This window comes from Salvelinus namaycush, chromosome 9 (genome assembly GCF_016432855.1).
Source record: "Salvelinus namaycush isolate Seneca chromosome 9, SaNama_1.0, whole genome shotgun sequence".
In the NCBI taxonomy this organism is placed as follows: domain Eukaryota; kingdom Metazoa; phylum Chordata; class Actinopteri; order Salmoniformes; family Salmonidae; genus Salvelinus; species Salvelinus namaycush.
This window is the reverse complement of record NC_052315.1, coordinates 17428375-17543182: the sequence shown is the minus strand read 5'-3', so window position 1 is coordinate 17543182 and position 114808 is coordinate 17428375. Positions and strand designations below refer to the sequence as shown.

Genomic DNA, 114808 nt, shown 5'->3' with positions numbered 1-114808 from the left:
CCACTGACAGGCCAGCAGTAGACAGACTAGCCATGCTAAGTGCACCGTGAGCTGTTGAAACATAGGTAGACTGGGTACATGGACACAGGTCACTGCGTGAGTAATCAACACTTCGACTGAAGTGTGCAAAGAGCAGTTAAGAGAGGAGGCCATCAGAATGAATCACTGTCCTAAGACTTGTAAATTAATCAAACTCACAATGTAGCAACATAAAATTGTAGGAAAATAATGTTGCTTGATTCATAGTAAGAAGGCATGTTTTAGGTAAAGAAATTACAGATTTAGAGTTTGCAAAGATGAAATGACAATACACTGCAGCTTTCATTGAATTCAGCCCTGAGATCATCATAGGCATTCCGGGAGACCAAAGCAGTAGAAAGAAAACTTGTTGTCTGCTTTTCCATTGGACCACATTTTTCTCCGCCTCATTTCCATTTTCTTAGAAGCTAGTTCAGCACAACATAGCTTTGATATTCAGATTAGTTTATCCGCCCTGCCTTTTTTCTCTGTCCTGCCCCAGCCAGCATCTCCAGAGCTGAATAAGATGTCAGTGTGTCCACTGAAGTCCTGGATTACTCTCCAAAACAGCACAACCCAGACCCCTGTTTTACTCTTGACAGTCAAAAGTGACACCTTACTGAAGATACACATAGACTAGTCTTTTCATGATTAGTTCCATATAGGATTATAGCTTGCTGTGTGAGTGAGTTTATCTGAGTTCATAAGTCTATATAAATTATCTGGAAGAGAAAACACACAGGTCCAGGAGTGAGAGGATATGGGGCTAATTTCTCAGTGTGCTACAGTAGGATAAGGTTCAGTATGTTATGGCGATGTGGGGAGTCACAGAGGGATACATAACATAGAGCTCATGCACACCCCACAGTCATCTGAACTGCAGCACTCATAAGCCATTTCCTGGCTTCGTTATTGTACAGAATTGACAACCAGGTCTTCAATCAACATTAGTCACATTCTCTTTTGTCATCATTGGATTTAAAAATCCATGAACAGCAATACTTACTGTTATACTGTAATCCATCAGTGTCTCAGTGTGCTTTCCTCTCTGGCCCCTATGGCCAAGTCTATTACTTTAACCACGACTCTAACAGATCAAAGGATTGTGTGTGTGTCTGTGTTTACAGTTCCCTGAGGTAAATCAGATTTCCTGGCCAATGGTAGCAACTGTCTGTCTATGCATCGCTGGGATTCTGTGAAGTTTACAGCCTTACTAAATAGATGTCACTTGTCCTCAGCATTCCACACGCACACAAAGAAACAACCACATTGTACAGTAACTAGCTCCAAATCAGACCTTGCCCTTACGTACAGATCTAGGATCAGCTTACACTTCACAAATCCAAACCTGAACCATTGATTAAAAAAAAAGAATACAGATCAGTTTCTAGCAGCAACGTCATCCTAATTCACCATAGTCTGTAGCCATAATGGGTTGTGAGTGTTAGTACCTCTCTCTGCTGGGGACATCTTTGGAGTTTATTACACTGACTTAGACAGGAACTCAATGCTAAGAGTACAAGTACATCTTGTGATTTATAATACTGTGGTACCCTCTAGTGGTTTATATTCAGAGGAACAGTGTCTTAAATTCCAAACGCTTCACATCTCAGCATTAGTGTCCCATTCCCAATGTGTTTAAACAAAAATGGTGACAAATTATGGCTACCTATGTAAATTTATTACTAATGATAATTTCTGAACAGAAGACCCGTCTTGCAAACTAAACTACATTGTGAGACCGCAAAAACAATTTTGGTGAAAGGCTATTGGAAAGCAATTAAGTCGTATTCACTAGGCACAAAAAGGAAGCAACTGGGCCGAAATAGAGAAGTACTACCCAAACTTGTCTGTGCAAAACATTTTGCTACGGTTTGCTCAGTGTGCACTAATTAATACACCCCCTTATCTTGTGGATAGTCCAACCACCTACCTAAACCAGCAGAGAGTGCAATAGTACTGCTCATAAGAGATTTGAAAAGTGTAGTTATTTTACAATGGTAAATTTCCCACTTCTCCAAGAGTTTAGAACTATTCAAATGACCTGTTAGCCTTGGTATGATAGGCTTACTACACAGCAGGAACCATTCAACTAAGGAATGTGACTCTGAATAAGAGTATCTGCTAAATGACTAAATAAAGGTTAAGTACAAATTTAAATAAAAAATAAAAAATCTGCTAAATGACTAAATGTAAATCTAGGCAGGATATCAAAACCTTTAGCTTATCTCTTCAGTTCCGTGAGTGAACTTTCACATTTGTCTCGCTTTACTGTGGTTAAGGGTCAGAAACTAAACTCAAAACAGACTCACTCACAAACAAAATGACCCAATAAGATGCACTTTCCTTAGAACTCATTACTTCAGTTGCCTCAGAACGTTTAACATATGTGGATTTTTCTTTTACTGAGTCATTAACTCATTTTATCCAGGACCGTCTGAGCTCTGATGGCTCCCTGTGTGCAAAACTATTAGCAAAGTACATTATTCAATACAAATTCCTGTAGCCATCCCCTGCACACACCGTGGTCAAACAGCAGCTGTAAAGACCCTCAAACATAACACATGTACCTGTCAGCTGTGTATTTTCCATTTGCATCTATCCTCTACCCATCTCCTCCCTTTCCATGTCTGAACCTGCTAAAACACCAGCCATGACCAGCATCTTGGACCCTCTACATCCGTGTGTGCAGTAAGACTATAGCTATCGTATGGTTCCTTTACCTCATCCCTGAGCAACTATCATCCCAAAAGGCTCTCCAGATGGAGGGCATCTGAAGTCTAAAGTCAACACAACCACTCCAATACAACCTAACGGTACAGAGTGGAAGCACACATGTAGACCTGGTGACAGACAGCCACTCCAAGTCAGAGGCTCCAGTCTGTACACATAATGCAGTTCTGTGTCATCCACCCACACAGCAACATCACATCACTCATCCACATTAAATGGCTTTGGAAATGGTTTTGCTTGTTGTTTCTGTTGATGAGTGTTTTGGACCTGAACTTATACACACGCAGGTCTAACTAGGCCAACATCAGGACCTGCACATGTAGGCAGTCTGAGGATGCTGCACTCTTTGAGATGCACCGCTCTCCTGACATGCTTCGTCTAGCTCCATCTTTCCAAAACAACCACCACACCAGATGTCTGAGTCACAAGGCTCTTCCCAGAACTATCCTCCCTCCCTCCTTCCACCCCCCTCTCTCTCTAAGGTATAAAAGAAAGTAGGACAACATCCACGATAGCGTTCATAATCTGATTTTTTGCCATCCATTTATTATTGATACTATTTACATCTTTCGTGTTCATAATACTATTTTTGGTGGTCCTTTTGTTCATTGACATTTTACATAGTTCATAATATTATGATGCCGCAGGTACCTGAGCCCCACCTGATCACAGCAGTGTGTCAGATTCATGGATACAACAGCAAAACATGGGGGGGTTCTGGAAAACAGAAAGTGGAGTTGTGACGTGTTTGTTTGTAACAGTATCCATGTGTTTTCCCTATGATGTAGTGTTAAGCCAACTATTTCTATAATTTCTCTCTTAAAATTAGATTTTCAACTTAAACCTAACCCTAACCTTAACCACAGTGCTAACCTTATGCCTAACCGTAACCTTAAATTAAGACCAAGAATAACATTTTTACAATATTGGCAATTTTGCCTTTGTGGCTGTGGTAACTAGTGGAAACCATAGTGTTATACTACAATTGAGACCCAGATTTCTTCCTGGTCAAGTCATGAAAAAGTCCTAGCCTTAATTATGATTGGTCCAAACTGAGGTGCGAGACACATCTGTATTGCCGCGATTACGGGGCACATGAACAGCATCCACAAGCCAGAGGATGAGAAGCAGGAGGTGAAGAGAGAAGGAGTTGAAGAGGAGAGGGGCCAACCAAAGGCCTCGCTCTGTAGATAGGTCAGGACCCTCCCTTGACAGAAGAAAGAAAGTAAAGCTGTGACAACATCTTTATTATCACTTCATGTAATTCAAGCTCAGCTACATAACTGGAGCTCTGGGGAGGCAGCATTCAGGACCATAAAGGAGACTGTCTCCGTGGTACAACAAGAGGAAGGGGAATAAAAGAGTGGTGATGGAATTGATCAACAAGGCTGATCGCCAAGAACAATAAAAGAAGCCCCAACAAACACATACAGTACATATATATTCACACACATATGTACTCTCTTAAAAAAAGTAACCTGAAAGGGTTCTTCGGCTGTCCCCATAGGCGAACCCTTTGAAGAACCCTTTTTGGTTCCAGGTAGAACCCTTTTGGGTTCCATGTAGAACTCTTGTCACAGAGGGTTCTCCATGGAACCCGAAAGGATTTTACCCATGGAACCAGAAAGGGTTATAACTTCTTAAGGATCTGAGGGCCCATGACAAATCTTTTCAGCCTCCTGAAGTGGACGAGGTGTTGTCGTGCCCTCTTCACGACTGTGTTGGTGTGTTTAGACCATGATAGGTCCTTAGTGATGTGGACACGAGGAACTTGAAGCTCTCGACCCACTCCACTACAGCCGCGTCGATGAATAGGGGCGTGCTTGGCCCTCCGTTTTCTGTAGTCCACGATCATCTCCTTTGTCTTGCTGACGTTGAGGGAAAGGTTGTTGTCCTGGCACCACACTGCCAGGTCTCTGACCTCCCTATAGGATGTCACATTGTTGTCGGTGATCAGGCCTACCAAAGTCGTCTTGTTGGCAAACTTAATGATGGTGTTGGAGTTGTGCGCGGCCACGCAATCATGGGTGAACAGGGAGTACAGGATGGGACTAAGCACGCACCCCAGAGGGGCCTCCGTGTTGAGGGTCAGCGGATGTGTTGTTGCCTACCCTCACCACCTGTGGCGGCCCGTCAGGAAGTGCAGGAACCAGTTGCAGAGGGTGGTGTTCAGTCTCAAGGTCCTTAGCTTAGTGATGGACGTGGAGGGCAGTATGGTGTTGAACGATGAGCTGTAGTCAATGAACAGCGTTCTCACCTTTTCTCCAGGTGGGAAAGGGCAGTGTGGAGTGCAATAGAGATTGCGCCATCTGTGGATCTGTTGGTGCGGTATGAAAATTGGAGTGGGTCCAGGGTATCTGGGATGATGGTGTTGATGTGAGCCATGACCAGCCTTTCAAAGCATTTCATGGCTACAGATGTGAGTGCTACGGGGCGATAGTCTTTTAGACAGGTTACCATGGCATAAGGGACTATGGTGGTCTGCTTGAAACATTTAGGTATTACAGACTAGGTCAGGTAGAGGTTGAAAATATCAGTGAAGACACTTACAAACTGGTCAGCACATGCTCTGAGTATGCGTCCTGGTAATCTGTCTGGCCCTGCAACCTTGTGAATGTTTACCTGTTTAAAGGTCTTACTGACATCGGCTACGGAGAGTGTGATCACACAGTCGTCCGGAACAGCTGGTGCTCCCTTTCCACGGTTCAGTGTTGCTAGTCTTGAAGCTAGCATAGAAGGCATTTAGCTCATCTGGTAGGCTCGCATCACTGGGCAGCTTGTGGCTGGGTTTCCCTTTGCAATCCTTGATATTTTGCAAGCCCTGCCACATCCGACGAGTGTCAGAGCCGGTGTAGTAGGATTTGATCTTAGTCCTGTATTGACGCTTGCCTATTTGATGGTTCATCGGAGAGCGTAGCTGGATTTCTTATATTTTTTAAGCATCCGGATTAGCATCCCACTCCTTGAAAGTGGCAGCTCTAGCCTTTAGCTAGCCTTTAGCTCCTGTAATCCATGGCTTTTGGTTGGGACATATACGTACAGTCACTGTGGGGATGACGTCGATGCACTATTAATGAAGCCAGTTACTGATGTGGTAAACTCATCAATGCCTTCGGATTAATCGAATGGAACATATTCCAGTCTGTGCTAGCGAAACAGTGCTGTAGCTTAGTATCCGCTTCCTCGGATCACTTCCATATTGAGCGCGTCACTGGTATTTCATGTTTGAGTTTTTGCTTGTAAGCAGGAATCAGGAGGATAGAGTTATGGCCAGATTTGTGTGTGGAGTAAAGGTGATCTATAGTTTTTTCGCCTCTAGTTGTACAGATGATATGCTGGTAGAAATGAGGTGAGATGGATTTCAGTTTTCCTGCATTAAAATCACCGGCCACTAGGAGCGCCACCTCTGGGTGAGCATTTTCTGGTTTTCTTATGGCCCTATACAGCTCATTGAGTGAGGTCTTACTGCCAGCATTAGTTTGTGGTGGTAAGAAGATAGCTACGAAAAATATAGATGAAAACCATCTTGGTAAATAGTATGGTCTACAGCATGAGGTATTCTAACTCAGGTATATTTTCCATGTCCTTGTTCATCCATGATTTGGAGAAACATAGGATATTACAGTTCTTCAGATCACGTTGATAGTATAGTCTCGAACGGAGCTCATCAAGTTTATTCTCCAGTGATTGCACGTTCGCCAATAGAACTGAGGTTTGAGGCGGTTTATCCACTCGCTGCAGAACACATGGTGTGGTTTTAGAAGACACCAAAACTGGCTTTATAGCATCTACAGACACATCATTGTAGTGAACTGGGTAAGGCCACAATGTAACAAATTTCACAACTTTAATTAATTATTTCTCAACAATTATTTGGAGTCAAATGTCAAATGCATGCCAAACATCCATTCCCCAAAGGACCTTTTTTATGGATTTCATTTCAGGAAGATCCAAAACATAAATATATTTTGGCCATCCTGGCATAGAACTGCCCAATGCTTCCCCATTTCACATACTTAAATATTCCAGTGTGTGTGTGGTTACATATATATATGTGCGCATGTGGGTGTATTTGCAATTGTGAGTTGGAGCGAACCTGTGTGCAGGCATGTTATGTGTTTACTACCCACTGAGCACAGACGTCAGTTCAATGTCTAGTTTGACTTACATTGAGTCCCCAAAGAATGTCACTTAGTCATTGGATTTAGGTTAAAAGTTAGGTGAAAGAAATACAAATTGCCCTTGCGTTGATTATTTTTTGATTCAACCACTTTTTGCCCAGTGGGTACATGTTTGTGTTTGTGAGTACACTGTACACTCTTAGGAAAAGGGGTTCCAAAAGGGTTTATACATGTATTTATTTTTATTTAACCTTTATCTAACTAGGTAAGTCAGTTAAGAACAAATTCTTATTTACAATGATGGCCTAGTTTTTCGGCTTTCCCCATAGGTTCTACAGCTGCACCATTAAGAGCATCTTGACTGGCTGCATCACTGCTTGGTATGGCAACTGCTTGGCATCCAAACATAAGGCGCTACAGAGGGTATCCAGCCACCCAAGTCATAGACTGTTCAAGTCTGGGACCAAAAGGCTCCTGAACAGCTTCAACCCCCAACTCATGAGACTGCTGAAAAGATAATCATATGGCTACCCTGACTATTTGCATTGAACCGTCTTGCATCATCAACTCACTGGACTCTACCCACATACTCACACATACTACACAAACACTCCAACACACACACACATACGCTCACACACACACGAAACACACACACATGCATATTGACGCTACACACAGACACATACTCACACATAGACACACTTTCACACTTCACATACGCTGCTGCTACTCTGTTTATTATCAATCCTGATTGCCTAGTGACTTTTACCCTTACCTGCATTACTTCAACTACCTCGTACCTCTGCACATTCACTCGGTACCGGTACTCCAATGTGTATAGTCTCGTTATTGTCATTTTATTGTGATACTATTTCCTTTTTTGCAATTTTTTTTGTACTTTTTACCTCTGCATTATTGTGAAAGGGCACGTAAGTAAGATTTTAACAGTAAAGTCTACACCTGTTGTATTCGGTGCATGTGACAAATACATTTGATTTGATTTGAAATATGAGTAGTGTTTAGATTAAGAACACGATTTCTTTACATTCATTTATGGATCATTTAAAATATGAACTTAAGGGACTCCTGAGTGGAGCAGCTACAGATCTGGGTTCGATCCCGGGCTGTGTCGCAGCCGGCCGCGACTGGGAGACCTATGAGGCGGCGCACAATTGGCCTAGCATCGTCCAGTTTAGGGGAGGGTTTGGCCCGGCCGGATGTCCTTGTCCCATCGCGCTCTAGCGACTCCTTGTGGCTGCTGGGCGCATGCACGCTGGCTTCGGTTGCCAGCTGTATGGTGTTTCTTCCGACACATCGGTGTGGTTGGCTTCTGGGTTAAGCCAGCAGTGTGTCAAGAAGCAGTGTGACTTGGCGGAGTCGTGTTTCAGAGGATGCATGTGTAACAGTATAACTTTAGACCGTCCCCTCGCCCCGACCCGGGCGCGAACCAGGGACCCTCTGCACACATCAACAACAGTCACCCACGAAGCGTCGTTACCCATCGCTCCACAAAAGCCGCGGCCCTTGCAGAGCAAGGGGCAACACTACTTCTAGGTTTCAGAGCAAGTGACGTAACTGATTGAAACGCTAGTAGCGCGTACCCGCTAACTAGCTAGCCATTTCACATCCGTTACACTCACCCCCCTTTCAACCTCCTCCTTTTCCGCAGCAACCAGTGATCCGGGTCAACAGCATCAATGTAACAGTATAACTTTAGTACGTCGCCCCGACGCGAACCAGGGACCCTCTGCACACATCAACAACTGACACCCACGAAGCGTCGTTACCCATCGCTCCACAAAAGCCGCAGCCCTTGCAGAGCAAGGGGCAACACTACTTCTAGGTTTCAGAGCAAGTGACGTAACTGATTGAAACGCTAGTAGCGCGTACCCGCTAACTAGCTAGCCATTTCACATCCGTTACACATGGCTCTCGACCTTCGCCTCTCCCGAGTCCGCACGGGAGTTATAGCGATGGGACAAGACTGTAACTACCAATTGGATATCACAAAAAAGGGGTATAAAATAAAAACCTGTCATATTAACTGGGGTGGCAGGGTAGCCTAGTGGTTAGAGTGTTGGACTAGTAATCGAAAGGTTGCAAAATCAAATCCCTGAGCTGACAAGGTAAAAATATGTCGTTCTGCCCCTGAACAAGGCAGTTAACCCACTGTTCCTAGGCCGTCATTGAAAATAAGAATTTGTTCTTAACTGACTTGTCTAGTTAAATAAAGGTTAAAAATTAAATATCTCAAAGGTACTCTTTTTGATTTAGTTTATTTTCAGACATATTGTTTGGAACAATACACTCTTAAAACACCTCAAATTTCCAGAATGATCTTTCTGGTACTTTTTAAGATACAACCCATTTTATACATAGAAGTTTACATTATAGACCATTAATCAATCACTGCTCTTGTGAATGTGAATTGCACATTCAGCAAATCACCAGCAGATGGAGTTCCCTTTGAATCCATGTGTTGGTGGTGCTCATAACTTCAAAAGTAGCAAACAGCCCACTCTGGAAATTTGATGTACTTATATAGTACATTGTTTAAAACAAAATGTCTCAAAAAGAATAACATCTAAAAGAGAAATTTTGAGATATTTTTGTTTATACTTTTTACTATCCCAAAATTAATATAAATAACTTGTATTCTTAAATCTAAACACTCATATTTCAGAACCCACGGTAAGGGTTCAGATTACATCACCACTGGCTTTGTAGCATCTACAGACTCATCGTTGTAGTCAGTGTTTAGGTAAAAACAAAATGTCACAACTTTAACTAGTTATTTCTCAAGAATTATTTTGGATACAGATTTCAAAAGGTATGCCAACCGTCCTTCCCCCAAAGGACCTTGTAAGGGAATTCATTTCAGGAAAATCCACAACATCATGTATATGATATCAAATAACTTTGGGCCATCCTGGCATGGAATTGCCCCATTGTGAAATGGGTTAGCTGAGTGCAGGGTTGGAATGCCTCTGTCCCCTGGGCCTGGGTGGGTGGGTAGATGTGATGAGTTGTGAAATGCTGTTTCACAGTGGAGGCTGGCTGACTGGCTGCTGTGCATGGAGTCTGCTGGCTGGAGCTGCCTGAGATGGATTCCATGGCCAGTCATGTTCCTGGGTGTACACAAGATACATTATCCTGATGGGTCACTCTCCATTCCCCACATAACTGACTGACAGCAATTCCTCTTACACACAGACATGCGCACGCACACACACACACACGCACATGCACACACACACACACACACACACACACACACACACACACACACACACACACACTAATTAAATTAGGGCAAATTAATACATAAGCACTTTCACGCCTAAACTGACTTGAGCAGCATAGGTGCTAGTTTTACAGTAATGCTTATGACTTCCAGTGACAGTTTAAAACAGACAGTGGAGTGGTCCTATACAAGTGGAGTTGTATAGGACCTGAGCACTGAGACGTGTGGGAATGTGGGAAACACTGCCCTGGGATCTGTAAAATTGAGATGAGGTTTAGTAAAAGGACATGGAGTACCTTTGCCCTCATGAAGTCCCTCTTTGTTTTATACCAGTTACGAAGGCATGTCTCCTACACAGAGGGAACACATGTGGCAAAACAGATGTGGCATTCAGCACATACGTTTCCCCTTTCTAAGAATGTGTGTGCATTTGTATGCATGTGTGTGGGTGCGTGCGTGTGTGTGTGCGTGTGTGTGCGTGTGTGTGTGTGTGTGTGTGTGTGTGTGTGTGTGTGTGTGTGTGTGTGTGTGTGTGTGTGTGTGTGTGTGTGTGTGTGTGTGTGTGTGTGTGTGTGTGTGTGCATGTCGGGGGGGTTATATACCAAGACGGAAACTGAGTGGGGGAGGTAGCGGACATCGGCATGTAGATTGTAGAATAAGGTTTCACCTATATAACTGCAGCTGTACTGTAGTTGTCTCACCAGTCATAACTAACTCCTAAGGACTGTTCATTCAGCTCACGGTGGACTGTACACATCACTGGTTTACATCACTGGTTTACACCACTGGTTTGCATTGTGTAAGTGGAATGAGGATGAGGCGGAGTGGACTTACAGAACAGTCTGGTTCTTATTAGAGGCCAAACTGGTTCCCCCCTGCAAGGCTCAATGTCCCTGCACTTTACCTACTCTTCCTACACTATAAAGGGGAAACCATACATTTAGAGACATATACACACACACATGTGTATATATATATATATATATATATACACATATATATACACACACACACACACACACACACACACACACACACACAAGCATGCCCACACGCACGTGCACACACACATTTAGACACAGACACACACAGTGTCACTCAGCCTCCATACAGTACACAGCCTGAGGACAGAACATGGCCATTTCCTTCATGTCATGTCAGGACGGAGGGAGGAAATAGGAGAGTCATTTTCTTTCTTTCTCGCTCCAATGTTTCTCCACATAAAGGCTTCACAATTCATAAAGGTCATGTTAACTGACCGATATTATCTCATAGAACAAAACGTATTTCCCCATTCATTTTGCCCATAGGGATGGCTGAACGAACCAGAGGTAACTGATTTCCGGGTTTTAGGACTACAAGCTGGCGAGCTCTATGTCCCACTGAGTTAAGCCATGGGGGTTGTTATAAAGCAGTATGTCAAACTCATTCCATGGAGGGCTGAGTGTCTGTGGGTTTTCACTCCTCCCTTGTACTTGATTTATGAAATAAGGCCACTAATTAGTAAGGAACTCCCCTCACTTGGTTGTCTAGGTCTTAATTGAAAGAAGGAAAAAAACGTGCAGACACTGGGCCCTACATGGAATGAGTTCGACACCCCTGGTTTAAATGGTGACTCGTGTTTTTTACATTCCAACTCAGCTGGGCTGGTCTCAAGGCCTTAGCAACACCTCAATCTTTTCCTATTGTGTCTTGGTCATGGTGATACGGAGAGCGGCTGGAAATACTACAAACTCACTTTCAGATAAAGAAATCAGTATGCAGGACACATCTGCAAAATAATTATGCTATGTGACCATTTTCACCTAGCAATCAAACCTCACTGTTTTGTGCAGGGATTTCTACTGTAAGAGTCCCTCTCCTCTACCCTCCCTCCCTTGTTCAAGGTCAAGGTCCAGGGCAGAGGGCCAACATGTGTTGGTGTTGTGCCATACTAGGACAGGCAGGCAGGGGTCCCTGGCAGATGGATATACGGGTCGGGGGTCTGGAGTGAGGTGAGGTGGCAGGTTTAATGTAGGCTGTTTAATGTAGAGGGTTCTACATGGAACCCAACATCTTTCTACCTGGAACCAAAAAGGGTTCTCCTATGGGGACAGCTGAAGAACTCTTTAGGAATTCTTTTTTCTAAGAGTGTAGTGTGGAAAAATGCTGAATCCACTGCAGTACATCACAGACAGTTTACTTATTACACATCATAAGACCAAAGGGCATGGACGTACAGCTTGGCTCACAGCTAAAGCAAAGAATAGATAGAGTACAGTCCCTTCATGTGGAAACCAAAGTCCTGCAGCCATACAGCGCTGTACACACCTTCCTGCTGGCTTCCTCCTGAAACGTATTTGTGTTTCATCGCGCTAAGTAATTAAGACAAGTTTTTACTTGTTTACAGTTTTCCCACAGCGTATCCAATCTGTGACTAATCAGATGGGGGTTTAGCATGAGGATGCTGGACACCTTGGCAGTGGGGTGTTTGATGCATATGACTCTTTTGAGGAGGGTTGAACAGTTCTTATAAACAATGGACTGACTGCAAACTCAGCTGGAGGACCTATGCGCGTTTGTGTGGTGCAGAGAGAGAGAGGAGACCAGATGGAGCAGTATTCACTACATATAAATGTTTATAATTAAGTATTTATTACTAATGTAAATGTTAGTAATTAATGCTGACATAGCTCGTTGACCTCCTAGACAGAGCTGCAGGCTTTTTAGACTGGAGTTTCTAGCATGGCCATGGCTGCAATCAAACTATACAGAATAATGTCACAGAATGGTCATGTTTGTTGTTGTAGGTCGCGCATGCTGTTTTCATGCAAAGAGAACTATTTGCTCTATTCTGGATGTCCGGCTTTTTGGACACAAACGGACAGGAAATTGATCTGTTTTGTCCAGATGCTGTGAACTCGCAGTGAGCCTTTAATTTCCTCAGCAGAACTCACGGTCAAAGCCAAGCTAATAAGAGACAAAGGACTGCATGACACCAAACTGTGATATTAGACCTGTACAGACTCCAATACGCCCCCATCTATCTGGCACTATGTTTGTCTGACTGCTTAGCTATATATCTGGCTGGCTGGCTGCTTGGTTCTCTCTGTCTGTCTGTTTGCTTGCCTGTATGTCTCTGTCTGCCTTCCTGTCTGTCTGTTCTCTCTCTCACGCTCTCTCTGTGTCTCTGTCAATTCAATTCAGGGGGCTTTATTGGCATGGAAAACATATGTTTACATTGCCAAAGCAACTGAAATGGATAAACAAAAGTGAAATAAACAATAAAAAGTGAACAGTAAATATTACACTCACACAAGGTCCAAAATAATAAAGACATTTCAAATGGCATATTATGTCTATATACAGTGTTGTAGCGATGTGCAAATAGTTATAGTACAAAAGGGAAAATAAATAAATATCTCTTCCTCTTTCCAGCTGTCTCCACATGGTGCGACTGCCATTATTTATCCTCTCTGAAGTGGTTGTTGGGAAATGTGGGTCTCCATGTTAATCATACCAATGAAGACACAAGTAGACTTATCCTCAGTGTTGTCAGGAAATCCCAGAGGTGAGTATTGTGTATTGCACAGTCATGCTTACATTTCTGCCTTATCTTCTATCAATATGCTTCCCCTTGGGCAAAGATGACAACCACAGTGTATAGTCTGTCTGAGATTAGGGAGATATAGGGGGAGCACAGCCAATAGGCATCCTTCTCCTTAATTACAACGTGTCTTCAGTGGGTTAGACATCACAGATCAAGGCTAGGCATCACTCCCATCTTAAACACTGGGTTGGGCACATTGGTAGCCCTAAGCATCAATTCCCTTAGTTAGTCATGCACATAACCAGAGACAATTCAAAGAAACAGTGTGTTATATTTGTAATGAGAAAGCTTATTGAATGATTACCAGAAAACGTGTAGTTTATCATTGGTCCATATTTTGCCAGCAATGCTGTATTTGCATTCGGAAAATGTCACATCTAAATACAATATGCATTCCTAAGTACAGAGTTGATATTTCTCCACAAATCTTAGTTTTACTGGTTACATAAGGTGATCTGTATACAGGGCCAGTCCTAGCCTTTTTTGGGGCCCTGAGCATCTCATGGGCAAAACATTTTAGTGGCTCCACTTTTAAAAGCAGAGAGAAGAAAAGTTTTAAAACAGGTTTGCTGCAATTCTACAGATTTTGTCATGGGGTGGAGAGAAGATTTATCAATTTCATTAAATATTTTATGCAATTCTACTCATTTTGTCATGGGGCAGAGCAAAAAATGCAGTTTTATCGCTAATTTCCAGCAATTCTACACATTTTGTCATAGGGTGGAGAGAAATTCTTGTAGTTTTAAAGATAATTTCCTTCAATTCTACAAATTTTTCCATGAGTTATGCCATGTCCTTTATTCCTCGAACAGTGGGGTCACGGCCAGGGTGTGCCATTATCAACAGCAACCCTGGAGCAATTAGGGTTAAATGCCTTGCTCAAGTGCACATCGGCACATTTTTCACCTTGCCCCTGGGCAAGTGCCCTGTGTGCCTGGTAGGTAATTTGACCATGATTACTACAAGTTTAGATAGCTGGCTAAACTAATTTACCAATCTAGAAATGTTTTGCTGACATGGGCCAATTGAGTGACTGTCAGTAACTGCCATAACAAGAGAACAACAGATGTGTACAACCAAATTGAACCTAGTGTATTCTGCTTTTATAGCTCAACAGTAAGTTGAAAATGTATTTATTTTGGGGTCTGGGGCCCCCTTGCTCTACGGAGCCCCAAGTGGTCACTTATCTCACTTATGCCTTGGGCCGGCCCTGTCTGTATAAGTTACTGTACACATTAGATACACAGATCCTCCCTAAAGGTCAACTCAGATTCATATGTGGGTACTTTTGTAGCGAGGGCAAAGCACAAAGCCTCCCAGATAAATAGTACTGTACATGTTCATACATGCTCCTCTGACCGCGGGTTTAATCTATTTTATGGCATTTCTTCCTACAGATTCTAAGATTTAGTGAAACAATATTCCTCCAGAGTGAGATCCAGGTTTGACATGTTCTCTATTCAGTGGACAGGCTATAGATCAATAATATGACATTATATACAATCAAACAGTACATGTTATTGCTCTCTCATCAAGTTATGTCAAGTTGACCCTCAGGTTAATATGTTTTGCCTGATGTACCAGACAACTGTGGAGGAGAAGACAATTGGCATGCATCACTCTCTGTCCAGACATGAGTTATATATTCTCTGTTCATAACACCAGTCATACTGGTCACACTAATTTCCCACCCACACCACTGCCTCTCCCCCAGTGTAATTTCAATCTCACAATTTATTTTGTGCTACATGCAAAAAAGATTAAAGTTAATAGAACCTTAAAACTGTTCAGCTGCCAACATACTATATAAATTGTGTTTTAAACATCTGGTTTTCATAGTCCAATTAAATTAGTTATTTATTGGAGTATGCCAACCCAGTGGGCACAGACATCAATTCAATGTCTATTCCATGTTGGTTCAAGTTATTTCATTGAAATTACATGAAAACAAGGTTGATTCAACCAGTGTGCCCAGTGGGAAGAGACTGCTTTGTGGAGTTTAGTACTGCATAAATTAACATAACGCATTGAAATATGTCCTTCAGAATTTCCACACAGATCTGGTATGCAGGCACACTCACAAGACACTGTGAGACAGTCTTGTATCATTTGTGAGTCAATCGAGATTTGTCATCGTTTCCAAATTCAGCTGATCGACCAATGAGAGAAGGGGCTTGCTTACACAACACACCCATTGCCCTTCTCCTTCACATGGTGTCCACCACGTCGTTCTCAGTAAAGGCAAGTGCCAAGAGTGTAAGACACATCAATTCTGTAATCCCTGTAAGATCAATGCAACATATTTTCTAGTTTTAAAGTATAGCCTATTAGGATATATTTTATAACGGATTTAAACGAGTTATAGCATACCACAAATATGACATTATGCAAGTACATTTCAAATGATATTGACACATTTTATTGAATAAATATTAGTAGGCAAGTTCTTTCAGCACACAAAACGTATAACTTTTCGCTATATAGAGATAGATCGAGATATAATTGGACATACATATATTACGATTCATAAATATTGCGGGGGAAAACGCATTGTTACTTAAGACGATGTCACTGGTTCCTCTCAAATGACATTTTAACAAGGCACATGTGTTTTATGAAACACTCTAGTTTGCTGCATTGTGTCTGGTAGGCCTGAATCATAGAAGAGCAATAAACTGGAGCATGAGATTGTAGCGACTGCATAGCTCACACACCTATAGAAGCCCATTTCTGATGAATAAAAGTTTTACATTTTTTTATTTTCACAAAAAATATATTGAAAAAAAGTTTAAAACGAATTAGGCTAAAGCATTGAATCTCAAAAGAAATAGCAAGTAAATCAATTTGGTGAACATATTCTAACCATGACAAGATATTATTCTGAAATGAAGGATTACAAGTGAAAGCTATAGAACATAAATATAACATTTCCACATTTAATGCGCATTGGTGAAGGCACAGAGTTGCGAATGATTTTTGTTGCAATTTTGCATTTGGAACCAGCCCACTTATTTCAGACCAATGGAGTTTGTTTATTCAAATGAGCCTCTCTTAAAGACAACTTGGGCGGCAATTGTGGCAGACTTCGTAAGAAAGTTTACTCTCATCACAGTCAGACCACAGTTTTTAACCGGAGCTGTGTTCCTACTGACTTATACAATTGGATCTACTACTCCTAAACCAATTTTCAAGGAACTTTTCATTCGGGACTTGACAGAGAAACCTCTTGATCAACAATAATATGGGAAAAGAAAATACCTATTTGGTCACCGTTTGGATAATTCTTGCAAATATCTGTGCATCTTTTTCAAGTACACCAGAACAAACACTTTTTGGTAAGTAAAGGATATGTCTCCTGTTTGTAGAGCTGACTTTGGCTTTGTTAGAGAGAGGTTAAATAAATACATTATTTTCCTGGGGGCTGACTAGCCATCTGACATTACGGGCAAATGCCAGATGGGTTGGTCAAGTTTTTTTGTCCAGTGGGCCTGTCTAACTTGTTTTTTTTTGCACAAAAGTATAATTACTTTGCTAATAATGGGTTCCTCAAGGAAAAATTGGTCCAGTGTGAGGGCCTCAAGAAAAATAATGGTCTGGTGTGTTAGAAATGCCAGGGCTGATTTCTGGTCCCAGTCCGCTCCTAGTTGAATTTCTGCCATAAAATAAACACTCAAGCCACCTGGAAGGAGTATAATTGGTGCAGCCATCTCCAACTGACCCATAGTAACCCAGAAAATAGTTTATAAAGTTGTCAGACCTACCTACCCCACTCTTTTGTTTAGGGTGCGCAGTGGGAGCTCTTTCCAACCATTGCAACAACAACAAGAATTCGATCAGAAAGAAAATGAGGCATTTTCATGGCAGATAATTATTTGCAAATTCAAGTGCAATTACAACAATACTTTGAGAACTAAAATATGTTAGCATTTTTTTATGCAAAATAACTACTTTCCATTTGTTTGACACATTTTTGCATAATAACACACACACATATATATATATATATATATATATATATTATAATTAACATTATATTCAATATTTAATGTGGTCGATAGGCTTATTTGTGATTTGTTTTGTGTGAAATAGCATTACTAGAAAATGTGGAATCATGAATGAATGTTTGGTTGGTAGAAATGCAAGTGGCAAAAGGGGGCGACACTTGACTGTTAAAACGTTTCATGATATATTTTATCATGCTGTTAATTGGACTAGATTATACCAATTGATAAACTGATAGATTCTGCAGATTATGTTTTGTAATTATTTTCTTCCAAGATAGTCAGTGTGTGAATATAAAAAGCTGAATTGCCACCACTTGAAAGATCCAATAAAAAATACTGGAATTTGTTTCCTTGAAAGGAATTGTAGATGCTGGATCTGATTTGTCATGCAAATCAGAAGTACATTTTTGGTAGTGGTAAAGGCTTTGAATTTCTAGTGCCGTTGAGCAAGGCACTTAACACTAATTTGTCCTGTAAATTGCTCTAGATAAGAGTGCCTGCTAAATGACCAAAAAAATGTCAATCATCACTCATGCAGGTAACAACAACACTACTGAATGGCTTGAGGACTTCACTGACATTGTATCCAAGTTCTCCCTGAGAACCGCTGAGGTACCAGATGATGACCTGTGCTACATTGTTCCTGGCCAGCCCTTAACCATCCCAGAGTGTGAATTCAACTCTGAGACTCAGACGTTTGTGGTTATTCATGGATGGACGGTAAAAAGCTTTGACATTCTATTATGATTGATTACCACTAAAGCATAAATTGTTTACCATAATTTGAATAAGCTGTATTGTTTATATTATGAGCGAATTAACTCAACAATAATTGTCCCTAAAAATAGATTCAGCAATGATAACTAGATGCATGATGAGAAGCCTCCCACTGTCCCTAGTTATAACGCTCCAGTGCTCATTCATGTGTTAAAGTGCTGACATTTGGCTGGTCTTCAATCAGTGCAGTGAGCAGACAATGGGGGATAGGGCCACAGTGGGTCACGCCAGCCACTGACCCCATAACTGTGTCTCCTCCAGGTCACAGGGCTGTTTGAGAGCTGGGTCCCTAAGCTGGTGACAGCGCTGTATGAGAGGGAGCCCAAGGCCAACGTTATCGTGGTGGACTGGCTGACCCGGGCCCAGCAGCACTACCCTACCTCCGCCGCTTACACCAAGCTGGTGGGCAGAGACGTGGCCAAGTTTGTCAACTGGCTGCAGGTAAGTGATCTCAAGGTCACTGTGAACACAGGAAATAATATAATATTAACTGGGTGGTTCGAGCCTGAATGCTGATTGGCCGAAAGCCGTGGTATATCAGACCGTATACCACGGTTATGGCAACAACATTTTTTTAAAGCTCTAATTAATTTGGTAACCAGTTTATAATAGCAATAAGGCACCTGGCATTGGTAATATACCACAGCTAAGGGCTGTATCCAGGCACCCAGCGTTGCGTCGTGCTAAGGACTGCCCTTAGTCGTGGTATATTGGCTATATACAACACCCCCTCGGCCCTTATTGCTTAAATATAAGCTTCACACAATGGCCTGATTTCTAACTTGAGATCAGACTTTCAGGCAGTAGTGTAAATGGGTGAGTTGAACAAAAGTTGCATCTGAAGTTTGGAATCGATCTAGTTATTAAAAATACACTGAACAAAAATATAAACGCAACATGTAAAGTGTTTATCCCATGTTTCATGAGCTTAAATAAAATATCCCAGAAATGTTCCATAGTCACAAAAAGCTTATTTCTCTAAAATGTTGTGCACACATTTGTTTACATCCATGTTAGTGAGCATTTCTCCTTTGCCAAGTTAATCCAACCACCTGACAGGTTTGGCATATCAAGAAACAGCATGATCCTTACACAGGTGCACCTTGTGCTGGGGACAATAAAATGCCACTCTAAAATGTGCAGTTTTGTCACGTGGAATTGGCATGCTGACTACAGGAATGTCCACCAGTGCTGTTGCCAGAAAATGTAATGTTAATTTCTCTACCGTAAGCCACCTCCATCGTCGTTTTAGAGAATTGGGCAGTATGTCCAACTGGCCTCACAACCGCAGACCACATGTATGGCGTCATCTGGGCGAGTGGTTTACTGATGACAACCTGGTGAACAGAGTTCCCCATGGTGACGGTGGGTTTGTAGTATGGGCATGCATAAGCTACGGAGAATGAACACAATTGCATTTTATCGATTGCAATTTAAATGCACAAAGATACTGTGACGAGATACTGTGACGAGGCCCATTGTGAGGCAATAAAATAAAAAAAAGATATCTGTGACCAACAGATGCATATCTGTATTCCCAGTGATGTGAAATCGATAGATTAGGCCCTAATAAATGTATTTCAAATGACTGATTTCCTTATATGAACTGTAACTCAGTCAAATCTGTGAAATGAATGCGTGTTGCGTTTATGTTTTTGTTCAGTATACTGTATATTACTGGTGATGCAATGTTTTAGAAGTCAGAGTTGTGGATATGTTTTCCTCCTGGTTCTGATTTAGTATGCCTCATAAAGGCTTTTTACTGCCATGTTGTTGATCCACATCATTACACAGAACATTATTGATAGAAGCGGCACGTGGAGCTAGTGAAGCATATCCTCTGCTAGAAAAATACTTTAGGGCGAGGGAGGACACATTGGTATGATAAACCGCCTGAAATGGTTACATGTGAAAGCGGACAGTATAACTGACGGAACAGAATATACTTGAAAGGGTGTTAGCATCGCATAACCATGGCATAAGTGGTTTTACAGCTAAGTCTTTACACAGTCACAACACACTTGGCAGTTTAGGAATTAGGAATAAACCATGTTTGCTTTCCCTCTTGTCAGAAAACACTGGACTACCCCTGGGAGAGGATACATCTGCTGGGATACAGTCTGGGGGCTCATGTAGCCGGCATCGCCGGTCTCCTCACCAACCACAAAGTCAGCAGGATCACAGGTGAGCAGACAGTCCTTCTCTGCTGAAGAGGTTTTATTGTTTGTCTATCAGTCCATGTACCATGGATGCAAACATACATGCATAGGCCTACATATGCAAGTTCTATCTCAATGAATTTAGCCTCAATAGTCCCTGAATTTGTCTCCATAAAGTTTACTCAACTATGAAATCTCTTTGACCTGCTTAGAATATTAACATATTTATCCCTAAACCAGATCAGGCCCTGGAGGCAGCAGACCATTAAACACCATAATCACATCCATTGAGTACATTGTGGCTTTACTTCAGTGCTGGAAGCACACTGAGGCTTTTGCCTGCATGTTCTCATGTACAGTATTACAGATGGACTGTGACTGTTCTCTCCCTCTCTCTCTCTACTTCCCCCTTCTCTCTCCTTCCATCCGTCTCCCAGGTTTGGACCCAGCCGGCCCGACCTTTGAGCACGCTGACACCCAGAGCACCCTGTCCCCTGATGATGCTCTCTTCGTGGACGTCCTGCACACCAACACCCGGGGCTCCCCAGACCGCAGCATCGGCATCCAGAGACCGGTGGGCCATGTGGACATCTACCCCAACGGAGGAACCTTCCAGCCAGGCTGTGACCTGCAGAACACCATGATGATGATTGCCACCACAGGCATCCATAGTACGTAGTGTAATTTAACACCGCAATGTAATAAAATCACACTCTGTTATTACAGTGTAGTAAATCTTCATGAGGCGTGTTCCTTTAAGTTTGAATAGCTGCATCAGATACTTTGACCTCATTAAAAGTGTCATTTTCAATGTCTTAACTTTTCTTTAACTTTAAGTCTGAATAAGCAAATGTCCCAGACATGGTTGCACAGTTAGTCCGGTGTATATCAGAGAATCAGCCAGTGATTCAGTCATCATGGTCCTAATGGTGTTGTTTTATGTGGGTCCTCTGTAGATATGGACCAGATTGTGAAGTGTTCCCACGAGCGCTCCATCCACCTGTTCATCGACTCGCTGGTGAATGCAGCAGAGCATCAGAGCATGGCCTACCGCTGCAGCTCCAAGGAGGCCTTCATGAAGGGAATGTGTCTCAACTGCCGCAAGAACCGTTGCAACAAGGTGGGCTACGGCGTCAACAAGGTCCGCCTGCCCCGGAGCACCAAGATGTACCTCAAGACCCGCGAGATGATGCCCTTCAAACGTAAGAGCGAGAGAGATGTAGGGGAATTGTTTTAGGATGAGAGAGCACGCATGCACAAAGGAACAATTGGATTAATCTTTGTCACAACAGAAGGTTCATTCCCTGGCACTAAAATAGATTTTCATAAGTTAAGACTTGATGTACATTTGTTACCAAATCCTCAATGTATTGGTCTAGAAGTCTGAATGTAGTTACGGTAGTGGTGGCATGGAGCTAGGCTTAGCTCAAGCTGGCCTTGAGAGCTTTAACTGAACACTGAGTCTCTTTACCAGGCCATGTATGTCACATTAGTACAACGGGCCCCCAGTGCACATACTGTACCAGTACTAGATAACCCTGTTCAAACAGTGTGACTTCTGAAGTCTACACAAGTCCCTCCTTTATCAGTCCCTCCTGACTCCCTATCCATAAAAGATTCCATAACATATGTCCAGCCTGCGTCCATTTTTCACCCCCCTCACCCCACTATTGTAGGATTGGCACAGTCTAACACATCTGATATGTTAGTGGCATCAAGGTCAAACCAAAACAAGCAGGGGGGATAAAACAAGGTTTATGGTGCAAGCCATGAAAGTCACAGAGTGAGGCTATTAGTATTTCAGTAGTTTGGTAACTTGACACCACTGCGCGTGATTGCTTAGGGTGGAAAGTTAGAGGATACTTTACATGCCAATTCTATTCGTTAATGCTTAATCTGCAGTTAAGCATTTTCCTACCCTTAGTCACCCTTAGTCATGGCAGTAAGCAATAATATGGGTATGTAAAGACAGGTCATAATCATGGAGGTACTACAGTTCTGTGGGAGCAGAATAAGGATCTTTAGCTTTAACTGTGGGCATCCGTGATGGGATAATGTCCACATGCCACAAACACTTCAAACAGTTGGAGAATATGTCTCAACTGGGCACACTGCAGGTATTTGCATCGGCAAACATACTCAGGGTTTCAGACGTCTGTGTGTGGCGTGGTTCTAAATTAAGGTCTCTGTCATTCTTTCCCCAGTTTTCCATTACCAAGTGAAGGTGCATTTCTTCAGCAGCGAGAAACTGGACTACACTGAGCAGCCCATGAAAATCTCTCTGTACGGAACCCATGATGAGAAGACAGACATTCCCTACATCATGTACGTATAGTCTGATATTAAAGAAAATAATAAAATCATTATTATTATTATTTATTTTTTATATACTTAGTTGTCCAGAAATGCTTGATATAATTTCTAAACATATCCAAACTTACAAATATCATACACTGACATAATTAACCCCAGAGATAACATCTCGTCGCCTCTCCTCAGCTGGGTACTGTATACAGTACAGAAGGTGAAATGACCCCCTAACCGTTGACCTGTGTGTGACCCCTCAGGCCCTTCCTGAACACTAACAGCACTGTGTCCTTCCTGCTGACCACCGACGTGGACATCGGGGAGCTGCTTATGGTCAAGCTGCGTTGGGAGAAAGACGCTTACTTCAGCTGGTCTGACTGGTGGGGTAACAGCAACTTCCACATCCGCAAAATGCGTGTCAAGGCCGGGGAGACTCAGTCCAAGTAAGTTATGATGAACTGAATATTCCAATTGATGAGATGAATCAATCAAAACCCAGCAGTACTGTGTACCATATTTGAATATCTTTGACACTGTACATCATCTTTCACATTGCCAGTCTTTGAAGTTGTATGATACATGTTTCAGAAGTCTTTACTGTCTGACTCCAGGGTGATCTTCAGCGCTAAAGATGGAGAGTTTGCCTACCTCGTCAGAGGAAAAGACGACGCAGTCTTTGTCAAATCAAAAGAGGACAACATGAGCCGGAAAGAAAAAACGTAAGAAATCTAGAACATTTTGAAACTTTGTGAAACTTTGATTGCATAAAATCTATCATATCCAAAGATAGGATTCAGAACTTCCTTCCTCATTTTCTTTTGTGAACTTTTTTTTCTCTTCTCTCTTATCTTTAGGATGCACAGGCTCAAGATGCAGGGAAGCCTCTTCAAGAAGAACACTGCATGAAGCAGCACTTGAATACAGTCTGCACTGCACCCCACAGCCAAAGCTGGATGAAGCCAGGGAGAACGTGCTGGAGAGAAGATAAGGGATGTTAGTCTCTGACATGTACCGTTTTCTGCTTTCCATTCTGTCATGTCATCTCCATCCCCAAGCACAATCTATATCACTTTATCCACTGTGCTGGGAGTCAGTTTATGGGCTTTTTCTTCTATTAACCGTCATCATGGAGAGTGTTACAAATGTCATTCTAAAATCATCTTTTTCATGGTTTTGACTTTGTCTAACGTTGCTACATTATCTTTGTAATCCTTCATCTGTGTTCATGTATACAAATCACATCAATGTATTTCTAACCCTATACTGGGTAGTTCCGATTCAAACTTTTGATTCAAAGAGATTAACATAGCTTCTGCTTTTATGAAAGCTTTTTGACACATTCGGTATGCACACTATAATAGTCATGTCACTAATGTCACATCATGCCTAAACCACTAACTGCCACCACCACAGGGACCAAAGATGGTGACACTGTCTACTGAGTTGAATATTACAGTGATCCGTGTACATGGCTTTTCAATCAGTGTTATACAGTATATATGAGTTGTTGTAGATTAATTCCCTGCTTGTTCTTTGTGTGCATTTGGTTATTGTGTTTGGCATGGGTCACTTGAAGGGCGTTAATCCACGTCAGTCGATTTGATCATTCAACAACTAGTCAAACTGGATTGTTGTGTTAAGATCAATATTTCATTGGCCACTTGACTTGAGAAGAATAGAGGTCACAAGCAGAAGTTAGCATATCCTGAAAACTTCTATAACTTCCTTTATAGGTCAAAAATTATGTGGAAACAATTACCTTAACCCTATTGGTCAATCATGCCCTTTTGAAAGGTCAAACAAAATGCTACACTAAATACAGAACATATCTGTGAGCCTTTGCAAACATTGGTAGACAGCCCTACATAATAGCCATAATGCATCCCAATAATGTTTCATATTCTATTTATTGAATGTACCTGTATATATTTGTATATTAAGCTGTAATATATTTGGGCAAGTTTCCATTGCTGTCTTTGTTTTTATAGATGAAGCTTTGGGATTTTACACGTGTGGCTTTGGACAGACTGATCAAATTGGTCTCCATGCCAGCTGATGAGTACATTTAATTTTATGAACTGAAATGCAGTGCACTGTATGAAGGAAAATCATGATACTTTAATAAAGTGAGTACATTATACATCTGGGTATTATTGGATTTACTACTCCCCTGATCTACATATTGTGTTCTTGAATTCCTTAAATCTTATTCTAACCCTAGAACATGTAACTAGATACAACATGGAGCTATTCTTAGGACATTATTAAAATCTCTCTCAACATCACTCAATAGTGTATAATTGTTGGCAATACATAATTTACAAGACTGACTATATAAGCATATAGTCGGCAGGTAGTCTAGTGGTTCGAGGCGAACCAGCACCCGGAGGGTTGCCAGTTTGAATCCCGGGTCTGATGGGGAAAAATCTGGCGGGAAGTGAGCTGGCAACTGGAATCTGGTATCAAACCCTAGATGCCATTGCCTGCCATTGTGCCCTTGAGCAAGGCACTTAACTCAAACAACAACAGCTCCCCTGGCGCCCAGTGTGGCAGCCCCACGCACCTCTCCAAAACTTTATAAGTACAGTATGTGTGTCTTTAGGAGGGGTTGGGTTAAATGCGGAAGTCAAATTTCAAAGTACAATTGTACAAAGTACAATTGACCAAAAAAGCGTTCTTAATCTCTTGATATGATCACATGCTGAACCTAGTGCCATCAATATAGAGGCAGTTGTCATTCACAGGTATTATCAATATTTGCAAACAAGCAAAAGAGAAATAATATATAATTTGATGTGGATGGCTACTGTTGTAATAGCAGTGTTATTACTCCTGTGCTTAACACACAGTGGTCTCATTGTGCCTAATCTGACACCTGCGGCTCATTAAACCTTGCGTCTGACATGTGCTATTAGCACAACATCCACATTAGAGCCTATCATCAGTACCCTAAAATACCAAAACAAGTTACGCAACACATAGTGGCAATACACAGAGAAATAGTTTTGGACCCCAAATTCCCTGAGTTGGAAATACATGGTAGAATTCCATAAAAACAGTGAGGTTATTGGGTAATTATTGGAATTTGGACCATCCAAAAAATAAGGAAACATGATAGGATAGGTATTTTCCCATGACTCACTACTGTGAGTACTGTACAAAACAACATGAGATAGATGACACATTGTCAACATTTTGCTTTAATCCATTCATTAATACACATTTTTCATGGATTAAGAAGATATATCTTGAAAGTATGTGGCGAAAACATGGAAACCATCTGTCATCCGGTAAATTACAGTCGGATTGAGGAATGACACTGATGTGTTTAAGCAATCCGGTCTGCCTGTGTTCCCTCAGGGGTGATGGGTCTAAGTAGGTGCTGGACAGAGGTAGGGTTAGGAAACCTCTTCCCTCCCTTGAGCTCATTGAAATATTTCCTTATTGTGTTTTTGTGGTTGTGTACGACTGTAACCCCTACAAAGATGTGGTTAAAACCTTACTTTTCACTGAACTTATTGTCCCAAAACAGTTGTCCCCAGAATGCCTCTCTAAGATGTTATTGTCATTTTTCCATTGGAGTTCTTATTAAAAGCTCCAAAAAACAAAGCAAACAACGTGAGACAAATGTTTGCATTGAAGATGTAATAGTTCAGAATAATTTTAAAGATGTTCCTAATGGGAAAAATATCCACTTCTGGCTCATTTAGCTACACAACACACTATACATCACAACCATGATAAATGAACTAGGATATCTTTACAGTTCACATGGTAAGAACTTCCTGAAGCCATTAGAACCACACATGTCATTCTTAAAAAGAACCCTGGAAAAAGCAGTCCAGAACAATTTATCACTTCCAAAATTTTGGACAGCAGTTTGCTTCCAAACCACACCATTTTACTGGCTCTTGCAAATCTCTACAGTACAGCTTTCCAACATTATCTCATCAAAACAAACTACGTCACCATAACACTGAATGAGATGCTTCCCTCCAAAATCGAATCAGCTTCCCTCCAGAATTGCAGCACCGTAGCAATGGGGAGTGATTGCATCTGTTTTTCTAATACTGCTGTTCCTGCTTTACAGGGAAACTCGGTCATGTTCCTAGAAAAGCAACATTAGATTGGATGACAACTGGAACGCTACAAGAGCTGCTTTTTCTGGGGGGAGCAGCAGGGGATATGTGTGTTGAATCTGGCAACAGTACAATAAGACAACTTCTGTGGGGATTTTCCCCCCTTTGTCCCACTTGTTCCATAACAATAAGCATCAGAGCCAAACTTTGTTTCTATCTCATTATGAGCAACCAGGGGCCTCTGATAGGTTTGTCAGGGCATCCATTCTGGACTTTTCCTTGGCGCTTGACAACAATGGTCCACCATAGAGGCTAGACACACTTGCCATGTGCACATTCTTGAAGGAAAGCATGTAACCCTAGCAGGTGACATTATTCTTAGTCCTACGTACACACTGGTGTACTGCTTAGATAATGGAAACACAGGACTGGTCCAACAGACCTCTGAGGCTGACCAACCACAATTCACACGGACTCCAGATCCCTACTGACTGATACAGTATGTCAAATGTTGAGAAGATCAACGGTCTTAAGTGAGGAAGCGGGTTAAAAACAACTAGGCCTATGTCTTGCTGATTGGTTGTAGGCCTATTCCTCCCACAGTACAACCAGTGGGTGCCCCAGCATAAAGAGTCAAACAACAACTAACTAAAAGCATGCATTTGTTCATTTGTTATTAATGTGTACCCACAGAGATCACAGGACAGTTAGGCTACATCTCTGAATGTACCTAAGCAAATGATCAAGCTAAACATCCAATTGAAATTTGCTTTGCAACAGAAAGCAAGTTTGGATAAGCTCAAATGCTGTTTTGTTAGAAAGCGGGGGAGAAATGTTGTTGAAGCGATCTTGCATCATTACTAGACCACAATTTCTACGTAAGTCAAGGGGCTATGGATGTATAACATGGTGAATGGTGGCTAGGGGAAGAGGCTCGGGGAAAGGGGGTAGAGGGGTGGTTGGTTAGGATTGGACTATGATTTATACTGGTCCATCTGGCCTCCTCCACTCAGAGCAGTCTTCTGGAACTAAAGACAGTAATGTTGATGACATCACAGGTTTCGCACATTGCTTCTCATAACATGATGTTCCACTTTAGTAGTGCTGCTAAACCCCACATGGCCCACTTAACACATACCTGCTGTAGGAAACAGTCCCCTCAAGCAGACCTAATGTGGGCTGAGGTTCCCCTTGCATGTAAAATGCCATAAAACCCTCTGCACTGTGATATGTTGTATAGGGAAAAAAACATGATCATATGTCCAATAGTTATGGCGTCATGTTATCATAAATCAATTGACAAAATAACTCAAACCCAGCTAGTACATTTGTTTCCTTGGAAGTTGTGGGAACGTATGTTTTTGGTTTCCATTGACTGTAGGAACGAAGCCATATGTTTCCTGAATGGTGAAAATTAACGTTTTTTAAACATTCTGAGAACAGAAGTGAAAATTTCACCTGTTCTAAGAACATTGGTTTTTAGGATGTAGGGAGATTCTGAAAACGTTTTACTCTGGTTCCTTGACATTTTTCCTGTGAGGTAATATTAACGCTCTGAGATTGAAGTTTTTTAATAACTTCCTTTTTGGGTTAACATTTGGGTTAACTTTTTTGAACTCCAAGCATAGATTGGAGATTCATTTCCTTAGGCATTAATCAGGCAAAGACATTCACTTTTTATTGTGACACGGCATCAGTGACATTCAAACCTTCTGTTCTCTAGCCATGGAATTAGCCCACTGCGCCACCAGGATGGAGCTAGTATGCCATGTTTTTTAATACATACAAAGCTGTCCATTTGAATTTTTTCAAACACTCCCCCTTTCAAAGGAAGCAAGCTCTAATTAAGATCAGGTGTGGCCAACACACCTGAACATACTTAACAAGAAAGATGATAGAGTTTTGTTGACGCTGACAACGGAACTTATATATTTAAGCAATAAGGCCCGGGGGGGGGGGGGGGGGGGGGGGGTGGTATAGCTAAGGGCTATTCTTAGCACGACGCAACGAGGAGTGCCTGGATACAGCCCTTAGCTGTGGTATATTGGCAATATACCACAAACTAGTTACTTACGTAATTAGAGCCGTAAAAATAAATGTTTTGTCATACCCGTGGTATACGGTCTGATATACCACGGCTTTCAGCCAATCAGCATTCAGGGCTCGAACCACCCAGTTTATAATTTTAAATAACATTCTTAGAACTTCATCTGTCCAGTGTGTGTGATATGATGAAGTAAGTTCCCCTATGTTATTTTATTGTAGGAGAAATGTAAGTTAACTATATGTATTATGAGGCCTAAACTCATAGCATGTCCTTTATATCCATGCTATTGCTCCTTTATGTTATTCCTGGCAGTCTCCTTAGTTTATAGATGTTATGTTAAGCCTAATTCCCCATAGTCACCTGGCACTACTTTGTTGTGTTCCTAATGTTTCCCTTTTTGTATTTCCCTTCCAGAGCACCACATCCAATCTATCTCCAAGGCCTTACAAGCCACAACTTCTAACACATCCTTCCCACCGGCTTTATAAAACCATCCAACCCCACCTCCACCTGCAATCTCCTTATTTGCATTTTGACGATGAGCCATGGTGGCAGCAGAAGTTAGTCCACCAAAAGCCTAGTCCTTTTCTTCAAGAACCATGAGGAAATGTTATGCTGAAGTACTGAAATTTCCACAGAACGTTTCGTAATGTTCTCTGAACTATTTGAGAACATTCCCAATGTCAAATCAGTTAGAGAACATTACACAAATCTAACTGTTTGAACTTTTAGGAAAGGTTCTGTCAAAGCAATCAAATACCAATATTATTTTGTTTGGTCAAGTTCCTTAAATGTGAGTGTTCCCTAAGCCAAGCAACTATCCTGCACCCTTCCCAGAAAGTTGTATGGGGAAGCGTTAAATGAACTATTTATTTTCAGGCATGAAACTTCCCTCATGAAGTCAAGAGCAAGCCCATTTGTAGCTATGGGCAACAGCAAATTCAGTCTAGCCAGATCTGATTTAACATTTGCCTGTGCTATTTCACATAGTAAATAACATTCGCTTGAATAAAATTATTAACTTCATTGCCAGTTATCAATGTCTTACATTATACCCTCATTCCCTGCGCGGGGTAAAAGCAACCAATAGGTTTGCGACAGAGGGAGAGGTTCTCTTTAGGAACCGGGCACTTCAAGGTGGTTCAGATAGCAATACTGCGCGCCACAGAACGTACGGAATCTCTTCTAACCGGTGGAAAATTGTCACCATTTTACATTCGATACATTTTTTTAGGGTCTGTGATTGCAAACTTGACATTTCCCCAAATAAGAATTATTAGGTTGAAAAGAAATGAAAGGGTTGCAAGCGCAATGTCTTTACTTTCTTGTGTTAAATTCAGTATTTTATGTCTCGTCTTTGGAAGAGGACCACTCCGTTCATACCCTTGGTGAGTAGCTAATCCATGAAACTACTGTTGAGAATTACTATTCTCCGTTTTGTGATCTGATTAGAAAACATTGCATTTGTGCCGCTAAAATGACATTTTCTGAAGAATCGAACTTTTCAGATTATTATAAATGTAATTGACAGCCTTTAGATACTGTCACTTAAATGATGAGGCTGTATCAAATTTCTGGGATTTTGTGATGACGTAGACTAAATTGTTAGTATAGGATATGACCTCAAGTATTCGACTGAACGCCCATTCATTCATGCGATTTTTGAGTAAGGTTACTATAATTAGGTATTGAAAAAAATCCTAATGTTGATGTATATTGGACATAAAAGTAGACAAAAGATAATGAACAAAAACAAAAATGCAACATGTGTTGGTCCCATGTTTCATGAGCTGAAATAAAAGATCCCAGAAATGTTCCATACACAAGAATATTATTTCTCTCATTTTGTGCAAAAATGTATTTGTGCAAAAATGTATCACTGTTAGTGACCATTTTCTCCTTTGCCAAGATAATCCATCCACCTAACAGGTGTGGCATATCAATAAACTGATTAAACAGCATGATCATTACACAGGTGCACCTTGTGCTGGGGAAAAAAGGCCACAAAAAGATGCAGTTTTGTCACACAACACAATGCCACAGATGTCTCAAGTTTTGAGGGAAAGTGCAATTGGCATGCTGACTGCAGGAATGTCCACCAGAGCTGTTGAGTTGAATGTAAATTTTTCTACCATAAGCCGCCTCCAACGTGGCAGGAAGTCCAACTGGTAAGTCCAACTGGCCTCACAACCGAAGACCACGTCTAACCACACCAGCCCAGGACCTCCACATCAAGCTTCTTCACCTGTGGGATCGTCTGAGACCAGCCACTCTGACAGTTGATGAGTGTTTCTGTCTGTAATAAAGCCCTGTTGTGGGGAAAAACTCATTCTGATTGGCAGGGCCTGGCTCCCCAGTGGGTGGGCCTATGCCCACCAATGGCTGCGCCCCTACCAGTCATGTGAAATCCATAGATTAGGGCCTAATGAATGTATTTCAATTGACGGATTTCCTTAAATGAACTGTAACTCACTGAAATCATTGCAATTGTTGCATGTTGCATTTATATTTTTGTTCAGTATAGATAGGCTACAGAAACTCAAAAGTTTTATACAAAACTTGATGTAGGTCTTCTGCAATGGTGAAGTAAGACATAAATGTAGTCAGATTGCATATGAATACAAAGGCTATGGTCTATTTATTATTCAAAATATAACGTATTTGTGTCTGCTTTAACCGTCATGGAATGCAACCTCCATTCATTGCAGTGCAGTAGCTTAGTGCTTACCTATAGCCTTGGCCAAGGAGTCCGCTGACCCACTGTGAATGCAGCTACTTTTATACCCTGTGCGATTTGTCAGAGCTAGAGGAACAAAGCTGGGAAAAGCTGTGGTTTCTATGGGATCTGTCTGACCGACTGAACCCTAGTAGCCCCCATGGTACTGAGGGGCCTGTGCAGTCAGGCATCCCCACCACCACCAGTGTGATTTAAGATTAGAAATAGCAGCATGGATCAAAACATTTTATAATCCATAGGCCTACAGCTACTTTCTATTGTCTTGCATTCTGCCTGTCTGGTTTATGGTCCAATTAATATACAAATATTTCTAAAGCCAATGTGTTGTGTTCATATTCCTCTCTTAGATAATTTAATGGACAACTTCAAGGACTTGTTTCAAAAGAACGATGCCACTCCTCATGCCTACACCAAATTCTCCCTCCGGAAGCCTTTGATGCCAGAAGATGACATCTGTTACATCATCCCCGGCAACCCAGAGTCTCTCAAAGAATGCACTTTCAACAGCACCTCTAAAACTTTCCTTGTGATCCATGGCTGGACAGTAAGCCCCTCCAACCTGTAGCAGCATGTCTGTGACATTAAGTCCTTCACAACTATTGCTCAAAGGCTTGGATTCCCTGTCACTAACAAAAAACATTTGTGCTTTCTCTCTGCTGCAACAGGTGAGCGGCTTGTTTGAGAGCTGGGTGGCCAAACTGGTGTCAGCGCTGTATGAGAGAGAGCAGGATGCCAATGTGATCGTGGTGGACTGGCTGTACACAGCCCAGAACCACTATCCTGTAGCCGCCCAGAAAACCAAGATGGTGGGACAAGAGATCGCTCACTTCATTGACTGGCTGGAGGTTTGTACGATGACTCAACTTCTAAGTCACTGCACTGTTTTTCAGAGAAAGTATAAATAACATGTTATAAACATAGGTAACAAAGTACAAAGATTTACTGTAAATTGTTTCTATTAGGGATGTGATAAATGGAAAACATTTCTTACATTTAAACTGCAATTTTTTGTATCGGTTTTCCATTTTCAAATTATTAAAAAAAAAAAATAATTCCATGTTAATTCACAATGCAAAATAATGGTCCTATTAAGTATGCACAGTGGCTTGCGAAAGTATTCACCCCCTTTGGCAATTTTCCTATTTTGTTGCCTTACAACCTGGAATTAAAATATATTTTTGGGGGGTTTGTATCATTTGATTTACATAACATGCCTACCACTTTGCAGATGCAAAATATGTTTTATTGTGAAACAAACAAGAAATAAGAAAAAAGGAAAACTTGAGCATAACATAACTTTTCACCCGCCCAAAGTCAATACTTTGTAGAGCCACCTTTTGCAGCAAATACAGCTGCAAGTCTCTTGGGTTATGTCTCTATAAGCTTGGCACATCTAGCCACTGGGATTTTTGCCCATTCTTCAAGGCTAAACTGCTCCAGCTCCTTCAAGTTGGATGGGCTCTGCTGGTGTACAGCAATCTTTAAGTCGTACCATAGATTCTCAATTTTATTGAGGTCTGGGCTTTGACTAGGCCATTCCAAGACATTTAAATGTTCCCCTTAAACCACCCGAGTGTTGCTTTAGCATTATGCTTAATTGTTTTTGATGGTAGGCCACTCTGGTAGGCCTACATTATGAGCAAATAGCCACAGTAGCCTACTTGGCCACTGTTAAAACTGTAACTTAAAGGGGATATAGCCTCAATTCTCACAGTAAATGCACACTGGAAGTTACACAGAATTTTCAGAATGTTCAAGTTTGCGCTCAGCAGACCTGAAATTTGCTCAGTGCTTTAATTTATTTTTGAGGGAACATTGCACGCCACTTACAGACAAGTAAAATGCCTTTCATGTCTCCAGAGAAGGTTTCGTGTTGGCGTTTAAAAAGCCGTGGTTTGTCCTACCCTAACATAAACAAACATGCCGTAGCCGAAGCGCTTTCAAGGGGCCACACACCATTATATCTGAAAAGGGTAATCGATACAAGCTATACCAGTAGCCTATTGTAATTTCCTAATATGAGACAAAAACACCCCCACCCGCTCAGCAACGAAGAGGAGCTTACCCATGCTCACAAGACTGGCCCGAAGATAGCTCTGTATCCTGGCGACATCGGTCCCATGAATAGCCTAAGCCTGGATATTATACATACAACAGACCGAAGACTGAACACACACTCTTGTCATTAGCAAAGAGAAAGAGCAGGCAGGCAGAACCGTGGCTATATGTCTTACTAATCTGAATCTCGCAATGTCTTAATTGTCTTGCATGCCTCGCGGATTCACCTAAGTAGCCCAAAGTTCGCCTCTTCCTGTCTGGTTTTATTTCAATTCCGCAACTTTCCCCCAGGCCTTTTATAGCCATATAGTCTAGTTAGGCTACAACATGGAAGATAATGTTTTGTGATAACTGCACTGTGATTTAAATTGTGGGTTAGAGATTTTTTTTAACATTAAGGATCCCAACTTTGTTTAAATGTTTTAATTTTTAAATGTTCACACTCCTAGTTTCTATGGCAATGAACTTGACACTTTACTCCAATGTGTTTTATAGGAGGCAACCGACATCCCTCTTGAAAACCTCCACCTTATTGGCTACAGTCTGGGTGCTCATGTGGCAGGATTCGCTGGGAGTCACGCCTCTAATAAAGTGGGCAGAATAACTGGTAAATATAATGTCTTATAGAGAAACAAAGACCAGATAATAGCACTGTTGCTAATCATTAGTTGCTTCTTTGGCCTGCAAGAACTTTCTTTCATAGGGCTTTGGCTTGTTCCACTACCCACTGATTGGCCCGCTTCTCTTTACAGGTCTTGACCCAGCCGGTCCAGACTTTGAGGGAGAGCATGCTCACCACCGCCTGTCCCCAGATGATGCTCACTTTGTGGACGTTCTTCACACCTTCACGCGGGGCTCTCTGGGCTTCAGCATCGGCATCCAGCAGCCTGTGGGTCATGTGGACATATACCCCAATGGAGGCAGTTTCCAGCCAGGCTGCAATCTGCAAAGCACCCTGGAGACTATTTCCAAATATGGTCTCTTTGGTGAGAATCACATCTAGATATTTTTGTGTGTCACTATAAAATTGGTGACATATTAGACATACACTTAGTGCACAAAATATTAAGGACACCTTCCCAATATTGAGTTGTAGCCTCCCCTTTGTCCTCAGAACAGCCTCAATTGGGGTTGATACACAAGGGAAACTGTTGAGCGTGAGACCCAGCAGCGTTGCAGTTCTTGACACAAACCTTGCACCCACTACCATACCCCGTTCAAAGACACTTACCTATTTTGTCTTGCCCATTCACCCTCTGAATGGCACATATACACAATCCACGTCTCAAGGCTTAACAATCATTCTTTAACCTGTCCCCTCCCCTTCATCTACACGGATTTGAAGTGGATTTAACAAGTGACATCAATAAGGGATCACAGTTTTCACCTGGATTCACCTGGTCAGTCTATGTCATGGAAAGAGCAGGTGTCCTTAATGTTCTGTATACTCAGTGTATATAACAACACTCGCAATCACTTTCCACACAATGACTCTGTTGTCAATTTGGGTACTGATGTATCATTGGCTAAGGCAGACATGTAATTGTCCACTTGTAACTTATTTGAAGATGGCAGGGCTTGTGAACAATAGGGTGGTGAAGTCAGTACAACAATATAACAGAAGTTGCAGTAACTTTGCAGCTAGTCGCTTATCTGTCTTTACGACTAACATTGTAGCTGTCAGCCTGACAAAGGCCCATTCATTACTGTTAAAACAGAGGCCCCCAAACATCACAGCTAGAGATAATCCCTTCAGAAGGTCACCAGCAACATAACTCTTATTGTAGGGCCCCAGAAAAAGGTTGATATTACTATCTATAATGGTAATTTTAGGGAAGGAAACTTTCTCCTTCAATTGAGAATCTCAACTCTGGTTTTTGAACGTGGACCAGTAATGCAACTATACCCTTTATGTTCACAGCCATCACTGACATTCCCAGATGTTCCCATGAGCGTTCCATTCACCTGTTCATCGACTCCCTGGTCAACGAGCAGGAGGCCAGCATGGCATATCGCTGCGGGAGCAACGATATGTTCGACCGCGGAATGTGCCTCAGCTGCCGCAAGAACCACTGTAACACCGTGGGCTACAACATCAGAAAGATTCGCATGACACGCAGCATCAAGATGTACACCAAGACCAAAGACTTCATGCCGTTTAGAGTCTATCATTACCAGCTGAAGATCCACTTCTCCAGCAAGGTGGACAGGTCTGAGATGGAGCCTTCACTGACAGTCTCTCTGATTGGAACCAAAGGAGAGGTTGAAGACCTCAAGCTGACACTGTGAGTACCTGCTCCAACAGGTAGTTAAATCTTAAACCATACAACAAAGCACATGCTATATCAACATAAGACACCTGACATCATTTATCACGTTTATAATGACATAAGTCTTTATGGTCTGTAGCTCAAGTTTTCGTGCTACTGTATTCTATGATTAGACATGACACCTTCACTCAGAGGTAAATTAGTTGTTCTTGTGAAGTGAGGTGACATTAAAACCTGTTGAGCATCTATGCTCTTTCTCATTGGCAGAAAGGAGAAGATAACGACCAATAAGACCCATTCCTTCCTGTTGGTAGCGGAGAAAGACATAGGTGACCTCCTGATGGTAAAGTTCAAGTGGCAGGAGTCTACTAACTGGTCAGCCTCGTCCATGCTCAAAATGGTGTCATCTTGGTGGTCAGGTGACTCTGTGGATTCTGAAGTGGAAGTTCACAAAATACGCATCAGAGTCGGGGAGACGCAGAAAAAGTGAGTTTTGAGAGGCCAAATTTATTTTAAAATCATGAAATGAAGACAATTGTCATCCATAAAATCATTAGAAATATGAACGTTTTGAAAAATCTGTGCAGAAATGGACTGTATGATGTATTCTGTGTGATGCATATGATGCAAAATGCATTATACCGGCTGTATTTCTGTAATTTGAAAGTTTTATATATCTTGAATTTGATTGCTGACATTTAAAACATTTTGGCACTATACCAACAATGGGCTAATAGTTTTTGTGTGGAATTTACCTTAAGAAAATGTTTAAGTAGTTGACTTGACCTTTAATATTCTATTCTTTGACCCTTTTCCAGGATGGTGTTCTGCATTAAAGGTCCTCATGCCCTCAGCTTACAACAGGAAGTGACGTTTGTAAAATGCAAAATGAATGGGAAAAAACAAACATAAAAAAGTTTATTTTTTTAACAGCTATTTTTTTTCTTCCTGCAATACTTTTTTCCTGCATTATTGCCAGTCAGGGATCCATTGACAAAAATCCTGTTTGTTTTACAGAGTTAACCTCAGGAACCGCTAATATTGAATGTATGGAGCAACGGACGATTGCCCTCCTTCCACTGCCGAAGCACTTAGAAAAATAATTTATACAGCTGTAAATGATTTTGTCATTCAAACTATAGAAATACATTTCCACCTTGTATATAGTGTACAGAAATGTGCTATTACAAATGTGTGAATATTTTGTATTTATTTATTTTTTAAGTCTACTTGTGCCACATCAACTACGATGTGGTGCTAAAGGATAGTGAATGCCATCGTCTTTGCTGATTTTCTGGCAACCCCAAAGAGATGGTTCTTATACAAAGTCGTTGGTGCCTCTGACTGACGGCAACCCATAGACAGAATGAGAAGAGGCCTCGAGGTACCTGCAGTTAAAACCTCATGTGTTGCCTATGTTATGCTTAAACTGACAGAGCATTCACCATTGTCGTCCTCAATACTTTGTGATTATAGGATCGGACTCAGTGTGCCTTAAAATAACTTATTGTCAATTAACTTGTCTTAACCTACCGCATGTATTTGTTGATACTGTATGTTTTTTTTTCATAGTTATTTGTATCTTTTACATGGTGTTTGAGACAGTAATATTGTGAGGTCCGAAATGCAAATTATTCCCGATAACTTTGTGATTATAGTCAAGCACTTGAGCAATAATGCATTGACTGCTGTTTTTATACAAGTAAATTCATTTGAGACCAGCAATAGTCCGGCCTTTGCAGCCGAATACACTACATATCAGTGGGATAACCGTTATTACAATGTTATACAATATTATACCTTTTAAAAGAAAAATAATAATTACAACGATTTATACAGAACCCTTACCTCTGTTTCATTGCAAGTGCTTATGCGATGTATTTAACTGACATATCCATGGTTGCTGCTGAACTATAACCCAAATAATGTTAATTTAGCTGTGGATGCCATTTTATAACTGTGAACAGGAAGCTTCTCTGAAATAAGTCAATGAGTGGTTCTTGTAAAGTGAGTCGACATCAACAATAGAAACATGACAGCCTTCCTCAGTAGACTGCACAGTTTACTTTGCATCATAGTTTAAGTTACAGGTAATAATTGGCAGGTAATGAGGATATTATAAACAATGTTATTGTGATCATATCTAAATGTCAGACTATTTTCAACAGCACTGAGTAGGCTAATTATAACAAATATGATATATTTTGAGATCGGTATTGTAAATCATTGTGACTCATTTAATTTCTGCCTGTTCTATTGAGCCTGTATAAAGGGGAGATGAAACACTTTTGCACTGAAAACGGAGAAAAGGTTACTAAAGCGGTTACTTGCTAAGTGCACCATGTGTAAATACCATGTTGGCATATACTTCTATGGTACAGAATATTACTATATATTTTTTTACCCTCTTTTACCTCTGAAGGTATATCTGCACTCTATTGATACCTGTAAATACTGTATGTGACTATATACATATTTTAATAAATTGGAACTGCTATTTTGAAGTAGAATGAGTGCTTTAATGGAAAGATAGTTGTAAACATGAACATTTTTCCAGGATCATCCTTAGCAGAGATAAACAGACAATATCATTCAATAATACACAATCTACATTCAATTTCAGAACATATAACAAAGCTTCCAGTGACTTCCCGCTCCTTAATCTTATTCAAGTAAGGGGTGGCAGGTAGCTTAGTAGTTAAGAGCATTGGGCCAGTAACCGAAGGTCTCTGTTTCAAAATCCCCCAAGCCAACTAGGTGAAAAATCTGCCAATGTGCCCTTGACCAAGGCACTTAACTCTAATTGCTCCTGTAAGTCACTCTGGATAAGAACGTCTGCTAAAATGTAAAAAGGTGTCACGCCCTGACCTTAGAGAGCCTGTTAATTTCTCTATTTGGTTAGGTCAGGGTGTGATTTGGGTGGGCATTCTAGTTTTCTATTTCTTTGTTGGCCAGGTATGGTTCCCAATCAGAGGGGACAAGACCCTGCCATGGAAGCAGGCGGAGGCAGCGAGAGGAACGGTGACGAGACCAGGAATATAGGACTCGACGCAAGCACGAGAGGCAGCCCCCACATTTTTGGGGGGAGTGGCACACGGAGTGGTCGGCGGAGCCGAGGGGTGAACCAGAGCCAGTCAGCGAGTCGAGTGAGGAGCTCGACGCAAGATTCCGGAGAGAGGTGCTGTTGTTGAGAGCGCTGCAGAGAGGGCGTGCTGAGGAGCGTGACACCAGTCCGGTGTCATGTGCACCGGTTTCACACATCTGGCCTTCGGTGCGCCTCCCCAGTCCGGTGCGTCCTGTGTTTCCTCCGCGCACTCGCCCTGGGGTGTGTGTCACCGTTCAGGCACCATGTTATGCGGTTCTACGCACTGTGTCTCCAGTGCGCTTTCACAGCCCAGTGCGTCCTGTGCCAGAGCCCCGCACTTGCCGGGCTAAAGTGAGCATCCAGCCAGGACGGGTTGTGCCAGCTCTACGCTCCAGACCTCCAGCGCGCCTCCACAGTCCATTACGTCCTATGCCTCCTCGTCGCACTCGCCCTGAGGTACGTGTCATTAGCCCGGTGCCACCTGTACCGGTCCCACGCATCAGGCCTCCAGTGCGCCTCCGCAGTCCAGAGCTTCCGGCGACAGTACCCAGTCCAGAGCTTCTGGCGACAGTTCCCAGTCCGGAGCTTCCGGCGACAGTTCACAGTCCAGAGCTTCCGGCGACAGTTCCCAGTCCAGAGCTTCCGGCGACAGTTCCCAGTCCAGAGCTTCCGGCGACAGTTCCCAGTCCAGAGCATCCGGCGACAGTTCCCAGTCCAGAGCTTCCGGCGACGTTTCACAGTCCGGAACCTCCTGAGGCGGTCCACAGTCCGGAACCTCCTGAGACGGTCCACAGTCCGGAACCTCCTGAGACGGTCCACAGTCCGGAACCTCCTGAGACGGTCCACAGTCCGGAACCTCCTGAGACGGTCCACAGTCCGGAACCTGCTGTGATGATCCATGGCACAAAGCCTGCAGTGATGATCCATGGCCCGAAGCCTCCAGTAACGATCCAAGGTCCGGAGTCTCCAGCGACGGTCGGCAGTCCAGAGCCTCCAGCGACGGTCGGCAGTCCAGAGCCTCCAGCGACGGTTGGCAGTCCAGAGCCTCCAGCGACGGTCGGCAGTCCAGAGCCTCCAGCGACGGTCTGCAGTCCAGAGCCTACAACGACGGTCGGCAGTCCAGAGCCTCCAGCGACGGTCGGCAGTCCAGAGCCTCCGGCGACGATCTACGGTCCAGAGTCCCCGGCGACGATCTACGGTCGGGAGCCTCCGGCGGCGATCCACAGTCCGGCGCCTCTGGCGACGATCCACGGGCCGGTTCCACGGAAGCGGAGGGATCAGCAAGCGGAGCGGGGTCTACGCCCCGAACCGGAGCCGCCACCGAGGCTAGATGCCCACCCGGACCCTCCCTCATGGAGTCAGGTTTTGCGGCCGGAGTCCGCACCTTTGGGTGGGGGGGTACTGTCACGCCCTGACCTTAGAGAGCCTGTTAATTTCTCTATTTGGTTAGGTCAGGGTGTGATTTGGGTGGGCATTCTAGTTTTCTACTTCTTTGTTGGCCGGGTATGGTTCCCAATCAGAGGCAGCTGTCTATCGATGTCTCTGATTGGGAATCACACTTAGGCAGCCTGTTTTCCACCTGAGTTTGTGGGATCTTGTTTTTGCACTGTAGCTGTTAGCCCTGCAGAACTTTACGTTCGTTGATCTTTTTTTTTTTTTTTTGGTGTTCATTCGAAAATAAATTAAGATGTACACTTTCCCCGCTGCGCTTTGGTCTCATTCCGACGACGGACGTAACAAAAGGGGTAATCGCATCTTTTTACTGGAACCTTCAACAATAGAAACACCGCCTATCAAATGTTCAAAAGGGGGCTTTTGACAAATTACAGATTAAAACCAACCATTTTCACCCTGTTTAAATTATCCTCCTTTTTAAATGAAGCAATACAGAGTTGGTTAAAATTCCAATTTCATCCTCCACATGAGGCAGAACAAATATTACAACAAATAATAAACTCTAAATCGTAAAATGTATATGTTTAATTTAAGGTTAAAATTAAATATTTTTTTATGTCCCAGTACCATAGCATCGGGTTTATGAACTGCTATACAAAACAACAACTGACGCATCAATCCATGCTTCTCAATTTAAACTATTATATAAAATTCTTGGCACAAAAAGAAAGCTCAATATATGGGGCATTGAACAGTCAGCCTTGTGCAGACTCTGCCACAAGGAAACAGAATCAATAGATCATCTATTTTGGTACTGTCCTTCTGTGGTTCGGTTTTGGAGTCAGGTCCAGAAGTGGTTGTAAGTGATAATATCTGTGTTCAGATGGATATACAAACAGTACTGTTAGGAGATCTGAAAAACCATGATCAATCAATGGGAAATATGATTATACTCATAGGTAGTTTTTATTTTTAGAGCAATCTTGGTAGAAATGGTAAAAAAATAGAGGCTCAAGACCTTCATAAGACATCACAGTAAAATAGAAGGATGTATCGCAAAAGGAAATAGTAAAATGGTATTGTACTGGGAAAGATGGTGTCACACACTGATCTGTTTCACCTGTCCTTGTGATCGTCTCCACCCCCTCCAGGTGTCGCTTATTTTCCCCAGTGTATTTATCCCTGTGTTTCCTGTCTCTCTGTGCCAGTTCATCTGGTATGTTTCCAAGTCAACCAGCGGTTTTCTCTTTCTCCTGCTATTTGCATTTTCCTTTTTCTAGTCCTCCCGGTGTTGACCCTTGCCTGTTTCTGGACTCAGTACCTGCCTGCCTGACCATTCTGCCTGCCTCGACCACGAGCCTGTCTGCCACTCTGTACCTCCTGGACTCTGATCTGGTTTTGACCTTTTTTGCCTGTCCACGACCATTCTCTTGCCTACCCCTTTGGATTAATAAACATTGTAAGACTTCAACCATCTGCATCCTGTTTCTGCATTTGGGTCTCGCCTTGTGCCTTGATAGATGGGTTAGTCTGGGGACATCTGCGGATTGGAATTAAGATTATGGATTGATTGGCCAACACACTTGGAACCAAGTAAGATCAGGAAATAAACTATATACACTTGAAGTTGCAAGTTTACATACACCTTAGCCAAATACATTTAAACTCAGTTTTTCACAATTCCTGACATTTAATCCAAGTAAAAATTCCCTGTTTTAGCTCAGTTTGGATCACCACTTTATTTTAAGAATGTGAAATGTCAGAATAATAGTAGAGAGAATGATTTATTTCAAGCTTTTATTTATTTCTTAACATTCCCAGTGGGTCAGAAGTTTACATATACTCAATAAAAATTTGGTAGCATTGCCTTTCAATTCTTTAACCTGGGTCAAACGTTACGGGTAGCCTTCCACAAGCTTCCCACAATAAGTTGGGTGAATTTTGGCCCATTCCTCCTGACAGAGCTGGTGTAACTGAGTCAGGTTTGTAGGCCTCCTTGCACGCACATCCTTTTTCAGTTTTTCTGCCCACAAAATGTCTATGGGATTGAGGTCAGGGCGTTGTGATGGCCACTCCAATACCTTGACTTTGTTGTCCTTAAACCATTTTGCCACAACTTTGGAAGTATCCTTGGGGTCATTGTCGATTTGGAAGACCCATTTGCAACCAAGCTTTAACTTCCTGACAGATGTCTTAAGATGTTGCTTCAATATATACATGTAATTTTCCTCCTTCATGATGACATCTATTTTGTGAAGTGCACCAGTCCCTCCTGCAGCAAAGCACCCCCACAACATGATGCTGCCACCCCCGTGCTTCATGGTTGGGATGGTGTTCTTCGGCGTGCAAGCATCCCCCTTCTCCTCCAAACATAACGATGGTCATTATGGCCAAACAGTTCTATTTTTGTTTGATCAGACCAAAGGACATTTCTCCAGAAAGTACGATCTTTGTTCTCATGTGCAGTTGCAAACCGTAGTCTGTCTTTTTAATGGCGGTTTTGGAGCAGTGGCTTCTTTCTTGCTGAGCGGCCTTTCTGGTTATGTCGACGTAGGAGTTGTTTTACTGTGGATATAGATACTTTTTTACCTGTTTCCTCCAGCATCTTCACAAGGTCCTTTGCTGTTGTTCTGGGATTGATTTGCACTTTTCGCACCAAAGTACGTTAATCTCTAGGAGACAGAATGTGTTTCCTTCCTGAGCGGTATGACGGCTGCGTGGTCCTATGGTGTTTATACTTGCATACTATTGTTTGTACAGATGAATGTGGTACTTTCAGGCATTTGGAAATTGCTCCCAAGGATGAACCAGACTTGTGGAGGTCTACAATTTATTTTCTGAGGTCTTGGCTGATTTCTGTTGATTTTCCCATGATGTCAAGTAAAGAGGCACTGAGTTTGAAGGTAGGCCTTGAAATACATCTACAGGTACACCTCCAATTGACTCAAATGATGTCAATTAGCCTATCAGAAGCTTCTAAAGCCATGATATTATTCTCTGGAATTTTCCAAGCTGTTTAAAGGCACAGTCAACTTAGTGTATGTAAACTTCTGACCCACTAGAATTGTGATACAGTTAAATAATCTGTCTGTAAACAATTGTTGGAAGAATTACTTAGATGTCAGTACATGTCCTAACCGACTTGCCAAAACTATAGTTTGTTAACCTCTTGACGCTAGGGGTCAGATTTTTATTTTATTTTTTAAATAACGTTCCCAAGGTAAACAGACTATTTCTCAGGTCCAGATCGCAGAACATGCATATAATTTACAGATTAGGATAGAAAACACTCCAAAGTTTCCAAAACTGTCAAATATTGTCTGTCAGTATAACAAAACTGATTCTGCAGTTTTGTTATACTCACAGAAGTGATTTCTTTAAAAAAAATCTGTGTTTCCTGGCCCATCTTTCTTCCATTTAAAGGGGTATCAACCAGATTCCTTTTCCAATGGCTTCCTCAGGCTGTGACCAGGCTTTAGACATAGTTTCAGGCTTTTATTTTGAAAAATGAGCAAGATTTTTCAAAACTAGTCAGGTGTCCTCTGAATAGTTCCTGCGCGTGAGAGGGTAGCTCTCCATTTTCTTTTTCTCTCTTATTGAATAGGTTACGGTTCGGTTGAAATATTATCGATTATGTTGTTAAAAACAACCTGAGGATTGATTATAAAAAACATTTGACATGTTTCTACGACCATTACGGATACTTTTTGGAATTATCGTCGAACGGAACGAGGCTTTGGTTTTCTGAACATAACGCGCAACCCAAATGGCGTTTTTTTGTTATAAAAGTAATATTTATCGAACAAAAAGAACATTTGTTGTGTAACTGGGAGTCTCGTGAGTGCAAACATCCGAAGATTATCAAAGGTAAGCGATTAATTTTATTGCTTTTCTGACTTTCGTGACCAAGCTAACCAAGCTAATATAAGGCTAACTGTTCTACCATTGATTGATACACTCACAAAAGCTTAGATTGCTTTCGTTGCAAAGCATATTTTCAAAATCTGACACGATAGGTGGATTAACAACAAGCTAAGCTGTGTTTTCGTATATTTCACTTGTGATTGCATGATTATAAATATTTTTTGTAATATTTTTGAATCTAAAACGTTTGGGAATTTTATTCTGCCTTTCAGCACCGGAACGAGGCTTTTAGTTTTCTGAACATAATGCGCAACCCAAATGGCGTTGTTTTGTTATAAAAGTAATATTTATCGAACAAAAAGAACATTTGTTGTGTAACTGGGAGTCTCGTGAGTGCAAACATCCGAAGATTATCAAAGGTAAGCGATTCATTTTATTGCTTTTCTGACTTTCGTGACCATGCTAATTTGGGGCTAGCTGTTCTAGCATTGATTGATACTCACAAAAGCTTGGATTTCTTTCTCTGTAAAGCATATTTTCTAAATCTGACACGATAGGTGGATTAACAACAAGCTAAGCTGTGTTTTGGTATATTTCACTTGTGATTGCATGATTATAAATATTTTTAGTGATATTTTGCGTGCTGCAATTCAGCGGTTGTTTAGGAAAATGATCCCGTAAAAGGGATCCGTAGCGCAGAGAAGTTAACAAGAAATTTGTGGAGTGGTTGAAAAACATGTTTTAATGACTCCAACCTAAGTGTATGTAAACTTCAGACTTCAACTGTAGATACACAACTGTTCAACTTAGAAATGTCCTTGTTTTTTAAAGAAAAGCTATTTCTTTTCCATTAAAATAACATAAAATTGATCAGAAATACAGTGTAGACATTGTTAATGTTGTAAATGACTATTGTTGCTGGAAACAGCTGATCTTTAAGGAAATATCTACATAGGCGTACAGAGGCCCAATATCAGCAACCTCACTCCTGTGTTCCAATGGCATGTTTGTAACGCACGTCGTCGGGAGAAGGAGAAGAGGACCAAGGTGCAGCGTGGTAAGTGTTCATATTATTTAATAAAATACGCAACACTTGACAAAACAACAAACACAACAAACGAACAGTCCTGAAAGGTGAAACAAACACTAAACAGGAAACAACCACCCACAAACACAGGTGGGAACAGGCTACCTAAGTATGATTCTCAAACAGAGACAACGATAGACAGCTGCCTCTGATTGAGAACCATACCAGGCCAAACACACAGAAATACAAAACAAGGACAACATAGAACACCAGACATAGAATGCCCACCCAAACTCACGCCCTGACCAACCAAAATAGAGACATAAAAAGGATCTCTACGGTCAGGGCGTGACAACGTTGTGTTTTCTAATCCAAGTTTATCATTTTAAAAGGCTAATTGATCATTAGAAAACCCTTTTGCAATTATGTTAGCACAGCTGAAAATTTTGGAGCTGATTATAGAAACAATAAAACTGGCCTTCTTTAGACTAGTTGAGTATCTGAAGCATCAGCATTTTTGGGATCGATTACAGGCTCAAAATGGCCAGAAACAAAGAATTTTATTCTGAAACGCATCACTCTATTCTTGTTCTGAGAAATGAAGGCCATTCCATGCGAGAAATTGCCAAGAAACTGAAGATCTCGTACAACGCTCTGCACTACTCCCACAGTTGACAGTGCATGTCAGAGCAAAAACCAAGCCATGAGGTCGAAGGAATTGTCGGTAGAGCTCCGAGACAGGATTGTGATGAGGCACAGATCTGGGGAAGGGTACCAAAAAATGTCTGCAGCATTGAAGGTCCCCAAGAACCCAGTGGCCTCCATCATTCTTAAATGGAAGAAGTTTGGAACCACGAAGACCCTTCCTAGAGCTGGCCGCCAGGCCAAACTGAGCAATTGGGGGAGAAGGGCCTTGGTCAGGGAGTTGACCAAGAACCTGATGGTCACTCTGACAGAGCTCCAGAGTTCCTCTGTGGAGATGGGAGAACCTTCCAAAAGGACAACCATCTCTGCAGCACTCCACCAATCAGGCCTTTATGGTATAGTGGCCAGACGGAAGCCACTCCTCAGTAAAATGCACATCACCGCCCGCTTGGAGTTTGCCAAAAGGCACCTAAACACGATTCTCTGGTCTGATGTAATCAATATTTAACTCTTTGGCCTGAGTGCCAAGCATCACATCCAGAGGAAACCTGGCACAATCCCTATGGTGAAGCATGGTGGTGGCAGCATCATGCTGTGGGGATGTTTTTCAGTGGCAGGGACTGGGAGACTAGTCAGGATCAAGGGAAAGATGAACGGAGCAAAGTACAGAAAGATCCTTGATGAAAATCTGCTCCAGAGCGCTCAGGACCTCAGACTGGAGGTCACCTTCAAATAGGACAACAACCCTAAGCACACAGCTTAGGACCTCAGACTGGAGGTCACCTTCAAACAGAACAACAACCCTAAGCACACAAAGGAGCAAAAATTGCTTTGTCATTATGTGGTATTGTGTGTAGATTGATGAGGAAAAAAACGATTTAATCAATTTTAGAATAAGGCTGTAACCTAACAAAATGTGGAATAAGTCAAGTGGTCTGAATACTTTCTGAAGGTACTGTATATAAAGGGTTTACAAATGATGCAAGTAATGTTATAACACCCATTGTGTTTTTGATACAAGTTATAATCCTTCTGCTGCACCCAAATAAACCTGACTGATTCCATTGTGTCCCTGAGTTTCTGACCCCATTCCATTAGGTTAACCAGGTCAGGGTGACCCCATTATCTTACATCAGAAAGCGCACTGATTGTGCCTGTACTGATCAACTGGTTGAAGGATAATCTCCTGTGGGCAGATTCTGCTGTAGATGTAGAGAATCTGCCAGGACTGAATGGGATGTGTGAGATCCTAGTAGCATTAGTTTCGGTTTGGGGTGTTTCGTCAAATATTGCAAATACTGCATCCAAAATAACCGTTTTTTTTACTGCAGTAATTTTGCGGTGTGTACAATACTGGTTCGATTCCAGACTGTATCAAATCTGGCCATGATTGGGAGTCCCATAGGGTGGTGCACAATTGGCCCAGCATCGTCTGGGTTTGGCTGGGGTAGGCCGTCATTGTAAATAAGAATTTGTTCTTAACTAAGGATCCGCCCCCTTTAAAAATAATTTTAGCCTTAAATGACATACCCAAATCTAACTTCCTGTAGCTCAGGCCCTGAAGCAAGGATATGCATATTCTTGGTACCATTTGAAAGGAAACACTTTGACGTTTGTGGAAATGTGAAAGGAATGTAGGAGAATATAACACATTAGATCTGGTAAAAGGTAATACAAAGAAAAAAAACGTTCTTTTGTATTTTTTGTACTATTATCTTTGAAATGCAAGAGACAGGCCATCGTGTATTATTCCAGCCCAGGTGCAATTTAGATTTTGGCCGTTAGATGGCAGCAGTGTACCTGCAACGTTTTAGACTGATCCAATGAACCATTGTATTTCTGTTCAAAATATTGTATCAAGACTGCCCAAATGTGCCTAGTTTTTTAATAACTTTTCATGTTCAAAATTGTGCACTCTCCTCAAACAATAGCATGTTATTCTTTCACTTTAATAGCTACTGTAAATTGGACAGTGCAGTTAGATTAACAAGAAATTAAGCTTTCTGCCAATATCAGATATGTCTATGTCCTGGGAAATTTTCTTGTTACTTACAACCTCATGCTAATCGCATTAGCATACATTAGCTGAACTGTCCCGTGGAAGGGACACCGATCCCGAAGAAGTTTTTTAAATAAAGGTTAAATAAAAAATAAATAGGTATGTAGGTTGTACGATTCTGCTTGCTCTGGACTCCATAGAAGTGACAGTACATCTCTACTTGATATATTGGCTGCTAACGTGAATGACTTTCAACAAAAAATGCAGGTGTAAAAACTTAGTTTATAAAAAAAAATGCAAATGAATGAAAATGCATTGCTGTTTAGTGCTGCAATGTCAGACTTCATTTGCCCAGCCATTGTGCATGTGTGTTCGCGCGGGCGCAGGTGTATGTGCGTGCGTGTGGGGCCGCAAGCTTTGAACCACTGCTTTTTGCGGGTTTGCGTGTCAAAAAGTTTGAGAACCACAGAGCTAGCGAACAGATTGCGGATTTTCTGTACAGCTATAGGATCGGGTGCAGTGCAAACGTCAAATGGAAGGGAGAGAGGATTGCCATAAATAAATGTCTAGCTCCCACAACATTTTGGTGATCAAGAATATTAATTGTTTACTTTGCAAGCTCACAAGTAATGGGTCATCAAGCAACAATTACTAGCATAGTCTTTTGGTATGTCAAAAGTGCTTGAAATATATCAAAATATGTTGTAGACAAAATAATGAAAAGTGCAGTCTGGTAGCCTCATTAAACAGAAAAAGCTGCACAAGTCATTGCATGTATAGATTATTTATTTACTGACTTGAGACTTGACTTGAAAAAACGTGTGACTCTACTCGAATTGACTTGCTTTAAGAATGCACGACTTGGACTTGACTCGAGTGTCACTGCCGTTAAAAGAAGAGGACCAAGGTGCAGCGTGGTCAGCGTACATGTTCCTTTAATTAATAAAAATGACGCAGAACAAAACAATAAACACTACAAAAACAAACCGTGAAGCTAAAGGCTATGTGCCCTAAACAAAGTCAACTTCCCACAAAGACAGGTGGAAAAAAGGGATACCTAAGTATGGTTCTCAATCAGAGACAACGATAGACAGATGCCTCTGATTGAGAACTACACCCGGCCAAACACAAAGAAATAGAAAACATAGAAATAAAGAAACTAGAATGCACACCCTAGTCACACCCTGGCCTAACCAAAATAGAGAATAAAAGCCTCTCTATGGCCAGGGTGTGACATCGAGACTCAACCCGTTCGACTTGGGACTCGAATTGAGACTTGAATGATAGTGTATTGATCCCACCTCCGACGTCCTCCAACCTATCAGAGTTCTTGCAGTATGAACTAACATCTTGTCCATCCAATCAAATGATCAGAGAATTAATCTATTACTGAAAGCATAAGCTAGTGTGGTGAGTAGTTGACTTAAAGAGAAAGACAATAGTTTAACTGTTTTGAAGAAATACATTTCTTTAAAAATTAAGAAGAAGCAGCAGAGAGATACATTTCATTGTATTTTTTGAATTCTTAATTTACCCCTTTCACTTACTTAGCTAATGCAGCTAATTTAGCCTACTCAACAACCTGACTGAAACAGAGAAGAATGCTATTTATCTTAGCTAGCTGGCAAAAGCTATCCAACACTGCAACTCTTCAAAGTCAAGGTAAGCTTTCGTTTTTATAAATGTATTGCTACCTGAGCCCACCGTGGTAACTGCTAAACTGCTTGCTGTACACTGTACTGTGTAATTGTACACATGGCTTGGATTGTGGGTTTACTAACACGTTAGTTATAGTTTGATGACTATAACGTTAATATGGTGACAACGATGTAGGCTGTGTAGCGGTTAGTGGTTATGTTATGAAGGTTTGGCTTGGAGAGGTTTTTGTGCCTAATCACGGACTGCTGTTGAGTTATAAACTGAAGTCCACAAGTGAAGGAAAAAGGTGAGAGAAGGAGAGCGCGTAGATGCGAGAATTAATTATACAACGAGCAAAGTGATGATGCTGTATGTGGCTGCTATGAAAGTGAACTATGTGTGCAGGTGATCAGGGGAGTATTCATTCCGCCGGTTCTGTTACAAAACGTATAGTTTTAGTTGCAAAACTGAACGTTTTCTAACTGCTTGGACTAATGATTACACCCCAGATCAGATAGATGCAGGCAAGAGTGTGCAAGGCGGAATTGAATGTGAATGTGATTACTCCAATTTGTCTCTAGACCTGTGCACCTACGTTATAAACTTTCATTTTTAGACTAGGTTGTAGCAACCTCATGATGGGTATAGGGCCAATTCGAGTAGCATGTAGTAACCTAAGCCTATCGATGTTACATTGAGCTGGGTGAAGGGAATATGAATGGCAGTCATCCAATATGCTGTAATCGAAATAAGGCCATGCTCATAAAACATATTGCCGCTCTCCCTAATCTTGAATGGCACCAACTGCCACTGTTGGAGCTACAGTGGTTACTCTGGGTCACCCATGTCCAGGGTACGTCCACACAGGCACACGGTGCTGACCATCACGGCAGACAGAGTCATGATGGCCAAGAGAATGGCCCACCAGTGAGTCTGCAGACGACAAGAGCACAACAAGTCAAACACTCACCCACTTTAGTGCCAATCTGCTATTGTCAGATGTTAAATAGTCAAAACACCACTGCAACTTACTTTAATTCACATTGACGTGTTCTTTTCTTCAAGAAGCCATTTGTTACAGGATGTTAGTCAGCTAGCATTCCTTATGTGTCACACTCATTTGGATGGAACCAATGGGCATGCAGTAGCCAATTCATATGTGGTATGGAAACACTACTACTGCCATATCTAAGCCTAATAACCATTAGCTGGCATGGCTCCCAAACCAATTGTGTGAGCGGTACATCTAAGCACTAGTAGGTGTCACCATCTCGCTAACTCAACATGACGCACCTGAACAGATCTTTTAAATCCCTGTGGGCATTCCTGATTCGCTGCGCTTTCTAGCGAGACCAAAGCTCAAAGCCAACTGAGGCTGGAACATCTGAACGAAGAACATCAACAGAGGAAGCTTTCTACAGTCGTGGCCAAAAGTTTTGAGAAGTGTCTTTTTTTGTTGTTGTCAGATGTTACTATGGAATACTGAAGTAAAATTACAAGCATTTCAAAAGTGTCAAAGGCTTTTATTGACAATTACATAAAGTTGATGCAGAGTCAATATTTGCAGTGTTGACCCTTCTTTTTCAAGACCTCTGCAATCCCTGGCATGCTGTCAATTAACTTCTGGGCCACACCCTGACTGATGGCAGACAATTCTTGCATAATCAATGCTTAGAGTTTATCAGAATTTGTGGGTTTCTGTTTGTCCACCCGCCTCTTGAGGATTGACCACAAGTTCTCAATGGGATTAAGTTCTGGGGAGTTTCCTGGCCATGGACCCAAAATATCAATGTTTTGTCCCCCGAGCCACTTAGTTATCACTTTTGCCTTATGGCAAGGTGCTCCATCATGCTGGCAAAGGCATTGTTCATCACCAAACTGTTCCTGGATGTTTGGGAGAAGTTGCTCTCGGAGGATGTGTTGGTACCATTCTTTAATCATGGCTGTGTTCTTAGGCAAAAATGTCAGTGAGCCCACTCCTTTGGCTGAGAAGCAACCCCACACATGAATGGTCTCAGGATGCTTTACTGTTGGCATGACAAAGGACTAATGGTAGCGCTCACCTTGTCTTCTCCTGACAAGCTTTTTTCCGGATGCCCCAAACAATCGGAAAGGGGATTCATCAGAGAAAATGACTTTACCCCAGTCCTCAGCAGTCCAATCCCTGTACCTTTAGCAGAATATCAGTCTGTCCCTGATGTTTTTCCTGGAGAGAAGTGGCTTCTTTGCTGACCTTCTTGACACCAGGCCAACCTCCAAAAGTCTTCGCCTCAGTGTGCGTGCAGATGCACTCATACCTGCCTGCTCCTGAGCAAGCTCTGTACTGGTGGTGTGTCACGTTCCTGACCTGTTTTCTGTTGTTTTGTATGTGTTTAGTTGGTCAGGGCGTGAGTTGGGGTGGGCATTCTATGTTATGTGTTTCTATGTTTAGGTTCATTGGTAATTAGCCTTATATGGTTCTCAATCAGGGACAGGTGTTTGACGTTTCCTCTGATTGAGAACCATATAAAGGTAGGCTGTTCACACTGTTTGTTTGTGGGTGATTGTCTTCCGTGTCTGTATGTCTACCACACGGGACTGTTTCGTTTGTCGTTTCGTATATGTAGTCTGTTCCTGTTCGTGCGTTCTTCGTAGTTTGTAAGTTCTCAAGTCAGGTCTGTCTACATCGTTTGTTTGTTGTAGTGTTTTCGTGTTTCGTATTTACTTTATTAAATTCATTATGTCATATCACAACGCTGCATTTTGGTCCAATCCCTACTCCTCCTCTTCGGACGAAGAGGAGGAGAACGATCGTTACATGGTGCCCCGATCCCGCAGCTGAATCAACGTTAGGAGACGGTCCTGGCGCTTGCTGGACTTTCTTGGGCGCCCTGAAGCCTTCTTCACAACAATTGAACCGCTCTCCTTGAAGTTCTCGATGATCCGATAAATGGTTGATTTAGGTACAATCTTACTGGCAGCAATATCCTTGCCTGTGAAGCCCTTTTTATGCAAAGCAATGATGACGGCACGTGTTTCCTTGCAGGTAACCATGATTGACAGAGGAAGAACAATGATTCCAAGCACCACCCTCCTTTTGAAGCTTCCAGTCTGTTATTCGAACTCAATCAGCATGACAGAGTGATCTCCAGCCTTGTCTTCGTCAACACTCACACCTGTGTTAACGAGAGAATCACTGACATGATGTCATCTGGTCCTTTTGTGGCAGGGCAGAAATGCAGTGGAAATGTTTTTGGGGGATTCAGTTCATTTGCATGGCAAAGAGGGACTTTGCAATAAATTGCAATTCATCTGATCACTCTTCATAACATTCTGGAGTATATGCAAATTGCCATCATACAAACTGAGGCAGCAGAATGTGAAAATTAATATTTGTGTCATTCTCAAAACTTTTGGCCACGACTGTATATACACTGAGCTCAACACGCATCTCAACACACCCCATCTGCTAGGATCCTCTGGCCTGTTGTAAAATAAATACGTCATAGAGTAGATAGATAGCCGACCCCCTCAAGCACAACAAACATAGAACAAACCTTTATCCACTCAGCCAGGTCATCAAACTCATCCAGGTCTACCAGGTGGAGGAAGGAGTTCTTCAGCCTGGCGATGGGCCCGTCAGCGTCCAGGATGCGACACACCTGGAACATGTCGCAGTAGCCCTGCTTGGCTGAACACGGTGCCCCGGCAACCAAGGCTACACGCTTTCCCTGGAAATGCTTGGTCAAGACAGAGGATGTGGTGCTGGCGCAGGTTGCAGGCTTGTCTGAGGTGAAGAAATACATGGAGAAATACAGTGAACATTTTGTTATAGGTGAAATGATTGAGTTTACTGAGTGGAAAAGCACATGCACACATTTGTAACTAAGCTCCTTATCCTTGTTAAATTTAACTTTTCCACAGCACATCAGATGTTCGAACAGAAGAATGTATTATGATGGGAAAATCAAAGCAAATGTACACAGCTTTGTTTGTGCCCCAATCATAAACACAGTCCCCAGATCTAAGCACATCAGAGGAAACGAGAGTGAGGGAGGAGAAGAGGGATTGTGCTTACCTGGCTGTTGACAGCACATGTGGCACTTTTCTTTTTTGGACTCTCCCAGACAGTCACACTGCTCGAGGCCGTACCTCACACACAGTGATTTAGCACAGTTCTGAGAAATAGAGGGAGAAATGGAGAGAAAAGGATAGGGAAGAGTGAAGGAGGGAAGGAGGGAGAGAGAGAGAGAGATGGAGAAAGTGAAAAGGATAGGGGAAGAGGAGGGGAAGGATAGAGAGAGAGGGAAAGAAGGATGGTGAAATAGAGGAGAGAGGGGAGAAGACATAAAGAGAATGAAAGGAGAATAACAGAGAGGAGAACACCAAAGTCTGGATGAGCTCTGGTATATTATGGCCACCAGTGAAGTCTCACAGACAAAAATGCAGGACAGGCCTGCTCATTTCCACAAATCCTAAACATCTGTATTCAGTTAACTTGTTCCCTGCTCCAGGCAGCCTCAGAAATGTGTTCTGGTCCAAATCTTATATTTCAGGATTTATGCCCCCATAGTGAGCCATACGTATGTAATTTACATTGAAAAACTTGAGCAATCTTCACATTCAGAACAACTTTCCAAACTCAGAACCCCATTTATCATCTGAATGGGTGAAAAAAATTAGTAAATGTACTCAAGTTGGCAGCCAAGGACAACAGATCCTGTGAAAGTGGATACTGTTGACTTTGGAATATCGTCGAAATGAGACAGTGGGTGCAATGGGTGAAAAGGTTGAGTCATTGTCTGGCCCTCCTACGGTGCTCACCCCGTTGAGACACACCCGGGTGCCCAGACTGCATACGGTCATGTTGGTCTTGGCCACAGGCTCGGGGCAGATGGGGGAGAGACCAGAGCATATACTCTCCAGCTGACAGTCTGACTCCTCCTCACAGCTGACCCCTGACGGTTTCAAGACACATGCTGGCCCACAGCACAGACCCTGACTGGGACTGAGGGGACAGACAGAAAGACAAACAGACAGATAGACAGAGAGACAGACAGGCAGGTGGGCGGACAGACAGACAGATAGACAAAGAAAGACAATTTCTTAACATAGGTGTTGTGGTTTACTGTTTTGTTTTTGAATGGTAAGATAGAGGTAATTATCCTCACATCCACAACTCTGCTTTGACAAAAATGTTCCATGGGTGATGTTATGTAACTTTGTATAGAAATTACCCATAGAAACAGATCTAGAATCAGCAAATTGCAAAAGGACAATTTTAATCCTACTACTGATTTTAATTGCGAAACTTTGGAACAGAAGTTACCTGCACTTCTTGCCAGGTTTCAGGCGACACTGGATGCCCACAGATTCCTTGGCGCTTTGGCAGCAGAGGTCTGTCTCGTTGTGGCCCACGTCACACTCCTCCCCCTCCTCCACGATCTGATTCCCACAGATGGGCTGATCACTGACTGACAGGACAGAACACATATAGCCACACACATTAGCTCATTTCAACACTGCTGACTCATGTAGATGTCCTGTAGTATCTTCATAAATGATTGGAATAAATCAGATCCAGAGAGAGAGAGAGATAGATACAGAGAGAGACACACACAGAGAGAGACACAGAGAGATACAGTGCCTTCAGAAAGTATTCATACCATTTGACATATTCCATATTTTGTTGTTACAGCCTGAATTCGAAATTGATTAAAACCTATTTTTTTATCTCACCAATCTACACACAATACCCCATAATGACAATGTAAAACACGTTTTTATACATTTTTGCAAATTTATTGAAGATGAAATAGAGGTGTGAATACTTATGTAATTAGATATTTCTTTGAGTCAATACTTTGTAGTAGCACCTTTGGCAACGATTACAGCTGTGTACACCTGGATTGTGCAACATTCACCCATTATTCTTTTCAAAATTCTTCAAGCTCTGTCAAATTGGTTGATGATCATTGCTAGACAACCATTTTCAGGTCTTGCCATAGATTTTCAAGTAGATTTAAGTCAAAACTGTAACTCGACCATTCTCTGTCTTCTTGGTAAGCAACTTCAGTGTAGATTTGGCCTTGTGTTTAAGGTTATTGTCCTGCTGAAATGGGAATTCATCTTCCAGTGTCTGGTGAAAAGCAGATACTTGTTGCCTTGTTGCAAACAGGATGCATGTTTTGGAATACTTTTATTCTGTACAGGCTTCCTTCTTTACACTCTGGTTAGTTAGGTTAGTATTGTGGTGTAACTACAATGTTGTTGATCCATCCTCAGTTTTCTCCTATCACAGCCATTAAACTCTGTAACTGTTTTAAAGTCACCATTGGCCTCATGGGAAAATCCCTGAGCCGTTTCCTTCCTCTCCGGCAACTGAGTTAGGAACAACGCCTGTATCTTTGCAGTGACTGGGTGTATTGATACACCATCCAACGTGTAAAAGTAATAACCATGCTCAAAGGGATAATAAATGTCTGCTTTTTATGTTTACCCATCTACCAATAGGGGCCCTTCTTTGTTAGGCATTGGAAAACCTCCCTGGTCTTTGTGGTTGAATCTGTGTTTAAAAATTCACTGCTGGAACTGAGGGACGTTAAAGAGAATTGTTAAAGAGAATTAAAGAGAATGTGTGGGGTAAAGAGATGAGGTAGTTTTTCAAAAATCACGTTTAACACTATTATTGCACACGGAGTGAGTCCATGCAATTTACTATGTGATTTTTACTCCTGAACTTATTTAGGCATGCCATAACAAAGTGGTTGAATACTTTTGACTTAAGCTTTTCATTTTTAATTAATTTGTAAGGTATTGTGTGTAGGGAAGTGACAAAAAAATCTACATTTAATCCATTTTAAATTCAGGCTTTCACACAACAAAATGTGGAAAAAGTCGATGGGTATGAATACTTTCTGGAGGCACTGTAGAGAAACAGATCACTACATGCTATTGATGTCCTCTTTTCCACAGAGGAGGTCTGGTTTGTTTAGACCTACATGTAGAGCCTCACCCACAAAGCAGTCATCCTTCTTGACTTTCAGGACTCGGCTGATATGCTTGATGCTGCAGGGAGAGAACTTATCGTTGTTCTCCCGGACCTCATTGGTAGCGTGAGGGAACATCAAGAACCTGCCTTTCCCTCCAGAAGAACCCAGGTTCCCACAATCCAAACCTTCATCATGCTGAGAAGCAAATACAACACAGAACATAAAGGTTCTACTTCACAGTAGAATGAGCTCAAGAAGTTTTGTCTCCTTCTAGTACAAGATTATGGACATTGGGGCCCTCATATTCAAACATATTTATGTAAAATTCAATAATTTCCACCAGATGAAAAGGAAGTTAATACTGAATATCCTTTTTCATTAAAAGTAAGACTATCGGAGGGATTTGTATGGGGTGATTCTGGGAAAGCAACTACTGAACTCATTGTAAAAAATTAAGAACAAATTATTATTTACAATGAGGGTTTGGCCAGGGTACAACCCGGATGACGCTGGGCCAATTGTGCACCACACTATGGGACTCCCAACCACGGCCGGTTGTGATACAGCCTGGAATCAAACCAGGGTCTGTAGTGATGCCTCTAGCACTGAGATGCAGTGCCTTTGACCGCTGCGCCACTCGGGAGCCCCCAAGATGTAACCTTTATTTAACCTGGCAAGTCAGTTAAGAACAAATTCTTATTTATGACGGCCTAGGAACAGTGGGTTAACTGCCTTGTTCAGGGGCAGAAAGACAGATTTTTAGACTAAAAAGGACTCTCTTTATTGCTGGATACAAGCGCTTGTTAACTTAAATGAAGGTAATTTTAGGAGAGAGACAAAAGTGCTGTGTCACTGTAGGCCATGGTTCTGGAAGAGGAATACAATGTTCTCATAACAAACGACACACCCAGGACAGCACAGATAGATACAGCCCTGAGGTCTTCTTCTCTGAATCTCTCCAAGACCAACTTTCTCTGATTATCTACCAGAAGAAATGACGAGGTCCGATCGTTCATGTGTTTAAATCTGCTGTTGAGATGTTAATGTAGACTGGGAATGTAATCACTTAGAACAGTTTAAGGGGCAAATAAACTATGTGTAGACAAATGACTTAGGCCCCTTTGTTAGGTTCCTCTCTCACTCTTCCCTCTCTCTTCCCTCTCTCTTCCCTCTATCTCTCGGAGGGCCATGCTGTCACATTAAGGATAGCAAGAGGGTTTCCAGACACTATGGGACTATGGGAGAGAATATCATCACCAAAGTAGGCCGAAGGCCTGGCCCCCTCTCTCCCCTCAGACCCCTTACCTCCCCCTTCCCCCTCATCATACATCTCAGGTGAAGCAGGCCCTCTGATCTCTCTGTGCCCTATCCCATCCTCCATCTGGAAACAATGAGGCATGCCTGTCAGTGTACCCGGGGTACCGCACCGTTCAGCCAAGAACCTGCTGGATTTATAAAAGGGCCACAGACCGACATGCTGTAGCAGAACTAATCTGTGCAGGAACGCCTGGGAAGAATCCATTGCTGCCTATGGAAGTGTGAATAACATCTCTGGGGGAGCAGGGTATAGGGAGGGGGGTGGAATGTTGGCATTTGAGGCAGTGGGAGAAAGGTCGTAGATGGTGCTGCTGGTGGTTATGGAGGGAAAGTGGGTGTGTGGGGGGGTTGCTGTAAGGGGTACCAATAATGGGTGGCAGGCAGCCTATCAGTTAAGATAAGAGCATTGAGCCAGTAACCAAAAGGTTGCTGACTCGAATCCCCAAAACGATTAGGTGAAACATGTGCCCTTGAGCAAGGCACTTAACTCTACTTGCTCCTGTAAGTCGCTCCGGATAAGAACATCTGCAAAATGACTCAAATGTAAAAATGTAATGTTCTGCAAACAACACCTTTGGAGAGGGAGAAAATGGAAAGCCTCCCATTTATGGCAGGCTTTCAAAATAATGTGTAAGCTAGTGAGTGAGCATGTGCCAAGACTTTATAACATACAGTGCATTCGGAAAGTATTCAGACCCCTTGACATTTTGTTACGTTACAGCCTTATTCTAAAATATATTCAATTGATTGTTTTCCTCATCAATCTACACACAATACCCCACAATGACAAAGCTAAACCATGTTTTTTGACATTTTTGCAAATGTATTCAAAGTAAAATAATTTACACATTTACATACGTTTTCAGACATTTACTCAGTATTATGTTGAAGCACCTTTGGCAGCGATTACAGCCTTGAGTCATGTGTGCTTAAGGTTGGTGTGACGCTCGTCGGAAGAATTTGACCAAAGCGCAGCGTGGTACGTGTTCATGCTTCTTTATTAAAACCGAACACCAAACAAAACAACAAAAGAACAACGAACGTCATGTTCTGAAGGCTACATAGAGCTAACAAAAACAACATCCCACAACCTAAGGTGGCAAAACAGGCTGCCTAAGTATGATTCCCAATCAGAGACAACGATAGACAGCTGTCCCTGATTGAGAACCATACCCGGCCAAAACATAGAAACACAAAACCTAGAAATAAAGAACATAGAATGCCCACCCAAATCACACCCTGACCAAACCAAATTGAGATATAAAAAGGCTCTCTAAGGTCAGGGCGTGACAGTTGGTGTCCTGTTGGAAGGTGAACCTTTGCCCCAGTCTGAGGTCCTGAGCACTCTGGAGCAGGTTTTCATCAAGGATCTCTGTACTTTGCTCCGTTCATCTTTCCCTCGATCCTGACTAGTCTCCCAGTCCCTGCCGCTGAATAACATCCCCACAACATGATGCTGCCACCACCATTCTTCACCGTAGGGATGGTGCCAGGTTTCCTCCAGACGTGACGTTTGACATTCAGACCAAAGAGTTCAATCTTGGTTTCATCCAACCAGAGAATCTTGTTTCTCATGGTCGGAGAGTCCTTTAGGTGCCTTTTGGCAAACTCCAAGCGGGCTGTCATGTGCCTTTTGCTGAGGAGTGGCTTCCGTCTGGGCACTATACCATAAAGGCCTGATTGGTGGAGTGCTGCAGAGATGGTTGTCTTTCTGGAAGGTTCTCCCATCTTCACAGAGAAACTCTGGAGCTCTGTCAGTGACCATCTGGTTTTTGGTCACCTCCCTGACCAAGGTCCTTCTCACCCAATTGCTCAATTTGGCTGGGAAGAGTCTTGTTGGTTCCAAACTTCTTACATTTTAGAATGATGGAGCCACTGTGTTCCCCAGATCTGTGCCTTGACACAATCCTGTCTCGGAGCTCTACGGACAATTCCTTCGACCTCATAGCTTGGTTTTTGTTCTGACATGCAAACATTTGTAAAAACCTGCTTTCGCTTCGTCATTATGGGGTATTGTGTGTAGATTGATGAGGAAAATTGTTATTAAATCTATTTTAGAATAAGGCTATAACGTAACACAAATACTTTCCAAATGCACTAATCATTAGTAATGCTGAGCGATTAGTGCTTTTTGAGATTGGTTCGGTTTGGTTCGATTAATACATTGAATGCACTATGCATTATGTGGGTTGAATGCTGTAACAACACAGAATAAAACAATGAATAAAAGTCCCATGATGGTAGTGACTGAACATTACTGCTTATCACTTGTTAACCATAATTTGTTCACATTACTTAACTTTTTTTTATTTTTTATTAAGTTGTTGTGTATATTACGTTTGTTTTATTTTGTCTGTGGCTTATTCTGTCTGACAAAATCACAATTTTAGTAGCAAATAAGGTGTAATTCTTTGACTGCTGAATACCAACGATCAATCACTTAGGTCATTTATTTTTAGGTAGAGATACAGTACCTTGGGAAGCAACTGCTCTCTGTCCATCTATCCCTCTATATCTCTAATCCTTCTGTATATTTTATGTAGCAGGCTAAAAGAAACACACAGACTGGACAAGTAGGTTTTCAATGGATTATGGTCATTGTAATTAATTACCACGTTTTCTGCTCTGAACTATGTAGAATATTGGCCTGTGTGGAAATTACAACTCCCTTTTACATTTCACAGTATGGGCTTGAGCTCATTTATCTCTACAGAAACTGCACAATGTGCGCATACAGCTCACATAAAAAAAACTAACGAAATTAAATAAAAATAATTGAAGGTCAATTACATAGGTAAATTAGTTGTTTAAAAACAAAACAAATGCCCATATTTTTGTTAATCGCTCAACACTATACATTAGTCAATAAAGACCAACTTTTATAACATCGGCAGCAGTGAAGTGGATCATTTGCTGATTTCTTCGGGAACAATGCAAACAACCACGTAGCGTTAAGTGTGCTCAATACGTGGGAAATGCAGAACTGACAGATCATTGGGATTGGTCATGCTACATATACACACTCACAACAAATCCTGTTTTACCAAAGGCCAGGGCAGGAAGGTCTTCCTTACAACAACAACAAAAACGAAAATCACATGGTTTTTGGACAAGTGTGAAGTTTCACGTTAACTTTTCACGTGTTTTTCCCTCACGTTTATCTTCACACTGTCTGCTCTCCCATCCAGGGACTGACAAGGACCTACCCTGCTAAGCTTCAGAAGAAAACCAGCAGTGGGATGTAGGGTGCTATGTTGCTGGAATTAATACACTAAAACTAGCAAATGAAAAAAAATACCAGGGTAACATAACCAAAGATAGGGAAAATTGTAGGAAAGAAGGAGTCGTTTTATTTAATTACGCTATTATAAACATTTTTAAAAAGCACTGAAAACTATTTTTGGGTATCCAGTTATGATACAACCTGGGCGTCTGTAGTGATGCCTCTAGCACTGAGATGCAGTGCCTTAGACCGCTGAGTCACTCGGGAGAATAGTAAATGTGTTTAAAGTTGAGGGATGAGGCTGGAGAAATGCAACCACTCTCAAATCAATAGACTACACTATGGATGCAAGGAGACTATGCCATCCATGATATAAAAATTATAGTTTTAACCATGGTTTTAGGCTATACAATGTTTGTATACATTTACTTTGTTTACAAACATTGGCGTAAATGTGGAGTTTTCTTTCATGTGAACCTGCAAATTAGATTTTCACATGTGATTGATTTTCACATGTCAACCTACAATTCCAAATGTGAAAGTGAGATTTTTTTAACATGTGAAATGGCATATCCGATTCTCTGATATGAAAGTCTTAACATGTAAAACTGCAAAAACATGAAAACATATTATTCTCCTCACATGTGAAAAGGTGGTGTTAATATTTAACATTTAATACATATGTTTCACATGTAAACCTTAAGCTCAACATGTGAAAACAGCTATTTCACATACTGTCTGAACTTCAAAACATAAGAACGCCTTTGCGCACAGGGGTTCAAATCCTGCAACGAATGAATGCAGAGAGCTGCAACACGACCGGTACAACAAAAAAGGTAAAGTGATGAAATTACATGTATCAGTAAAATAACACCAAATATCAGTAAAATAACAAGTAAAGGAAAGTGCTAGGACTCCAATGGGGGTAAAACATTAAGGATAGCCAAGGGTGATACTGTCCAGAACTCACAGGGGCGCCCAGGCTGTGGCCCAGTTCGTGGGCCAGGGTGAGCTGAACGTGTTGGGGGGGCAGGTACTGGCCGTAGTTCTGCAGCGTGATCAGGCCCGTGTTCAGACTGGCGTTGCTACCATCCCGCATGAGCGTGTGTCGCGAACAAATCCCTCCCCAGTTCCCTGAAATATATGGGAAAAGTAAGGAGAGTAAAGATAAGGTATGAATAGGGTCTAGACTTGATACTATCATTTAGGTGAAAGGGCAATTTCCTTGGCAGAATGTGTGCAGTAGACAACATGTTCAGCGCAGTATAAATAAAGCGTGAGAAACCTCAGCTGCAACTGGGTTGCTTAACGTCATGAACGTGTTAGTTGTTACTAATGTGCAATTTTTACTGTAATAGCTGTGTTATGGCTGTCCACCCTTCACTATATGCTTACAGTATAGGTTGCATACGTGACCTTGACCTTTCTCTTTAACACCACAGGGCCGTATTTATGTTTTATTGAGGTTGTCCCCAGCCCCCTAAATATCAATGAAAGTATGGACAGTATGGACGTTTATCATATATGCGCAGTCACTTTAACTATACATTCATGCACATATGTACATACTACCTCAATTGGCCTGACCAACCAGTGCTCTCGCACATAGGCTAACCGGGCTATCTGCATTGTGTCCCGCCACCCTACACCCACCACCCGCCAACCCCTCTTTACGCTACTGCTACTCTCTGTTCATCATATATGCATAGTCACTTTAACCATATCTACATGTACGTACTACCTCAAATCAGTCTGACTAACCAGTGTCTGTATGTAGCCTCGCTACTTTTATAGCCTCGCTTTCGTATATAGCCTCGCTACTGTTTTTCACTGTCTTTTTGTTGTTTTTATTTCTTTACTTACCTATTGTTCAGTTAATACCTTTTTTGCACTATTGGTTAGAGCCTGTAAGTAAGTATTTCACTGTAAGGTCTACCTACACCTGTTGTATTCGGCGCACGTGACAAATAAACGTTGACTTGATTTGACAGGCCAGAAGGCAGGCTAAGTTCTCACTGGGGCAGATAAAAGCCTCATGGCCAGATGGGTCTGTGTATAGGTGACTTGCCTTAACTTGTTGGCTTATATAATGCTCCTGCACTGCATGCGATCCCACCGGCCACCAATTACAAACAGCTGGCCTTTTTCCTCACAGAATGCAGTACTATGACATCATCTTTCAGCTAGCCCACCACTCATTTCAGAGAGGCCCGTTTTGTTACAGTATGTGGATCATAGAAAAGCTTTGGTCATGGAGCTGACATGGGCTATAGGAGTTGGGAGTTAACCTTGGCTTTAAAAAAAAATACATGTTTTGTTTATTTTATTTTTTAAATGTAACCTTTATTTAACTAGGCTTGGCTTCACAGTATGCACTAGATATATTTGCAAAGGGGCACAGCCACTATTGCCACAGGCAAAGGATATTTGCAGCTTAGTGAGCGAAGGACAACACTTATGTCCAATTCTATTGTTCCCCAGGCAATATAACCACCTCTAGTAATACAACTCCCACTACTACTACTACTACTACTACATTACCATTATAGTCATATACACTGAGTGTATAAAACATTAGGAACACCTGCTCTTTCCATGACAGACTGACCAGGTGAATCCAGGTGAAAACTATGATCCCTTATTGATGTCACCTGTTAAATCCACTTCAATAAGTGTAGATGAAGGGGAGGAGACCGGTTAAAGAAGGGTCTTTAATTATTAGGGATAGCCCCCTTTTTTCAATATTTGCCTAAAATGACATACCAAAATCTAACTGCCTGTAGCTCAGGCTCTGAAGCAAGGATTTGCATATTCTTGGTACCATTTGAAAGGAAACATTTTGAAGTTTGTGGAAATGTGAATTGAATGTAGGAGAATATAACACAATAGATCTGGTAGAAGATAATACAAAGAAAAAAACTACCAGTTTTGGCAGCAGTGTATGTGCAAAGTTTCAGACGGATAACATATGTATGAGCGAACTAAATTACATTTAGTGTGATGTCACCCAGGTACATTTGGGCAAATCGTGAAGGAGACATTAGCATTCATATTAAATTTTTCTGCAAGAATATCGTCAAATCTGTATACTTGAACTTTGATTTCCCAGTGTTAGTAGCCATATTATAAGTTCAACATTTGCAAAACAACCAGTTTTCATAACTTCATAACTGAATATTCTTATAATTTTTGTCCAAAAGGAAAAGGCAGGCTGTCGTACAAGGTTAGTAGCTACATTTTACGACAGATACAGGGTTTCCGGATACTCCTGTAAAGCCCAGCTCATTGGCTATCCATCTAGCTTTGTTTGACCCCAATTGGTGCTTATTTGACAAAGTTAGAGTCGTTCAAGTGAAGATCGCCCGTGTCATCGGCGTGCCATGAAGGCGTTGCTCTCAGACCAAATAGGGTGTCCTACAGGTTATACTACACCCCTAATTATATAGTGAAGTCTCGTTACATTCAAGGATCTGAGGAATACATACGAACGGGATTTGACTGGTTGAAACAACGTTTAGGGTTAGATTTTCACAGATTCCTTTCTTTGGAAATTGAACGAGTGGAAATACAAAATCGATCGTGCATGCTATATGGACCTTTTGGGGATATGAAAAAGCATTTAATCTAACAAAACGACACTTCATGTTATCTCTGGGACCCTTTGGATGATAAATCAGAGCAAGATTTCAGAATGTAAGTACACATTTCACCTTCTGAGGTGAATTTATCAAACCTATCGCAGTGAAAAAAGTGTTTTGTTGTTAGGAGCTCTCCTTAAACAATAGCATGGCATTTTTTCACAGTAATAGCTACTGTAAATTGGACAGTTATATTAACAAGAATTTAAGCTTTCAGACGATATAAGACACTTATATGTACCGACATTTGTTGTTTCTCTAAAATCTGCGATCGTGACACAAGGCGCTGCATGATTTACAACTGGCCCGTTGACAGGACGCCTATCCCTATAAAGCCTTGAGACAATTGAGACATGGATTGTGTATGGGTGCCATTCAGAGTGTGACTGGGCAAGATAAAAGATTTAATGAGGAAAACATTTAATTTAATTCATTTTAGAATAAGGCTGTAACAAAATGATGAAAAAGGAAGGGGTCTGAAAACTTTCCAAATGCACTGTATATATGTATATATATTTTACAATAAACAAAAACATACATAGACAGAAACAATAGACAACTTAACAATTACACAAACATTAATGACATCACACTTGCTCAGACCAATGCTCAGACATCAAACTTGCTGAGACCCATGTTCCCATTGTATCCACACCCAATGTTGTTTCGAATGCTTGTAAGAATAGGATTTAAAGTGCGTTTCAAGTTTGATTCAGTGCTATTCTTTAACTTAGATTTTGAGTTGAAATGGAGACGTGAATACAACATATCTGTAACGACCTGGGTGTCGGGGGGTGTGAAATCAGACGCAGGAACAGCAGAGCTTCAATACGGTGATTTTTAATGCCCAACCGGCAAACCAAAATGTCCAACACGGACTTACTGGGTGTCATAAACACCTGTCTACAAACACGGGAGACAAACCCAGTACACAATACAAATAACCACTCCCGAAATCCAAAGCTACAGACGAACAATCCCGCACAAAGAAGCGTACGGGCTGGCTGACTAATAAAGCCACACTAATTACTAATTACCTAAACACAGGTGATACGAATAAACACATAAGGAGGGGGAGGAAAAAGAGTCAGTGGCAGCTAGTAGGCCGGTGACGACGACCGCCGAGCGCCACCCGAACGGGAAGGAGAGCCTGCCTCGGTTGAAGTCGTGACAATATCAGTTATTAATTTGTAGACAAAATGGAAATAAATCCAGACTCAATGGCACCGATGGAGCTATCCAAGCAGAAGAAACACCTCCTTAAAATGTTGATATTTTCTTGCCTTGACAACCAAACAAAATTCAATATCACTTTTGCAATTCGTTAGATAGCCTGGCCTATTAACTTGTCAACAAGTTAACAAATTGTATGTTGGATTAACTTCTCCATCTCAACCAAAAATAAAAGTTAAAGAAATTCAATAATAGGATTAAGCCAGTGGCTCAGATCTAACTAATCAAGCAGTAGAAACATCTCCTTAATTTTTTTTTACCTTTAGTTACCTTGTCAAACAAACACAATTAATATTACTTTTGTAAGACAGTAAATAGCCTAATGTTAAGGCTATTTTACAAACTAATTAACAGTATTTATTCAACCTTAAAATGAGTAATACATCCATGACCACATTTTGAGGTTACTTTAACAATAAATGTCTTCTTATATAATCATATAAAGTGTGCATGTTCAGGGTTACAGGTCTGTGGAAATATTCACAATTGCTGTAATAATCTGCAGAGAATCTCAAATGGCATTGATGACTTGCACTGTGTACTTTCATGTAATCTCAACTGCAATCCAGGTAATTTGGTTGTTCTATTAGAGGAAGCACAGCGATAACACATTAAGTTGTTGTATAGTATAGGGACAAGTATAGGGACAAAGTGGAGGAGCATTTCAGCGGGCCAGACCCAGGCATATGTGGCAGGGGCTTCTAACGGTCATGGGTTACAAAATGAAAGCCAGTCACGTCACGGACAACAACATTGCCCTACAGGACGAGCTAAACACCTTTTTCTCCCACTTCGAGAATAGCGACTCTGAGCTGCCGAGGAGCCCCTGAGGACAACAAGGGCAAAGTGCTAATTCAAGCATGTTAACCCTCGCAAGGCTGCCGGCCCAGACAGTATCCCTAGCCGCACCATCCGAGCATGTGCAGACCAGCTAGCTGTTAGGTTTCCTGACATTTTCATCTCTCTCTAGCTAAGGCTGTTATCCCCACCTGCTTCAAGATGTCCACTATCATCCCCGTGCCCAAGAAAGGGAAAGTAACTTAACTGAATGACTACCGACCCGCAGCACTCACTTCTGTCATCATGAAGTGCTTCTAAAGTCTAGTCAAAGACCACATCACCTCTTACCTCCCTGACACACTCGACCCTCTCCAATTCACCTACCGCCCTGACAGATCCACGGACGACGCAATAGCCATTGCACTGCACATAGCCCACACACTGATCAAAAGGAATGCACATGTGAGGATAATGTTCAATACCATAGTACCCTCTAAGCTCATCACAAAGCTCACGACCCTGGGACTGAACTCCTCCCTATTGTATGCAACTGGGTCCTGGACTTCCTGACGGGACGCCCCCAGGTGGTAAATGTAGGCAACATTACCTCCTCCACACTGATTCTCAACACGGGGGCCCCACAAGGGTGCGTCCTCAGTCCCCTCCTGTACTCCCTGTATACCCACGACTGCTTGGCCTCACACAGTTCCAACTCCATGATCAAGTTCATTGACGACAGTAGTGGGCCTGATTATCAACAATGACAAGACAGTCTACAGAGAGGAGGTAGGCACTCTGACAGCATGGTGCCAGGTAAACAACCTCTCCCTTAACATCAACAAAACAAAGCAGCTGATTGTGAACTTCAGGAGGAACCAGGCTAGACACGCCCCCATCCTCATCAACAGGGCGACTATGGAGACAGTCAAAAACTTAAAGTTCCTCGGAGTAGACATTTCCGATGAGCTGAAATGATTAAACCACATAGACACTATGGTGTAGAAGGCACGGCAGCTACTCTTTAACTTTGGGAGACTGAAGAAATTTGGCCTGTCCCCGAGGGTAGGCTATTATTATTGTTTCATTCACTTCTCAGTTCCCCCCCCTGCTGCTCCCACTATGGACATTCTACACCCTGTGCATGTGACCCTGTGCATGTGACTAATAAACAAATCTAATCTAATGTATTCTTGTATTCCCATTTAAACTTTGACACCTAAACCAGAAATCAGATAGATTTTCCATTGGAATTTGGTTGTGCTTTTAGATGGTTGACAACATAGTGAAAACACATTGGGAATTCAACAAACTTTTGGCTGTCTTTTTGATTGAGTGAAAATAGGTTGAACTCTCACTGATCAACATATCTACCAAATATTACCCAATTCTCCACGTTGAAATAATGTGGTGTGCCCAGTGGGCTATATCTTAAACATTTGAATCGGGGAACGATGCTTATAGGTGAATCGTCACATCCCTAGTACAAAGGCAAGAACATGATCAGAAGTTCTGTAAATGTATTTGAGCATTTTATCATTGCTGTATTACTGTAGAAACGTTTCAACACAGATCCCAAAATTGCTTTATGTGATTGAATGATGTGAGCGTGTTGTTGTTTTTTACAGCGCACGTGGCCCATTTACTCTCCATTTCACCCCTTCTATTTCTCGATCGTCATAAGAGAGCCTCACTAGATCCAGGTCCTCACTGTAATGTTGTGTGTTACTGTGTTTGTCCAAGACTGTGAGAGAGTATGTGCTGGTGTAGATTTGTAAGGGGTGCTTGTGTTTGTCAGTGTATTCATGCTTGGATGTGTGCATGTATGTGCATGTTTATGCATGGGTGTGTGTGTGTGTGTGTGTGTGTGTGTGTGTGTGTGTGTGTGTGTGTGTGTGTGTGTGTGTGTGTGTGTGTGTGTGTGTGTGTGTGTGTGTGTGTGTGTGTGTGTGTGTGTTTGTGCTGTGAGTCTATGTGACTAATAATAGGAGGCATTCATCAGGGATCTTTCTAAGGAGGAGAGGAGGACGAGGGGGACACAAACCTAAACAGAGCTGATTGCAGTTGGCTTAGCCAAACCACAAGCTAGGCTCATAACAACACTGGTGCCAAAGCCATGCTCTTTCTAAGTAACTCATCCCTCTGAATAGCCCCATTGGCTCAATTCAGAGAGTGAGGATGCGTACAGCATTCTTAATGGGCCTGGAGATGTTGAGGTTGGCAGCCCGGCCTGTATGGGGAGTTCTCCAAGCGAAGCATGGCTGCGTTGGCTATGCTCACTCAAGTAGGGGCTCCTTTTGATGCTGATCCTTAATTGCCTTTTGATCAGCCTCAAAGCCATGGGAATCTCTAGGACTTGTGTAATTCCTGGAAGTCATGTGATGCTGAATCCCACAGGGATGAACAATCTCGGATTAATGTACATTTTAATAACAGGCCCATCCACAAAGCAGCATGGATAGGATGCTTAAATTAGAGGTAGCCCTAACCCACAGATATAGGATCAGATTACCATATCCCCAGTACTAACCTTACATAATAACCTTGACTAAATAATATATGACTGACTGCATCCTTGTATTGGCAGGCAGGTGAAAGAGGGCAGCCTTGTTTTGCAGCTCAACCCTCACTGTTCACTGACTACACTCTTGGAGGTGATCCTTCTAAAGTATGTCCATCAGCAATCAATAAAACAAGCTATTGTATTAGTGAGAGGCCCAGGGGGACACTGTTCTGTGTCAATAAAACTATGAGAGTTAGCCTCTGATATGTTTAGCAGACTCCAAACCTCCTTTCCCCCAAATATACCTGCAACAGCTCATTGGTGCTGACACATTGTTTAACAGAGTTCTTATATAAAAGACATGGGTAGCACGTGCTGGACAGTGTTGGACAGGCCTGATACCCAAAACATACACATCAGGCCTTGGGACTGTTATAGGGGAAATGAGACAGACTGGGTGGTAGGGAAGTGTGACAGGAGTTTCCTTGGTCTTGTTCATTATTTGCTGAGTATAAAACAAATTAGACATTATTCTTAAAAGATGGTGGTAGTGGTGGTGGTGATGGTAGTAATGTTAGTAGTGGTGGTGGTGTATACCACCCTGCATCCCACTGCTGGATTGCCTCTGAAGCTAAGCAGGGTTGGTCCTTGTCTGTCCCTGGATGAGAGACCAGACGGTGCTGGAAGTGGTGTTGGAGGGCCAGTAGGAGACACTCTTTCCTCTGGTCAAAAACAATATCCCAATGCCCCAGGGCAGTGATTGGGGACATTGCCCTGTATAGGGGGACGTTAAATGGGTGACCTGACTCTCTGTGGTCACAAAATATCTGGTGTCCTGGCTAAATTCCCGAACTGGCCCTCATACCATCATGACCACTTAATCATCCTCAGCTTCCTATTGACTCATTCATTCCCCTGTAACTATTCCCCAGGTTGTTGCAATTTGTCGGACATGGACTACAAGGAGTTGAAAGCGTTCCACAGGGATGCTGGCTCATGTTGACTCCAATGCTTCCTGCAGTTGTGTGAAGTTGGCTGGATGTTCTTTGGGTAGTGGACTATTCTTGATACACACAAGAAACTGTTGAGCGTGAAAAACCCAGCAGTGTTGCAGTTCTTGTCACACTCAAACCGGTGCGCCTGGCACCTACTACAATACCCTTCATCTACACACAGTGCCCCATAATGACAAAGCGAAAACAGGTTTTAGAATTTTTTGCAAATGTATAAAAAATGTTACACAGAAATACCTTATTTACCCAAGTATTCAGACCCTTTGCTATGAAACTCGAAATTGAGCTCAGGTGCATCCTGTTTCTATTGATCATCCTTGAGATGTTTCTACAACTTGATTGGAGTCCACCTGTGGTAAATTCAATTGATTGGACATGATTTGGAAAGGCACACACCTGTCTATATAAGGTCCCACGGTTGACAGTGCATGTCAGAGCAAAAAACCAAGCCACGAGGTCGAAGGAATTGTCCTCAGAGCTCCAAGATAGGATTTTGTAGAGGCACAGATCTGGGGAAGGGTACCAAAAAATGTCTGCAGTATTGAAGGTCCCCAAGAACACAGTGACCTCCATCGTTCTTAAATGGAATAAGTTTGGAACCACCAAGACTATTCCTAGAGCTGGCTGCCCGGCCAAACTGAGCAATCAGGGGAGAAGGGCCTTGGTCAGGGAGGTGACCATGAACCCGATGTTCGCTCTGACAGAGCTCCAGAGTTCCTCTGTGGAAATGGGATAATCTTTCAGAAGGACAACCATATCTGCAGCATTCCACCAATCAGGTCTTTGTGGTAGAGTGGCCAGACAGAAGTCACTTCTCAGTAAAAGGCACATGACAGCCTGCTTGGAGTTTTCTAAAAGGCACCTAAAGAACTCTCAGACATGAGAAACACGCCTGTTGTAAATTAAAGGAGAAGAAGACTCTCTCACCCCCTCCAGTATTAACTAAAGGAATGTTCTTTGTTAACAGAGGTTTCCCGCCTAAACTCTAACACGTCCTAAAGCGAATACTGGAACAATATTTCTAACATAAGAATGTGGGGAATGGTCAGAATGGATCTAAAGAATAATCATGTCATATGGTTGTTATTTTTTTATGTAAGTAAAATGGTTATAAAGGAAATACTGTAACTTGAAAAGTATATGCACCACTTGTATGAAGTCTCCATCCTTAACGTTGTATATGAAATATAAAAAATGATGAACATGTTTATGTAAAGATAGGAATGTGATTTTAGGAGCCATAAGAACATTTTCCTCCTATAAAATTTACACAGTAAGTAGCCACGCCCAGAGTGAGGTCAGAGAGTGTGTCAGCCTGACGGAACCGTCCCTGTCTCTCAGAGTGCATAAAAAGATTGGTAAAGAAAGTAACATTAGACCAGAAAAACATGAAGCGGTAGCTACACGTTTGAAATGTTTGGAACTTTGAACCTCAACACGAGATGAAGAAAATAAACTCACTTTCCAGACGAGAGACGCGTGTAGAGCTGCAGCTCACATCCAGAGTGGCTTGAACCCTGAATACCAACACGATTTGGAGAAGAAAACTCCCCTCTCAGACAATCACTGGTACAGCTGATTAGCTGTTCTAAGTCAAATATCTAGGAAAGCTCATTTAAGTGGGACCATCCTACTACTCTTCTCAAATCACCATAATCTACTACTCCCGTCACCAATGGGAACCGTCGACACGGATGGCTAGTTTATCTTCCAAGGAGCATCTTCAGAGTGAACAACAGTAAAAGAAGGGGGAGGGGTGAACAACCCCTTTTGGACAATCAGAGCCTTACAAGCGTGCCGTGGAAAGGCCAACAACCTTCCTAAGAAGGACTGGTTCCGACAGAGATAAACGGCGAATGAAGGCATTCACACGTAAATACATTCATGATTTCTTCCTCCAAACGGACGGCAGTTCGTGTGCAAAGTATATGATTACTGTGAGAATAGTTTCTAAAATGTATCAACGATGGGTCACTCTCTCTCTCTCTCTCTCTCTCTCTCTCTCTCTCTCCCTCTCTCTCTCCCTCTCCATGTCATTGTGTAAAAATCCACCATATTGTGTCAGTTCGTCGGGGACATTTTCTTAATGTATTAAGTGTGTATGTTATCCTGTGTTATAATTTAGTTAGCTAGTAAATAAATAATTAAACCAATTTGTGTAGTACTGAATCATAAGTAAGGCTGGGGTTTTTGAAGATCCAAGGAGGTTACGACTGTTCAGAATTATGATATTTCTTATAGTGGATATTATGTTGAAGATTTGATGTTGTTTCAAAGGTAGAAATCCAATATATTTTGTAAGGTTTTTCTATCTTGAAAATCATTTCAAATGTTATGAATCACTTGTTCACTAAATGTTTTTGCTCATATTACATTCTTTCTACCTTCTGAAAATATCGCTCATTTTTTGTGACAACTGATGCGTCCTCTCCTTCATTGTTGAACTGCATGTAACTGTGAAGACAGTCATCGATCTACAAGTCATTTTGCATGACGAACAACCCCAGGCAATGTCAGTAGCCTAGTCAAACGGTGCACTGTGCCCAGCTTCGCGTGCTGCCCAGCGGCCTGTTCCTGATCTGCGCGTCACCTTGAGCATTCAAATGCTAAAGTGGCTTGTGTGATATTAGGCTTTGTTAGTTGAGTGACAACCTATGTAATTTACTAAGTCATTGTTATCTATACGCTGTTGATAATTGTTTTTTACTGTAATAAAAGTAACTCTCAACTGGCTTTACTTGCTGAACAGAGCTTACAATAGATTTTATTTTGATTATTGAGGATCACCAACAGCAATATTTGTTTTGCTTTAAACAATCTGTGAATATGGTTATTTTTAAATTTACAGAGTAATGTTCATAATTTCATAATGAGGACAGCAATGACTTTTGCTAGGCGCACCGCATGGCGAAAGCGAGGGGAGAAAGAAGATCACTCTGTAAAAAATGTCCAAACGGTAAAAAACATTCTATTTTGAGATGGGGGGTGAAATCCAAAGTTCTCCTATACAGTTGAAGTCGGAAGTTTACATACACCTTAGCCAAATACATTTAAACTCAGATTTTCACAATTCCTGACTTTCAATCCAAGTAAAAATTCCCTGTCATAGGTCAGTTAGGATCATCACTTTATTTTAAGAATGTGAAATGTCAGAATAATAGTAGAGAGAATGATTTATTTCAGCTTTTATTACCTTCATCACATTCCCAGTGGGTCAGACGTTTACATACACTCAATTAGTATTTGGTAGCATTGCCTTGAAATTGTTTCACTTGGGTCAAACATTACGGGTAGCCTTCCACAAGTTTCCCACAATAAGTTGGGTGAATTTTGTCCCATTCCTCCTGACAGAGCTGGTGTAACTGAGTCAGGTTTGTAGGCCTCCTTGCTCACACGCTTTTTCAGTTTTGCCCACACATTTTCTATGGGACTGACGTCAGGGCTTTGTGATGGCCACTCCAATACCTTGACTTTGTTGTCCTTCAGCCATTTTGCCACAACTTTGGAAGTATGCTTGGGGTCATTGTCCATTTGGAAGACCCATTTGCAACCAAGCTTTAACTGATGTCTTGAGATGTTGCTTCAATATATCCACATAATTTTCCTCCTCATGATGCCATCTATTTTGTGAAGTGCACCAGTCCCTCCTGCAGCAAAGCACCCCCACAAGATGATGCTGCCACCCTCGTGCTTCACGGTTGGGATGTGGTTCTTCGGCTTGCAAGCCTCCCCCTTTTTCCTCCAAACATAACGATGGTCATTCAATCAAATCAATCAATCAAATGTATTTATAAAGCCCTTCTTACATCAGCTGATGTCATAAAGTGCTGTACAGAAACTATGGCCAAACAGTTCTATTTTTGTTTCATTAGACCAGAGGACATTTCTCCAAAAAGTAATATCTTTGTCCCCATGTGCAGTTGCAAACCGTAGTCTGGCTTTTTTATGGTGGTTTTGGAGCAGTGGCTTCTTCCTTGCTGAGCGGCCATTCAGGTTATGTCGATATAGGACTCGTTTTACTGTGGATATAGATACTTTTTTACCTGTTTCCTCCAGCATCTTCACACAGTCCTTTACTGTTGTTCTGGGATTGATTTGCACTTTTCGCACCAAAGTACGCTCATCTCTAGGAGACAGAATGCTTCCCCTTCCTGAGCGGTATTGGCGGCTGCGTGGTCCCATGGTGTTTATGCTTGCATACTATTGTTTGTACAGATGAACGTGGTACCTTCAGCCATTTGGAAATTGCTCCCAAGTATGAACCAGACTTGTGGAGGTCTGCAATTTCTTGGCTGATTTCCTTTGATTTTCCCATGATGTCAAGCAAAGAGGCACTGAGTTTGAAGGTAGGCCTTGGAATACATCCACAGGTACACCTCTAATAGCCTATCAAAAGCTTCTAAAGCTATGACATCATTTTCTGGAATTTTACAAGCGGTTTAAAGGCACAGTCAACTTAGTGTATGTAAACTTCTGAACCACTGGAATTGTGATACAGTGAATTATAAGTGAAATAATCTGTCTGTAAACAATTCTTGGAAAGATTACTTGTGTCATGCACAAAGTAGATGTCTTAACCGACCTGCCAAAACTATAGTTTGTTAACAAGAAATGTGTGGAGTGGTTGAAAAACGAGTTTTAATGACTCCAACCTAAGTGTATGTAAACTTCCAATTTCAACTGTAGGTGGTGGTAAAATTGACCAGGTAATCGGGTTAGATAATAAACAGAGTAGCAGCAGCGTATGTGAAAGGGTGTGTGTGTGTGTGTGTGTGTGTGTGTGTGTGTGTGTGTGTGTGTGTGTGTGTGTGTGTGTGTGTGTGTGTGTGTGTGTGTGTGTGTGTGTGTGTGTGTGTGTGTGTGTGTGATTAACTGTTCAGCAGTCTTATGGCTTGGGGTAGAAGCTGTTCAGGTGAGGGAAAGATGTAAATCCCTACTTAGCACCTGACTTGCATATCTTAGACCACCTATTGCAAAACATTAAATACAAATGTCATCAGTGAATGCAAAATTCACTGTGAAGTGTTTTGTTCATGGAATATTAACACAGTGTTTTCATCAGAAGAAATATCGAATAAACTCCCACTGCCTTCCATTCTGCTAGCAAACGTGCAACTTTTAGAAGATAAAATTGATGACCTACGCGGAAGATTAAACTACCAACGGGACATTCAAAACTGTAATATCTTATGCTTCACCGAGTCGTGGCTGAACGACGACATTATCAACATACAGCTGGCTGGTTATACGCTGTATCGGCAAGATAGAACAGCGGCGTCTCTTAAGACAAGTGGCGGTCGACGATGTATTTTTGTAAATAATAGCTGGTGCACGATATCGAAGGAAGTCTCAAGGTTTTGCTCGCCTGAGGTAGAGTATCTCATGATAAGCTGTAGAGCACTCTATCTACCGAGAGAGTTTTCATCTGTATTTTTTGTAGCTGTCTACATACCACCACAGACTGATGCTGGAACTCAGACAACACTCAATGAGCTGTATTCCGCTGTCATGACGTTGCCCTCTTTGGGTACAGCGAGCACCATCCCCCTCTTTCTGTCTCCTACAACCAGGCTGCTGTGGTCAGAGAGGTCGTAAATTCCTGGAGGAGATTATCTACTCATGGCCACAGTATAGAGAGAGCGTGAGTTTTCTTAGAGAGAACAAAGGAATTTCTTCCACCTCACAGAACTTGAGGTCCGAACAGCATTTATGTTCTGGAGAAGGTATAAAAGATCGGTGAAGAATCCAGCTACGAACTGGTCCGTTTGGTACAATTTTGTGAAACTCATGGGAGACAATACGGCCACATTACCATAACGCTGTTTATATAATAGCCTCAGTTATGAGGCTTACATCTAATTGTTGTATAAGATGAATGAGTGAGGATGATACTGTTTGTGAAATTGTGTACTATGATTTTGGACTGTTTAATGAATGAAACTCCAATTCCCTAAAAAGTTTCACTAAGTCATTGGCACGCCCCCAGGGGCACAGACAGGACCTGGCTTCATGAGACAGCCCTTTTCGATGTTCTGAATAAACCCCCACCTGGGTTTTCTATCAGCAGACCAGCTTACCTCGATAACGAGAGGGCCAAGGTTTGAGAGGAGACCGAGCTTACCTCAATTACGAGATGGCTAAAGGTTGCAGACCAGCTTACCACGAGAGGGCCAAGGTTTGAGTAGAAGCCATAAACCTAAGGTTTGAGTAGATGGCTGAATCTTTTAACCATACCACGTGGTTAAACTCTTAGACTATCGATACCGACAGAATAAGAACAAGTCTTTGATATTAATTACTAGTCTGCAGCTAGGAATTCGGTATCATTGAACGCGAAGACCGACAACCGCTGAAACACCTATTCTGTAACGACATGAATGAATGTCACTCTGAGCTATCCATTCTAACCACGACAGAGAGAGAGCGGACAAACTCTCCAACAGAAACAAACTTTTCAACAGAGATCCCGACGACACACTGAGCGTAAATATATATATTGATTGCAATTGTTCCCGAATGAGTGAGCGTTCATGTGCAAAGGATTAGCATTTCAATTGTTATAATTATCACTCTGTCTAACAAGCCGCCATACCGGTTTAGCCCACTAGGGCACATCCCCCTATAATTTCTTTGTAAACATATCTATTTTGTTTGTTTGGTGTGATGCATTTCTGTGAATTACTTAGTTAGTAAATAAATGATTTTAAGACAATTGATGTATGGATGACTCATAGTGAAGACTGGGTTCGTGCAGATAACCAACAATTTACGACGTTTAGAATGAGACTAACGTGAGGTAAATAATAATTCATTAATCAGAAGACTAAGTGATCAGATATTAAAATATCTGAAAGTTATATTAGGAAAATTATAACTTTATAATCTGAATATTTTCCTTGGTGCTGTCACGCCCTGACCTTAGAGGTCCTTTTTATGTCTCTATTTTGGTTTGGTCAGGGCGTGAGTTGGGGTGGGCATTCTGTGTTTTGTGTTCTATGTTTTCTATTTCTGTGTGTTTGGCTGGGTGTGGTTCTCAATCAGAGGCAGCTGTCTATCGTTGTCTCTGATTGAGAACCATACTTAGGTAGCCTTTTCCTACCTGTGTTTTGTGGGTAGTTGTTTTCTGTTTTGTGTCTGCACCAGACAGAACTGTTTCGGTTACGTTCGTTCTCTTTGTTGTTTTTGTTATTCAGTGTTCAGTTTAATGAATAAATCATGAACACTTACCACGCTGCGCTTTGGTCCACTTGTTCATGCAACGATGGCCGTTACAGAACTACCCACCACCAAAGGACCAAGCAGCGTGGTGAAAGGGACTCCTGGACAGGTGAGCAGTGCTATCTGGAGTATGAGACAACCTGAGAGGAGATAGAGAGGTGGTCGGTCGACCCAGGGAGAGTGCCGGAACCCGCCTGGGATGCTCTAGAACACTTCTTCATGCAACGATGGCCGTTACAGGTGCCCCCCGACTTCCTAGTTAATTACAGTTACATGATTAATCAGTTTAATCGCGTAATAATAATTACAGAGAATTTTTGATAAAGATACGTTTTCAGTTTTAATGATGCTTAAGACACGACACCGCCATAAGCAAACAGGAAAACACTCACATAAAGGCGACGCTCCTAGTGGCCGGGGACTTTAATGCAGGGAAACTTAAATCGGTCTTACCAAATTTCTATCAGCATGTTAAATGTACAACCAGAGGGAAAAAAAACTCTGGACCACCTTTACTTCACACATAGAGACGCATGCAAAGCTCTCCCTCGCCCTCCATTTGGAAAATCTGACCATATTTAAATGCTCCTGATTCCTGCCTACAAGCAAAAATTAAAGCAGGAAGCAGTGACTCGATCAATAAAAAAGTGATCAGATGAAGCAGATGCTAAGCTACAGGACTGTTTTGCTAGCACAGACTGGAATATGTTCCGGGATTCCTCCGATGGCATTGAGGAGTACACCACATACGTTATTGGCTTCATCAATAAGTGCATCGATGACGTCGTCCCCACAGTAACCTTACGAACATACCCCAACCAGAAGCCATGGATTACAAGCAACATCCACACTGAGCTGAAGGCTAGAGCTGCCACTTTCAAGGAGCGGGACTCTAACCCGGAAGCTTATAAGAAATACCGCTATGCCCTCCGACGAACCACCAAACAGGCAAAGCATCAATACAGGACTAAGATTGAATCGTACTACACCGGCTCTGACGCTCGTCGGATGTTGCAGGGCTTGCAAGCCATTGCAGACTACAAAAGGAAGTACAGCCGAGAGCTGCCCAGTGACACGAGCCTACCAGACAAGCTAAACTACTTCTATGCTCGCTTCGAGGCAAGTAACACTGAAACATGCATGAGAGCACCAGATGTTCCGGAAGACTGTGTGATCACGCTCTCCGCAGCCGATGTGAGTAAGACCTTTAAACAGGTCAACATTCACAATGCCGCAGGGCCAGACGGATTACCAGGACGTATACTGTGAGCATGCGCTGATCAACTGGCAAGTGTCTTCACTGACATTTTCAATCTCTCCCTGTCCGAGTCTGTAATACCAACATGTTTCAAGCAGACACCATAGTCCCTGTGCCCAAGAACACTAAGGTAACCTGCCTAAATGATTATCGACCCATAGCACTCACGCCTGTAGCCATGAAGTGCTTTGAAAGGCTGGTCATGGCTCTCTTCAATACCATTATCCCAGAAACCCTAGACCCACTCCAATTTTCATACCGCCCTGACAGATCCACAGATGATGCAATCTCTATTGCACTCCACACTGCCCTTTCCCACCTCGACAAAAGGAACACCTATGTGAGAATGCTATTCATTGACTACAATTCTGCGTTCAACACCATAGTGCCCTCAAAGCTCATCAATAAGCTAAGGACCCTGGGACTGAACACCTCCCTCTGCAACTGGATCCTGGACTTCCTGACGGGCAGCCTCCAGGTGCTAAGGGTAGGTAACAACACACCTGCCACGCTGATCCTCAACACAGGGGCCCCTCAGGGGTGTGTGCTCCATCCCCTCCTGTACTCCCTGTTCACTCATGACTGCACGGCCAGGCACAACTCCAACACCATCATTAAGTTTACCGATGACACAACAGTGGTAGGCCTGATCACCGACAACGAACAAACAGCCTATAGGAAGGAGGTCAGAGTTCTGGCCGTGTGGTTCCAGAACAACAACCTCTTGCTCAACATGATCAAGACAAAGGAGATGATTGTGGACTACAGGAAAAAGAGGACCAGGCATGACCCATTCTCATCGACGGGGCTGTAGTGGAGCAGGTTGAGAGCTTCAAGTTTCTTGGTGTCCACATCACCAACAAACTAACATGGTCCAAGCACACCAAGACCGTCGTGAAGAGGGCACGACAAAACCTATTCCCCCCCAGGAGACTGAAAAGATTTGGCATGGGTCCACAGATCCTCAAAAAGTTTTACAGCTGCACCATCGAGAGCATCCTGACTGGTTGCATCACTGCCTGGTATGGCAAATTGACTCTGTACCGGTACCCCCATGTATATAGTCTCCCTATTGTTATTTTACTGCTGCTCGTTAATTACGTGTTACTTTTATTTCTTATTCTTATTGTATTCAGCACGTGACCAATAAAAATTGATTTGATGTGATGATTTAGTCACTAAATCATGATGATCAAAATGTATCTACTGGGATTTTTAAAAGACAGACTAACTTTCTGTTTTGTCTGCTTGGACTCAGGAGACAAGTATGGTTGTGTTAATCTTTTGCAGGCACATTTTTTACCGTATAATATAGTTTTGATGAATGTATTTATGTTTTGAGAAGGCAACTACAATTATTGTTTGCAAAAGGCCACAGAGTTCTGTGTCTTGTGGACAATTTTTTTTTATTTTATCGACCACACTGTTCCAAAAAATGCTTGTACGCAATTGAGAAAAAACTGTAGATAGCAAAAGTCTAGGTGGTGGAGTGGTGCGACCGGACCGTGCGAGTCCTTCTACAGTGATGTGAGACTGATTTCAGTCTTGTGCAAGGCAGTGTGTGTGTGTGTGTGTGTGTGTGTGTGTGTGTGTGTGTGTGTGTGTGTGTGTGTGTGTGTGTGTGTGTGTGTGTGTGTGTGTGTCTTGGGTTGTGTGTTTTGCTTTGCTCATAGTGCCCTCATTCCCTTCAGAGTTCAGCGGGTTCAACAGGGTTTAGAGCACCATAAAGGGGGAGGGGGAGAGAGGAGGTCCATAGGACGCATGAAAGTCTTTCTCTCACGCCCCTCTGATCAGCCAATCAAAGGCGTCCCAGCTAACGATGTGATGGAAACACCCAAGGTGCTCCACCCCCTGGTCCCCCCTTCCTCACATACAACAATAATAAAACAGAGAAGGCTTTGTCACATTGTCCCTAGAATGGCAGCACTGTGTGTTTCATTGATGACATTCCTGAGGTGTTTTGCAAAGATGATTTGTTTCCGTAAAACACTTTACCCACAAAACCTGGGGTATTTAAACAGGTTGAGTTAGGTAAAATAAGACGCATATGAGATGTGGAAAGGTCAGATGAGATTTTGGCTTCTAGAGAAGACATTGGACACGCAGCTTTGATTGGAGATGTGATCAGATGTGACTCTGTGATCAAAACTCAGGAATGTGTGAGTTTGTGTGGGTTTGTATGTGTGTGTAATGCGGTAGTGTTTAGGAGGGTAGCGGGGCTGTTTTTATGCTTGTGTCCGTGTGTGTGTCTCTATTGCTTTCCTGATCCTGCCTCTCACCTGTCTTGCCCTCCCAGGCCAGCCCCAGCACTCCACTGTAGTCCCTGTTGGTCAGCAGGTAGGACAGACAGTAGTTTCCCCAGTCTCTCTCAGAGAACAGACTGAGCAGCTTCTCTGGGCCGAGGAAGGGCCGATTCAAGGGGTTGGTCTCGTCCTCCTCTCTCATGACCTGTAGGAGACACATTAGCAGCACCTGAGGATGCTGCATTATTTCTATAATAGCTCTTCCCAAAATCACCCATAAAGGAGCCTTTGAGTCCAAGAAGGAGAGGAAGAAAGGGAAAACATAACTAGTTTGTGAATTGCACATATCAAGTTGGTAGCTTAGCTAATCTAAAGTGGATAAGCCTTGAAACACGGAACATTGCAGCCATTGTGAATGAGTGGAGTTCTTACACTGAGTGATTTCACTTTGAAGTTGATTAGCTTGAGACCGTCAAAGTCGGCCTTGTCATAAATATCATTCACCGCTCTCACGTAGGAGGCAACCTAGGACAGGAGGACACAGAGACAAAAGAGGGAGAAGATTCTCATAAAACAGCTCACAGTGTTATATACACTGCTTCTCTTTAGAGGACATTCTACTTCGCTGCTTGAGGAGAGTCATTGCAGAACTGTGGATATGGCATTAATACAATTCATAATCTACTCCACAAAGCTATTTAATCCACTGTATTATCATCATGGGTGGGAGACTGGTGACATTGTACCCTGCATACCGTACACATGCAAACCAGTCACATGCTAACCAGTTCCTACAGAACATAGTATAGAATCCCTTTTCTTCTGCAAACAACAACGACGCACAGTGTGAACTTTCCATAAATATTTATGCTTCGGAGTGAGGAGACAGCAGCCTCGTCTCTGTCCTGTGAGAATGGTCACCAGTGACAACAAGATCCATATTTACACGCAGATGACATCAGTGCATCATTTACAATGCTTGTTTTAAAAATAAAGACATCCAGTGCCCACAACAAGCGCCATGGAAAACATAAATTGTCACGAGTGGAAAGAATCTGGCTAGGTCAGGAGAGGTAAGACAGGAGCAGATGGCGTGGCTGCCATGTGCCATTAAAGCTGGCAGGGAGATCACATTCACTTACTGAGTGACAGACCTGGGTTCAGAGTATTTGTAATTTAAATACAATGTTCTGTGTGATTGTTTATTCTAAAAAAACACAGCCAAAACAAGTACTTTTATTTGAGTATTTAAATGGTTATTTGGTTAACTAAATTGTATTTACAAGTATTTTCAAATACTTATTTCAAATACTATTTTCAAATACCTGGGTTAAATGCATGGGAGTGTATTTGAGTCAGTGTATTTTTGCATTTTCAAATACTTTCCAATTGCATTCCCAAATACATTCCAATATTCAACTACCTGTTTTTCATATAAAGGTTATCTGAATACTTAAATGTATTGAAAAGTGATTGAAGTGCCTGAAATAGTATTTGAACCCAGGTCTGCTGAGTGGACGTTCTATTTCCTCTGGACTGGAATGGTCCTGTGTGACTTCATAGCAGAGGTGGTCAGACTTGCGCAAACCTAGTTTACTCCGAAGATAAACTACGCATAGGCCTGGTAGTTTTTCATACAGTATAGTGTACAGCATCCCAGCAAGTTAGGCAAGCAGCGGGTGGACAGGCAGGCTGGTTGGCGGGAGGTCACATTGAGCCTTTGACCCAATCGGTCCACCAGTTATGCCAGAGTTCACTACAGGTCTATGGGACTGGGCCTGTGTCATGGGCATGGAGTCTCAAAGTCACACTACTCACTACTGGTGTCAAAGACTTGGCTGCAGCCATCTTGGCAGCCCCTGCTGCCATAGTAACAGTGCTGGGCATGGCCATGATGTTACTACATACCGATGGGTGTAGCTGGCACAGAAGAGATAGAAGGCATCCAAATGGCACTTAAACCTGTGTTGATATACCCTCAGCATTGGGTTAATTTAGCCATGTGGGGTAGTTAGAGCTTACGACTGGCACACCCTCTTGGCACCTATGTCACCCTGACAGCTCTCTCCTAATCCTTCCCAGTGTAATGCCACAGCAGCTGTGTGGTCAAGAAAGGAGAAGGATTGTAAATTGGCATAGAGAAGGTGGTTTTCTGCAGGCACTGACTGCATAACCACCACCAAATACGATGACTCTGGCCTTTTACGAAAGTTTAACATAAAGAGCGAATTAATTAATTCATATTGTACATACCAAATGGAATTCCAAATTGTCTCCTAATAATCTGTTTAATCCAGTCATCTGACTGAATAGCAGCATTGAACTGTTGTTGACATTTATATTTTATTCAATCTAATTAATCCTGATAACATGAAATACTATTAGGATTAGGGCTGTAGCGGTCATGACATTTTGTCAGCCAGTAACTGTCATGCAAATAACTGCTGGTCTCACGGTAATTGACTGTTAATGAACATAAACACATTTATCATCTCCAGGCTTCCACGCATAGCCTACAAACCACTAATGTGAACCTTTTGGAACACCTACATTTAAGAAATGTTGCCGTTTTAAAGCACGTTCTCTGCAGTTCTACACATTTTGCCATGGGGGCGGGGAGAGAATTTTGCAAATTTATAACACATTTCATGCAGTTCTACTCATTTTGCCATGGGGAAGAGATACTTATTCGCAGTTTTAAAGCAAGTTTTTTTCAGTTCTACACATTTTGCCATGGGGTGGAGATACCCTACATTTTTGCAATTTTATAACAAACACTTCATGCAATTCCACTCATTTTGAGAGAACAATTTACGTTTGAAAGTTAATTTCCTGCAATTCTACACATTTTGCCATAGGGTGGAGAGAAATGTTTGCAGTTTTAAAGATCATTTCCTACAATTCTACACATTTTGCCATGACTTATGCCATGTTAATGATATCTGAGTGAGAGTGAGGGCACCTGTCCTGAGTGCTCGGTCGGTATTCGGACATGATTACTACAAATTTAGATAATTGGCTAGACTAACTTTCCAATCATGGTGGGGTGGTCCAAAATAGGGGAGGGTTGTCTAAGTTTTAATTTTGCTTTGGGGAGGGCTGTGTGTTTTTTTTATTGGACACAGGGGAGGAGAGTGTGTGTTTTTCTCTGGTTTACATTAGCCCTTTTGCAGGTTTTACTGTATAATTTCTTCCATCCTTGCCAAATTTCCTCATATGCTTGCATGCGCCCTTATGCACTTTGGTACAGCCCTTATGCACTTTGCTTTTCCGTGCGCTAACTTTTACTATTCTAACTTTTTGATGTTAACTTTTACTATTCTAACTTTTTGATGTTATTGATCATAAATTATTATTGAAGAAGCTCACTTGCTATGGCTTTACATCACCTGCCATCACATGGTTGGTTAGTTATTATCCAATAGAACGCAGAGTGTTCTTCAATGGAAGCTTCTCTAACTGTCACACGCTGATCTGTTTCACCTCTCTTTGTGCTTGTCTCCACCCCTCTCCAGGTGTTGCCCATCTTCCCCATTATTATGTCTTTATACCTGTGTTCTCTGTTTGTCTGATGCCAGTTCGTTTTGTTCGTCAAGAGAGTTGGACACTTGTCGGGTGAGTCGGGCACCTGTCGGGAGTTTCTCGCTCAGTGTTCCCTCATCATCGAGCTGCAGCACTCCTCCTTCCCCTCAGACACCTCTAAGATAGCGTACCTCATCACGCTGATGTCCGGGAGGGCTCTCACCTGGACTACAGCAGTATGGGAACAACAGTCGGCCATATGCTTCAGTCTGGAGGAGTTCGTGGTGGAGGTGAAGAAAGTTTTCGATGCTCCATTGTCCAGGAGAGAGGCTGCCCGGAAGTTACTCCAGCTTCGGCAAGACTCCCGCAGTGTGGCAGACTATGCAGTGGATTTACGCACGTTGGCAGCTGAGAGTACCTGGATGCGCTGTTCGACATGTACCTGCACAGAGTATCAGAGGAAGTAAAGGACGAGCTTGCAGCCTGAGAACTACCAACTGATCTCGACTCGCTCATCGCCTTGACCTTTCGGATCGATGAGCGACTATGGGAGCGAAAGAAGGAGAGGAGGTTCAATTTCACTCACCCGCCCAAGGTTTCCACCCTTGTCACACCACCCTGGATTATTGACCTCTGCCTGCCCTGACCCCGAGACTGCCTGCCGTTCTGTACATTATGGACTCTGATCTGGATTACTGACCTCTGCCTTCCCTTTTCCTGCCCCCTGATTTAGTAATAAATCTGTCGTATTGAGGAGACAAAGGCGCAGCATGATATGTATACATTCTTCTTTTAATGAAGAAAGAACACAGAACAAACTAACAAAGTAACAAAACGAACGTGAAGCTATATAAGACGAGTGGGAAAATGGCAACCTAAATAGGATCCCCAATCAGAGACAACGATAAACAGCTGGCTCTGATTGGGAACCAATTCAGGCCACCATAGACCTACAATATGCCTAGACTTACAAACACCCCTAGACATACAAAAACCCTAGACAACACAAAACACCCATACCCACCCTCGTCACACCCTGACCTGACCAAAATAATACAGAAAACATAGATAACTAAGGTCAGGGCGTGACAGTACCCCCCCTCCCCCCAAAGGTGCGGACTCCCGACCGCAAACCTGAACTTATAGGGGAGGGTCCGGTGGGCATCTACCCTCGGTGGCAACTCTGGTTCTGGACGCCGCCCCTCATCTTTACACTGGTCCCTCCACCTTTGTAGAGCTGAACCGTGGCTCATCGCCGGAGGCTCCGGACTGTGGATCATCGCCGGAGACCCCGGGCTGGGGACCGTCGCCGGAGACCCCGGGCTGGGGACCGTCACCGGAGACCCCGGGCTGGGGACCGTCGCCGGAGAACCCGGGCTGGGGCCCGCCGTTGGAGGTTTCGGACTGTGGCCCGTCGTTGGAGGTTCCGGACTGTGGCCCGTCGTTGGAGCTTCCGGACTGTGGCCTGTCGTTGGAGGTTCCGGACTGTGAAACGTCGCCGGAAGCTCTGGACTGGGTACTGTCGCCGGAATCTCTGGACTGGGTACTGTCGCCGGAAGCTCTGGACTGGGTACTGTCGCCGGAAGTTCTGGACTGGGTACTGTCGCCGGAAGGTTGAGGGCTGAGGACACGCACCTCAGGGCGAGTGCGGGGAAGAGGCACAGGCCGTACTGGACTGTGGAGGCGCACTGGAGGCCTGGTGCGTGGTGCCAGGACTGGTTGTACCGGGCTGAGGACACGCACCTCAGGGCAAGAGCGGGGAGGAGGAACAGGACGTACTGGACTCTGGAAGCCTGGTGCGTGGTGCTGGAACTGGTGGTACCGGGCTGGGACACGCACCTCAGGGTGAGTGCGGGAAGGAGGCACAGGATTCACTGGGCCGTGGAGACGCATTGGAGATCCGGAACGTAGAGCTGGCTCAATACGTCCTGGCTGGATGCCCCTTCTAGCACGGCAAATGCGAGGAGCTGGAATAGAGCGCACCGGGCTAAGAATGCGAACTGGAGACACCGTGCCCTTCTCTGCATAACACGGTGCCTGACCAGTTACACGCTCCCCACGGTAAGCACGAGGAGTTGGCTCAGGTCTCCAACCTGACTCAGCCAATCTCCTCGTGTGCCCCCCCCAAAAAACATTGGGGCTGCCTCTCGGGCTTCCGTGCTAGCCGTATCCCCTCATATCGTCGCTGTTCCTCCTGCACTGTTTCTACCTGCCTCCATGGCAGAGTCCTGTCCCCTCGGTACTTCTCTTCATAGTATCGCCGTTCCGCCTTCGCTGCCTCTATCTCCTCCTTAGAAAGGCGATACTCCTCCGGCTGCGTCCAGGGTCCTGCTCCATCCAGTATTTCTTCCCAGGTCCAATTCTCCACAAAGCGCTGTTCCTCCTTTTCACACTGCTTGGTCCTTTTTTGGTGGGTTCTTCTGTCACGTCCGTAGTATTGAGGAGACCAAGGCGCAGCGTGATATGTATACATTCTTCTTTTAATGAAGAAAGAACACAGAACAAACTAACAAAGTAACAAAACGAATGTGAAGCTATATAAGACGAGTGCTGACAGGCAACTACACATTGACAAGAACCCACAAAACCAAAAGGGAAATGGCAACCTAAATAGGATCCCCAATCAGACACAACGATAAACAGCTGCCTCTGATTGGGAACCAATTCAGGCCACCATAGACCTACAATATGCCTAGACTTACAAACACCCTAGACATACAAAAACCCTAGACAATACAAAAACACGCATACCCACCCTCGTCACACCCTGACCTGACCAAAATAATACAGAAAACATAGATAACTAAGGTCAGGGCGTGACAATTTCCCAAAAGTCAGACTCTTCCCAGACACCAATTAATTTTCCTCAGCTTCAGAAGCATCTAAATTCACCAAATATTGTGCGTTTATATTCTTGAGACTTGCCCAGAGAGAATTGTTGATATTATACAACATTACGTTTTCTTTTTAATAAAAAAATGCATTTCACATACGTATTTACTATTTTACAGATAGAAAGAGGAAAAAAATATTTATCCACAATCTGAGTTAAGTCTGGTCCAGGAGTGTTTTAACAAAATTACATCAAAATATTTAGGATAACTTAATCCAGTGTCCCGATGTTACAGATTTTGTTTTTTCCATTTATGTTTTGAGGTTGGACTTGCGGCACGTATAGCTCGTTAGCACGTTGGACACACCATTTGGTGTCACCTCGTTAGTCAGTATGTGCTGCACCTGTGCTGGTTTCCATCTCGTTAGTGGGAAGGTGTTTCACCTGTGCTGGCCCAGGTGCTATTTAAGAGTGTCTGGCCCAGTGTTCCAGTTGTCTTGAGAGATGTGGAAGGTCAACACTATTATTTGGCTTTCCCTATTTGAATTCTAGAAAGACAATCCTTCATCTGATCTTCCCTGTTTTCATTTTTCTCCACTTTTTGGTTTGTTTCCTGTTAAGTTTGGTGGGGGGGTTTCTTTTGTTTCCTCTTCTTAGGCAAATTTAGTGGCCGCTAATGGTCAGTGGTGTGTATTCATGGATGCTAAGGGAAACCAGGCTTCCCCCAAAAAATCACCAAGAAAAAACAACAAAATAACTTTTTTCTCTCACTCTGTTTCATAATTTTACTTCAATTCGCAAGAGGCTGAATGTATCTCACAGGAGAAGGCATCCGAGCAAGCGAAACAGTGGCCCTTTGTCTCTCTACGTGTAGGCCATATATCTGATGCTGTCTGGTACAAATGAGTTTGACATTGTTGCCGCTCGTAGCATTGAATGCAAGGGAAACCAAAAAGCATTTGGGCTCCCTTGACAAAAAAAGTATACAAAATTAGCCAATCAGCTTTGAGCTAAACTGAGCGTGCTCAACTGTGAATGGTCCTGGACACCAAAAAAAGTGTCAAGGGAAGCCAGCTTGGATTTGGCGTCTCTCCTATCAAATCGCATTGAGAGCATACGAGAGCACCAGCTGTTCTGGATGACTGTGTGATAACACTCTCGGTAGCCGATGTGAGCAAGACCTTTAAACAGGTCAACATTCACAAAGCCGCGGGGCCAGATGGATTACCAGGACGTGTGCTCAAAGCATGCGCGGACCAACTGGCAAGTCTCTTCACTGACATTTTCAGCCTCTCCCTGACTGAGTCTGTAATACTTACATGTTTCAGGCATACCACCATAGTCCTTGTGCCCAAGGAAACGAAGGTCACCTGCCTAAATTATTACCGCCTCGTATCACGCAGACCGGTAGCCAGGAAGTGCTTTGAAAGGCTGGTCATTGCTCACATCAACAGCATCCTTCCAGATACCCTAGACCTACTCCAATTCGCATACCGCCCCAACAGATCCACAGATGACGCAATCTCAATCGCACTCCACACTGCCCTTTCCCACATGGACAAAAGGAACACCTATGTGAGACTCCTGTTCATTGACTACAGCTCAGGGTTCAACACCATAGTAACCACAAAGCTCATCACTGAGCTAAGGACCCAGGGACTAAATACCTCCCTCTGCAACTGGATCCTGGACTTCCTGATGGGCCGCCCCCAAGTGGTAAGGGTAGGCAACAACACACCTGCCACGGTGATCCTCAACAAAGGGCCCTTCAGGGGTGTGAACTTAGTCCCCTCCTGTACTCCCTGGTGTGGCCAAACACAATCATTAAGTTTGCTGACGACAAAACAGTGGTAGGCCTGATCACCGACAACGATGAGACAGCCTATAGGGAGGTCAGAGAACTGGCAGTATGGTCCCTCAATGTGAGCAAGACAAAGGAGCTGATCGTGGACTACAGGAAAAGGCGGGCGAACAGGCCCCCATTAACATCGACAGGGCTGTAGTGGAGCGGGTCGAGAGTTTCAAGTTCCTTGCTGTCCACATCACCAACGAACTATCATGGTCCAAACACACCAAGACAGTCGTGATGAGGGCACAACAAAACCTTTTCCCCCTCAGGAGACTGAAAAGATTTGGGATCGGTCCCCAGTTCCTAAAAAAGTTCTACAGCTCCACCGTCAAGAGCATCCTGACCGGTTGCATCACCGCCTGGTACGGCAACGCTCGGCATCTGACTGTAAGGCGCTACAGATGTACAGCCCAGTACATCACTGGGGCCAAGCTTCCTGCCATCCAGGACCTATATAATAGGCGGTGTCCGAGGAAAGCCCATAAAATTGTCAGACTCCAGTCACTCAAGTCATAGACTGTTTTCTCTGCTACCGCACGGCAAGCGGTACCAGAGCGCCGAGTCTAGGACCAAAAGGCTCGGACCAAAAGGCTCCTTAACAGCTACCCCCAAGCCATAAGACTGCTGAACAATTAATAAAATGGCCACTGGACTATTAAATTGACCCCCCCCCCCCTCCCCCCAATTTGTTTTGTACACTGCTGCTACTCGCTGTTTATTATCTATGCATAGTCACATCACCCCTACCTACATGTACAAACTACCTCAACTAACCTGTACCCCCACACACTGACTCGGTACCGGTAACCCCTCATTATTGTTATGTTATTGTTACTTTTTATAATTTTTTTATTTTATTTTTTACTTTAGTTTATTTGGTAAATATTTTCTTAGCTCTTCTTGAACTGCACTGTTGGTTAACGGCTTGTAAGTAAGCATTTCACGGTAAGGTCTACACTTTGTATTCGGCGCATGTGACAAATAAAGTTTGATTTGATTTTGATACGTCATTGACAGAAACAACTTGAATTGTTGCATCTCGTTGTGTTGTCCTCTGGTGTCTGGCTAGCTAGCTAGATAAAATTGTCCCTTTCCTAAATTAGCCATGGATGGAGATATGGATTTGGACTTGTGGTTTTACTTAATTCTCCATTCTGGCCAATCATTACAGTATAACGGCGAATTCTGCTCCAACCATTAATTCATACATTGTTGCGCCCCTGGCCTGAGAGAATGGAAGTTCAATATGTAGCTAGATGTAAAATGATAATGTTAACTAGCTAACGTTGCCCATGAAAGGAAGTTAGGCTAGCGAGCCAGCATTTTAGCCAGGTAGCCTAGAACAAAAAATAAAAGCGTTTACTGTATGACAGAGTGATAGACAGTTTCGTCAACATGAAAGAGAGGAGGATGGCATTGGCATTTCTCTACAAGTACGGCGAGTCAACATGTTTTCAACTTGTGCATGTATGCACGCACACACCCACACACAAATCAGAACCATGGACAGCCACATCATATTTAGCTTACATTGATTGGAGTAAATTGTTTATGGAGTCTTTTAGTTGTCAATGTATTAGACTAAGCAGAGTTGATTTGATTCTGTTGAAGTTGAATTGGTGCTGGATTAGTGGAGGCAGCCCCTGTTTTTTTGTGACTTGCGGTCACTCTCTGTGGTTCTAAATCAATAGTTGTTTAGTGGTCCGAAAATGTTGGAAACATTAACTTGCTTCACCATGCTACTGTTCATGTAACTGTCTGTTATATGCAATATGCTTTGTGGACTTCACCAGACAGAGGTTGCTATCCAATTTTGTGATAAAACAAAGGTGTGGTTGAATTTATTCTGCCACTGTGACTTCTTATTGTCTCAGCATTTAGGCCCATATATCACGGTCTAAAGGCATATGACTTAACAGGTTATAGAGCAAACAATGCAATTATCACAACACAGGTTGTAATATGGCTTTTGGGGGGGGGGGGCTTGGCTACCCAAGTGATTTTCCCCAAGCACTGATACTGCTCATGGTGGGTGTCTTTTAGGTTCCAGTGGTTGTTGCTAGGCAACTTTTAGTGGGTGGGGGGGGGGGGTGGGGGGGGGGGGGGGGCGGCATCCCATATTGGGGTGTGGTGCATGGCTTTAAATAACATGTTTGACAGACAGTTCAGGTCCAAAAGATCTAGAGTTATCAAGTTAGAACAATTCAGAGCAATAAGTGCGACAACAAACCATAACATCCTGATAAGAAGTTCTGATAGACGATTTAAATATGCTGGACAATGGTTAAAACAAATGACTAAATGGCAAGAGAAAATTACCCAAAACAAGTCAGTGAACTTTTGTCCAGATGTGTCCAATATTGTGTAGTACCTCCAGTTCTGAATGCGATATCCGAGAACAAAGTTAGTAAATAGAGCGGACAGGATTACTGAGGGAACTGAGGGAAATCCTGATGCATTATCTCTGACATACCAATGTTACATAATGACTGCATCAAGCATGCTAGGGTTTCAAAAGTACTGCATGTTCTCTGGGTCCTGAAACATAGAACAGGTCATTTTTGGCAGACACCCTGGGCCCCGACCCTTCCCATCGAAGGAACTCACAAATGGCACGCGGAAAGGGCGGAGGTTGGTTATCAGTCCAAAAATACAATTAAACTCTCCATTCCATAAATGGAAATTTGGGGTACAAACTTCAGAAAGTAGTGTAAGGCCACTGGGCTGAAAGGACAGGCACAAGAAGGCCCCTTACATACCCATAGACATGGATGATTTATTTTTAAAGACATCCAATATCATACAGACCATCTATTTGACCTTTTTCTTACGACCAGTCACCTGAGCCACAACAGCCTCGACACTCTTGAACTTCCTGTAGTAGAAGTGGTCAGCATGGAGGTGGAGTAGACAGCTGGTTTTAGACTGGTCCAATGTTCTCTTCGACCTGGACACTGGAACTTCCTGTGAATGTCACATGAGACAGTAGTCACTAGAGATAGACATGATCAAAATGACAAAATAGGAAGCTAGTCAAAACCATTCAGGAAGAACATTAGTTATTTCATTTTACGGCCTTTTGCATTCTCACTCCACCACAAATGTGTGGTTATTCACCAATAACGCACATCCTGTTGGGTAAATCTAAGGTTTGTGGTTAAAATCCAATTTTCATCCTTTCTAGCATGACCACATAGACAGAGTGTGACCTCAGGGCCAGTCACCTGTGGGAAAGTGTCTGAGGGAGGGTGAACAGGATCGGCAGGATGGAAAGTTCCTCAGGCAAAAACATCTGCTCGATACATTTTATAGCTAATCTCAAAATAAAGGATATTCTGTATGTTTACAAACAAGTGGCTCTAAATAAATAACTATACATGATGTTCTGTACATATTCAATTGTCCCTGTATCCATTGTTGATCAAGATGTAGGGACCACAAACCAATTAGCCTCACGCCTCAGAGACAATGGCCTGCCTGCCTACAATAGATTGAGGAAATACGTGGAGCTGGCACGCAAAGCCATGCAGGCTGTTTATTGAATCAGTTTACAGGGTAGCTTATTATGGCGCTAAAGAACAATATATATACTCATCAAAAATATAAACGCAACTTGCAACAATTTCTAAGATGTTACTGAGTTAACGTTCATATGAGGAAGTCAGTCAATGGAAATAAATGAATCCTAATCTATGGATTTCACATGACTGGGAATAAAGATTTGCATCTGTTGGTCACACATACAGTACCTTAAAAGAAATGAGCCTCACAACGGGCCTCAGGATCTCATCACGGTAGTTCTGTGCATTCAAATTGCCATCGATAAAATACAATTGTGTTCATTGGTCATAGTTTATGCCTGCCCATACCATAACCCCACTGGCACTCTGTTCACAATGTTGACATCATTAAACCGCATGCCCACAGGATGCTGTACATGGACGCCGTGTCTGCAGTAGTGAGGCCGGTAGGACGTACTGCCAAATTCTCTAAAACAACGTTTTCAGTTGCTTATGGTAGAGAAATTAACATTAAAATCTCTGGCAACAGCACTGATGGACATTCATGCAGTCAGCAACCCAATTGCATGCTTCCTCAACTTGAGACATTTGTGGCATTGTGTTGTATGACATAACTGAACATTTTAGAGTGGCATTTTATGGTGCACCTGTGTAATGATCATGATGTTTAATCAGTACCTGTCAGGTGGATTGATTATCTTGGCAAAGGAGAAATGCTCACTAACAGGGATATAAACACATTTGTACACAACATTTGAGGGAAATAAGCTTTTTGTGTGTATGGAACATTTCTGGGATCTTTTATTTCAGCTCATGATACATGGAACCAACACTTCACATGTTGCATTTTATATTTTTGTTCACTGTATGATCTTCAATAGATACTATATCTGTAGATCGTCTACAGAGGAAAAAGAAGCAAATCAATACTACAAATCAAATATTTTCTCTCATCTTTTATTTACACACCTTTTTCTCATGAATTCTGTCAAACATTTTGTTGGTTAGTTCTGGTTATCAAAGGGTTCGGAAGCCAATTACAATTATGGTTTCACAGATGAGAAAATGCTAAGCAAGATTGAGGACAAAAACTGAAATTAGGACAGGGAAGTGTCTCTTTTCAGGTGTGTGTGTGTGTGTGTGTGTGTGTGTGTGTGTGTGTGTGTGTGTGTGTGTGTGTGTGTGTGTGTGTGTGTGTGTGTGTGTGTGTGTGTGTGTGTATATACACACTGCTCAAAAAAATAAAGGGAACACTAAAATAACACATCCTAGATCTGAATGAATGAAATATTCTTATTAAATACTTTTTTCTTTACATAGTTGAATGTGCTGACAACAAAATCACACAAAAATTATCAATGGAAATCAAATTTATCAACCCATGGAGGTCTGGATTTGGAGTCACACTCAAAATTAAAATGGAAAACCACACTACAGGCTGATCCAACTTTGATGTAATGTCCTTAAAACAAGTCAAAATGAGGCTCAGTAGTGTGTGTGGCCTCCACGTGCCTGTATGACCTCCCTACAACGCCTGGGCATGCTCCTGATGAGGTGGCGGATGGTCTCCTGAGGCATCTCCTCCCAGACCTGGACTAAACCAACTCCTGGACAGTCTGTGGTGCAACGTGGCGTTGGTGGATGGAGCGAGACATGATGTCCCAGATGTGCTCAATTGGATTCAGGTCTGGGGAACGGGCGGGCCAGTCCATAGCATCAATGCCTTCCTCTTGCAGGAACTGCTGACACACTCCAGCCACATGAGGTCTAGCATTGTCTTGCATTAGGAGGAACCCAGGGCCAAACGCACCAGCATATGGTCTCACAAGGGGTCTGAGGATCTCATCTCGGTACCTAATGGCAGTCAGGCTACCTCTAGCGAGCACATGGAGGGCTGTGCGGCCCCCCAAAGAAATGCCACCCCACACCATGACTGACCCACCGCCAAACCGGTCATGCTGGAGGATGTTGCAGGCAGCAGAACGTTCTCCACGGCGTCTCCAGACTCTGTCACGTCTGTCACGTGCTCAGTGTGAACCTGCTTTCATCTGTGAAGAGCACAGGGCGCCAGTGGCGAATTTGTCAATCTTGGTGTTCTCTGGCAAATGCCAAACGTCCTGCACGGTGTTGGGCTGTATGAAGGCCCGACGTCCCACCTGTGGACGTCGGGCCCTCATACCACCCTCATAGAGTCTGTTAGTGACCGTTTGAGCAGACACATGCACATTTGTGGCCTGCTGGAGGTCCTTTTGCAGGGCTCTGGCAGTGCTCCTCCTGCTCAAAGGCGGAGGTAGTGGTCCTGCTGCTGGGTTGTTGCCCTCCTATGGCCTCCTCCACGTCTCCTGATGTACTGGCCTGTCTCCTGGTAGCGCCTCCATGCTCTGGACACTACGCTGACAGACACAGCAAACCTTCTTGCCACAGCTCGCATTGATGTGCCATCCTGGATGAGCTGCACTACCTGAGCCACTTGTGTGGGTTGTAGACTCCGTCTTATGCTACCACTAGAGTGAAAGCACCGCCAGCATTCAAAAGTGACCAAAACATCAGCCAGGAAGCATAGGAACTGAGAAGTGGTCTGTGGTCACCACCTGCAGAACCACTCCTTTATTGGGGGTGTCTTGCTAATTGCCTATAATTTCCACCTGTTGTCTATTCCATTTGCACAACAGCATGTGACATTTATTGTCAATCAGTGTTGCTTCCTAAGTGGACAGTTTGATTTCACAGAAGTGTGATTGACTTGGAGTTACATTGTGTTGTTTAAGTGTTCCCTTTATTTTTTTGAGCAGTGTATATATAATATAAGATGTCTGGTCTGAACTACCTGATTGGGTCTGAGGCTTTGGACAAGGCGCCGCAGACGTTCTGCACCACAGAACCCGTCACGACTGCTTCCCATGGGAGGAGCATCTATATGTGGATAAACACACACACATATGTAAACACACACTGGAAAAGCACACGCATAGTGTCCTCAGCAAATATTCAAACCCCTTGAATTTTTCAAATTTTGTTGTTACAGCCCGAAATGTAAAAGGGAGTCAATTTAGATTTTTGTGTCACTGGCCTACACACAATATCCCATAATGTCAAAGTGGTATATTATCATTCTTTTTTTAATATAAAAAAATAGAAGCTAAAATGTCTTGAGTCAATAGGAATTCAACCCTAAAAACATAATTCCACTTTGACATTATGGGGTATTGTGTGTAGGCAAGTGATCAAAATACTAAATTTTATCTATTTTAAATTCAGAATGTAACACAAAATGTGGAAAAAGTCAAGAGGTGTGAATACTTTCTGAAGGGACTGTATTTTCAAGCATAGTGGTGGCTGCATCATGTTATGGGTATGCTTGAAATCATTAAGGACTGGGAAGTTTTTCAGGATAAAAAATAAACAGAATGGTGCTCGGCACATGCAAAAGGGAAACCTGGTTCAGTCTGCTCTCCACCAGACACTGGGAGATGAATGCACCTTTCAGCAGGGCAATAACCAAAAACACAAGGCCAAATCTACACTGGAGTTGCATACCAAGAAGACAGGGAATGTTTCTGAGTGGACAAGTTACAGTTTTGAATTAAATCTGCTTGAAAATCTATGGCAAGGCTTGAAAATGGTTGTCTAGCAACGATCAACAACCAATTTGACAGAGCTTGAAGAATTTTTAAAATAATAATAGGCAAATGTTGTACAATCTAGGTCTGCAAAAAGGTGATTCTATATATTTCTGTATTTCCTTTAAAAAAAAAATCTAATAAAAAGGTTTACACTGTCATTATGGGGTATTGTGTTTAGATGGGTGAGAAAATTTTTTTTTAATCCATTTTGAATTCAGGCTGTAACACAACAAAATGTGGAATAAGTCAAGGGGTATGAAAACTTTCTAAAGGCACTGTACGTTAACATATACTAACTACTGTCTAAACACATGAACACATGCACAAATACACAGTAACAAGATGGTGCCGGAGGGGAGGGCTGCCGTCTTATCGGCTCTTAACCAACCATGCTATTTGTTTTGTTTTTTGTGTTGTACTTGTCCTCTTGCTCAGTTGTGCACCTGGGCCTCTGTTCTGTGAAGGGAGTAGTACACAGCGTTGTATGAGATCTTCAGTTTCTGTGCAAATTTCTCGAAAGGAAATGCCTTCATTTCTCGAAACAAGAATAGACTGACGAGTTTCAAAAGAAAGTTATTTGTATCTGGCCATTTTGAGCCTGTCATCGAACCCACAAATGCTGATGCTCCAGATACTCAACTAGTCCAAAGAAGGCCAGTTTTATTGCTTCTTTAATCATCACAACAGTTTTCAGCTGTGCTAACATAATTGCAAAAGGGTTTTCTAATGATCAATTAGCCTTTTAAAATTATAAACTTGGATTAGCTAACACAACGTGACATTGGAACACAGGAGTGATGGTTGCTGATAATAGGCCTCTGTACGCCTATCTAGATATTCCATTAAAAATCAGCCGTTTCCAGCAACAATAGTCACTTACAACATTAACAATGTCTACACTGTTTTCTGATCAATTTGATGTTAATTTAATGAACAAAAAAACACGTTTTTCTATCAAAACAAGGACATTTCTAAGTGACCCCAAACTTTTGAACGGTAGTTTATATGAATGCAGCTGACAATGTATTAAAGCCATTGGATGCAGTTTATCATAGCACACTATGCTTTATTAGAGGCGACAGGTTCAGTTCACATCACTGCATTCTGTATCAGAAAGTAGGCTGGCCCTCCATGAGGTCTCGTCGATTGATACATTGCACAATTTTTGTTTCTAAAGCCCTCTTACACAAACTTCCACCGGACCTTACTTCACTGTGAACCTACAGACGTACGAGCTACCTTACCCGGTTTCAGTGATGGTTAACTCTGTAGATCCCTTCAATCTCCACTGAGTTAGGTAAATCTGCTTTAGTATTTTTGCACCTCAGTTGTGTAATAATCTCATACTCTATAAAATTGGATGTTTTGGTAAGGAAAACTTTGAAAACGGAATATCATATGAGACGTATTTGAACTTGGAGGACTGAGGACGGAATCCTGAACAAAACACACTAAATACATAACATTTTAAGAAAATCATTGCTTTTCCAGCAATACCTTTGTTACAGCCTGAATTTAAAATGGATTAAATTCAGCTTTTCTTGTCACTGGTCTACACACAATACTCCATAATGTCAAAGGGGATTATTTTTTATAAATTAATTAAAAATGAAAAGCTGAAATGTCTTGGGACAATAAGTATTCCACCCCTTTGTTATGGCAAGCCTAAATACGTTCAGCAGGAAAAATGTGCTTAATAAGTCATAAATTGCATGGACTCACTGTGTGCAATAATAGTGTTTAACATGATGTTTGAATGACTACCTCATCTCTGTACCTGTAAGCATACAATTATCTGTAAGGTCCCTCAGTCGAGCAGTGAATTTCAAACACAGATTCAACCACAAAGACAAGGGAGGATTTCCAATGCCTTGCTAAGAAGGGCACCTGTTGGTAGATGGGTAAAAAACAAACAGACATTGCATATCCCTTTGAGCATGGTGAAGTTATTAATTGCACTTTGGATGGTGTATCAATACACCCAGTCACTACAAAGATATATGTGTCATTCCTCACGCAGTTGCCGAAGACGAAGGAAACCACTCAGGGATTTTGCCATGAGGCCAATCGGGACTTTAAAACAGTTACAGAGTTTAATGGCTGTGATAGGAGAAAACTAAGGATGGATCAACAACATTGTAGTTACTCCACAATACTAACCTAATTGACAGAGTGAAAAGAAGGAAGTCTGCACAGAATAAAAATATTCCAAAACATGCAACAAGACACTAAAGTAATACTGCAAAAAATGTGGCAAAACAATACATTTTGGGCCTGAATACAAAGTGTTATGTTTGCGGAAAATCCAATATAACACATTACTAAGTACCACTCTCCATATTTTTAAGCATAGTTGTGGCTACATCATGTTATGGGTATGCTTGTAATCACAAAGGACTGGGGAGTTTTTCAGGATAAAAAAAATGGAATGGAGCTAAGCACAGGCCAAATCCTAGAGGAAAGCCTGGTTCAGTCTGCTTTCCATGAGACACTGGGAGATTAATTCACCTTTCAGCAGGACAATAACCTAAAGCACAAGGCCAAATCTACACTGGAGTTGCTTACCAAGAAGACAGTGAATGTTCCTTAGTGGCCGAGTTACAGTTTGGACTTAAATCTACTTGAAAATCTATCCCAAGATGTGAACATGGTTGACTAGCAATGATCAACAACCAATTTGACAGAGCTATAAGAATTTTGATAAGAATAATGGGCAAATGTTGCACAATCCAGGTGTGGAAAACTCTTAGAGACTTTCCCAGGAAGACTCACAGCTGTAATGCTGCTATTTCTACAAAGTATTGACTCAGGGGTGTTAATACTACTGTCAATTTGATATTTCTGTATTACATTTTCAATTTTTAGCTAACATTTCTAAAAACATGTTTTCACTTTGTCATTCTAGGGTACTGTGTGTATATGGCTAAGAAAATAAATCTATGTAATCCATTTTGAGTCAGGCTGTAACACAACTACATTTGGAATAAGTCAAGGGGTATGAATACTTTCTGAAGGCACTCTGAAAGTATTCAGATCCCTCAACATTTTCTACATGTTGTTTTGTTACAGCCTTATTCTAAAATTGATTAAATAGTTTCCCCCCCTCACCGATCTACACACAATACCCCATAACGGCAAAGCAAAAACAGGTTTGTAGAATTTTTTGCAAATTTATAAAATAAAATAAAAAGTTCATATCACATTTACATAAGTATTCAGACCCTTTACTGAGTACTTTGTTTAAGTAGCTTAGGCAGTGATTACAGCCTTCTTGGGTATGACACTACAAGCTTGGCACACCTGTATTTAGGGAGTTTCTGCCATTCTTCTCTGCAGATCCTCTCAAGCTCTGTCAGGTTGGATGGGGAGCGTTACTGCACAGCTATTTTCAGGTCTCTCCAGAGATGTTCGATCAGGTTCAAGTCCGGGCTCTGGCTGGGTCGCTCAAGGACATTCAGAGACCTGTCCCGAAACTACTCCTGTGTTGTCTTGGCTGTGTGCTAAGGGTCGTTGTCCTGTTGGAAGGTGAACCTTCACACCAGTCTGAGGTCCTGAGCACTCTGAAGCATGTTTTCATTAAGAATCTCTCTGTACCTTGCTCCATTCATCTTTCCCTCGATCCTGACTAGTCTCCCAGTCCCTGCCGCTGAAAAACATCCCCACAGCATGATGCTACCACCACCATGCTTCACTGTAGGGATGGTGCCAGGTTTCCTCCAGAAGTGATACTTGGCATTCAGGCCAAAGAGTTCAATCTTGGATTCATCAGACCAGAGAATATTCCTTTAGGTGCCTTTTGGCAAACTAAAGGCTTGAATTGGTGGAGTGCTGCAGAGATGGTTGTCCTTCTGGAAGGTTCTCCCATCTCCACAGAGGAAATCTGGAGCTCGGTCAGAGTGACCATCGGGGGTTGTTGGTCACCTCCATGACCAAAGCCCTTCTCCCCCGATTGTTCAGTTTGGCCAGGCGGCCAGCTCTAGGAAGAGTCTTGGTGGTTCCAAACTTCATTCATTTAAGAATGATGGAGGCCACTGTGTTCTTGGGGACCTTCAATGCTGCAGTAATGTTTTGGTACCCTTCCCCAGATCTGTTCCTTGACATAATCCTGTTTTAGTGCTCTACGGACAATTCCTTCGACCTCATGGCTTGGTTTTTTCTCTGACATGCACTGTCAACTGTGGGACCTCATATAGACAGGCGTGTGCCTTTCCAAATCATGTCCAATCAATTGAATTTACCACAGATGGACTCCAATCAAGTTGTAGAAACATCTGGAGGATGATCAATGGAAACAGCTCAATTTTGAGTCTCATAGCAAAGGGTCTGAATACTTATGTAAATAAGGTATCTGTTTTTAATTTTTTATTCATTTGTGTGAAGTATTGTGTGAAGATTGATGAGGAAAACAACAGTTGAGCTAATGTAGGCTAATGAGATTAGCATGAGGTTGTAAGTAACAAGAAAATTTCCCAGGACATAGACATATCTGATATTGGCAGAAAGCTTCAATTCTTGTTAATCTAACTGCACTGTCCAATTTACAGTAGCCATTACAGTGAAAGAATACCATGCTATTGTTTGAGGATAGTGCACAATTTTGAACATGACAAGTTATTAATAAACAAATTAGGCACATTTGGGCAGTATTGATAGCCTTATTCTAAAAATGATTAAATCGTTTTTTTCCCTTATCAATTTACATACAATACCCCATAATGACAAAGCAAAAACAGGGTTTTAGAAATTTTTGCTCATTTATAAAAAATAAAAACTGAAATATTACATTTATATACTAAGTATCAGACCATCTACTCAGTACTTTGTTAAAGCACCTTTGGTAGCATTTACAGCCTTAAGTCTTCCTGGGTATGACGCTACAAGCTTGGCACACCTGTATTTGGCGAGTTTCTCCCATTCTTTTCTGCAGATCTTCTCAAGCTCTGTCAGGTTGGATGGGGAGCGTTGCTGCACAGTTATTTCAGGTCTCTCCAGAGATGTTCAATCAGGCTCAAGTCCGGGCTTTGGCTGGGCCGCTCAAGGACATTCAGAGACTTGTCCTGAAGCCACTCCTGCATTGTCTTGGCTGCATGCTTAGGGTCGTTGTCCTGTTGGAAGGTGAACCTTCACTCCAGTCTGAGGACCTGAGCGCTCTGGAACAGGTTTTCGTTAAGGATCTCTCTGTACTCGATCCTGTTTAGTCTCCCAGTCCCTGCAGCTGAAAACATCTCACACAGCATGACGCTGCCATTACCATGCTTCACTGTAGGGATGGTGCCAGGTTTCCTCCAGACGTGACACTTGGCATTCACAGAAAGAGTTCAATCTTGGTTTCATCAGACCAGAGAATCTTGTTTCTCATGGTCTGAGAGTCTTTGGGTGCCTTTTGGCAAACTCCAAGTGGACTGTTATTTGCCTTTTACTGAGGAGCGGCTTCCGTCTGGCCACTCTACCATAAACTTCTTCCATTTAAGAATGATGGAAGCCACTGTGTTCTTGGGGACCTTCAATGCTGCAGAAATGTTTTGGTACCCTTCCCCAGATCTGTGCCTCAACACAATCATGTCTCGGAGTTCTACGGACAATTCCCTCTATCTCATGACTTGGTTTTTGCTCTGACATGCACTGTCAACTGTGGGACCTCATATAAACAGGTGTGCCTTTCCAAATCATGGCCAATCAATTACATTTACCATAGGTGGACTCCAATCAAGTTGTAGAAATATCTGAAGGGTGGTCAATGCAAACAGGATGCACCTGAGCTCAATTTCAATTCTCATATTAAAGGATCTGAATGCTTATGTAAATAAGTTATTTCTGTTTTTTGTTTAAAATACATTTGCAAAAAATTCAAAAAATCGGTTTTCGGTTTATCATTATGAGGTTTTGTGTGTAGATTGCAGAGGATTTTATTTTATTTAATCCATTTTAGAATAAGGCTGTAATGTAACAAAATGTGGATGAGTCAAGGGGCCTTAATGCTTTCCGAAGGCACTGTATTTTAAACTGACTACTACACTTTTTATTTGAAATGTGCACAGTTTAAACATATAATGGTTTTAAATCTGGAAAAAAACTCTGAGTGGGTTGACCTGAAGATCAAACCAATTCAGGGCTAAAGAAGGATTTCATAAAACTGAAACAATGTGCTATGCTCAGCCACAGAGTAGACCAGAACCCTCAGTCACCAGACATATTTTTTGATCCTATAGGACAGGTATTCCCATACTGGGGTATGCGCAATACCGTCAGGGGTACGCCAAGTAAAAATGTGATTTAAAATTATTATTTGTCAAATACAGGTAGCCTAGTCAAATAATTAACATCCAATCACATTAACCGTTACTCTCTCGTGGGAAACCTTCACACTTGCTCAGACATTTAGAAATGAAACATGACAATTAAAAAATAAGCCACAGGAGGTTTTTGAGCGAGAATAAAGACAACTTTCGAGTAGGAAAACATGTATAAAAGCAACAGATACCTTCAATAAGAAGGGGCTAGAAGCGTCTTATATGGTGAGCTACCGAGTGGCTAGGACAGGCAAGCCCCGTACTATTGTGTAGGACTTAATTCTTCCTGCTGCCACGGATATGGCTGGGACAATGCTGGGGGAAAAGGCCCAAAAAACTATACAGACAATGTCTTCATCAAACAACACTGTTTCACAACGCATCAGTAACATGGCAGGAGTTGTTTTGAAACAATTACTGCTTCGCATACAAGCCAGTGAATTATATGCGTTAAAGCTGGATGAGTCAACAGACATGGCGGGCCTGGCACAGCTCCTGGTACATGTCTGTTACATTTACGGGGGGGTTAATTAAGGAGGACATCCTCTTCTGCAACCCACTGGAAACCAGGACAACATGAGAGGATATTTTTAAAGTACTGGACAGCTTTGTGATATCAAATCGACTTTGGTGGTCAAGATGTGTTGGTATCTGTACTGATGGCGCAAAAGCCATGACCGGGCGACATAGTGAAGTGGTAATGCGCGTGCAAGCAGATGCTCCCGACGCCACTTGGGTACACTGCAGCATCCACTGAGAGGCTCTTGCTGCCAAGGGAATGCCTGACAGCTTGAAAGACGTTTTGGACACTACAGTGAAAATGGTTAACTTTGTTAAAGCAAAGCCCCTGAAATCTTGTGTATTTGTTGCATTATGCAATGATATGGGCAGCGACCATGTAATGCTTTTACAACATACAGAAGTGCGCTGGTTATCAAGGGGCAAAGTATTGACAAGTTTTTAAATTAATTTTCACTTGTCTGACCGCTTGCATGATGACGAGTTTCTCACATGACTGGCCTATCTGGGTGATTGGGCTCTTTTCTATCTGCATTAACAAGGACAACACTCAGGTCTTTCCATCATTGTATGATTTTTTGTGTGCAAATTAACTCAAGCTTACGGACAATGTCAAATGTCATATATCGAAGCACCTGCGAGTTGGGTGCGCAATTAGGCAGGTACTTTCCTGAAACGGACAACACAAACAACTGGATTTGTTATCCCTTTCATGCCCTGCCTCCAGTTCACTTACAAGAGAGCCTCATCGAAATTGCAACAAGCGGTCTGTGAAAATTGAATTTAATCAGAAGCCACTGCCAGATTTCTGGATAGGGCTGCGCTCAGAGTTTCTTGCCTTGGCAAATCGCGCTGTTAAGACACTGATCCCCTTTGCAACCACGTACCTATGTGAGAGTGGATTCTCGGCCCTCACTAGCATGAAAACTAAATACAGGCACAGACTGTGTGTGGAAAATTATTTAAGACTGAGACTCTCCAATACAAGCCAACATTGCAGAGTTATGTGCATCCTTTCAAGCACACCCTTCTCATTAACCTGTGGTGAGTTATTCACAATTTTCGATGAACAAAGATGGCTAAATAAAGAGCAAAATTATTGATTATTATTATATTATTATTTGTGCCCTGGTCCTATAAGAGCTCTTTGTCACTTCCCACGAGCCGGGTTGTGACAAACTCACACGCATTCTTATGTTTAATAAATGTATCGTATAGTGTGTGTGGCAGGCTTACAATGATGCCAAAAAACAACATTTGAGAGTGCGCTGACCCTGGTGCTAGAGGGGGTACGCAGCTGGAGGTTGAATGTTTGAAGGGGTACGGAACTATAAAAAGTTTGGGAACCACTGTTATAGGAGAACTTGGCCACATCCCCTGAATGTGCTGATGGAAAGGTTCTATCATTGTCACAGAGTAATTTGCTAAAAGTAGTCTGCCTGAGACATCCTTCCATGGTGGGCTACAAATCATGTCATTAAGCATGGCCAGGAGATAACACTAGGGGGGTTCAAGACCTGAAATGTGGTCTCTGGGTATTTCCCAACACGGATTCTTCATGCGAAATTCCTTGAAGGGACTGAATTTAGTCTGAGTCCGGATGCAATTCAACTAGAGGACTGTCCCTTTACAACACACAAGGTGAACAACGTTGAAAGCACTGTGTGAGGACTGCCCATGTTTCGAATAGATCTTAAAACAAAAATGCTTTCACACATCTGGAGTACGTATTCTTCTTCACTGTTGTTTTTGTGTGATTATTCACTTACAGTCAGAACTAGAGACTTTGTCATCTGTTTGCTTGCAGGGTGTGGGTTGAGTGAACCTCTTAACTAATCACACCCAGAGCGGAAGGAGTGCCAGCAGGGTGAATGACAGAGCCCCAGAGAGCATGGGAAATGCTCGATAGTTACCCCTCTCTCACACCATGGTGGTGTGACTTCAAAAGAGTGGTCACATGACCAGGGGTAACCACAGAGCGCTCACAAACAGGCACACTCGGACACTCCTTTCTCTGGTATTTTTTTTACTTTGGGTTGTCTGCTTCTCCTCTTTCAGCACTCCATACAGCATGGGGACTTGTCAGTACTAGCCTGCCCCCACCTCTCTATCTCCTCACTGCACTCATACACGCACGCACGCGCAGGCACGCACACACACACACACAAACACTTCAAAAGGCTACTCTAATCCAAGCCACTGGAGATAATCTCAATGCTTTATGACTCCATGGATGGGGGGTAAAACTTCCTCCATAGTGTCTTCTTTATTAGCTTGTGATGAGCTTGGCCTTCAGTTTGTCTGTTTGTCTGTCTGTCAGGAGGGATGTGTTTCTAAAGGCCTATTTACAAACAAACCTGGGCCTAACCCATGTCTGGGGACCAGGAGACCTTCATCCTTATCCAACCTCAAGTTCAGATGTCAACCACAGGCAGTTACTGTAGTACAAAATGGCCCCATTACCTCTGGCCCACTCACACTAGTTGTGGGGTAAGTTGAGTAATTTTTTACATTCAGCATCACTCCGTGAAGCAAAATATAGTATTCTTTCTAACAAAGATATCTACATACAGTATATTTCAGGATGTTGTGTATCCCTGGAAATAATCAAATATCATGTAAACATTACAGTTTTGAAAACAGCGCTTTCAAAAAAAGGGTAAGGGCTAAACGTAACCCAAGTGTGGGGTAAGTTGAGCCGCGGGACAGGGTAAGTTAAGCTGCCTACACATTTCTGTACTTAATGAAAAACTACCACTACCTTTTTAAACCATGTCTACCTTTAGTTCACAAACACAATGCAACACAGTCACAATACATTTTTGTCTTTTAATAATTTTAAGCATATTTTATCACCTAATATACACTTTGTATTTTTTTAGAACAATTTTAACCATTTTAATTATTTTACCTAACTTGCTAACACTTTCTCCATGTGGTTTCTTCCTTCTCAGACTCAATGAAATGAAGACCTCTTCCTAAATATTTGGTCAAATTATTAATTGTGTGTATGGTTTACTAGAAACAAAGGTGGCTCAAGTTACTCTTTGGCTCAACTTACCCCACTCTCCCCTACTGATATAACACTCCATCTGTCTCCATCAGTTACACTGTGTTTCAATGAAATATCACATACCATATAACTTCCTGCTTATACTGTATATTGGCACGTGTATAAAAGTACAGAACATTGTCTACAACCAGCATCAGCAAACCTCTAAAATCTACAGTTTGGCTTTGGGCTATTTTAGGGGAGGTGGAGGCAAAAACCTTGAGAAGACTCCAGTACAAGCAGGGGGTCTTGGTTTTGTGTGCGTAATATTGTTCCACCTCTTTCCTGGAATTGAATTAATCACACACACACACACACACACACACACACACACACACACACACACACACACACACACACACACACACACACACACACACACACACACACACACACACACACACACACACACACACACACACACACACACACACACACACAGGATGACAGCTTTCCAATGAGTGCCACCTGGCCAAACCTCTCAGATGGGGTCCTAATATAAAAATCGCTATGAGAACCAGCTCCAAGGGTTCACAGCCCTGGGAGGATGCCAGGTCACCTGACACTCCTCCTCCTTCCTCACACCAGCTCAGGTTTTTTTTCTCTTTGGCTGGAGCTCTGAGTGAGTCTCCACCTCCTCCCACCCCCCAGAGCTCCTTAAGAGGACTCTGCTGTTAACCCGTTAACCCTTTCTGCTCTAAATAGCACAGAGATTGACTGCATCACTGACCCACTGTAACCCCGGCTCACAGCCTACTGGTTTAAGGCTTTAGACTGGGTTAGGCTAAAAGGAAAGATAGGGAACCATTGACAGTCATTAGTCTGGCCCTGGAGCAGGATCTTCTCTGCTGATCTGCCCTGGTTTTGTGTGGTAAGGAGTAGGAGGCATCAGGCCATGACATTGACCATTAGTCCATTTCATCTGAACATGATGTCATAAAATACAGTGCATTCGAAAAGTATTCAGACCCCCTCCCCTTTTCCACATTTTGTTACGTTACAGCCTTATTCTAAAATTGATTAAATACTTTTTTCCCTCATCAATCTACACACAATATCCTATAATGAGAAATGGAAAACAGGTTTTTAGTCATGTTTGCAAATTTATTACAAATAAATTATTCAGACACTTTGCTATAAGACTCGAAATTGAGCTCAGGTGCATCCTGTTTCCATTGGTCATCCTTGAGGTTTTTCTACAACTTGATTGGAGTCCACCTGTGGTAAATTCAATTGATTGGACATGATTTGGAAAGGCACACACCTGTCTATACAAGGTCCCACAGTTGACAGTGCATGTCAGAGAAAAAAAACAAGCCATGAGGTCAAAGGAATTGTCCGTAAAGTTCCGAGACAGGATTGTGTTGAGGCACAGATCTGGGGAAGGGTACCAATGTCTGCAGCATTGAAGGTCCCCAAGAACACAGTGGCCTCCATCATTCTTAAATGGAAGAAGTTTGGAACTACCAAGACTCTTCCCAGAGCTGGCCGCCCAGCCAAACTGAGCAATCTGTGGAGAAGAGCCTTGGTCAGGGAGGTGACCAACAACCGGACGGTCACTGACAGAGCTCCAGAGTTCCCCTGTTGGGAGAACCTTCCAGAAATACAACCATCTCTGCAGCACTCGACCAATCAGGCCTTTATGGTAGAGTGGACAGACTGAAGCCACTCCTCATTAAAAGGCACATGACAGCCCGCTTGGAGTTTGCCAAAAGGGCACCTAAAACATGAGAAACAAGATTCTCTTGTCTGATGAAACCAAGATTGAACTCTTTGGCCTGAATGCCAGGTGTCACGTCTGGAGGAAACCTGGCACCCTCCCTATGGTGAAGCACGGTGGTGGCAGCATCAGCGGCAGGGACTGGGAGACTAGTCAGGATCGAGGGAAAGATGAACAGAGCAAAGTACAGAGAGATCCTTGATGAAAACCTGCTCCAGAGCCCACAGGTTCTCAGGGATGGGTTCACCTTCCAATTTCTAAAAAACTGTTTTTGCTCTGTCATTATGGGGTATTGTGTGTAGATTGATGAGGGGAAAAACAATTTAATCAATATTAGAATAAGGCTGTAACGTAACAAAATGTGGAAAAAGTGAAGTGGTCTGGAAACTTTCCGAATGCACTGTATGTCATCCTAACCTTTGGTAGATGAGTTCATGGTCTGATTATAGGTTTATATTGATTTCTTTATTCCAAAAATGAGGAAGGGTGGATACACACATGTGACGCAATAGGAGAGATATTTTGAGATTCGTTTGAAATAGACCATTATCATTTTGGGGAAGCAATATAGCCGTTAAAGGCCCAGTGCAGTCAAACTGATTTTCCTGTGTTTTATATATGTCCACACTATGAGGTTGGAATAATACTGTGAAAGTTGTGAAAATGGTGATAATGCCATTTTAGTGTAAGTGCTGTTTGGAAAGATCACCTGAAATTTCAGCTTGTTTTGTATGGGTGGAGTTTTTGCCTGCCTGGCGACATCACCATGCGGTATAAGTTAATAGACCAATAACAAAGAGAGTTTCAAACCTCACTGCCAATAACAGCTAGTTTTCAGGTTACATATCTCTCCCATTAGACTATTTTTGACTGCTTTAGTTGAAAACAATCCCAGTAAGGTACTTCATTTTTACACAGAGATGATTTGATATTGAGATAGAAACGGCTGCATTGGACCGTTTTAATATACACTTGAGAAGAACATTCATTAGATGTTCAACAGTCCTCTCTTACCCATGTCGTCCTCATGGTAGATGATGGAGTGGTGTTGTGTGGGCTGGCTGGTGTATCTGTGGACGGGCTCTATGTAATACGTTCCATTGGCTGTGAGGACAGAACCCTCAAACTGGCCCTGGATGACCGAGCCGTGACAGGAAGATCCCTTCTCATCTGGTGAGAAACAGACAGGTGGGAGTTAGCGAGAGATGGAGGGGGGAGAGAGACTGATAGGCAGATTGAGGGGAGGCAGGCTACAATATGTTGGATTATAAAGCCACGAATCCCTGAAGTGTCATATACCTTCAAGTTCTCCAGAATATAGATGGGAGAGGTCTGCTGTACTTGATATATTTTCAGAGAAGACTTCAAAAGGCTCTGTGAATCCCGTCGTGTCTCGCCTCAAACGCAACCGGAAGGTCCTACAGTAAACAATCGTGTGACACAAAGCACAAAGAGTGAAGCAAACATTGAAAGAAGTGTTGACAATTATATACTCAATTGGAAAGGAAATGAAACAGCAGCTCCTGGGCTTGTGTCCAGTACCTGAGAAAAGCTCTGAAGTCCAGCTGCAGTGTCTGGTCCTGAGTCTGGGTCTCTCGTTTGGCACGCCGGTGTCTCCTGTGTAAGGCCTCACGATCATAAGACAAGCCTTCGTAATGCCTTATGAACGGGCTAATACCATTCAGAGCTCCTAGAGAAGTTGACATAGAAATGACAGAGGAAAGTTTAGATACAGTGGCTTTATCTTGTCTGGTGTGAGAACTGTTTTACCTGCTTTGTGACATAATCAAAAACATTTTCCAGAAAACTGCACAAACAATGCTTAAAAGACTTAACAGCTTCTACCCCCAAGCCATAAGACTGCTGAACAGTTCATCAAATGGCTACCAGGACTATTTACATTGACCCCCTTATTTTATTATTATCTATTACTATGTTTAGCACTGACTCGCTTGCACAGGCTCGATGTACAATCACTGGACTAACCTCACACTCAAAACACACACGCACACACATGCATATTGACGCTACACACACACACATACATTCACATTCCTTCCCACTCTTCACATACACTGCTGCTACTCTGTTTATTATCTATGCATAGTCACTTTACCCCTACCTACATGTACATGTTGCCTCAATTACCTTGACTAACCCGTACCCCTCCACTTTGACTTGGTACCGCTACCCCTTGTATATAGCCTCGTTATTGTTATTTTATTGTGTTACTGTTGTTTTTTTTAGCACAAATTTCGTACTTTTAAAACTCTGCATTGTTGGTTAAGATCTTGTAAGTAAGAATTTCATACCTGTTGTATTTGGCGCATGTGAAAAATAAAAATGTGATTGATTTGATAATATAACAACGTTTGAGAGGGGCAAAACAAACAATGTCTATAGATAAATGACCTACTGTAGGGAAGTGATGCACGGAACTGGGGCTTACTTTCTGTAGAGTCAGGCATTATGAACATTTCTCATCCATTTCAACTTTGCCATTCAGATTGTGTTATAAATATCAGGCATTTCCCTATTTCTAGTAGGCCTATGGACAGCAGATAAAAGTGACATAATTTCATCATAACAACAACTTCCCCATTATCGTGCTACATTGTTTTCTCCTTTGTCAAAGATCATGCCAAACAGAAGGTCAAGGGCTTACACACACTGTCCATATAACACTCACACAAAGCTTCCATAAAGAATATCTCATATCATATCTAATCAAACAAAACACAGCATTAACAAGACATGGAGGCCTTTGTAACAATGTAGTCCTATGTGTTTGTTGGCCATTGCATTACACAGAGGACAAGCTCAGGCAGATCCCCTGTCTTGTCTGATAGTTTCAAGCTAAGGGTAGGCCACCAAACCCCCCTGCATCGCGTGACTTGTCACACCTCAAAAATAACCTAACAGTGTCAAGTGTCACACAGGAAATAAAAGCCATTCTACCTGCATTGGGTCCGCCCGAGTAGATAAGCAATATCAGAAGGCAGTATTGGGGTGTATTCATGATGTCTTCTGTGCTTCCTTCCTTTCTCTCTCTCTCTCTCTCTCTCTCGCTGCTTACCTGTGGTCTCCTCACTGTGGAATGTGACTAGATAGCTGCTCATGCCATGACTTACCATTGGAAGATAGGAACACACACAGTCCAAGGCAAATTCAGACTTGTTGTTATACAGTTAGGGAGTCCTTTAAAATATATGCAAAAAATATATGCAAAAAAACACATTTCCAATTCACACATGCGTATTAACACACACTTGTACATGTGTGAAATAGGACAAATATAAGCACCCACCAAATTATTATATATTATTTAAATATAATTAGTGAAGACGAATGTGTATTAGGTAACAGTGGTTTCACAACAATGGTGTTACTGTTTCATAGAGGTAATGATAAAGGTCATAAAAAAAATTGTGGTTGGTACAGTCACAATAACACGAATTGGGGTGAGAAGTTACCATTATCTTTATTTAGGCTAGTTGTATTAGATAATGTTAGCTGGAAACTCCCCTTGGAGACAGTGATAGACTGATTAGCCTATAGGCATACTTCCCCCACAAATTAGATCTATTTGGAGAATGTTTTATAATAGACAATGTGTTATATTTTGGGGAGCAATATGGAACAAAAGTCAAGATATTCTGATTGAAAGACTGTCATCAGACTTATATAAAGGGAAGTAAAAACCCATAAGTTAAAAGCAGTGCTGTCACGTGTGCTCCCTCTCCGGCCTCTAGGTCACCAGGCTGCTTGTTATGGCGCACACCTGTCACCAGCGTTTTGCGCATCTCTGCATAATGACACTCACCTGGACTCCATCACCTCCTTGATTACCTGCCCTTTATACAGTTGAAGTCGGAAGTTAACATACACTTAGGTTAGAGTCATCAAACTCGTTTTTCAACCACTCCACAAATTTCTTGTTAACAAACTATAGTTTTGGCAAGTGGGGTTAGGACATCTACTTTGTGCATGACACAAGTAATTTTTTCAACAATTGTTTACAGACAGATTATTTCACTTATAATTCACTGTATCACAATTCCAGTGGGTCAGAAGTTTACATACACTAAGTTGACTGTGCCTTTAAACAGCTTGGAAAATTCCAGAAAATGATGTCATGTCTTTTTGAGTCAATTGGAGGTGTACCTGTGGATGTATTTCAAGGCCTACCTTCAAACTCAGTGCCTCTTTGCTTGACATCATGGGAAAATCAAAATAAATCAGCCAAGACCTCAGAAAATAAATTGTAGACCTTCACAAGTCTGGTTCATCCTTGGGAGCAATTTCCAAACGCCTGAAGGTACCACGTTCATCTGTACAAACAGTAGTATGTAAGAATAAACACCACAGCCGTCATACCGCTCAGGAAGGAGACGCGTTCTGTCTCCTAGAGATGAACGTACTTTGATGCGAAAAGTGCAAATCAATCCCAGAACAACAGCAAAGGACCTTGCGAAGATGCTGGAGGAAACAGGTACAAAAGTATCTATATCCACAGTAAAGGGGGCGGCAGGGTAGCCTAGTGGTTAGAGCGTTGGGCTAGTAACCGAAAGGTTGCAAGTTCAAACCCCCTAGCTGACAAGGTACAAATCTGTCGTTCTGCCCCTGAACAAGGCAGTTAACCCACTGTTCCTAGGCCGTCATTGAAAATAAGAATTTGTTCTTAACTGACTTGCCTAGTTAAATAAAGGTTAAATGTAAGTTGCTCTGGATAAGAGCGTCTGCTAAATGACTTAAATGTAAATGTAAAACCACAGAGTCCTATATCGACATAACCTGAAAGGCCGCTCAGCAAGGAAGAAGCCACTGCTCCAAAACCGCCACAAAAAAGCCAGACTATGGTTTGCAACTGCACATGGGGACAAAGATCATACTTTTTGGGGAAATATCCTCTGGTCTGATGAAACAACAAAAATAGAACTGTTTAGCCCTAAAGACCATCGTTATGTTTGGAGGAAAAAGGGGGATGCTTGCAAGCCGAAGAACACCATCTCAACCGTGAAGCACGGGGGTGGCAGCATCATGTTGTGGGGGTGCTTTGCTGCAGGAGGGACTGGTGCATGTCACAAAATAGATGGCACCATGAGGCAGGAAAATTATGTGGATGTATTGAAGCAACATCTCAAGACATCAGTCAGGAAGTTAAAGCTTGGTCGGCAGGTAGCCTAGTGGTTAGAGCGTTGGACTATTAACCGGAAGGTTGCAAGATCGAATCCCCAAGCCGACAAGGTAAAAATCTGTCCTTCTGCCCCTGAACAAGGCAGTTAATCCACTGTTCCTAGGCCAGCATTGAAAATAAGAATTAGTTCTTAACTGACTTGCCTAGTTAAATAAAGGTAAAATAATAATAATAAAATTAAGGGGTCTTCCAAATGGACAATGACCCCAAGCATACTTCCAAAGTTGTAGCAAAATGGTGTAAGGACAACAAAGTCAAGGTATTGGAGTGGCCATCACAAAGCCCTGACCTCAGTCCTCTAGATAATTTGTGGGCAGAACTGAAAAAGTGTGTGTGAGCAAGGAGGCCTACAAACCCGACTCAGTTACACCAGCTCTGTCAGGAGGAATGGGCTAAAATTCACCCAACTTATTATGGGAAGCTTGCGGAAGGCTACCCGAAATGTTTGACCCAAGTTAAACAATTTAAAGGCAATGCTACCAAATTCAAATTGAGTGTATGTAAACTTCTGACCCACTGGGAATGTGGGAATCATTCTCTCTACTATTATTCTCACATTTCACGTTCTTAAAATAAAGTGGTGATGCTAAGTGACCTAAGACAGGGAATTTTTACTAAATGTCAGGAATTGTGAAAAACTGAGTTTAAATGTATTTGGCTAAGGTGTATGTCAACTTCCGACTTCAACTGTATGTCACTCCCTTTGGTTTCTTCCCCAGTCATCATTGTTTCTGTTTCTGTATCATGTTGGTGCGCTGGTCATGTTTCTTGTTGTGTTCGTTTATTTATTAAATGTATTCACTCCCTGAACTTGCTTCCCGACTCTCAGTGTACATCGTAACAAGTGCGATACACTGAGTATACCAAACATTAGGAACACCTTCGTAATTTTAAGTTACACCACCCCCTTTTGCCCTCAGAACAGACTCAATTCTTCAGGGCATGGACTCTACAAGGTGTCGAAAGTGTTCCACAGGGATTCTGGCCCATGTTGACTTCAGTGCTTCCCACAGTTGTGTCAAGTTGGCTGGATGTCCTTTGGGTGTTGGACCATTCTTGATACACACGGGAAACTGTTGAGTGTGAAAAACCCAGGAGCATTGCAGTTCTTGACACACTCAAACCGGTGCGCCTGGCATCTACCCTGTTCAAAGGCACTTACATATTTTGTCTTGCCCATTCACCCTCTGAAAGGCACACACAAAATCCATGTCTTAGTTGTCTCAAGGCTTAAAAATCCTTCTTTAACCTGTCTCCTCCCCTTCATCTACACTGATTGAAGTGCATTTAACAAGTGACAATCAATAAGGGATCATAGCTTTGACCTGGATTCACCTGGTCAGTCTCTCATTGAAAGAGCAGATGTTCCTAATTTTGTACACTCTGTTTATAAGGAATAGGGTGCCATTTGGGATGCACCCATGGACGTCACCAGTTCTAATAAATGCAACCAGTTGAGGGATTCCTCACGAAACTAGAACAAAAAAAG

General features: G+C 42.4%; 2 protein-coding genes and 1 pseudogene across 2 annotated transcripts; 2 read left to right on the top strand and 1 right to left on the bottom strand.

The window, feature by feature from the left end:
* The first annotated feature begins 16791 nt into the window (after nucleotides 1-16791).
* lpl (lipoprotein lipase) lies at nucleotides 16792-25095 on the top strand. Its single transcript, XM_039001005.1, has 10 exons — nucleotides 16792-17043; nucleotides 18251-18432; nucleotides 18751-18930; nucleotides 20562-20673; nucleotides 21086-21319; nucleotides 21605-21850; nucleotides 22853-22973; nucleotides 23216-23398; nucleotides 23567-23674; nucleotides 23810-25095. Exons 1-10 carry the CDS (start codon nucleotides 16950-16952, stop codon nucleotides 23859-23861), a joined length of 1512 nt encoding a protein of 503 aa, XP_038856933.1. The 5' UTR covers nucleotides 16792-16949; the 3' UTR covers nucleotides 23862-25095.
* A 5253-nt stretch (nucleotides 25096-30348) lies between these two features.
* LOC120053403 lies at nucleotides 30349-36982 on the top strand (annotated as a pseudogene).
* A 13645-nt stretch (nucleotides 36983-50627) lies between these two features.
* On the bottom strand, nucleotides 50628-111241 carry si:ch1073-396h14.1 (disintegrin and metalloproteinase domain-containing protein 10). The gene is made up of 15 exons (XM_039000333.1): nucleotides 111199-111241; nucleotides 109665-109812; nucleotides 109422-109540; nucleotides 109137-109292; nucleotides 95746-95831; nucleotides 92239-92361; nucleotides 81626-81718; nucleotides 81230-81398; nucleotides 62281-62444; nucleotides 56794-56965; nucleotides 55108-55252; nucleotides 54603-54786; nucleotides 53857-53956; nucleotides 53336-53565; nucleotides 50628-50732 (listed from the first exon to the last, which is right to left on the bottom strand). Exons 1-15 carry the CDS (start codon nucleotides 111239-111241, stop codon nucleotides 50628-50630), a joined length of 2037 nt encoding a protein of 678 aa, XP_038856261.1.
* Nucleotides 111242-114808: the final 3567 nt, after the last annotated feature.

Coding starts and splice junctions, on each gene's coding strand:
- lpl (XM_039001005.1), top strand. CDS start 16,950: ATGGGAAAAGAAAATACCTATTTGGTCACCGTTTGGATAATTCTTGCA. Junction 20,674..21,085: donor CAAAGTCAGCAGGATCACAG/GTGAGCAGACAG, acceptor TCCGTCTCCCAG/GTTTGGACCCAGCCGGCCCG. Junction 23,675..23,809: donor ATGAGCCGGAAAGAAAAAAC/GTAAGAAATCTA, acceptor TCTTATCTTTAG/GATGCACAGGCTCAAGATGC.
- si:ch1073-396h14.1 (XM_039000333.1), bottom strand. CDS start 111,241: ATGAGCAGCTATCTAGTCACATTCCACAGTGAGGAGACCACAG. Junction 109,813..111,198: donor CCACAGTGAGGAGACCACAG/GTAAGCAGCGAG, acceptor CAACTTCTCTAG/GAGCTCTGAATGGTATTAGC. Junction 62,445..81,229: donor GGCCTGGGAGGGCAAGACAG/GTGAGAGGCAGG, acceptor CATATATTTCAG/GGAACTGGGGAGGGATTTGT.